General features: G+C 44.7%; 1 protein-coding gene across 4 annotated transcripts; it reads left to right on the top strand.

The window, feature by feature from the left end:
• Positions 1-25587: 25587 nt before the first annotated feature.
• Positions 25588-108651, top strand: PAX2 (paired box 2). 4 transcript variants are annotated; one of them, XM_036386002.2, is made up of 10 exons: positions 25588-25645; positions 29504-29672; positions 30965-31162; positions 59637-59722; positions 61760-61879; positions 83308-83483; positions 85304-85430; positions 100473-100574; positions 106416-106502; positions 108414-108595. In XM_036386002.2, exons 1-10 carry the CDS (start codon positions 25603-25605, stop codon positions 108488-108490), a joined length of 1185 nt encoding a protein of 394 aa, XP_036241895.1. In that variant the 5' UTR covers positions 25588-25602; the 3' UTR covers positions 108491-108595. The 4 variants fall into 4 exon arrangements, with proteins under 4 accessions (XP_036241895.1, XP_036241894.1, XP_036241896.1 ...); XM_036386001.2 differs by having other exon boundaries at positions 25603-25645; positions 108433-108651; XM_036386003.1 differs by having other exon boundaries at positions 25603-25645; positions 29507-29672; positions 59637-59695.
• Positions 108652-144179: the final 35528 nt, after the last annotated feature.

Below are 144179 nucleotides of genomic sequence, written 5' to 3' on the forward strand. Positions count from 1 at the left end.
TTTTACCATATTAGCAACAACCTGGTTCCCAGATCTGCTACTCTTCGTCTCTGTACCTTCCATCTACTTTTGCCTTTGCTTCTCACCAATAACACAGAAACATCTGTTTTTCCTACTTATCTGCTCTGTGCTAACTTCAAAAACCATTTCTGAAAGGCATCCCATAAGGTTCTCAGATAGGTGCTTTGAAGAAAAATTCTTTCCTAAATGAAGGAAATTCTTTCCTTTAGAGCAAAAACTAGTCTGTATCTTTGCCTTCCAAGGTGACACCAGAGTATTTCCTAGCTAAATAGTGACATTTCCATTAAAATAATCTAGTTTACCTGCCCCATTTTATTTTTTAAGACAAACTTGCATCTATTAGACTTGTTCAGCTTTAAACAAATACATTTTAAAAGGAATAGTATAACTAAAAAATAGTTTTTAAAAATTAGGTGGTTTTTTATTTGTGTGTTTTAGTTTCAGGTTATTCTTCAACACTAACATACGAATTTATGTGATTAGCCAGCTGTAGACTTCTAAGAGAAAAATTACACTCAGAAATTACTAGTAATCTTGTTGTGTGTTTTAAAAGGAGAAAAATGTTTTGATTCATAAAATGCAAAATATTCCCATTGTCATCCCCAAACCCTGTATCAGTCATGAGTCAGTTATAGCTTGAGATACGAACAAATTTACAAACTTTACATCCTTCTCATTTTATCACTAAGGCTTGAGCTAGGCTTTCCCTCACAACTGTACTAGCTGAAAATACATTAAAGCTGAGAGTTGCATTTAATCACTTGACTCCAGGAGATGGGACTGAGACAAGCTGCTGTTAGGGTAATCTTGGGGACAGTATTCCAAGAGCTCTCAGGGCAGCTAATGAAGGTAGCTGGTAGGTAAGGCTGAGAGGCAGCCCCCACATATGGCCTGCAATGAATACAGAAACCCCTCCAGTATTTAATTGACACAAGACTCAGGCTGAGCCTGAGACAAAGTTCCTAAAATCTAGTGACCAAGGGAAATAACAGCATCCAATCCTTGTTCAAAATGCAGCCCCTCAGCTAACAGGAACTCAGTTCATTGCTACTGCATGATTCCTTTTTCTGCTGGTTGATGATCATTTCTGCTTGCAAGTCTGATTAATTTTTAAGGGCATCTAGAAGTTGGGGAGCTTGTGGGGTGGGGGAGAGGGAGGGTGATTTCCAGCTTTATTTACATCCAGAGGGATTTATTTCATTAGGAGTCTGAGTGCATTTTCTGAACATGTACCTCTTATAGATGCATCTCAGACTACTCAGCAAAACAAACAGCTAGGACTTGGGCACCTCCAGCCCAGCCGAGGTCAACAGAAACCAGAGAGCCAGTCGAGCTCGACTGACTGACACCAGCAGGACTTGCTCTAAAGCTGCTGCTGCTCTGTGGAGCATCTCAATCAGCCCACAGACAGAAATAAGGAAGAAGAGGGAAAAGAAGTGCCTAACTTTGCCTTCTTGTGGGCAGCCCTGAGAAGGCCTCCTGCTCACACCTGCAGCACAGGCAGCTTCCAGGCTGTCAGCAGCACACAGCAGCAAAGGAGGGGGTGGGGGGCAGAGGGACGAGAGCTGGACAGGCCATAGCCCCCATCCCCAATGAAGTGACAGGGCTGGGGATCACCACCCCTGGTTCACCTCCAGCCCTGCCAGAGGCACACCCAAGGAGCACAGCACGGGGCAGGGGCTGGAGACTCCCAAGGCATCACCCCTCCCCGAAAAGGGAAACTGAAATAAAAGGCAGAGGGAGCCTTGTGTGTGTTTTTATTATTATTATTTCTGATTAAAGAGGAATTCATTTCATCTTTGCCTCCTGCCAGGGGCTGAGGTGCCGCCATTGAGGTTAACGGTGCGGAAGAATACAAAAAAATTTCATTGAGGAGGATTATAAAAGTTACTAGCTGGAACATTAACAGAAGAGTAACTTGTAAAAAATGCAATATTACAATATTCACAAGGACGGTAGAGCGTGGTAAAGCTATAAAATTCAACATTAAAATCTTCTACAGCCTAGATAACCTAGTTAACAAACATTGTATTGGAACTACTTTTTTTTCCGCGGTGCCGAGGTGCGCGGGGCCGGGGGCGGCGGGGCCGGGGCCCGGGGCCGGGGCAGAGCCGCTCCGCGCTGCCGCTCCCTCGGCGAGCAGCGCATCTGCGCAGGGCATGCACCAAGGCGTGGAGCCGGCGCGGCTCCAGCCCCTGATTCAGCACTGATGAACTTTATGTCATTAGCAAAGCGTGGGAAGTGATTTGTCTCATCCAAACCCGCAAACAGGAAGCACGGATTCGTGTCATTTGTCACCAGCACCTAGTGCCCATACGAATAACAGCCAATATTTTTCTCTGCGCTGATGGAATTCAAGGGGAAAAAAAAAACCAAAACCAACCAACAACAACAACAACAACAAAAAAAAACCAAACAAAAAAACCCCACCAACCATACCAAAAAAAACCCAAAAAAAACCCACAAAAACCCCTACAAAACCCCAAACAATCAAAGCCCATTTGAAAAAAAAAACCAACAAACAAAACCCCACCGAAATGGCGAGGATCAGATATTATTATTGCTATTACTATTGCTATTATTATTACTATTATTATTATTACTAATATTCTGCTCCTAATAACGGTCTCATACAAAGACATCAACCTTAAAGATAAACCGATGCCATTCTCCCAAAATCGGCAGAGAGAGTTTTAATCTTTAGAGTCTCCTACATCAGGCGAAACTTATTTCTCTTGCAAGAAGTAGGTACGCATTTCCCCCTGTTGTGTGTTATTTTAATGTTGTTTGTCGCCGCATCCTTCTCCCCCCACCCCGTTCCCTCTGCGTCCTCGCTCCTCTGTTCTGGGGGCTGCGGAGTCGCGAGAAGCAGATAGTGTGAAAGGGCCGGGAGAGAGGGAGAGGGAGCGAGAATTGCTCTGAGCGACTGCGGAGTGGAATTCAGTTCCCTGGGGAGTTAGCAGACAGTTTGTGGAGATGTTACTCCAGAGTTTCAGACTATGATAAATATGATAATTTGTATAAAATTTGAATGGGTTCTTGTTTTCAGGGAGAATGCCTCCGATGATGAATGTTCATGATTTTCAGATAGATGGCTGATAAAAAGTGTATTGAATTGTTGAAAGCGATTTTAATTTTAATTCTCTACCTGCAGATGTCTGATAATAATAATGTCTCCTAATAAAATAGGAAGGTGTCAGTTTAAGCAGCAGTATTTCGCTTCACTTCATCCTTCCCATCCCCAGACTGTGGCAACATTAACCTCTTCTTATAAAAAGGCACATAAAATTATTATAATTACAGAGTTATTAATTTTAAAAAGAGGGTTAGCAGGATTTTTTATTATTATTAATAGAGCTCGCAGAGAACCCCTGCAAGTAAATCCCCGTGTGAAATGATGGATCCGATTGCTAATTCTATTATTAGGTATTGCCTAGGAATTGCCTTTCGGGTTTTTAATTAGAGTAATTGAAACTGGAAGAGGCGGGGCTGATTATTTTTTATTTTTTCCCCCTTTGTTATTATTTAAAAGTCATTGATAATGTTCCCTGCATTCAGATATCGCCTTCAGAAGGAGACTTACAACAAAGCAACAAAGGGAAAACAGACAGATCCGCGGGTCTGGAGCTTGAAACTCCCAAGCCAGCAGTGTGCGTGTATTAGGTTAATTGGGTTTTGTGGGTCTGGGGGATCTCTGAGACTGTCCCCAGCCCAGCTCTTACTGCCTCTGAGCTGGGCTGATATTTCATGTGTGAGGAAAAAAAAAAAAAAAAAAGAAGAAGAAAAAAACCAAACAACAACAACAACTCTGGTAACATGAAATCAGTGACCTGGCAGTTACACTCTAATTAGCGCCTCCTGCGAAGCAGCCCAAAGCCAGCCCAGGAAAACCGCACACAGGCACCGCACGCCGGGGAGCGGAGGCGGGCGGGCTGTGACTCTCCGTGCCGGGGGCAGCCTGGCTCCCGTCCGAGCCTCCCCCGGTGCGTCTCCCACCCGCGGCCGCAGCCGCACCTCCGGCTCGCCCACGCGCGGCGCGGAGCGGCTCGGCCGAGGAGCGGGGACCGGCCCCACCCGGCTCCCTGTGGGGCAGCAGCCGAGAAGCCCCCGGCTTCCCTCTCGTTTGCCTGAGCTATTTTTCTCTCGCCCTGAAAAGAGCAGACAATATTGTCCATTCATCAGAAAGGCAGGAATTTGGTGCTTCTGGTTGACTCCGAGACGGGTAATTCAGAGAGAAATGAAAGCTGGATAAATGACTCGGTAGTGTGAATTAGTACGGAGGGTGCAAGCCGCCTGGCAGAGAAGTGCGATTTTATAAACAACGGCATCATCTGGCAAAAGGGTAAAGAACTGCGCAGAGCTCCCAGCTTTTCTAAAGCATCACATTGATATTTTATAAATGGAGAAGAGGCGGGGGGGAGAGAGATACGTGTGATATATGTTCATGAGCACAGGCTATGCAAGCACAAGGGAACACTCCCGTTCAGATCCCCACACAGGTGCATCTCGCCACGTACTAAATGCTCCCTAGCTGTCTCCAAAAGAAATAGCTATATGCAATAAAATATATATAAATTAAAGTCTCTTCATTTTGATATAAAGATGCGGGTTTGTATTATACATTTCTTATATATTGCCACGTATTCCTCTCCACAGACGAATCTATTTTGGGTATATGTGCGTAGTTGTGAACATAACATATATACTTATAGTTACACAGGGAATCTGAGAGTTGGCAATACGTCTGGCAACGAGAGCACTCGTTATATATATGGTTGCATAAAGGATCGTGTACAGTTACATTAAGTCCCATTAAGACAGTGAATGTCGGTCCGCACCGTTTCGCACACGAAATTACAATTACAAGTTCCTGACTAAAGAGCAGGAGGAAATTGTCAGAAGCTGGGGTGGTCCGGTCCCCCGGCCTGGTGCCTGCGACCTCCTTCCCACTGGGGTGCCATCGGACTTAGGAAACCGGAGATGGGGAAAGGTATTTATTCAGGGCAATTAGAAAGCAGGTACCGCTTCAAAAAATGGATTTATTAAGGGGAAAAGGAGTCGAAATTATTGTTTAAAAATGCGCATAAACGAGTCTAACAAAGTAGGGAAGCAGAAGCATATTGGCGTGTAAGGTATCACACTGGAACTGCTTCCACTTCAGACCTCGGGATTAATCAAAGAAATCGGTGCGGCTGATGAGGAGTTATTCAGCAGCTGAGCTCTGGAAAACTGCATCCCTGCTTTCTTTATACATTTTATTATTTTCAATTGGTTTGAAAAATTAGAAGTGTTTAGAAAAAAGAAATACACATTTCTTCTTCCAGCGGGCTGGAAAGCTTTGATTTTATCCCCCCATCCCCTCTCTCTAGTCTTTTCTTCCCTTTCTATTTTTTCTTCCTCTCAAGTTTGTGATGGGGACCGCAGGGAAGGATGCTTTTGAGAAAGAAATTGAAGCACCTTTTTGGAGGGCACTGCTCTCCTTCGCCTCACCCTCAGCATTCCTAACTCCCGTTTTTACCGACAATGCCAGCCTGGAAGCCAGCAGCCCGGGCATTCTGTAACCTCCGACGCCAGGCAGGGAAGAGACAGATCAGGGCTCTCCCTGACAGTTTCCCTTCATTGTGCTTTTCAACCTCCCCCTGGCAGGGCTCGGCAAGCGCTTCTTTGTCCGCTTAGGAGTGGCCGCGGCAGGGGGAGGCGAGTTCTTCCTCTTTACATGGACATCCGTCCATGCCAAAACTTTCTTAGGAAACTTGGAGAAAGACTCAGCTTCTGACAATCGGGAGATGACAACTGCCAGAGATGCCCGTGGCCATTAGCTTTAACTTTCTCTCCTTTCAAAACCGATGGGAAAACGCCTTTTTTCAGAATGGCCATCTCTTCCATCGAGTACTCTTAAGTGCAAATCTTTAATGCTGAATCAGAACTTCTGTCTCTTGGCCGGTTCGCAGACAAAGTTGACAAGCTCAGGGGATGGTGGGGAGCGAAAGTTACTGACACGAGTGAGTGGGACAAGGCAGGAGTGGCCGCGCCCCTCCCTCCGCACTCGCTGGGGTGTCACGCCTGGCCCTGTCCAGGCACATGGACCGCTCGGGAAATAATCCCCCGAGAGCGATTCCTATTGATCGCCGGGCGAAGAGCAGCGGATTGCATCTCTCCCCTGACGGTCGGCGACGTGTGACGGTGGAGGGTATAGGGCGGGGAGGGGACTGGGGGGGTGGAGGGGGCGGAAGGAGAGAGGGGAAGAGGGAGTTCTTGGGCCAATTTATCAGTTATTAAAGGACCCTTCCTGGACCTACAGAGCTCAGGGGCATTTCTCATCTCAACTCCAAATAGAAAAAAAAAAAAAAATGTAGTCAGCTATCTTTAATCATTGACTCGAGGGCACATTTCACATCATCTCTCAAATCTGCATTTTTTATGAAGTGGCCAAAACGTGTGCTGTGTGCCTAATTTTCTCTCCCTTACAGGCGTTAAGAAGAGTAATGAGAAATCGGCTGGAAATTAACTTGCTTCTGCCCCTGCAGCCTTCTCCCCTCATGAGAGACTGGAACTTTTATCCCCCTCACACACACTTTTATATCAACTGGTTCAGAGCCCGGGGGCTGCTGGGGTTGCGGGGCAAGGGGGGCAGGCGGAGGGAGCTGCCTGCAGCAGAGTTAGGAGACAGACCTGCAAAGTTCCCTTTTCTCTACAGCTCCTAGACCATAACAGAGATTCTTGTCACAAGGACAATGGTTGTGTTCCCGGGAAAAGGTGAAAGGCACACGAGTTACATCTCCCCCGGATTTTACTCTTCCACTCAATGTTCCTCTCTCAAACCTACTCCAGCCTCCAAAATACTGAAAACTCAGCGTGTTCAAGAGCTCCGGGGAGCAGGGAGGCAGCGGATATAGGAGGATATTTATTTTCTATGCTTTAATATACGGAAACACGTTATCATTGTTGTCATTATTGTTCGTCTTATCATTACTAGTGCCTGGAGTGTTGGAGTTTTCCACCGAGGTTTGGAGTTTTCCACCGACGTGGAGACGGCGTGTAAGGACAGGCTATCTGGGAAGGGAGAACCACTTCTTCCTCACTTCTTGCACCTTGAGGTCTATTTTTTGTTGTTCCCGTGGCCGCTCCCCAGCACTCGCCCCCGCGCCCGACAAGAGCAGGGCAGCCCAGCCGTGCCGCCGCTTGCTCCTTCCCCATCCCGGAGAAAGCCGTGCCCGGGGAAAAGCAGGCTCTTCTTTCTTCCCTTCCCTCGACGTGCCGCGGAACTGTTGCTTCTGCGCGCCGGCCCACACCGGCGCCTCCGAGGCAGCTGCGAGCCGCTCCTGCTGATAGCCCCGGGCTACCGAGGGTGGCCGGGGCTGAGAGCCGGAGCTGCCGCGTCCCGCACGGCGCGGAGGGGCAGCGCCCGCTGCCCGCTGCCCGTCGGCCCGACGGGAGGCGCTTGTTTGGGGGGCAGCTGCTCCGCCTGCTCCGGGGCACTCGCCATGGACACTGGAAGTGAACCTAAAAAAGAAAAGTGCGGCGGAAAATAATTCTTACAGCTCAAAACAGCGTAAAGCTGAGATTTAGGAGCTTCATAAAATGCCAATGGGGAAATCACCTCGGCACAGGCTGCCATAAATGTTTCAGCTTTTCTGTTCTAATTCTCATGTCTACCAAGTGTTTGACGGCTCTTAAAAACCTCTTTACTCTTTACTTATTTTCCTTTTATCCTTTCCTCTCTTATCCTTTCTCTTCCTCTGCCCCCTCATATACTTCTTTCCGTCCACAAATGCTAGAAAGGTGGGGGGTTGTTTCCCTCTTCTCATTTTTTTTTCGCCCATTCTATTCATTTATCCATCCATCCAAATTAAACGTTCCCTTCTTTATTCAGACCTTTTTCCCTAATATTGTTAAAGATCAATGTATGTCTCTCTGTCTACCCATTCATCCTGATTTCCATCTTCTCACTTAGTTCCATGCTTCTTTTATTTTCACCTTCTTTTGCACATTGGCACGGGGTGTGCTCTGCTGCTGCAGTCTCTCGTGGTTTTTATGTGATCTTCCATTTTTCCTTTCCTTTTCTCCAATTCTGGCAACGGCGAGCGGAAGCCCCTCACCTACATGTCCACATCCCTCATTCCTATCCTAATCCACGCTGGGACTCTCCAGATTCCCTGCCCGCCCAGATTCCCCGCGCCCTGCGGACTCAGGCTGTCCCTAAGCACCGGGCGCCCGCAGGCCGTGTGGCTGCCGGGTGCCCTTCCTTGAGATAGAAACTTGTGTTGAACTACTTGGAGAAGGAATAAGAGATTCATAGCGACGTCTCCCCAGCTCTCGGGAGAGCATTGCCACCCGAGCGCCCACAGCCCCGCGCAGGGGGAGCGGTAGCCCCGACCCCGGGACACTTCGCCGGGTTTTACCAGCCGCCCCCTCCAACGGGGACCACCAGCCAGGGCCGTAGAAACATTCTGGGAAGCGCTTTTGAATCTAAACCTCACCAGAGGGCAGCGAGGGATTAACACTGCCCGGCTCCGGGGCTGGGGCAGCACCCCCGGGCTGGGCCGAGGCCGGGGCCCCGCGCCCGGCGCCGCCGATCTGCACCGCCCCCTCTGGCGGGACGCGCGGCCCGGCCGCCCCTCAGGGGACCGGCCCAAGGCCGCCCTGCTGCTGGGGCCTCGGGAGCGCCGAGCCAAAGTAACGGCACCCTCCTCCCGGCTGCCCCCCAGCCGCTGCAGGAGCTCCCGGCCGGGTCTTGGCGGGGCACCTGGCTTCCCGCAGCCGGCCTGGTTCCGCGCCCCGGGGCGCCACCGGCACGCCCGCCCAGCCCGCTCGTCCCTGCGCCACGTCCCGGTCGGCAACTTCACGCCTGGCGCAGCTGCCCTGGCTCCATCCCTCCCGCCCACCTCCCACCCCCGCCAGCACCCAGGCACCCCGCCGGAGAGACCCGAAAGGCAGCGAGAGCCCCTGCGGCCGCGTCCCGCGGGCGGCCGGGAGGGTTCCATCCTACGGCAACCCTAACCCACCGCCCCCAGGTATTCACCCCACCCACCCCAAAGTTGTCGCAAACCCTTTCCCACTCCGCTGCTCTGACACCAGCTCAGCCATGGGAAAGGCAGCCTTTTCCCGTGCCAGCAGCATCCCTGCAACTTTGGCAACTCAAAGTACTCCTGCTCATCTCACGGCCTCTAAGGACAGCCCTGGAACAGGGGAGAGGCTCACTCCTTCTCCTGCTCCTCTCACCTCTCCCTTTGTCCTCCCCCGTTCCGCCATCACCATGAAAAAGCACCAGGTGGTCAGCCCAAAACTAAGGCAATAGTGCAGGGCAGAGCGGCAGCGGCACGGACATCCCGCACCTCCGAAGTCACCCCGAAACTCTGGGGAAAGGGCTGGATCTGCTCCTGCACGGCTGCCGGCCGGACGAACCGCAGGGAGCGGCCTCTGAATGCCGAAGACCCCGACCGGGGTCCAGCCTCGCCTCTGTCCTTGCATCTCCCTTGCCCGTTCCTCCGCAGGTCATCTTTTGAATATCCTCTCCACCCTTCAAAGCACACCCTGCCTTAAAGAAAGGGAGAGGAGACGTTGGACGAAGGGAAACGCGCCCATTTCCTTACAATGCTCTCAAGCCAAACTGGCAAGCAATGTAAATTTCCCCCCGCCACTGGGAATCGTCCCTGCTCCCCGTGTCGCTAGTGTCTGTCCTGTTACCTGTTGCACCACTTTCTGTCTCGGACTATGGGGAAAGAGCCTGTCAGCCTCCCTTTTGCACACCACAGCCCCGTCAGGAGTTTATTCCTCAAAACACTCGGTCCTGGTTTCCTTGCTGAAAGGCGCAGGCAGCCAGAGCCCAGCCCGCAGCGGAGGAGCGGGGGGACTTTCCCGAGTGCTGCGAGCGGCCGCGGCCAGGGGGAAGCGGCGGCCGGTGCTGGCCGGGAGCAGGGAGAGCCGCGCTCCCTCTGCCTCCGCATTTCCCTGGGAACTTTCTATTACGGAGTTAACTATTAACTGCAGCAAAGCAGGCAATTTTCTTCGGAATGCGAACTATTTCCTTTATCCAGCAGATAGATGTTTGAGGTGATTGATTAATATGGAAACTGATATTAAAATATGTGTCGTAGAACACTTTCCCCGTAGTCACAGTCTCACGGCTACTGCCGCACGGAGGAACAGGCGTCCAGGGCAAGCAACGCTCCGAGCTGCTGCCGAGGGTTTTCCTGGTTAGCCAAGAAATGTTTTAATTGCGAAATACATGCAGATATAGTTATAACAGCTCACATTAATACATCTGAACAGTGCTGAGCGAAAGGGCACACTGAAAGCGCACAGCAGGACTCACGCGGGGGAAGAAACGCCGGGGGTCCCGCCACAGAAGGGGAAAGTGTTGGGAAAATGCTTGACGCTCCCCTCGGGAGCAAAGGCGAGGGTGGGCGTCCAAGTTGTCGGCAGGGTAAAGAGCAGATATTCACATATATAGAGATGGTGTAGAGCCAAACAGGTACGCTATAACCATTCGTGGGGCATCAGTTTGCTGCAAGGGGAGAAACAAGAAATTTTAACAGGGAAGTCTATATTTCTAGACTCTCGTTAGATTATACTTCAGCACAGCTTTAAGGTAGGAAGAGTCGTGTGTCCGTTAAGGTCCCCATAATCATTCACTCCGTTTATCTGTAGCATCACCTGCGCTCCTTGGTTAAGGGTCGCGGTCTGACACCGAAGAGGACTGTTACACACCGGGAAACCGGGAAAAGTCCGGTTCCCGTTTATCCCGGCCCCACCATGTGTTGCTGTTCTCCCTGGGCTAGCCTTGTGCTAATTAACCTGTGCCCCTTTTAATTAAGAGAGGACTCTCTTGGCGGTGCCCCCCGCTCTGCCCGACGGCGCGCAGCCGCACGTCGCCCCTGCCGCCCCCCAGGGGCTGAAGCCCCGGGCAGTCCCAGCCCTGTCGCCCAGCCCGCCCCAAGCCCCCGGGCCGCCCGCCGACCAGCCCCATGGCCCCATGGCAGAGGTGGCTGGCACGGGCACCTGCCCTTCTCGGCCCGCTCGGCTCAGCCTCATGACGATATTTTTCATGCTTTGCCCCCCCTCCCCCCTTTCCCTTCTCTGCCGATTCACACAAACATTTTAGACAGGGAAGTGGGAATTTTCCAGTCTCTTTTGCTGCTTTTCCCCCTCTTTCCCAGGTTTACCCCTCTCTCCCTTGCTCCCTTGCCTTCTGCTTCCTTGCCCCTCGCCCCCCCGCCGCCGTTTGTTTGTCCCAATGCCCGGCCGATCATCGCGGTGTATGAAGTTCTAACTGGTTTGTGTCAGGCAGCTCTCTCTAAGCAGTCTGGCGTGACGGATTAAACATCAACTAGTTAAATAAAAATTAATATCAACTGCCTCCTAACTTCTAATGTCATGTTGTTTATAACTAATGAACTGATTAGGGGATAAACACATCAGGAAGACATTTCTGCTTCCCTGCTCTTTCGAGAGAGATTTGCAGAATTCAGAGTAAATCTCCCAGAGTCCCTTCTGGGTTTCTCCCACACCAGTCTGGGGAGGGAGGACGGGGATTCCGTGGGGTTTGTTGGGGTAAGGTCGGAGGAATCTGGTGCATGTGTCAGGGTTAGCTGGACTTATTTAAACATCTCACCGAGGAAGCATTTCAGCGCGGCTGCGAGCTGGGCTCGGGCTGCAGGGAGGTGAGGAGCAACTCCAGACAGATCCGGCGGCTGCTGCAGACCGGGCTGGAGACGGCGTCTGAGGCAAATACTCGTTGCTGCAATTATTGACTGTTGGTGCCCCATTTTAATATTTAAGATGAAACTTTTTTTTTCTTTGCTTGAAGAGGCAATCGATGATTTTTAAGTGATATGAAGGAAAGCGTTCCCTCCGCCTTCCTTATTTTTACAATTCTCCACTTGTCTGGGGCGTGCTTTTCACCAGTCTGCGTTGTTAACATTTTCCTAAACACTTTAGAAAAAGAAACACATGCACACACATAACCCCCAACAGCCTCATCTTGGAGAGGTCCCAAGCTTTTAAATACTGTTTGCCCAGCACCGCCGGCTCTGACAAGACAATAATAACAGGGGAAGCTTTTTAAAACCAATTTAGCAAATGCAGAAATGTAATTTTAATGAAGAATCGATAGCAGAATGGTTCATTTTTCCTGGGACTCCTTGTTGGAGCTGAGAGAGACTTTCAATCAATGGGGAGATAGAAGGGGGGGGACTAGAAAGAGAGAAAGAAAAATATTCGTTCAGTGATGTCTTTAGCACTGGGAATTTTTCTTTTCTTTAGAGCTTTGTTCTATTTATTATTTATTTATTTTCAGTCGCAAAGCCTTTACCAAAACGTGGTCATAAGAGCAGGACGAGAGACGAGTGGACGGATAAATGGAGGGATGGATGGATGGATGGATGGATGGATGGATGGATGGATGGATGGATGGATGGATGGACGGATAAATAATCTCTCAGAGGCAAAAAGCTAGGCGCTCACAGAGGTAGACTTCACAGGATTGCTTTCTGTCGCCTCCAAACTAAACGGCGGAATCCCCATCCCCCGCCACCCCAACTGGAGTCTGCCCGGACCCCGAGCTGAGAGCTACCGGCTCCCGGGTGGGCTGCGCCACCATCCAGACCAATTCTCCGCCCGTCCCCGACGCGCTCCCCCCCTCAGCCTGAGCCCACCGCCTCCCTTTTCAACTTGGAGGAAGTTCCTCCTCTGTCCCGCGTCCCCCTCTCCCTTGCCAGCCCCTCTCCGAGCACATTTTTATGGTAATAAGACAACAAATTAATCTGCTGTTGCAACAAGACTTCCCTACAGGTAGCCAGCTTGAAGGAGGGGGGCAAGGGGAAGCAGATTCAAAGTCCAGGCATTGTCCCCCCTCCCGCAGGATCCCCGCGGGACCCCCCCAGCCCCTTTCCTCCCTGGCTGCACAGCCCTAGCAGACTGGAGCAGGTGAGCCCCTCTCCAATTTTATAAGCAGCAGCGCTGCATTTGCTTTGATTGTTATTTATTTTCCCCTCCTTTTAGCCTGTCCCGGCTCAGTAGAGCGGCGTTTCTTTCTCTGTGGCTGGCTATTTTTTTTTTTTTTTTGGTGGTGGTGGTGGTGGTGCTCTGGTGTGTGTGTGTTGTTATCTAAACCGTTTAGTTTTGGGTGGTTGCGCCTAGATCTCGAAAGTCAGCGGGGGAAAGCAAGACACCCAAGCGGGGAGGAGAGAAGCGAAGAAAAGGCCGCGGCGGATCTACTGGCTTGCAGCCGTCCCGGGGAGACGGGCCATTAGGCAGAGGAGCCATGGCTCAGAGCTCAGGGAGAGCAGGTAAGGCGGGGGGGGCGCTGAATATTCAGCAGGGAGGGATGAGACCGTCACCCCCAACTCCCTCCTTTGGCAGGAGGCAGCCTGCTTCTGCTCTCCTCCGCGCACACCCTCCTCACCTCGCCAGATCTCCCTCTAACACTTGCTATCTCACCTGAAAAATACCCCTTTTCCTTACGGGTGTCCGCTCCAGCGCCCCTTGAAAGGCTGGGTTCCCACCGTGTTTACCGTGGCAGCTTGGCAAGGACCCGCAGCGGAGCCCCCAGACGCGAGCGAGAGCCGGGCCGAGCCCCGGTCCCTTCCCTCCCGCCCCGGTCCGACCGCCAGCGGCCCCGGGCGCTTTGCCTCGCCGCCCTCCAGGCGCCCCGGGCGGCCGAGCCAGCCCCTCCGCCGGCCTTTGTCTATTTGCCCCGATCCCGGAGGTGTCTCCCGTCCGCAGAAAGTTCAGGGCATTGCTTAAACTCTTCCTCCACCGACTCCCTCCCCACCTCGGGAAACTTTGCTCGCCGTGCCGGCTCTGGATCTGCGCTGTCCCCGCCTCGGGCCCCTCGGGCAGCCCAGCGCCTTGCCCGGGCTCTGCGGGGGCGCAGCGCGGGGCTGAGGCGGGCGGAGGCCGGCACTGCCTCGGCCCCGAGCGGGGGCTGCCTCTGAGCCCCCCAAATCTGCTCCGCCGACGGACGCGTCTCCGGATCGCCCCCGTCTCCCAGTCAGCAATTTTATGATTTGCAAACAAAGCTTCAAACAAACCCCGCCGGAGAGGCTTTCCTCGGCGCTGCCGCTCGCGGTAAAAGCACAATTACGCGGTTTGGTTCCCTCAAATTAAGTATATAAACAGAGCTTTTAATTAAGGGATTTTTTTTTGGGGGGGGTAAAGAGCATAGAGGTTTAAAATACAAACCTCACCGACTGTCAGCACAGAGCCGAGCTGTTGCCCCGGCTGCCAGTCGTTTGCTGCAGGGGAGGCTTGGAAAAGAAAGGCTGCGGCGAGCGCTGGGAACCGAGGCTAGGAAGCGGAGCTAAAAGCGCTGGTTTTCTTTTGTCATTTCTGATGGAGTCGCAGGGTGAAATATCCCCCACCTAGAGAGGGATTCAAGTGCACAAACAGAGAGACACGTACGGCAGGCAAATAAAAATATTCGCCCTTCAGAAAACCACATCTCTTCAATCGATAGTTTCCCCATATATAAATGTGTCTGCACCACCTCTGTAAATCTCAATTTTAAACACGTTATGTGTGAATATATATATATGCATATACACGTGCAAGCTTATGTTTTCATAATCGAACCAATTAAATCTATTATATATGCTGTATACTACATATAAATATGACAAAGATCCACCAAACATGAAAGAAAATTACAAAGGCAACGAAAAGGGCCTCCTAAAAAAAAGGCAACAGAGGCAGTTTTTTGCTATTCTGCACCGAATATCTTCTAAGTCAAAACTGGAAAAAACCTTCAGAAAGTTTGCAAACCCGTCTGTTCCTTTTCCCTTCTGTGTTTTTAAAGGATCTGCCGAAGTCCCTTTGCATCTGAGGTTTAAATAGGGAGATCAATAGAAAACAGTTGTAATGATCTAATTAATTATGGCAAAATTAAAAGCGAGTAGAAAATCAATCTCTGATGGTGTTGAAGATGGAATTAAATTGATAGTCCATCTGTTCACCTCCTAGACCGTATAAATATGCAACCCAAGGACGGAGCTAATGGGATCGAGCTGCCTGGGAGACTCTCTCATTCTCTCTCTCTCTTCTTTTTACTTCATTCCTTCCCGAAGTTCACCCCCGTAGCCCCCGTGCTCCCACTCGCAGCCCTCTCTTCACCTAGAGTTCCCCCTCTCGCTGGAGACAAGCAAAACGCTGCTTGTGTCGAGCAACTCAAACCGGCAGCAGTAGCCCGCAAATCTGAGGGTACAAAGCCGTGTGATTGGGAGGAAAAAAAAGAAAGCTGAGGAGACAGCATTCAGTGAGAGCGTGCTCCCTATCGTGCTGTTTTTAAATCAAACGGACATGATGATGATGACGATGACAACGGAGTAGTTTGAGGATGTTCTCCTCCTTCTGAGCATCTTATTTACATTGGTCGTGGGTTCAGGAAAGTCAGCCCTTTCTGTAGCCGTATTTCTATAAAATACTGTGTGTGTTCTGTCAGGGAGAGGTGACACATTGAATTAGTTTTGTTTGTCCGGTTTTCCTGACTGCGAAGCTCTAGGAGCAGAGACCCAACGGGAGGCCCTCGGTGCCGCCCTGTCCTGGCGCTGTCCCCCTTCCCCACACCTGCCCTGTCCCTGCCAGGCCAACTGTCCCCAAGTGGGCGCTGGGCATTCCCACGCCGGGCTGTCCTCGGGCTTCTACCCGCCTGCCCACCACGGTGTCATTCTGCTGAACGACCAGCGCCACTTGAAAATAAAGGAGAATCGGTGTAATTGCTAAATTAGAGGCATTACTGCATTTGCCCGTTAAAAAAAAAAAAATCTAATAAATACCCTCTTTCCCCCATTTCCGCGGTTATTTGTAGGTGTGGAGCATACGCTAACAGCAGGGAGAGCTAGGGCGAGCTGTCAGGCTGGAGGAGTTCCCCGCCATTCCGGCCGCTTTTTAATTGTGAAAAATTAAAGCTAGGGGCTGCCGTTCCATTGAAAAATAACCAATGAAACCGATGATACTATTGCCCGGGTTAGAGCTGCGTGGGATGGGACGGTGGGGGAGGGTCGCTTAAATAAGTGTAGCCTAAATATAAATTAACTAAGACGGGGGGTCCCGGGCCCAGATCTTACCGCGTGTGCACACCCCCACTATCGGGGCAAAAAAATAATTGACCGTATCTCACCAAGTTGTGTCAATTTAGTTCTGCCAAACCCCGAGAGCCGACGGAGGGAGTCCCGCCGGCTTCGCCCGCCGCCCCCAGCGCCGCGCCGAGGCTGGAGCCGGTCCCGGAGCCCCGCGCAGGGCCGGAGCGGGGGAGAAGGGGAGGGGGGAGGGCGGGCCGGGTCGGGCTCTGCCTGCGGGGACTTCCCTGCCAAAGTTTGCCTTCCCCTCACACTTCCCCATCCGGCCAAAAAAGAGCGCCTCGGGGGCGGGGGGCTGGGGGAAGGGGGGGAGCAGCCCGCAGCACCAATCGGATTTATTAATTGATGTATTGAAAAGAAAGATTGATTGACATCTCCTAATGGAAATCACAGCCTCACTTTCCTGCTGCACGCTGCCCTCCCGGCTATCCCTTCATAAAGAAACCCTTGAGGCGAAAGGTAGATTTTCATTTAAAGTGCCCCAGTCCTCAATTTCACAGATTAGATACATTTTAAACACAGACGCACATATTGCAAATTAGAAGCTAATTTAATTATAAATCAAAACTGGGCATAAATCTGCACTCACCACAAAGGATCCATTTAGCAGAATGCAACCACCTCCCCTAACCCTGGAAAACTGCCTCGCAGAAATAACACTACATATACGTTGCCAAAGTTATGGATTGTGCACAGTTTAAAGACATCCACGGGAGATATTTTTCCCCCCGCTGGGGGAGGGGTAAAGCCCCATGTGTCAGAAATCAGCCGTTCACATGGTGACAATTTCTCTTTTTCCTAGAGAAAGGAATTCTCCGACAAATAAAAGTTTGCATAGATGTAGAAGGTTGTAATTCTGAACTTACAGGCTAGGAGGGAGTCAGAAGAGGCAGATTTTTGAAGTCCAGCAGGTCAGGATCAACAACCACGCTCACACACGCACACGCACGCACACACGCACCCACAGAGCCGGGTTTGTATTGATTGGTGACGTTTGGTTTGCAAACCTCAGAGAGGGGAGGAAGGAGGAAAGTACCGGGGTCCGAGTGAGGAGAAGGAAAGGCAGGCACCCGGGAACAACGCTCCGCGCTCTGAAAACCTCCCTCCCTCTGTCCGTCCCTCCATCCCGGATCCGCTCGTCCTCTCTCCTCTCTGCGTGCCACTCTCCCGCGCCCGCAGAGTTGCTCTCTGACTCCTCATCCCGCAGGAGCTGCCCAGATGAGGCAGCCAGGAAAACTGGAGGGATTTGGTGTCGGCTCACAGTTCAGTCCTTCCCCGCCCCCTCCACCTTCCAGCTCCTTTTTATAAGTTAGAATTCTCTATTTCCCCCACCCTTCCTTTAATCTCTCTTTCTCTTCCTCCACTACGCTGAGAGACTCCCCCACACTTCTTTCGGCCCCTCCGTTTCCCCGCATACTTCATCCCTCTGTGTCTTCCTCCTCAGAGGCAGTAAACTCCGAGGCCATTAACAGCTGATGTTAAAGAGGCATGAGTCTTCCTGCCACTTTTTTAATTAGGCACCTAACTTGAGCTTTGGCGGCTCGAGGGGAAGGGAAGGAGCGAGCCCGTCTTTGCCAATGGCACAGGAGGAGAGAGAGCTAAATTCGCCCGTTTTCCCAGCTTTCCCACAAAGAGGGGAAGGGGGAAGAAAGTTTCCCCACCGACTTACGACCAGTTTCTCCTGAAGCCCTGCAGACTCGCATCTTCCCCCCCGCCGCCGATTCAAGCACTGCTCCGCAAGCAGGCCCCCCGCGCCCGGCCGGGCAAGCCCCAGCCCTCACCTGCGGCTCTCGCACGGGGCGGAGGGGCCGCGCCAGGTCCTTTGTTGGTGCGTTTCCAGCCTTTGTTTAGCGGTGGAAACGAGCCTGCCTTCCCCGACCCAGCTCCCGGTGCATCCCATCCGACCGGAGAGCCGTCCGTGGCGGAGGGAAGCGGGGGCAGGAGCAGGGCTCATAACAGGGCTTGGGAAGCATTGCCAGAAACGCAACCGCGGCAACTTTCTCTGGGGAGGTGGATTTGTGTGTGTACTGAAATTGTTCGGGCTCAGCTTGGCAGGAAAGAGGAAAGGAAAGGAAAGGAAAGGAAAGGAAAGGAAAGGAAAGGAAAGGAAAGGAAAGGAAAGGAAAGGAAAGGAAAGGAAAGGAAAGGAAAGGAAAGGAAAGGAAAGGAAAGGAAAGGAAAGGAAAGGAAAGGAAAGGAAAGGAAAGGAAAGGAAAGGAAAGGAAAGGAAAGGAAAGGAAAGGAAAGGAAAGGAAAGGAAAGGAAAGGAAAGGAAAGGAAAGGAAAGGAAAGGAGGAGAGGAAGGAAGGAAGGAAGGAAGGAAGGAAGGAAGGAAGGAAGGAAGGAAGGAAGGAAGGAAGGAAGGAAGGAAGGAAGGAAGGAAGGAAGGAAGGAAGGAAGGAAGGAAGGAAGGAAGGAAGGAAGGAAGGAAGGAAGGAAGGAAGGAAGGAAGGAAGGAAGGAAGGAAGGAAGGAAGGAAGGAAGGAAGGAAGGAAGGAAGGAAGGAAGGAAGGAAGGAAGGAAGGAAGGAAGGAAGGAAGGAAGGAAGGAAAGTCTCGAGTCATATCCATCACTTTCTAGTGCATGTGTGAAGAAGTCTGCTTCCAACTTCCCCCACCGGCCCTGCGGAGGGAGTGGAGCGAAGCAGTCGCCCCTCTCCCCGGCGGGTCTTTCTGTGCGATCATTTTTGGAGATGTGAATCCCAGGCAGTCATTACCACACTTTGGCCCCTCTCACTGCTGGAATTACCCTTTCCGGGGACTTTAATGGGCAAGCCATAGGGTTTTTCGCTGATCCGCAGCAGTTTTCGCTGCCTCCCCGTTTTTATGGGTGTATTATAGTTAGGGGTTATATAAATGTTTTTGCGTGTGATAACTGTAAATCCTAACATTTGCAAATCGCCCTGAGGCAAACTAACCTTGGACGGGCAGATAGAGGGAGGGAGGATCTCCCACTACTGCTGATTAAAAGGAGACTTTAATAAGCGTCTAATTCACTCATCGGGAGTTTTATGGAGAAATTACAGGACAAAAAAAAAAAGACATCTCCAGTGTGGGGGGGAGGAGGCAGTAGAGGGGGCTCCCACGCCTCTACCCCACAGGCAGCCTAGGGCAAAGCCAAGAGACAGCTGGGCCTTGCCAGTGGCTCAGTCTCCTATCACGAAAGAGGCAGGGTTCACATCTGGGCCAGTTCGTTTTTGGGTCAGAGGAGCAACACGAAACCCCGTGCCCTCACCCCGCTCCGCTGCTCCGGGGCAAAGAAATGAGCAGGCAAAGACCAGAGGGGGCTCTGGGACTGCGGGACAGACAAACGGAGAGATGGGTGGCAGGAGTTTTGTAGTGAGCGGGCGAAGCCGGCCCGGGGAGGCCGCCTCGACGGGAAACAGCTCTGGGGACCCCACTTGCAGCGAGGGCTCCTCCGGCCCGCACTGGGTGCGATGTTCGGGGGCAGGGATGGACCGAGAGCCCAGCTTGGTGCTGGGAGCCGTGTGTCCGCTCCCTGCCTGCCTGCTTAGGGTGGGAAGGGGCAGGCTGGGGCGGGCTGTGCTGAGGCCGCCCCTGTCTCCATATGTCTATGGCCCGGGAAGCTTGGAGACTCGCCCCAGCTCCGGCCGTCCCGGTGCGCTGAGAGGCGGCTTTGTTGCAGAAGTGTCTCTTCACATTGTTGGCTCTCCTCCCCCCCTCCACTCTTTCTTCTTTTTTTTTTTTTTTTAATTCTTTTTTTTTCCCTTTCCTTTTTTTTTCTTTTTTTTTTTCCCCTCAATGAGGCTGCAAAAGGTCTTCGGCTTGTCTCGTTTTTGTGGCAAACGCTCTCTTGTAAAGAGGAGAGGTTAAAGTGTCGGTGACTGAATAAAGAGCAGCACACGTGGGCTATTACCATTCAGGGCAAACAAATGCAGAGAAGGGAAAAGCCAGCAGCAGGCAGGGCGAGGGGGGAGCGCAGCCCCCCCGGTACACACACGCACCCGCCCCGCTGGCAGGGCCCGGCCGCCGGCCTCCTTGCGGCCCCGGCGTCCCCCAGACATGCAACCCACCCATGGCTCACAAAAGAGCTAGAGAAAGAGAGAGGGGGAGACATGAGGGGGTCTTAGATGGGAAAAAAAAAAGAAAGTAGCTTTAGGGGAAATGTGCTGTGGAGTGTGAAATTGCAGCCCGTGGTGCTCCATATTGTACCAGAAGCTCTCCAAAAACTCATCCTCCAACGTGACCAGAGGTGCTTAGAGGGGGAGAAAGAGGGAGAGAGGAAGAGGGGCTCGGAGACACAGGGGGAGGGGAAGGATGGGGGTCTTTTATTCTTTTCGCGCCCTCTTTCTTATTAACTGTTCGTTTAAAACCTAAACTTTATGTTTATTTGCTAAACTCGGCCACCAAGAGCAATATCGGCTCTTCTGGGCAGAGCGGCGGGGGGACACGAGGAGGAAGAGCTGGACGCTGGCTGCCTCCCCCCGCCCTGCTCGGCCCTGCCTGGCCCTTCGGAAATCTCCCGCAGCTTCGGTTCTGTTTCCATGTCTCCACGCTGCCGCTCGGCACCTCCGCCCTGCCCCATCAGCCGCTCCCCTCCGGAATGATCAGACCACAGCACCCATACAGTGAAGATGTGGATACCCCTTTCATCTGTGTGCTTGTTGGCGAGAGGCAGTGAGAAATCTCAGGCCAGAAATCATCTTCTCCTCAGACAATGCACCCAAAAAGTCGTCCAGGAATGTTTTAGCAAAGCGTTCCCTTCCTTGAAGATCTTTCTGACAAACACATGCCGACTCCTTCCCTTAAATGTTCACATCTTCGGGCGGGGGGGATGTGTTAGCATTTTTTTCCGCTATCTTTTCGCAGATAGAGATTTCACCACTGACTTTCTCAGGGCGAAAGTTAACTTAGTTGACGCAGAAACTATGTGTCAGAAAAATACACCTAGACAGTCAGCATAGATTTATTCTGCGAATTCTTAAATATGGTGCTGAGGATATTAAGGGTTGAGCTAAATCACCTCCAAACTACCAACATTTAGGCTGTAAGCATTTGCGCACTTGACAAGAGGAAGAGGGCAGAAGAACTTCAAGTGCACTTAGCGGCATCTCCATGCTGTAAATCCAAAACTTCTACCTCTGCAGCACACAGTCCTGCATCCTGTGGCCATAGGTCGCATTTAGCTGTTTTCCAGCATAAGTGGCTACAGACAACCCGTAGAAAACAGGGAGCCAACGTGGGCGCAAGCCCTGCTCTGGAGCCAGCTGCGATGGCAGGCACAAGTGCTTGCTCCAGGCCTGAGCCCTCCGAGGGGCTCCCCCCTCCGCCCGACCCCTATTGTTCTGGGCACAGCGCCCTTCCCGAGCCGAGAGAGGAGCAGGGGGAGCAGTTTCCGAGAGCAGCGTCTGTAGAACCGGGCTCCCAGGGACGAGGCGAGGCGGCAAGCTAGGGAAGCCAAGGCGGCTCGGGAGAACTCAAATGACTTCGAAGGGAAGCTGACAGAACCCTCGAGGTTATGTGTATTGGAACCAAGGGTGGGAAACAGGATCAATGGAGAAGATTTCGACTTGATCAGATGGAGAAAGCCGGCTAATGAAGCAGATCGAAAGATGGCTATCATTGTAACTCCCCCAAAAGTTTATTTTTCTTGAAATTTCCGCAGAGAGGCGGCCGTCTCTTTTGAAGTGTAAATGTTTCTAGCTTGGGGGAAGGCGGGGGGGGGGGCGGTGGGAGGAAGGCTGGGTTAGAGAAGAAGGGGGAGATCCTCAGATTCTCTTTGAGAAAAAGAAATAAAAGCAGGAGATAAAAAAAGGAAAAGCAAGGCAAAGCAAAGAAAAGAGATTAGAAAAAAAAAAAAAGAAAAGATTAATCTAAAGTGGGAGAGGGAAATAAGCACACAGGGCTCGTGAAGTGGAATAGATGGGAAGCCCTGGGAGTGGAAAGAGGCCCATGGTCTTGGCCTCGCCCAGTCCCTCAGGGCACACAGCAGTGCCCGGGGGCACGCAGACAGCCCGGTATTTTTAATTCTGGTTGCCAGAAATTGTTCAGTGGATTTAAATGTTGACAAAGCAATACTTCTAGGAAGTCAAGTGTGGGAAGGGGCACCAGGTGATATTGTGGTATGTGTGGTGGGGGAAGGGGACAGCAAGTGGAGGGCCTTCCCTTCCCTTCCCTTCCCTTCCCTTCCCTTCCCTTCCCTTCCCTTCCCTTCCCTTCCCTTCCCTTCCCTTCCCTTCCCTTCCCTTCCCTTCCCTTCCCTTCCCTTCCCTTCCCTTCCCTTCCCTTCCCTTCCCTTCCCTTCCCTTCCCTTCCCTTCCCTTCCCTTCCCTTCCCTTCCCTTCCCTTCCCTTCCCTTCCCTTCCCTTCCCTCTCCTCAGAAAGCTGTCTTGTTCTACCAGTCTCAGGGCTCCCCGGTTTACTCGGGTTACCTCCCTGAGTGGGATTCAGGCTTCGTGTCGCAGAGTGCTCATTTTTTGTATTTCTCGAGCTTGCTATTCCTGTCTTTCTTCTCAGTGATATGGGAAAATAGTGAAGAAACTAAGGCAAAATACATTATCGGGAAGAGGTTTGGGATTCGCCGGCTGCCCCAGACTACCACCAAGCCGTTATCTCCTCACCGTGCAATGGTCAGCTCCAGAGGCCCGGAGCATCTCTGAGCTGAACTCACCAAGTGTTAATGCAGGCTCAGGGAGTTCCCTTCCACCCGGCATTGTCGGGGGCTCCTGCCCGCACCTCTCGCTCTGCCTTCGGCTCGGCTGAGCGCCTGAGCACGGCCCCAGGCGCGTAGGGGCAATCGGGGCTGCCTGGGGCGGAAGGGAGCAAGGGCGGGGGTGACTGCTGGAGGACCAGAAGCGAACTAGACCGGTCGGTGACAGAGAGTTGTGACAGGGCCGTTTCCAGCCACGGGCAGCGCGGGAGGCGCCGAGTGGCGGGAGGGGCTCCGGGCAGCGGCGGTAAGCGGGCTCCCGGCCCCGCCGTGACCAGGAGACTCTGCTGCCGGGGGGACTCGACAGCCACCGTCGTCCCACCGACAGACGCGCACGGGCCGTGCCATGCCGTGCCGTGCCGTGCCGTGCCGTGCCGCGCCGCGCCGGGGATCCCGGCGGGATCGCGGTGGCCCGGGCCCGCCGCCGGCTCCTCTCCGCTCTGCCAAGCGACCGGAGGGCTCCATCTAGAGGCCGCCGTGGGCAGCGCCGCCGCCCGCACCTGAGCCCGGCCGCCCCTCAGCCGCTGCGCGGGGCGGTCCCGCCGCGGCCGGGCCCGGGCCCGGGCCGGGAACGCTGCTGAGGGACCGGGCGGCTGGGCGAGCTGCAGCCGGCGGGTCAGAGCCACGGGGAGCAGGGCACCCCGGCCCCGCAGCGGGGCAGCCCGCGGGAAGCGGCGGCCACCCTCAGTTTGGCGTGCGGCGGGAGTTGCCCGGGAGAGACGGAGCGGGGCCTCTGCCTTCGCCGGGCGGGCGGCAGCGCAGATCCTGAGCGGGCAGCGCAGAGCCCCCCAGTCCCGTGGAAAGTCCACCCTGTGCAGGAGCTGCTGGCAGGGGCGGGCAGGGCCGCCTCAGCCGCGCCTGTCCGCAGCTCAGCCCCGCAGTCACCGAGGACTCACTTCTATGTAATCCTCGTGGTATAACAAAAAATTTCTTTTCCAAATCATCCCTTTTTTTGCACACAAGGGAAAGAGAGAGAGGAGAGAGAAAGATAAAACATCAGCTGAAGTGCCAAAATGATTTATGAGACAGTGAAAAATATTTCATAAAGATCTCTCAGACATTCTTTACTTAAAGCGGTTAGGGAAAAAAAGGGGCGGGGGGGCTGTTTTGTGACAGATAAGCAGAGGGATGAGGAAGAATGAAGGAAGAAAAGAGAAGGAAGTATATTTCAGGTGATGGTAAACTCTCAAGTCTGAAAATCAAAACTGAGCTCACAGCAATTTCTGTCTTGCCTTTTTGCCCCTGGTTATTACCCTAAGAAGGTATTTCTTACTTGCTCTGTATTTCTCTGCTAGGTCAAAGCCATGTATATTTTTGCAGTAATAAGCTGCTACAATAAGCAGACTTATTTGTAAAATAATTTAAATAATTTAAAAATCCCACTCTAACATTAAAAAAAAAAAAGAAAAAAAAAAGAATTGAGAGAGAGAGAAGAGAGAGAGAGAAGCAGAAGAGATGTGGAAAGTGTGAGGCTGGATTTGCTGTTATTTCCAATGCATGTGAGGGAAAACTTTGCAATGACTGAAACGGGCCTAATCTCTTGGTTTAAAGAGGTGCGAGAAGCTTGCTTGCTTTTTCGTGTATGTCTCGTTCTTTCTTTCTCTCTGTCTGGCTTCTATTTATATTTCTTTATTTTTCTTCTTTATACATACCTCTCTTTCTGTCTCTCTCCTTTTTCTTTTCCTTCTTCTCTCCCCCTCACCTCCTTTCTTTCTTTCTCTCACACTAAGCCGCACACCACGGAAGCCTTGATGTGTATCGAATCCCCCTCCTGTCCCGCTTTACACCGAGTAAAGTCTCCGGTAAAAAAAGCGGAGCGTGAGAAGGGAGGTGAAACTAGCAAGGCGTGTGTGCTTGTGTTAAATAAGGGAGTTAAGGATCCTGGGCCGCAAGTGACAACAAAGCGGGGCTCCCGTCCGTTCCCGCGGGCCGGGCAGGGGCGCCGCCGCCCCGCACACGCACGGCCCGGGGCGCTCCGGAGCGAGCGGCCGGGGCTCCCCCGCCGCCGGTCCCGCAGGCGAGGGCCCCCCCCGCGCCGAGCGCCGCCGGCCCGGCCCTCCTCTCTCTCCTCTCCTCTCCCCTCTCCTCTCCTCTCCTGGCCGCGCTCGGCTCGGCGCGCTGGCGAATCAGAGAGTGTCGGAATCTATTGCCTTTGTCTGACAAGTCATCCATCTCCGGGGAGGCGGGCGGGGGGCTGAGGGCGCTGCGGCTTTTAGAGAGACACACACCGGGAGCGGAGGCTCCAGTCTCCGGCCCCGGCTTCTCGCAAGCACTTCCCACCTCGGGCGAAAGTCCGCCGGGCGCCGGATCCGCCGCCCGGCCGAGAGGAGGGGTCGCGCCCGCCCGCCGCTCGCCGCTTTCCCGGGGATTGCTACTCTGCTTTGAACTTAAATGAACTAGCCCCGGACCGCGGGAGGAGGAGGAGGGAGAGCCGCGTCCTCCTGCGCCTTCTGCCGCCTGGCCGCCGGCCGCACCTTGCTCCGGCACCCCCTCCCCGCCGCCGGGGATGCTCTGAGCCCTCCCAGCCATGACACCCACCTGCCCCCCGGCGCCGCCAGTCCCTCGCTCCCACGGACTCTGCTGACTCCCCCAAGGCCGGCGCAGCCCGCCCGCCCCCCGGAAAGTACTTCGCTGCCCGCTCCGCCGGGCCGGGGGCCCAGCGCATCCCGCCGCTCCCCTCCTCTCCTCTCCTCTCCTCGTGTGCTTTTTTTTGTTTTGTTTTGTTTTCCCTTTTTTTTTTTTTTTTTTCATTTTTTTTCTCCCCTAAGTCTTGAAGTCGAGTTTTAGAGGCGACACGGCGGCTTCAGCCGATTTCTTCCCCTTCCTTTGCCTCCCCATGGATATGCACTGCAAAGCAGACCCCTTCTCAGCAATGCACCGTGAGTACTGGAGCCCGGCTCCTTCCGCTGCTGTCTCTTTCTCATCCTTTCATTCTTCCTTCCCCAGCCATCCTTCCTCACCTGATCCTCCTCCAGGTCCACCTTTTCACCCTGGCCGATAGCGGGCTTAGAGAGGCGTTCAGGAGGCAGGACGGAGAGTGCCGGCCCGAGCAGCAGAGCAAGGATGCCGGGCAGCCCCGAGCTGAGGGGAGCAGAGCTCCGTGCCGGCAGCGGGGCGGGGGCCAGGACCCCCAGTCCGAGGGCAGGGGTCTGAGTGCTGCTGTGCCTGCGCTGCGTGCCCTGGGCGAGCTAGGGAAAGCCCCCTCCGAACCAGAGCTATGCTCCGCAAATACACTTTCTCCATCGCCTCTCAGACAACAAGAGTTTATTCTGACTCGTGTCAGCCCCCGGGACGGGCCTTTTCCCTGTCCGTGCCCAGCCGGGCCGGGACTCCCCGCAACGCTCCGCGACTTTAACCCCCTAGATTTCCCCGCGATGCGATGCTGTTTGCTTTGATTTTGGATTTCGGTGGCAGACAGGGAAGACGCCAGTTTCGAATTAATGGCGGGTTAGTCGGTGGCTGTTCTGAGAGTCGTTTTCGTTTGGCGAAAGGTTGGACTGCGGGAAAAATAGGACAATTGTATGGCAGGGAGATGAAGTGGCTTTGGAGGCTCCCAAGAAGTCACGATCCCTCCTGGTGTGAATTTTAGATTTTCTGGTACAGAGGAAAGGGCATTCGTTCTACATTTTCAATTTTAAAAGCCTTTCTTAAGAGGGAGACGAAGGAACGTGAAAAGCCTCTTTTACCAGAGACTGTAACAAGGAATTTCCAGTGATTTTAATTAAACCGCAGGAGAGGCAATAATTCCGAGATTTAAATTGAAGAAGAAAAAATACAAATAGAAAACCGAGATTGAGAGTATGTTGAGTCAGGAAATGAATAATTAAGAGCTATTTGTAACTTTTGACACCGAAACTTTTGAGGACACGCCCTGCCCGCTGCATAAAACACTAATCGAAAAGATAGAAAATGGAAATGCTTGAACTTTAAAAAAAAATCCCGATTTTGCCTTGAGAAGGAAGGTGCAGAAATACAAACCCAAGATTAAATCCCCAAACGCGGATGTAGGTAACTGCCTTTCTGTTTCCTAATAACAGATTTCCAGAATACATTGCTTAAAATGTGAGGTTTGATTTCCAAAGAGCTTTAACAGCACACACTCCGTGCTTTGGACATTATTTTTAGTTTTCAGCGGTGCGATCTGTTTCCAGACGCGATGTCAGTAATTCCAGCTCCAGTACGATCCGAAACATGTCAGCAGACCAAAGAGGCATTTCACTGTCGCTGATTTTTCAAAAACTCCAGGGAGATTCCCGACCGATTTTGGGCTTCCGATTAGGGGGAAAAAAACCCCCAAAGAACACCAAATCTAAACAAAACAATAAGACCCCATCAACATTTGATTCGTTTCCTAAAGTGTATTTCTAGAGCCATAGACCTGGATATTATTAAGCAATTTAAAGAGATGCGGGCACAGGCTCCTGACATACAGACAACACACACGATCGGTACGACAGCGGCACGACTGAGCCTGTGCACATACAGATGCCGGCACGCACATGCAGATAAACACACGTAAATATCTGACTGCTCTGATAGAAAGAATCTTAGAAAACCACGGGGCAGAACAAAACAAACTCGTGTGAAAAATATCCGGACTGCAATAATTTGAATTATTAATTTTTAATCTTTTTGCATCTGTTGCCCTTTAATACTTTGTAATGCGAGTTATAATAGGTGCTTTGAATTATTTATCGTGGAGTTGCCGAAGAAATTGCTATCTTGTAACTTTAGAGGCAACATGTGCAGAAGGGGTTCCGAACAAATGGAGGAATAACACAACAATATGTACCCGCGGGTTTTAGCGGAAGAAGATAAATATCCCCCGTCCCCTCTGAAACCCTAAATATGTTTTTAAAAAGACTAACAAAAGAATGCAAAACATAACTCCGGTTCAGCGGGAAACGACGGGAAAGCCAGCCGGCGCCCCGGCCGATGGGGCTGGGAAGGGATGTGTGAAGGTGTTACTGAAAGGGTGGGGGAGATGGAAAAAACTCTATTTGTACGAAAGGACTTGGATCGATCGCAGGGCAATGAGAGTTTCCACTAAGTTCAGAGCCAATAAGTCAGTGTCAGAAGCAGGAGAGAAAAAAAACCACAACGAAAATACAAACAGATCATTTTTCAGCAAACTGCAAAACGAACTAAGATCTCTTGGCGAGGAAAATACAGGAGGTTAGGGCTGTGTGAAAGGAAAGCTTTAATACAGAGTGCACTCCACAGCTATATCAGCTGGATATTCCGCTGCTCAGGTAGCAGCGCCAGCGAAGCTGTGCCGCCTGCGAGCGGGCATCTCCCCATGCCCTGGCAACGGCGAACTGCTCTCGGCTCCAACGTACACGTTTGATTCACGACCATCTGTCTTATTGCGTCCCAAAAGGAGATATTTCCCTTTATCCCCATCACTCCGTTTCTCGTGTCCACTCTTAGCAGGTGCATACTTATTTTTTTCCTCCAAGTTATTTCTAGAAATGAAGAAAGACAGATCGGGGGGGAAAAAGCCATCCTAGCAGTCCTATCTGAGCGAGAGCAGGTTTTTGCCTGAAAAGGGGGGAACAGAAGAAAACGGAGAATTTAAATTCTCCCTGAATTAGATTAGTATGGTGGGGGAAAAAAAAACAAACCCAAACCCGAAACAGTACGAATCTGTTCTGTTTGGTTTTTTTTTGTTTTTTTTTTTCTTGAATTTTTTTTTCTGTAAAGATCGAAAGCTAATGAGAGAGAAGGTCTGTCTGTAAAGGAACATCAGCTGTGGGACTCAAAATATTTTTTTCTCTCTCCCTCCCTCCATTTTTTTTCCTTTTCTCTTTTTCTCTGTGAGTCCTTTCAACTCGCATCCCAAAATAACGGGATAGAACTGCTTGCATGGGGGACATGCCGCGGGGTGAGGGAGGGCGGAGTTCGCGAGGAACTGTAATTGACAACATGATAGAAAATCCTGGAAAGAAAATGAGAGAAAAAGCCCAGGAGTAAAGAGAAAGGGAATTGCGGCAGAGTCTGCCCGGAGCCTCTAAGAGGTCGAGCTCTGGAGTTTGGGAGTGCATCTCTGCCCTGCTCTGTTTCCATGTTCGGCCCATCACAATGGCCGTGAGAATCCACGGCATCCCGATCGGGACCGCAGGAGGAGAGCGGCTCGGGGAGGGAGGGCGGCGTGCGGGAAGGTGGAGAACAATCTTCCTCCGTCTCGGAAAAATTCATTCTGCTTTCCCTTTCCATCTTTCCATCATTCCTCCTCTCCTCCGTCTTTCTTTCTTTCTTTCTTTCTTTCTTTCTTTCTTTCTTTCTTTCTTTCTTTCTTTCTTTCTTTCTTTCTTTCTTTCTTTCTTTCTTTCTTTCTTTCTTTCTTTCTCTCTTTCTCTCTTTCTCTCTTTCTCTCTTTCTCTCTTTCTCTCTTTCTCTCTTTCTTTCTCTCTCTCTCTCTCTCTTTCTCTCTTTCTCTCTCTCTCTTTCTCTCTTTCTCTCTTTCTCTCTCTCTCTCTTTCTTTCTCTCTTTCTTTCTCTCTTTCTCTCATTTTCTCATTCTCCCTGTTTTTAGCTCCTTTCTCTCCTTCTCCCTGTTTATCTTCTCTCACTTCCCCACGTCCTGTTCCCTACACTCGACCCCCCCCCCGCCATCACCTCCATCCATCTGTAATGATTGGAGAATTTGCAGTGCGAGTGGTAAAGAATCCACGACTAACGGTGTGTTTCTGGTGTGCGTGGGTTGTTGTGTTTTTTTTTTATTTCTCTTTCCCCAGCAGGGCACGGGGGTGTGAACCAGCTCGGGGGGGTGTTTGTGAACGGCAGGCCCCTACCTGACGTGGTGAGACAAAGGATAGTGGAGCTGGCTCACCAGGGGGTGCGACCCTGTGACATTTCCAGGCAGCTGCGGGTCAGCCACGGTTGTGTCAGCAAGATCTTGGGCAGGTAAGGAAAGAGGCAGCTCCTTCCCCTCCCCTGAGACTGTAACGTTGCATCCCTTCCCCGCTCCAGTATGACCTTCCGCCCTTCCCGCGGCACCGGGCTCTCCCCGCCACGACCCCGAGCGGCCCCGGCACCTTCGCACAGTGGGAGCCCGCGGCCGAGCAGGGCCCCCTCCTCCAGCTGGCAAGGACGTGTTTCTCCCCCGCCTCCCCCCTTCCCTCACCGGCGGTGTTTGAAAACTCCTGGGAAGACAAAATAATTCGAGAAGAGTGGGTGAGAGGGCGGGAAAGAGAAGGGACGGGAGAAAGAAAACGAAAGAACGACCAAAAATCCCCAATCCATCAGGAACAAAAAAAGAAAATCCTAACTCACAACAAGCCGTAAGCAGCCTTACCAAATACACGGGTAAATAAACAAACAACGGGGCAAACAAATAAATAAATAAAAGCCCGCGGTAACCGATCATCGCCAAATGAGGTGTGCAATATCCCTAGGGGCTACTCGGGGAGAACCCGGGCCCCGGCCCGGCCGCTCGGCTGCGGAGCGGTGTGAGCAGGCGGCAGTGCCCCAGCCGCCCGTGCGAGCGCTACGCGCGCTGCCGTGCCCGGCGAAACCGGCACAGAAACGCTGCGGGCAGCGGAGCTAATGGACAGCGGGGAGCGGGCTGGCGCTGCCCTGTACGAGCATCCGCTTTAGAGGCACCCCGGGGCCGGGATAAACCCTTCTCCTGCATCCGCAGGCCGGCCAGCGCCCCGATTCGGAGCGGCCGGTCGGGAGATCCAGGCGGGGGAGTGCGAGCCCGCCACTGCCCGCTCCCCACGCCCCCTTCCCGGCCGCCCGGCCCGATCCCGCGTTCGGCAGGCTTCACCTCCGGACGGCTGCAGCGGCGAGACGGTTTCTGTTTAATTTCCCGACCCCAGGGCCTAAAAGAAGTGTGTGCGCGTAAAGCGGAGGAAGGGGGAAGCAGCGCCCCTCGCTTCTAGCATACACACACATATACAAAAAAAAAAAAAAAAAAAAAAAAAAGGGGAAAAACCAAACCAAAAAAAAAGCCCCCCCAAAAAAACCGAGAGCGAGCTCTAGAGAGACGAAGGGCATTGCCTTAGCCCCAGGTCATGCCGCCTGGCGCCTCGCGGAGCGGCGATATGCAGCGCCCGAGCGGCCACGGCCCAAGGCCGCGCACCCGCGGGCCGAAACCGAGGTGGGGCACGGGGCAGGGGTCCGCGGGGTGCTCTGGGGGCCAGTGGGGCTCTGGGTGCTCGAGGACGGCAGGCCACTGACCATCTTTTGTACAGGTATTACGAGACGGGAAGCATCAAGCCCGGCGTGATCGGAGGCTCCAAACCCAAAGTGGCCACCCCCAAAGTAGTGGATAAAATCGCCGAGTACAAAAGACAAAACCCGACAATGTTCGCCTGGGAGATCCGGGACAGGTTATTGGCCGAGGGCATCTGCGACAACGACACGGTCCCCAGCGTCTCCTCCATAAACAGGTAAGAGCAACCCCGCAGCTCGCGGCCCACTCGCATCTTTACGGCCCCATAAAACCCCTTCCAACAGCGAGGACGGCCTAATCCTTCCTCGGTGAGGGTAGATCCAGCCTTCTCCGGTCCCCTGTCCGCAGCGGGACCCGTGGGCATAGCCCGCCAGTCCCCGGCCCGGTCCAGCGGGCGTTCCCTGGCTTCGCCATGACCTCCGAGCGCAGCTCCGGGCAGCGGGACGGAAAGCAGCGGGACGGAAAGCAGCTGCTCGTTCCCGCAGCAGCCGCCCCGAGCAGCGAGTGCGCGGACCCGTGCCGGGGCTGGCGGCGGCAGGGCCGCAGCTTGTGCCCGCCGCCCGGCCCGAGGCAGCCGGGGGCTGGGGCAGCGCTGCTGCCAGAGCAGCTGAGCTCCCGCCGAGCAGCCCGGCACTGCCGCAAGGTTTGGGTGCTCTTCAGGCTGGAGGGGTGGACGGGCTGCGGAGCCGGGGTTTCCCGTGTCCCTCGAACACCCCTACCGGGATGTAGATGACCTCCAGCCTTGCCAGGGTATTAGAACTCTGAGCCGAAAGGCGGCCGTCATCTTCTGCCAAGCTGGGCTCGCAGCCGCGAGCCGCTGAGCGCGGGAAGGATTCCCTTGCACCCACTCCCCCGGCTCACTCCCCATCGATAGCCTGAGGGAACGGCTAAATTTGCCTGGCGGTTCTTTACCCGGCTGGGGAGCGCTGCTCTCCGCGGTCCCTGTGGCCCCGACTCGGTCTGATCCCTGATCTCGCAGAAGGCTGGGCAGCAGCAGAATCGATTTCGCACTAGCAAACCATTTGCCCCCCTCCGCCTGCCTTATTTTCTACCCCGGCTACCAGGGTGCAGATTTTGTTGATTTTGTGCTTGGAGGGACTCATATTTGGTCTCAGGTTTGAGGTGACAAAAATAACTATATGACAGGCAAAAAACCAGGATCGATGCAGGAGAAAAAGGAATAGATGTAATCAAGTACTGACAGATGTCAAAGCACTCAGACTGCTCACATGCCTGCGCGTTCAAACACAACGTACATCAGATCTTCACACTTTGGCAACACAACACTCTTGTGCACACAGTAAAAGTAATTACACCGTTTTAGTGTTATGTATGTACAGATACCCTGACTGTGCCCACAGAAATACAAACTCTAGAAACAGAGAAATGCAAAGATATTTGCAAAAGGTACATACATAGGCATGAAATACCTCACCAACAGAGTAAAAATACATGGAATTTTGGATGCAATTCCAAATGTATGGGTTTTCCCAGCCAAATAAATATATACAGGGTATGTGTAAATAAACATGCAGGCTTTTGTAGTGTCTACATAGATAAAATGCACAAATCGGTATACTGGCCTTTTTGATATATAACAAATTTAGCCAGATTAAAAAAACCAAAACCAAAACCTGGTGTATTTATAGCAAGGGAAGCAAAAAATAAATAGCAAGGAAAACACAGTGGTATTTTTTTGTCTTGCACTTTTCATGGCAGATTTATCAAAATATGTCTAATAACTCAGACTGTGTATTTCCAAATCTGGCATCCTATATAAATGGGTTTTAATATTTTGCAAATGATATGGAATTATCCCAAATCATCTTGAAAACAGCAGGTAGAATTAGCTAGTGGAATGTACCTTGGCTAAGAAAGATTCCCTCAGACACACTGTCTCTGTAATATACTGCTAGGCTACCCTAGGAAATTATCCCTGTGTGTGCCATCTGTATTAAAATGGTTATTAAGTTATGAACAGGGTAACATAATACTGATCGGCTAATTATACACCCTCCTAAAAAACCTCCAGGTCTCTGTTACTCTCTCAGTCAGGTATTGAAATAATAACAGTTTGACATTCAGACACCTTACAAAGGCAGCTGTGGAAGGACAGACAGCTATCCCTGTAAGGAATTGAGCTGGTGGTAGGGAAGTCCAGAGGAATGGCCATAGGCTCTTTGGAGAAACAGCATGTACAGACCCAACATATATTTATACTTCAGCTAGCTTAAGGGATCCCAGCATCCAAAAGTCACTGAAGTCTCTGTCTTATACTTGCTGGACCCAGGGCCTCACGTCTGGGTTGTGTTGTCCCAGGCAGAAAGCTGAGCACCAGATTTGGCTCCTACCATGCAACCACTCTGCAGCGGGTTTGGGGAGTTTTGTACCTCAGTTTCGCCACACTGGAAATGAAAACTAATTTTTCTCAGAAGGAGGTGGAAACAGATGCCAGTTAGATTGTGCTTATAAAATACTTTAAGGACAAGTGTTTTGTAGCTGCTAAGTATTATACTAGAGAAGCTCAGCTGTGACCCACCGTGACAATGGTATTTGAGTGTGTAGTCCCCAAGGCTCAAGAGCATTTTAGCTTCATAAAATTCAGTCTTTCCCCATTCCTTTTAAAAATTCAGACCAAACTTCCCACTGCTCACCTTTGTATGAAGCTCCTCAAAACTCACATCTGTGAGGAAGTGAGTCCATAACACAAGTCATAAAATTTGCAAGTCTGTCCTAGACAAGAACATGACAAGAACAGGGGAAAAATTGCAGTGAAATAGGAAATATTGAGTATATTAGCACCCAATCCTAGTGCTGTGGAGAGAAGTGTGAGCTTCATCACTCCAGTGACTTTCATGACTCCAGCTCACAGAACTCACAAAACACAAAGAAGCTCACAATTTAAATATACATTTTTCTCTCCCTCACTGTAAAAATTCACATACAGAATCTGGGCAGTATCTTTGTAACAGCAAATCCCTTACCTGCAGTAAATTGTCATCTCTCTGATCACCAATCACAAATTGGAGTTAATCTAACACTTAGTCTCTGAGCAGCTTCAGAAAGATGACAATTTTAAAACCTAGCCATCAATAAATATCTGTCTTCTTACTTCTGCGAAATGTGGAATTTCCAATGCAAAATCTGGTTTTACACAGTGTCTAGAACAGTTAGAACTACATCCAGGAGCATTTGACCATCTTAAGGCAAATTAGCAAGGCATTTATGGAAAAAGAAATTACCTATATCCCTAGATAGACTGTGAATACTGTGCTTCAAAATGGAGATGTCCTTGTAGACAGAAAAAATTACTTTTGGTTATTATAAGACTTTTTGAAAATTTATTAATTACCTTTTATTTTCTTCCTGAGAATTAGTCTAACATTAGTAAAGGTCTTTGGGTGAGAGACACAGAACAACAGTTTCAATTCAGTTTTAAAATTCTCCCTTAAACACTTAAAATTTTTTTACTTTTTTTTTTTTTTTTAATTCTGTGTGCCTACATTGCAGTGATCTGTCACTACTGCATTGAGAACAGAAGGACTCTTTTGGGACAACATGTTATTTAGTTCTGAGTTGTATCAAAAACTTTTTCATTCCAAACTCACGCAGACAAAGGGTAGATACAAGTTCTAGTGAAAAAAACATGATTTAACTACCCTGTCAAGATTCAGGAAAAAATACTAAAATCTTCTGCTATACAGTAGATTTCTTTTAATTACAGGAAAAAATCTAGGGAGTATATGAGTTTGTAATCAAAGTGCACCAGAAATGACAGGACCGAGATCAGTTATCTCTGCGCCACAGCTTTCTTGTTCCCACTTCATACACTAAGCATTATGCAGTATATACCAATTGTGTATGTGTAGGTATACACATAAACACACATACAAACGTGTATATGTACATGTATATATGTAAACTCACACATATACACAGTGCATGTAATTGAGAACTAGGCAAATGACAGAAGTGTTAATTCTTAAGTGTACGCAATTAATGTTTTAAATTGCTTGAGCACCTTGCTTCTTGAGCACTCTGCCTGCCCAAACTTTCCCATCTATCATATGACTATAAACCAGTTCTCTTTGGTCCTTTCAGGTTAGGCTGTTTCAAGTGAATTTAGACACTGCTAAATTTAGATGCTCCTTGTGGCAGTCTCCTAAAAATGAACTTGGAGGCAGATGCTGGTGAGAACTTTTCCTTTGTTTAGCAAATCATATAGTTCACCTAAGAACATAGGTTTCATGAGATGATAATCATCCCAGAGAAATCTGAATTAGATAGTGTACGTTAGTAGGAACAGGAGGGAGCACGTCACGGAATACTTACACAGTACTGTAAGTTATGCAATTGTCGTTTAAGCACTATTTCCTGCTTCTCTTAAATTAATGAAATATCTTGGATTAATGAATGAGGTCCAGAAAGGTAAAGCAAAACAACCTCCCCCTGATTTTCACCTCTATCCCAGTTCTTGGATGGCCAGGTTCAGTACTGGGAACTCCCAGTTAGTTCTTAGTCAACGCACGTCAAAGGTAAAGCATTTCAGAGTTCAGTCAGTCTTCTGGACACACTTTGGACCCTGAGTTCCTGAGATCAGACCTAACTGATACCCCATGGCAGAGAATAGAGTTTAGTGCATGCATTATCTCAGTCAAACTGCTGGATGCTTTTTCAATCTTCTCTTAGGTATTGGATATCCATTAATTTCTAGTGTTAAGCATATGGTTTAGGGAGATGTTTCCATCTTCACGATATAGCAATTGGCTAATGATGCCTAGTTAAAGTCTCCAGTAATGATGTGCTTTTAAAAATACATATGGAAAGACACATACATTGACTTGCGTTATAAGGACCAGTGAAATATACTTGTACATTGAAATATTATTGAGCATATGGCCAATTTCAGTGGCTGCAGACTGGCCTGTAGTTTAGAGCAAAGAATGGCATATTCGAAGATCAGATTGCTCTTACCAGTTCTGACATTATTTTTCTGACTGATCTTAGGCAGGTCACACAGACTCCTTAGAAGGCTGTTTTGCCATCTGTAAAAAAAATAACAGCTTTTAGTTACTTTTGTAAGACTCAGTATGATCTTTCACTAAAACTCTCCATTGAATACAACACATAACGATAAAAAAGTTAAAAACTGGTGCTAGGTTGTTTTACATCAGCTGAGGCTTTAGCTCATGCAATTGAGGTAAATGTAACATTTCAAGACAATTATCTGCCAAGAAGCAGGCACATTAGGGCAGGAGCTGTGTTGTATGCAGAAGAAATCAGTATTACGCAAACTTTCTGAGCTTTCTGAGTCACCCTCGCTAGCCAGCAGCACTTGAGAAATCCCCAAAGGACATCCCACCAAAGTCACTGTGAATCTCCTTGTTTTTCCTTCTCCCTGAACAAATCTGGAATTCTTTGAAGACAGGTATTGAGTCTAGGGAGAAGCTGTAAGAGTACAGAGTATGTCCAATGGTAGCTTGTTCATAGTGATCAAAAGTAGTGACAACTGCATTGTCTGCAATGAACTTGGGGTGAACTGCCTGAGTTTTAACCTGCAAGCATGTGGGTGGGTGGGTGTGTGTGTCACACAAACCTATCATCACTGCTGGTATTTAGTAGGCACAAGTCAGTTTTCTCAATATAGCCACCAAATATTCGACTTGTCAGATACCCTGGGTTTGCCTCTGTCTGACATTGTTTTGGTGCAAGGCAGGGGTGAAGAAAACTTGTCCGACGGTACTCAATGGAGAATACCAGGACTTGTCAACTGGCATTCCTAGCACGCACGGAGGAAACTCGGGATTCTAGCAGGAATCCTCTCTCCCAGCTGATGCTGAGTTTAAGGTTCCTATGCGGTTTCCTGCATCAGGGCACTCTCTCAAGGTAGACTTCTCCTGCCAGTTGCTTTCAGCTGAGGAAAGAATGTAATCGGGTCACACAGGGCTTCATTACAGGGAATATACTCCTTTAAATTCAGACTCCTTTCCATCAGACACAAACCTGGTATTATCTTCTTTTTATCATTGCAAATAAAGGACAGGCTCATAAAGCAGAGGTTACAAACAATGTTACTGCAGCTGAAGGAGTAAATGAATGCTCACAGCATTTCTCTTTGTCTTATTCATTGTATCTGGCCATTGGAAGGTTGTATGGGGGGAGTACAATAAGCTAGCTGCATTTTTTCTAATTTTCATATTGCAGAGATATTAGCTCAACAGAGCCAGTCAGCAAGTAGAATTGGTTGTGCCTGGGAAGTTTTGAACTCCCTGTTCTCTGAACCTTGAAGTTCAGAACCGTATCGGCCCCTTTATCACCTAAAAATTCCAGCCCTTCCTTTTTCTATAGATGTACAAAAAGCTTGATTTTTGTTGGAAGTCAAATATTTTCAAGCTTTTGCATCTACTGAATTATTGCTGCATTCTGCCATAGAGGTAGCTGCAGTTCTGTGCTGGGTGAGTGAGTCTCATGGAGCTAAACCTCCCTTACCAGAATCAGTATTATGTGGAAAAAACTCATTTGACTTTGGGAGAAAAGAGGAGAAAATATAAGTGGCTTGGCCAAGAAATGATGAAGGGGTGAGAACAATATAGTGAAGGGCACAGTCCTTCCAACAGGAAAGGAATTATTCACATTTAAACAAAGCACTATAGGCAGGAATGAAGGGAGGCAAATAAGAAAGGAAACATTTAAATGGTAGCAGAAGGTATCCTCTGATAGGGAGGTCCATTAAAATGTGGAATTGCATCCCACAGGAATTCCTGATTTCTTGGAATATATAAAAGTAGGTGGCATTAATAACAAGCGAAATGTTACAGTAAGAAATAATCTTGTGTTGGCTAAAGAGACAGATAATGGTCTAGCAGGCCAGCTGGACCTTTTATGATATGACATGATGCATACAAAACAAAGTCGTGTTTTCAGACATATATCAAATATCAGAAAACTCCCATCTCTAACCCCAAAGCCTATTCAAACAAAAGATTTTCATTTTACTTGAATAACAGTATATGACTTCAAAACAGTTGAACAAGACTGATCTTCACTTAGATTCTATTGTCCTTAATTAAGGCATAGTGAAATTCAAATAGAATTCAAGCTCTCCACTGAAAATCAGCAAAATATTTAGACATCACACTTTTGCTGTTGGTCTCTATAAATGGAAAGCTAGAAACTTCTAAAAGCATTTGCCATTGGTCTGACATCCACATAGCTCACTGGGGGTTTAGGAAATCCTATCTGTGTGTAGATGGCTCTAACAGTGATTACTACTCATGAAAGCATCAGAAAGGTTTGAGTTCTTCTCCCAAATGATTATTTTTTAAACTGAGACTAACAGGAATGAGGATTTTTTTCCACTCTAATTCAAATTAACCTATTGGAGCCTACAGCTGCATTGCCATATTTATCAGTCCCAACTGTTTAAAAATGCCAAGGTAGAGCCTAAACTGTGTAATTGGCATAAGAATCACGAGCACTTGTAATACAATGTAGGTTTGTTTTCACTTGTTTTCTCTTTTCTACTCTAAATTTTAAAGAGGATTTGGATATCTGACTCCTATTAAACATCTTTAAAAACATCTTAACAATGCAGTCCTTTGAGTCTTCTGAGAGCTGACAGGTCCCTTTTCAAGCCCCCACAAGCACTGGCAACATACTTTATTAAATGAGAACTGAAATTCTCATGCTACCACTTGACTAGAGGAGCTGGAAAACCCAAAAAACACAGTTAGGCTTGTGATGAAATACTAAACACTATGATACTCAGCACTAGCCTCCAATTTTCTCTATTGCCAGTAACTGAGGGCTGATTTTGCAGCACTTACATGGCTACCTACCCAGCTGAAAATCACAAATCTAATCACTTGGTTTCCAAATTCCTCAAGGTGCACTTACAAATATTCATTTCCAATCAATTTACGCCTGCTAATATTTCTCAATGCTTACTTGTGATCACAGAGTCAGAAGAAATGCCAGTGCTTACTATTTCTTTTGCAATAGCATAAAGAGGCTCTGTGCATAGATCACAAACCATCGTCCAAAACAGGCACAGCGTAAATAGGAATTTCTTTCAAGAGGCACTTTTAGAAAATCAGCATATACACATGTCTTGGTTTACACCAGCCCCTTAGCTTCTACTAGGCTCATAACTCAGACAGTCCTCAAGGTTTCAGGGGTCCTGAAACAAACATCTTTGTCTGTCATAGGAAATGAGATATGTGGGAAGGGCTCACTCATCAAGTGCAAGTCTAGGTAAAAAGCAGAGCAAAACTGAAGAGTCCTTTTCTATGGGCTCATATTTGACAAGACGGAGGCTGCACACCAGCCAGGCTGAAAGAGCCTCCCCCCTCTTCCATGATAAGTAGGCATATAAATAAATAAATAAATGGCATCCTAACTGCACTGAGAACTCAATAAAACAATCACATCAAATATGAGGAGGTATAAATCTCATGTCTGCACAGGTAACCCACTCAATTGCTTTTATTATGGCTCAGCCTGACTCCATTTATTACCATCCGTGGCCTGGGTGAAGGATGTTTGCATGGAGGGTGGTCTCCTGGTGAAATCCTATCCCTGGAGCAGTGACAATAAGCCCATACAGAGGTGGATTTTGGTGGGGAGACCAAAGGCAGATCCATCTGTCTGCATGAAAACTAATCAATAACCCTGTAACTAGACCCCTTGTCACTGGGAAATGGACAACACAATAGTTCAATCCTGGAGCCATTGGAGAGGAATAGCTGTGGTTGAGGTATGAAGAATGACAGGATATATGCATGAAATGTTTGAGACATATGGAGAGAATATGTCTGTCCATACAGACATTGAGGAGGAGCGAAGATATAGAAGGAGTGTCGAGGGTACATTAGTATATAGCAGGCAGATTTGAAAGGTTAATTTGTTCAGAGGTGGGCATAAGGAACAAAAAAGCCAAATTATACTGTATTTTTTGTACAGGACATTTATACAGGGAGTGTAAGTGCAAGGCAGATAGGCACCTTTGGGAAAACGTGCCTGTTGGTTGCGTACTACATATTGGTATATGGTAGAGGGCACGTGTCTCTGAGCAGGCACATAGATGGTGACACAAAATGCTGCTCCACAAAAGAAAGCATATTCAGGAGTTCAGTGCAGTCAGGGAAGGATATTCCTTTGTCCTTTGTCTGGCTTGGGATTTATGTGTGTACTAGTTTTGACAGAGAGGAGGAAGAGTGATGTGCCAAAAGCCTGAGCTAACAGACTCTGAGTACCCAGATACACTTCCCAGAAAATGCTATATATGAAACATTTACCCAAACCTCACTGTTAATTCAGGAAGGGAGATTCTGGTGGCTTGTCTCTGCCTCTATGAAAAATAGAAATAGGACATTTCTTGCTTTTGTCATCCCTTAGCTCTGCAGTTCCTGTAGCATTTCTAAAACCTGCACAGCATACTCTTCCCCAGACTTCTAGCAATTCACTAACACATGCACACATACACAGGTGGGATGGAGTTTGTCTCTAATAATTGTTCATGCCGGGAAGAAAATTTACTATTCTTATGTTTAGCTCCATTTTCAACAGATCCTCCTCCTTTCAAGGTAAGAATTCTTCCCTCTCATATGGGTCCAAGGCATAAGGGTTAAATAGCCATCTCTGCTTGGAAGACAAATTGCTTCAAGATTAGTGATCAGCTCTGCTCAAAATGCCCATCACTGTATTTCATTTGAGAAGGGTGGTACCCATGTTTTGCTACCAGACTGATGTCTGCTTGCTAATTTACACAAGGAAAAGCAGAGACTGCAACCAGACAACTAAGTCACAAAAGAAACCCTCATGTATCTGTCAGACAGGATGCCCTGTACCACCTCTAGTTCCAGGGTAGTTTGCACAGTTCTGGCAACAAAAAGAGCACTCATTTCATTGGTCAGGAAGGAATAATATCACAGCCCTTTGATTCCCAAAATCAATCCTCATTTGTTTCAAGCTGGGCGAAAATACAACAGCAGCATCATTATCCCACTGCTCACTTTCAAGCTCTCACTTTAAAATTTCACTAGATTCCTTGAGCACTAAGATTTGGGCTCTTCTTAAAGGGATTACTGCCTTTCAATATATCCATGTTTCTCTAAAAATACTTTTAAGAACAAGTTTTGGTCATCTGCCTCTACAAAGAATGACTACAGCATGATGTAGCTAGGTAATAGTGCCTGCTGTTAATATTTGCCTAAATTTAGGCCACTTCTTGGTTGTTTAACTGCAGACTTTTGAACTTGAAAAATTAAAAATTTATACATAAATTACACATACAAAAAAATATATAAATTTATAAAATCGATAAGAATGGAGGGGATGTATAAAAGAAGAGAAAAGGGAGGAATAACATTTCTGAAGAAAAGGATATCATGTTTGCAAACCGTGTGCATGGGGAAGTGTATTTCAGGGATACACTATGTACAAACATGCCAAGGCAGTGCCAGCAGAGGCAGAGTGGAAAATGTGCAATGTCCCAAATTCCTTTTCTCTATGGAACAAAAAGCAAATTTAGAGTTTAAAAGAGACAATATTTGTAGTGCTGATTTTGATGGATGAGCCACAACATGAAGTTTCCAGAACTTAGGAAGAGAACAGAGTTGGGTGGGGTTGGATAAGGAAAGAGCAAGAGATAAGGATGGAGAGAAAGGCTAAAGCAGATTTGAATTGTATACTGTCAAAATCAGACCTGCTGCGGCTTTCCAGAAGGCAGTTTGGGCCACTGTGCCAAAGAAGATGTCAAGTCATTCAGTATTAACATCCAACTCCCTTATGTGGCTTTAACAATTTCAGGCTACACATGTACCTGAGTTTAGGGTCTGTGAGTATGAAGGCAGACAGGATGGGGACAGAGTAAGCGGGTCTGGCTGCCTAGAGATTCTTGTGAGGGGTGGATGCTGGAGAGCAGGGTGGAACTGCATGATGAGTTTGTACACTTGTACATGAGAAAGCACAAACAAATTTGTAAAAAGATGAGTGCCATGATTCTAAACCCCCTTTGCAGTTTACATGAGTTTTTGTGACCTGCAAATATTTGAAGAAAAATACACCTTTATGGTATACCTATTGCTCTTCATGCCCCACAGAAAAAAATGAGAGAGCTGGTGGCAGAGGGTGACATGAAATGGAAGGGAGTGTGGTCCATTTCAGGTGGATGTGTATACAAGGAATGCCCCTAGCACAGTGAAAGACAAGGGATAAAGTGATCCTGGGGAGCACAGTCTTTTGAAGCATGCATGCATGAGGAGGATGCCAGCCCTGTAAATGAAGCCTTAGCACTGCTCAGAGCACAGTCTTCCAAAATGAAAGCACTTTCTGCACCTCTTGAATATGCTCCAGGATCACTCTGTGCACAGTGAAGTAATTTGAGCATGGAAACCTGGGTGCCTTTGTGCAGATAAACCTTTGAGTCTCTATTGTTCCACTAGACAATCTTCTCTGTAATGGATATTTGGGCGAGACATGCCCTATACCCCACGACATGTGTACAAGGAGGAGCATTGGGCATATCACTAGGGCAACATGTCCAGCTGGGAGTATAGACTTTTAGCAAGCAGGTATTATTGGTCTGTGTAAGAACTAAGAATAGTCTTATCCATGGAAACAACGTCACAACTCTGCAGTTACATGCAGAGAGTCACAGCGGTGAGCAAAGGCACAGCAATATGTGGGACTCTGCACGGGATTCTGTGCCACTCTCTGTGCTTCCCAAGGGCCAGAGAGTCTTGTAAATGCACTGATGAGCTATGGCTCTAAGCAGATGCAGGGGAAGTCCTAACAGGGCTCATATCTTTGCCAGCAGTTCTTTTGGACAGATGTGGGGATAAGCTGCTTTGGGAGCTGTACCACCAACGTGCTGAGGAAACAGCAGGTGAGATGGGCAGCGTCAGTAACACAAACACATGTGCAAGTGTGTATGACAAAGTGGCATCTGCTGAGATGTGTGAACACAAAATGTGTACGACAGGGCAAATACATATATAAAAGAAAATGTCATGCACAAATGTAGGGATGTGTGCCTGTTGTGGGTACCAAGTGCAACCAGGGAATGAAGGGTGTATATGGCGTGATACATTTGTCAGAGAGTGGATGTGTGGTAGTTCACCTGATACATGATGCAAGAAGAGGATACCTAGGGATAGTGGGGGCAAAGGAGATTACACAAAAGGAGATATTTCTAATTATAGCTATAGTTTAATGCACTGGACTCTGCCCTTCTCTCCTCTCCCCTCCCCTTGCACTCTTTTCCTCATTACCCAGGTTATCTTGTTTGGGTTAAGAGGCCAATTTCAACAGACTATAATTGAAGAGTGAAGAGAATCTGATAAGATAAGGAAGGGACATCATTCCTCAAGGGATCAATAGAGGTTTCATGTTCCTCCTTCCCCTGCTGTGTCCCTAACACGCTAACACTCTGTGTCCATGGGCCTGGTTTATTTACTCTGCTTGTCTGCAAGACTGGAAAGGAAGTGTGGGAGTAGAATGGGGCTGTAGCCTGTCTGCCACACAGCCAGAGCAGGCAAGGGGGCATGAGGAAGGGACCACAGTCTCCTCTGGGACTCATGAGGAGGCAGGGAGGTGAGAAGTCTGATACCCTTCTGGCTCTGGCAAGGGCACAGATTAACAAGGGGGTGTTCACCTTTGGCCTTTTATCTCATCGTTGCTCTGCAATGAAAGGATATGGATAATTTTTCTTTATTTAGACTTGCTTTCCCTAGCATCCATGTGCAGACAAGCTCAAGCTTTTTATAAGCACTCACAGGGCAACCTCTAGGGCCCCTCAGGGTGACTGAGGCATAATTATCCCTTCCACAAGGAGGGCTGGTAGCTGCTCCTGAGTAGGTTTATGTTAGAATCTGAAGTTCAGGCTTGACAGACCCAGTATCTCACAAGACGTTCTTAGTAGTTTTCTGGACCAAACAGGCATGTTTGGGATCCCCTTAAGAAACATGAAGCTGTCTCAGCAGTGAATACAAGTCCTTGTGGCAAGGCTGCTAGGGCTCCCACACCGCAAAGGCAGAGTTTGTTCCACTCCTGACTCATGCTCTTTGGCAAGAAGATGCGTATTTCACAGAAGCAATGTGAGATTGCCTATGTGAGATCCACAGTAACTCATGCCCATGTGAGATGCATATGAATGTGCAGGCAGCTGGGGCACTGTAAAGAAGTCCCTCCAGGAGGCCCAGCCTCCCACATCAGGCAAGCTCTGTGGATGTTCCCCCATCCCTGCAGCTGGCATAGGAATGCTCAGGCACAGGGAGATGAGCTGAGGGGTCAGCACAGTACAGGATGCAATCCAGATCCCATACAACAGGGCTGGGCAAGTTGCTGGAGAGACTGAGACACGGAGGGGTCTGGGGCTGAGATATCTTCTTCCAGCTGATTTCTCTTTTATTTTTAACACCCAGAGAAACAGACGCTGAGAGCAAGTCAGTCATGCAGGGAGCATGTGGCAGAGTTGGGAATACAACCCAGATCCCCTGACTCCCAACCTCAGGCTTTAACCACTAGACCATGCTTCCCTCTAAGCCACCTTGAACTTTCCTCAGTGAGGATGGGGGCTACTAAGCCTCTGTGGGCTGCAGTTTACCAAGCTGTCAGGAGTGTGCTCACTGGACCGCCTCACCAGAGACAGCCTTCCTCACGCATGCTAAAAAAGTTGAAAAGAAATTCATTTCATGGCCGGTGGTTGCTTAAAAAAGGCGATTCCAGCATATGTATGTGATAAATGTTAACTGTGCATTAATCGCATTAAAGAGGACCCTATAAACTTTTCATTTCTAATTAAATTCTGGCCGGTGATTCTGGCGAAGCCAGCTCACTCCGGGCCTTTGTTTATGTGGAAAATTAAAATGCAAATACAATGGAATTTATTTCCATTACTAGAGTGATATGCTGGGCTCCTCTGTTTAACAGCCTCCAATTATTTTTCAAACAGGTCTCTCTCCCTCTTTCCCTCCCTCTCTCCCTTCCTCACTCCCTCATTTTTTTCCCTTCTCCCTGTTACCCTGATGCTGCTACCCCAGTGTGAGGGGTGGAATCTGGTAAAGCAGTGGTTGAGCTAAGGACCATGTCATCTGTTCAAGGTTAAACTCAGGCCAGAATGCAGAGGAGAAAGTGGGGAAAAGAGTGTGAGAGCACAAACAAGAGAGTAAGGGAAGTAACAAGGCTTGAGCTCATGCAAGGATGAGTAAGGAGTTCCCTGTTAGCAGCCTCACTGAAAAATATAAGCTAAATTCACTGGCTTGCTAAATCCCAGCCATATAGATGGCCTGACTGAGAGAGGTCATAGATCTTTCCCTGATGAAATATTTTGATGAGAGGGTACAAGTGAAAACTCTCTCTGGAAGTTTTCTGGATCTTTCACAGCCTTTTTCATAGACTTTATCTGGATGTGACTGCTGCTGGGCTAAATCCTGATGGCTGAGGAAGGACAGAACAGGCCCAATGCCAGACACATTGCCTGTGCAGAGCAAATAAATTCATGCAGCAATGACACATAATCATCAGCTGAAAAATAACTGAACTCTCTTGTTCATTTCCAAGGGACCAAATGTGGCCACACTGTCTTAAAGCATTACTGCACAATACCCGCACAAGTCAGAAGCCATTGCACAAACCCAGAGATTCATTGTACGTTTAAAATTTCTTAACACATATATTTACTGCCAAATGCTGCTGACACAGAATCCCATTCTTTCTTACATATATGAAAGACCCAGGTCAGTTCAGACTTGGGAACATCGCCAGTCAGTCACACACAGATCAGAAGCATCTGTTAACTGACACAGATGCCCTTCTATGCATTAATGTAGAAAGTCATACAAGAAGACCCTTGCAAAGGCAAGCGTGCACTTCACCGAAGACATGTAGTAATTTATAGATCCTTTCATAGACTCAGTCAAATCTATTTGAAACTGCACAGAATTGTCTTGCATGTAATTGTGAAGAACCTTATCCAAAAACGTAACTGAAAGGTCTTAGCAAAATCCCTGAGAACACCAGAAGACACACACACCTTGAAGCATGCAGCTGAGAACCAGCCAGACACACCACCCCACGTGTCACACACACAAGAGACGTACCTTTGGCATGCCCCGTGGGCAGGGAGAGCTCGTGAGCCAAAGGGATATTCTTTTAGTGCATGTGAGCATCTTAAGGAATCACCTAGTGTAAATGATCCTGCCCCAGCTGAGACAGGGAAACAGGAGAAGGACACATTCACTTAGAACACTGAAAAGAGGCCATTACCCAGTCAAACAACCCAATCCCTGACATCATTATTCAATACACAGGAGCCCTGAAATGCACACTAACTCAATCACACGATTACAAAATAATACTGATGGAATCAATGAGACAGACATGCAGACATACAAAGCACACCCAGCCTGGTGTTAATACACAATAACAGCCTCCCAACAAGCGAATACAAAACAGCCATTCACGACCACAGGGCAAAACACCAAAACATGGGGCCACATTCTCAAGGGAGACTTGAAAACTCTGGTAACAAAACCCACCCTTGCCAGAGGGGTCTTAGGGTATGGGCAAAATCTGGCAGTTGTCAGTCTAGTGAGAAGCAAATAGTAAAAGCCTTGTTGAGCAGCACAACTGAGCACATTCATGTCCTAGTGAGGCTGGTGGACTCCCAGAGCACTCAGAACCATTCAGAATTGCACCCACAGCCTTGAAATAGACTGATCTAGTGAAGTGACACCTGCTCAATGACCAAAAGCATCATGCAGGCACTCTTAACACAAGAAGGGGTGCATGACATTCACCAAAACACAAGCCATTATAAGAAAGGAAATCCTACAGAATATTGCAAACAAAACAAATTCACGCTGTGGACAGATCAAAATACTGTTCAGCACCCAAAGCCACAGAACTATCTCACAGACATGCCTCTGTAACACAGCCAAATCCTCTTTCCAAACCACAGCAGCACCCCCAAACTTAACACAGAGTAGTGTCTTTCCTCTTCAGGGAGGAAAAAAGCAAAGTGACACATAGAACAGGCTCATAACACCATAAATAATCATCCTTCCTTGTGCCTTGCAGATTGTGCCAGACCATGCTAACCCAAGCGCTTAACACACAGCCCAAACAGCCAGCTTTTGCAAATCCTGCATGATCTTCTTGGGAGGGAGATGGGGGAACCAGTCTGTAAGTCCTTTCCCTGGCACAGCAGGCAGCAGCTCGTAGCAGGTTATGTGCACAAGAATGTGCTGTTATTGAAATAGCCAGCAAGGCTTGGGGAAGGCTGCTGTTGGTTGTGTGTGCCAGCGTGTGTTTTGTGTACAGGAATTCCCCTTCCTCTACCCAGTGCTGCTGCTTGTAGCCATTAAAAAGCCCAGGTCCTCATGCTGGGTGTTCAGTGAGTATTGATTCGGTCTGCAAGCAATTTTAATATTTCTTCAGGGACTTTCCAGCAACAGCACAAGTCATTAATTCACCCTCCCAAATTGCTTATTCAATAGAAGGAACATGGCTCCTGAATAAAGTCCCAGAATTTATGTGACTCACATGAGTCAGGAGGTCAAACAACTGTTATGGAGTGAAGTTAAAAATCCAAATAAAATATTGACACTTTTTTGGGAGTGAGAGGAGGGGGAAGGGGGAAGGGAAGAAAAGGTATTTAAAATAGGGTTTTGTTGCAATGCCCCCAGGATAAAGAATGGAAAGAGATTGAAGACAAGCTGGAGTTTGTAAAATCAATGGGATTTATTGCATATCCGCTTGGCATTTAATAACTCCTTCCTTTCCATCTTCCTCTGCTCTGTTTGTACATGGGGGAGATAAAAACTACAAATAGCCAGCCACAAAGTACACAGATGGACACCCCAAACACGAACACACAAAGGCAGGTACATGCAGGGATGAATGTTACTGGGAGGCAGCGGCACAGCATCAGAAGGGCCTCTCAGGACTCAGTATCATGACTGAAGCAGATAGAGCCATTCACATAGGGAATTATATTATGCCCATATAGTAGCAAGGAGTGTGTGTCCACAGCATGAGTTTAAAAAAGGGCTGGGAGGGGAAACTGAGGCACAGAGCAAATTAAAAGACTGCTCACTCACAGAGCTCATCAACAGGGACCCAGGTGTCCTGGTGCCCAGTTTGCGTTTTTGCAGTTGAATGATGGCACCTTTTATGAGAATGAAAGTGCTCACATTGACTGAGATCAGGCCTCAAGAAGGCCCCCATCTCACAGGAGGGACACACAAACCACACAAAGAAAGGAATCTGCAGACACCATACAAGCCCATCCATACGCAGATAGATGCATACAGAGATACAAATACATACATGCTTTTACTAAGCTCATTGACATTCAGAAAGCAGTGCAGCCAGATCACACACACAGAAGTGGGAGCACACCTGCAGACAGACAGACAGACCGACAGATCTGCAGTGGCCCGTGTGTACAAACCCACAAACACACACATAAACACACTGGTACAGCAGCATGGCCCCGCAGAGCAGCACAGCCACTCTGAAAGTCACTGTTTCTGCAAGCCCAGGTTTTACTCATAGGGGCATCCTGTCAGCTAGCTGCACATAAATGGATGCTCACATACACTGAAGTGCATTCTGCACAAGCATATTAATATATAGGACTGTCTCCTTATTGCATTATACTGTGGCTGTTTCAGTGAAACCATGCTAATCTTCTACCACTCAAAGATCCGAGACTGCTGTAGCCATCAAATAACACTATTCATAAGCAGTAACTCCATAAAAACCAGCACACAAAATATTGCCTAACCATCTAATCAAAGAGCACTGGATGGCTTGGGACATTTAAGTGGCTTTCTTTGGTTTGTTTGGGAGTTTTTTGGGGTTTTTTTTTGGTCTGGTTGATTTTAAGCAAAATCTTAGGTCAGCTGCTTTCTGAGAGGACATTTTCCAAAAGGCAATTTTTTCAAGGGCTTTTTTGCATTGTGATAAAGATATTTGACAGAATTTCCTTCCTAAGGTATCTTTTGACCAAATACAGAGTGTGTTTTAAAATTAAGGAAGGTAATGAAAATCTTGAAATTTCCATAATGATGCTCTAAAAATAATAATATTCCTGCATTAAAATATGCTTCTGTCTTACTTCTAAGGTTACTTTGTTCATAATTGATTTTGCAACTGCCTTTTAAAAATTACATGATAGCACCTTTGGTTCATCTCATGCTACCTCCTGTATTCTTAGACTACAAAACATTCAAGAAAAAAAGTAAAGGGAGTATAGTTTTTTAAATCCCCTTGCCTATGTCCCTCTATATTCCTCTGCCTATGGATCCTGATTGCATTTGATCTTGTTGAACTGAAGTTAGATTTTAAAAAATTGAATACATGTTGATTTACAGCTGGAGGCATTCTGATTCATTAGGTGAACAAGCACTTAATTCAGATTAAGGGGACCATGTTTTAAAATAATGGAACTGAATAAAATCACTAAAATTCTCTAGGATATCATGATTTGCAGAAATAATATATCATAATTTGCAATATTATATTCCACTGCAAAATCCTTAACTGCAAACTTTGAATAATTCAATATTGATAACTCAGGTCTTCAGATAGTGCTGAACAACTGCTGCATCTCTTCTGTATTTACCCCAGCTAGTGCCCGGTTCAGCAAGTCAAGCTCTAGACAAATCAGTCTTAGAGATCACTAAAGCTCACTGGGAGAAAAGTTGTCTGCATGGGGATGTAGGGATAAGGAAACACTTGTGCTTGTGGGAGCATCATTTAAACTGCTTCTCTTGGGAGGTTGGTTGTCAATTCGGAGTCGTTGGAGGAGTCTCAGCTGAGATGGTTTCATTGAGAGGGAATAGCAAACAGGCTTGTTTACACAGGGGCAAACAGGAAAATTAATCTGAGTTAACTTTGCAACTACATTGGTTAAAAGCATTAAAACATTGTTCAGGTGCTCATTCAAAATTTGAGTGTCCTAAATTGAATTAAGCTCACTTCATTTCCAAAGTGAATTAAGCTAAACTAAATTAAAGCTGCCTTAATTCTAAACAAGGGAATCAGAGGTGTAATGCAGTTTAACTAGACCACTTTAATTTCACATATTCAGTTAATTCAAATTATTTTGCAGAGCCTTATGTAGATAAACCCTTAATCTGCTAACTCCTATGGACAGGGACTGTACTTATGCAGGAGCCAGAAAATGGGGACCCAGAGGCACAGGGTACTCCCCCAGCCACTGCAACTGTAACAGAAAAGGATGGATATAATAGGTTGGTGAAGGCTCACAGAAACCCACAGTTCTGCAGTATATCAGATGGAAGCTAGATATGGTTTTTTGAGAATAGAGCAGTTCTGCCTTCACAAACTTACACAATTATGCAAATGTACACACAGGTATGGGCCTTATAATACAGCAAGGTTCCACATAAATTATTGATCAGTATTCAGATATGTTAGCTATGACATCATAGATATTAGAGCCTTGTTAAAGACTAGTGCTAGGTGATTGTGACATATAATTTTTAATAAGTATGTGCTGTACAAAAACATCCATATAAATATCTGATGATGGTTTCAAGCCACACATCTAAATATTTTCCCAGAAAACTCTGTTAAAATTTGAAATGGTTGAAAAATATTTATCAATTCTTCATGGAACCTGAATATTTAATATGTGACCCAAATGTCTAACTCCATGTAGGCACAGTTATAAATGCAGACCTATAGGTAAACAGGTATGCTGGCTGTGTGGGGAATTAAAACATACCCAGAAACAAATGCTAATGCATTTGCCAACACAATATGGACACATAAACATACAGCTTGTATCTCTAAACACTTGACCTGAGAGTGACTTATATGAGCCAAACAGACTGGTTACAGATTTATCTTTTCACAATATAAAACTGACTTTGTCCTATAAATATGAAAATTAGACAATCTTCTACAGAGACAGGCACCAACTTGATGCTGGGAGTCTATGTAGCACCCACACCCTGAAGTGCTCACTTGTGCTTAACTGCTTTGGGTGACACGATGAAGCAAGGAATAAATGACACCAAGAACAACAAGGACTAGAACAGGAAGGGAAAGATTCAGGTTCTCTGTGAATATTTTTTATGGGTTTTTGAATCAGAACTTTATTAAAATTCTACATTTCAGAGTAGTTGGAACCTACTTTTTCAATAAAATCAAAACATATTATTTTTATTTTAACATAATCAACAATTCATCTGAAAAAGATAATTTTAAAGGGAAACCCCAAAATTTTTCCTCTCTAATAATACTTATATTTTTCTTACAATTTTGTTGATTTCTTTACAAGCTGGGGTAAAAAGAACATTAGATTTAAAAAACACATTCTCAGCACCGGGTTTTTTTTATTTATTTTGGCAAAAATCTTCTAACAGTAAATGTGAAAATTTTCCCTAGTTCAGAGGAGTGTAAGGGAGGCACACAAAAGTACATCCCTGTAAAGGGAAACATTTACTTCTCCAACACATGCAAGCATGCACTGCAGTGCAGCACTCTGCAGGATACAGAGATAATACACAGCTAATGCACAATGCTGCCAAAACCAAAAGTTAAAAAGTCCTGAGTCAGTACCCTCCATAATGAAGAGACTGGCATAAAATTCCCAAGGCTGTAAATAAGATTTTTTTTTTCCTTTGCCTCCAGTTCTGGCCCCTTGGGAGTCAGCCAGGTCCCACTTCCACCTGGTCCTTGCAGTTATGAAAGCCAGAAATACCTTGGTATTAAATGAAAGCTGAACTAATTGTTTATCTTCAAGATCTGAGGCTTTACACAAAATACCAGCTATGGCATAACTTGCAAGAGGGCTGAGAATGTTATCTACATTTATCTGATTCCTCCCAGTTCAAGACTCCCTTCCTAGTACACACATGTCTTCTGTTAATCAAAATGAATGTCCACAAGGAATTCAGCACAGACTCCTGAATTTTAATAACTGGAAACGGGCTCAAAGCAAAGCTTTCAATTAAAACTTCCCATACTCCAGATTAAGATATTTAACCTTGGCAAGCCCGTGTGTTTCTGTAGGTCTTCTTAACTCACCCGCTGGCACGGCCGCTGCTCTGCCAGCTCCAGCGCGCGCCGCGTGGCACTCACCGTGTGCTGGCAGCTCCTGGGGCTGTGCCCTATGCCAGCTCCATGCTGCTGCAGCAGCACTGCTGGCAGCACTCAAGCTGGCCAGGCTAGAGGTGACAGAAAATGACACTCTGATCTGCAGAGTTAGCACTCTGAACTACACATCATTGCAGTGTAGGTGTAATCAGAAAACAATTCTTAATTCCTAAGAGGTCAAAAATTTCTGGGCCTTTTCATAGCAGAAATGTCTTGCTAGTGAAAGGGATTTTAGCTACTAGTGATGCTTTTCTCCTGTTTTCTTCCTGTGACTTGTTTTTTTTACAGCTTTTGGTCTTCTGTTGCAGAGATTATGAATTTGTTGAGGGGGAAAGGTAGATCTGTATCTGCTTTAATGGATACTTTGATGGATGCTCTGAGTTGAATGTCTGCTCCATGGTGGCCTATGGTATTAAAATTTGGACTTGATGACCCAGGTGCTTCCTCCTACGCCTGTGTTTCTACATCCAAGACCAGTAGTACTCTTTTTGTCATTTAAGATTTCCTTAATTCACCTTAAAACCAGGTTGTCAAAAACCCAGGATCAAGTTTACTTACAATATTTTGGTACCTGTATGATACCTTCTAAATGTTTGGAATTTTAATGAATTTCTCGAAGAAAGCCTTCCAGACATGAACTGAGTAAAATGAAAGAAGAAACACCTGCCTGAGGACATTTCTATCCTGTAGTCACTACTTGAGTGCAGCTCTTGTAGACATGCTTTAGCCACCTTTAAGCCAGCCAGCCTGGGTCCTGATGGCTCTGTAGCCACAGCTTTGCATAGCACAGCAAATATTCAAGTACACCTGTTTCCCAGGTGGGCAAATGGTTCTTACAGCCTCATGCAGCAATTCATTCCAGGGGGTCAGGCTAGGCAATCTATCCTCATGGGGCTGACCTCTGTCAATCGTCAGTGCCAGGGCCATGAAGTTGCATACTACTGCTCAGCAGAAGGAGGTGGCAGGCCAGCCTCCTGCCTGGCACATCTACGCTCAGAAGGCAGACATCTTCTTCTTTCTACCCCTCTTCCTTATGTCTGCACTTGTACCATGTAGCACCGCAGAAGTGGAATGGGTAGAGATCTGCTAGAAGCTGAACGTTAATGCTCTGCTCAAATTAAATGAAATAAAACCATATGGTGTCATCATGGGTCACTGATTTAAAACAACAAAAAAATCCTAGCTCCACTCTAAGCCCTTCAGATAGTAAAACTGATGCTGTGAATTGTGTGTCTTAGAGTGCAGTCAAGAAATGCAGTGAGAGAAATGGGCAGGACTGGGCTTTCTCTCTTGTTCGTAGTGAGCAGGCTAACCTGGAACAAAGTGACACTTTTCTCCCCGTGTCTGCAGGCATGATGTCAGTCTAGCCCCAGTGAAATTGATGGACCCACACAGATTAACAGCACATACAGAGTCAATTCTCCTCAGAGAGGGCTGGGATTGTCTTTTGAAATATGTAAGGCATCTCCTTTTTGACCTCTCATCTATTTGGAAGCTTTGAGAAAACAGATAATCCCTCTTCATGTACCTTTTAGGACCATCAATCTAATCAATCTAATTAATCTATCATACTTGTGCTTATATGCTAACACAGTACATGATTACTCATTTTCTCTCTCCTTTTCCAAAAGGTAGGGAGAAAGAAATGCAATTTTCATGATAAAAGCAAGTTTGAATGTGTGAATATTGCTTGTAGCCCCTGAATGTGGCAGGGTTTGAAGGCATTCTGTTGTTTTGGCAGGGAGTGCCAGAGCCCCAGGCCAGCTAGCGATGAAGCTGCTCCTGCCAATGTCAGCTGTTTTTCTGAAGGTTCTAAGTGTTGCAGTAGATTTTGAGAGCAGTAGCTTCTACTGCTCCCACCCTACTTCCTGTGAGAAATTATTGGTTGGCTTTTATGTAGCAACTGCAGCTCTGATTTTCCCAATTACATCTGCTGTTCCAAATGCAAACACCACCACCAAAGTCTGTGCAGCTGAAACACAATTCCTGTTGCCTTTGCCCATTTCCCTTCACATAGAGCCACTGTCAGCAGGGTACGTGTCACTTCTGCTTCAAGCAGGAAAATGAAGCCAATACCGTGCTACAGCTCGCTGAAGCACTTACTTGGCCCCTGTTTATTAGAGAGTCTGAGCCCTTCACTCCTCCTTCCAGCTGTCCTCACTGTGCCCCAGGTGGCACGGCAATGCTCCTATCTTCACACTTCAGGCAGGAAACAGAGCACAGAGAGAAATGCCATTTGTCCAAACTCTTGATGAGAGAGGTCTATGACAGAGCAAGAACTGAAGCCCTTCCCTAAATCGGATTAGGCTCTAACTATCAGACTTTTCTATTTCCCTTCCTTCACCCCCAAATCCCTTGGCTGTTTTTCCTCACCATAGTACAAAGCTTGCTTTCTGTTTTGAACTTTGGGCAAACAAGATTTTCCCTCCCCTCTTCTTTTGCTCAACCGTGAATTCAGCTGTGTTTTAACCTATGCCCGGAAATATAAGACTGCCTCCTGTTTGAAGCAAAGCCACATTCAGAGCTCTTTATGCCTCTGCAGCACCAATCTGCAGGTGGGATACTGTTGGCTCCATGGGGGCTTTCACCAAAGACCCCAAAGCTGCCTCTTCTCATCCCATGTTGTCCCTCTTTGCCAGCATCAGAGGGATGGTCACAAACCCTTTTGCAGGAAGCCATCTGATGCAGAGGAGGCTCTGTCTCGCTCAGCCCTACCCGTGTGCCCCGCAGGCTGCCTTGTGCAGGCGCCGGCCCAGCCCCGGCTCGGCGGCGCAGCCCAGCGCTAATTAAGCAGCGTGGCACAGCAGGGTGTGTGTGCCTTGGCCATCACAGCCTCCCCTGGACACAGCGCAGAGAAAAGGCTGAAGCTTCGCAATGTTAGCCTTCCAAGAACCGCTTTAATTGCCCAGTAATGCACACCCTGGGGTCTTGTAATGTGCTTCTAATATGGAGCATTTAAAATATGAATACTCCAAAATAATTACAAGGAGTTTGGTGCTCTGCTGAGTGTGTCCTTCCACCCTCAAAAATAATCCACGACAATGGAATCTGATCAGAGTGAGGATAGCAATGTTTTCTGAAACCTGTCAGGGTCTTCTTGAGGCAGCAGGACACAACAATCTTTCCTTCAGTTCAACTTCACTCTGTTCTTCCAGGATTAAGACAATTTCTAGATTGTGACTCCAGATTATTCAGTCCTACCTTATCTCCCTCTGATCAGCCCTAGTATGGTTTTTTTATTTGAGATACTGTCAAAACACTCTGCCAGCCACAGTAAGAGAGGAGAAACCACCAAGTATGTTAGGCTTTTAGAGAGTTTGGATAGAAATGTCAGAGAAGCAAGGTGAGTTTTCTGCCATCTTTTCTATGTTCTTTTAGTGAGTAATTTCTCCACAAGTTAAGTGATTTTCTACTTGCTTATTTACAAGGAGTGAAAGTTCTTCTCAGAAAGCACTCTGGCTCAGCTAATTTTAACATGTAATATTTTTTGTTACATCTCTTGATTAGAGCTTGTTACATTTGTAATGCTAGAAGATTTTTGTCTGTCCATCTGTATTCAGAATCAGGAGAAGGAATTCCTTTAAAACTGACAAAAATAATGAAATAGAAATCAAACATTGGAAATTCATGATCTAATGTTGAGCATTTAAAAATGTCAAAGGCATTTGGAAATAAGCTGTTGTTTTCAGCTGGTGCTGTATGTAATATTAAGTCTAGAAGGAGTTACTACAAGCCAACTATAGCAACTCATGAATTCCAGGATGGATGTATAATTCATAGTATGATACTATTTACTGTAATGACATTATATGCCATCACTTAACATAATATTGCATATTAAATTCAGATTGTGAAATGAAGTTCAGTTGCTTTACTGCAATCAAAGATCTATAAATGTCCTGTTGCTGAAACTTCAGAAGGCAATGTATTAAATCTGTTTATATTATCCAAAACTCAAAGTAGTCAACTTGTACAAAAATCTCCCACCAGAAAATGAAAAATGGGAATTTACAGTAAGTACCAGTTTCTGTTCTTAATTAAATACAAAGGCTGTTATTGGAGTCACTGATTGTAATGGAATTAGAGCAGGGATGAATTTAGTCCAAAGGGTCAATTTCTCTTGGGAAAAGATGTTTGAAAATATTGGCATTTATCTCAAGAAATCAGCACTGCTAACTGATGTGTCAGGACTTGTGTCCCTTCTGCTTTTGGGAAGGGCTGAGGATGTAATCTGCAAGACTTCTCTTTCTCCAGTGCCTGAAGGCAAGAACAACCCATCAAAGACAGCAAGAGGTGATCGAGGTTTTGTGACCTCTTACACAGCAGTAATCCAGAAATCCTAGATTTGAGGCAGCAGGGCTGGCTTAGTGCGTATTTCAATCCCTAGTAAGGGTGAGAAGCTTTCAGCAACACTGAAGTTTAAAGACAGCATTATTATGCTGCATTTGTTGCTACGGGGCCAGGTCAGCTCTGTTCATCTTTCATCTGCTGTTTCATTAGGTGATCTTTTGTAGGACAGACTCACTTGAAGCCTCTCAAAGCAGCAGCAGTGCTGCCTAGCTATTCTGCTGTTTACCACTGTCCCTAAGTGAATCGACCCAGGGGGATGCAGTGCCGTGTTCTGTACTGAGCATTAGAATCCTGAAATTTTGCCTTTCCTTAAAACACTGGAGTTGAGTCATGACTTTAGGGCAAAGGAACACTGATGGGGAGAGTCTTTTCAAGATCTGCCTCTTCTTTTAGCCATAGAAAATACATTCTACCAGATACCTCATTAGGTTCACTGTGCATTTGATGCCAAAAATTATTTGACCCAAGCCACTGGAGGCAGCACAACCAGAACTACTCTCCTCTGCTGACGGTTTCCGGACACTTTCTTTTGACATAAGACCGGTTTCATTCTTAGGAATGGGATGTTTCTGAACAGAGCCTTTCACCTCTGGGTCACTAGCAGAAATCTGGCCCTGCTTGGTAGTGACCGAAAATCATTACCAGCTGACAGCTACTTGGTGCAATGAGCTGGTGAGTCTCATTCCAGTTCCTAATGGACACATCTCAGTAAACACAGTCACAACTGGCACTAACTGGTGTTCTTAGCCAAGAGACCTCGAACTGAATGGGAAAGGAAATTGAACCTTCCTTTTCATCCCCTGCCTGAGTTTTGGAATATTATGGACAGGCATTTTATACCTGCAGCGTTTCACAGGCTGTTTTTACTCTAAATGGGTTTTTGAAACTTTGCAATTTTCATGCAGCATGATTCAGCACAGCCTGATCTGCCATCTCAGAATAATTAGACTCATCTTATGGTTCCCCTCAGTAGAAGCTGAGCTGTCTGGTGCCATCTCCCAGTACAAATGGTAAATCTGATGTCACATCTCAGTATGAATGGAACCATCTGATGTCACCTCAGTGCTAACAGGACGTTTTATAATATGTCATCTAAGGCTGCAGGGGAAATCTTCTAATCCATTCACTATGCTACACTACAATAGAACATAACACAGTATAATGTGTAGGTTAACTTAGACACCCTCAGGCAGATTTTGGATAGACGGATAGATGGATGGATAGAAACATTTATACAAAGTATACATATATTATATCACTCTATTGATTTTAAAAAAGTTCCAGGACTGCCTAGCTATAATGAGATTTTTGAACTTTGTGTTGCGATCAATGAGGGGAATATTATTGGCGTGGAGAATTGATATACCCGCTCTCTGTGGCTTGTTCTGCTCCTGGACTGCCCCTGCCCCCAAGGTGTACGATTCCATCAGACACTTAACCTCTTTTACAGTGTCATCAGGCTAAAAGGAATCTAATAGTGACACGGGACTTGTGCTCAGCACTCTGGCACTATTGCTTTCCTGTCACAAATAATTTATAGCTTTCTATTTCCATCCCTTTGCCTGCACCCCATCCCCTTTTTCTGTTTCTCTGGGCTGGGGGAAATCAATAAACTCACAAAACCAGAGTGGCACTTCAGGGGGTTTTAGGGGGAATGTGAGACAAGAGGGGAAAAAAGAAAAAAAAAGAGAAAAGAAGAAAAAAAGTTATATTATTTGCTGTAGCACACTTTTCAGATCAGGTCTTCACCTAGTGCAAATTTTAAGACCTCAGAATCTGGCCCTGAGGCCTTCAGACACTTTTTGTATAGGGTCTCAGCAACTATAGATTAGGGCATCTGGTACCACTGATCTATATGAAGTGAGGATCTGGATCTCCATCCTCAGCTAGAACCTTGACATTCTCTGTCTCCAGCTATGTCCCAGGCACTCCAGCTACAGGTCAGGCTTCATCAAGCTTGTAGCAGAGTCTTCTAACGTGCTGAGGTGAGATGTTCTCTTTTCCTAAGAAGGCTTCATCCTCAGAAGTAGTGGTTTTTAAAAATTGCCCCCATAATGTCTCTGCCTATCTCTGTCCATGCCATATCACTCACTAGCCACACATTTGCTCTTTGAAGTTTTGCTGACTTATTCTTCAGAACAAATTTTTAAGGGAAGCTCTCAAGTGGGCAGGAAAAATCTTCTATTTGCTTTCACTTTCTGGAGAGATTTTTGGGTAGAAAATAAAGCTAATAAAATGCAGGGCTAAGAGTTCCAGAAGCTCAGGATGAAGAGAATCTGCACCTACACCCCAGCTGGAGTGGCTGAAGAGAGGAGAGGCTTGTTCTAATCTCAGAAAGGAAGTTGGTTTCCATGGCCTCCACAGGTCATGGCTTATTTACTGAGTTCCTTGGTGGAACAGCGGTTCCCAACTCACAGATACCCAATATCTGCCAGTAGTCAGGGACCTTGCAGTCAGGTACTAGGTACTAGTGATTTTCTTTCACCACTGACCTCAGCTGGATTTAAACCAGTGACCTAGAGGTGAAAGATTTCATGTAACAAGAAACAGAGCACTGACAATTACAGTTCAGTTTATTGTCATTCTAAGCTACACTATAAGCTTCGTGATGCTTTTTTGAGTTCCCATGCTGTGTTCATTCACCACCTGACAAACACCAATTTTTGCCCTGTTTGATGGACCTTTTTTTCCTGGTGATCTATATCCCATCACCAGTCCCTACAGATGCCGTCTGCTTTCACCTCATTTATGAAGGGCAAGGGCTATGGGCAAACCTTCCACAGTACAAAGCATTTAGTCAGTTAGAAGGGTATTTTTCAGGTAGACAACAAAATTAAAGCTACTCCATTTGTAAATTCAGCAATGTCTCTATTAGCTGTGAAGACTGCACTGTTATTACGCTCACAGACCAGACCATAAATGGCAATGAAGCTGTTAACACACAGCAGATTCTGGCTTGCTCACTGAACACCATCCTTATGCAGTGAACACCCAAGTTTGGGATAAAGATGACAGAGCAGAAATAGGATGATTCTCTGAGAGCTGGACTATTAAAGCAGTAGAATCAGGACCACAAAGCAAATGAAGCCACTCTGCTGCACTGAGAGCTCAGATCGAGCCTTCAGCTTCTGATATCTGGGACTGTGGGTCTGCAAAGGCACAGAGAAGATGCATTTGAGTTCTGAATGTGTTTCACTCTTTTCCAGGATCATCAGAACCAAAGTTCAGCAACCTTTTCACCCAACACCAGATGGGAGTGGGACAGGTGTGACTGCACCAGGACATACTATTGGTAAGTAGACCAGCATGAGGGGTGGTGACAGGTCAAGTGGAAATGGGGATGAAGCTTAGTTGAGGGAACAAAGTCTGACAAGCAGATGCTAAGCAGAGCAAAAGGGAGGAGGGGTGGGGGGAAAGAAGCCTCCATGAATCAGAGTTTTCTATTCTTTGTCTCCCCTGTTGCAATGCAGAGAAGTGAATCACAGAGAAACTAGCCCAAAGTAGGGGTTTGCCCAAGTGATTCTGCCTTAATGTCCATTTCATGTTCATGCTCTCTCCTTCATCTCCTTATACAGAGCTATTTACTGCTGTCCTGTCTAAGCATCAGTCTTCACCTTTTCCCTTGTCCTTCCTTTGACTCTCTTTTTCCTCCCTACCAATTTTTCTTCTCTCCTCTCCCTTTGATGGAAATGGTCCATTTTTTTAATGGTAGTAACACACAAATATGGGTAAGATATTCCAGCTGCCTCACAACTGAATTCTTCATTGTTCTAGCTCTGCAGTCAGGTATCCCATGGGTGTATTTCACTGAGAATGCTGTGGGAGATGTTTTGCTAGTTTGTTGAGGTGAACAGAAGATGGAGGCTGTAATACAGTGACCAAATGCCTCCTAGTCTGTTTAGAGGTACTGTGTTAGATGTGTGATGAGATACTTTCTAATCTGTGAGCTGTGGGGTGGATATGTCTGCTCTTGCTAGCATAGCTAGCATAGCTTTATCTAGTGACAAACTAGAGCAGGAAAAACATGCAGTATTCTGGGATACTGTGAATTACAGTGGCTTATTTGTGGCCTAAGACTTTCTTAGATTCTGTTGGTTATGGAGAATCTGCTGCTACACAAGGATTTACCAGAAAATGCTCATCTGCATCGGACAGAGCTGGTAGATGTCCTGTACACAAACTGTATTCAGGATTACAATGGGCAAATACGGAAGAACATTTCTGGATGCTCTTTTAACATGGACTTGCTCGCTGGACTGGCAATCACTGATCACAACAGATGGAGCTGGCAGATTCCTTCTTGGACCAGCAGTGCAATGTCTAGGGAACACAATGACTGAACTGGGGTAGTGATTGTGAGTCCTTCTAGTGAAGTCTCATTGCTCTGGGATATTCTAGGAAGTGAGTCTACATTGGAGAGTGTTGAAAGGTTCTGTTCCATCCTGAAAGGCTTCTGTTGGATGTATTGATTGCTTCAGATCAGTGCTTTATGAGCTGAATGATGAATAGTGGCCTGTAAGAGAACTGGGATATTCTTTCCATTACTGGGACACACTGGGACACAATAGGTATGCCTGCTGGATGCATAGGTCTACCTGTTCTATTTTCTAAAAGCCTGATTATCATGAAGGGATCATTTCTAATTTGGATTACTTGTCACTTTTGATATATTGAAAATTCATGAGCAATCTCGGATAGCCAGGTGGCCAGAGCATTCTGCCTATTGATATTGGTCAGTACAAAAGGAAGGCACTAGATTTTCATTAATCTGGGTGGTAGTATGTATCACCCAGTCATTCCAGTAGGGAAATGAATTTAATAGGCTAGCACTGAAGTGCTTCTAACCTATGCTAAGAAGGTAATTTTTTCACTAAGTGTTTCAGGTGGGCATGTAAGAGGCTAGTCTGCCTAAGACAGAGCATGTGCACTCCTGGTGAAAAAATACTGAGAAGAAATTATCTGGTAAAATATGGATGGACTAGGAAGTCACTAGAGAATGTGGCCTATGCAGCATTTCACTGGATTACCTTGAAAGCCTGCTCTGAACTGGGATGTAACAACATTTAGCTTCTTGATGGAATACACTTACTTGTTATCAATGGCCCTGTATTGGAAGGCTGTGAAGCTACAGTATAGCAGTGGACAAGCAAAGCTGGGATGCAGCTTTGCTGGGATACAGTAGAGTAAGTCCTTCAGCCTGAAGGACCAGGAATCTGCTTAGTGCCCAGGCTTTCCTGTTAGACTGGTGGCATGCATAGCTTTCAGCTGGGGATCCCTGAGTGCTGTGCTGCTCTCCTGATGGCCCTTTCTCCCTTTTCCTTTCGTCCAGTGCCCAGCACAGCATCCCCTCCTGTCTCCAGTGCCTCCAATGATCCAGTGGGCTCTTACTCCATTAACGGGATCCTGGGGATTCCTCGGTCGAATGGCGAGAAGAGGAAACGTGATGAAGGTAGGGGGAGGGGAGAAGCTCATCCTCCCTTTTATATTCTTTGTCCCCATGTACAGGCTCCAATTTCAGGCCAAGGTTTGCAGCTGCTCCAGGGGCTAGATCAGTTTTAGCAACAGAGACCAGTTCCCCGCCACTGCCCTGCTGGCTTGGAATGCTCTTCTTCCGAGGCCTTTCATGACAGGCTGCATCTCCAGACATCTGCTCAGCAGGCAGAGAGCCGTCTCCATTGCTGGAGCTGATCCCAAGTTCATTCACTGCTGGAAACGGCTGGAACTGAGCTCCCAAGGAGCCAGCAGGTGCCCGGACTTTGAACTGTGGGTAAACATGGTTTCCCTGACTCACTTGATTTCAAACTAAATGCCATCTTGGAGAAGCACCAGCAATGTGGGAGTTGTCTTTCATTCCACTTGCAAACAAGTCCCTGCCCTGTGATGTGCTACGAGCTACATTAGCTGGTGATCACAAGGGCCCAGTTTTCAATGAGTAGCATCTACCACAGCAGAACTGTCATGCTTGCAACAGTCTGAAAGCAGAACAGGAGGTCTTCTGAGTATTGTGATCCTAAGGTTGTTTCTAAGCCTTTCAATAAGGCTATAATGAAACAGTATTAAGCTCTCTTCTTTTGCATCCTACTTGCTGTGAAGTATTCAGGGCAAAGATCCTGAAATTAATCAAAAGCTGGAGCCTCAGGTCTAATTAGACTGAGTCAGGAGGGGTGGGTAAGGCCTTGGTGCTCTTATGGTGGCTTTCAAACACTTTTCCTTAAGTCTGTCTTTTTAAATTTGATTAGTTCTAAACCTGAGGGCCAGGAGGTGAACTTTTTAAAGAATATTGACTGACCAGTTTGTTGGGTTCAGTTCTGACTTCAGTATGTTGTGTTGCTTGTTGCATGGAAAGACCTCTTAGGATAGGTGGCTCAGGGTGCTGTGTGTGCTGTAATCCCAATGCTGTGCAGTGCAAGAGAACATGAGAGGTCTCTGTGATATGTGGTGAGAAGAAAAAGCTCTCCTGAGACAGATGCTGCATTTTGAGGTTTTGCTAGTAATTTTCTCAGTATTGGTTCTGGTGAGGTTCACATCTGTAAGTTTTTGATCCAAACAAACACAGTGATCCTAAGAACAACAGGCAGTCATCATGTTTCCTTCCTCCCTTATACAAAGTAAAACTAGATGCAAGAACCCATTTCAGCTTCTGTTAAAGCAAATGGGAAGATTTTTTGCTGATGTCATTGGAAATTGGATCGGGGCCCCAGAGGAAGATCCATTTCCCAGCTAGATGGCAGTAGGGCCCAGCTAAGAAAAAAGTGCAGCAATGGAAGGACTGAGTCAATGCCTCAAAGTCAAAAAATGTCAGGAATAAGAGACAAGTATTGCAAACCTTTCCAGCATTTGCCATCATTACATACACAGGAAATAGTGACATTTCAAACTGAATGACACATTTCTTTAACAGTGGTGCAGATCTCCTGGAGTTATTTGATGGTTTTGTGAACCTCTGTTCTCATACAGTCCAATGTGGTGATCACCATCTCTCAACATGGTGCCTCCACATCTCATTAGAAATTAAACTCTTCAATCTGGCTTTAGCTACTATGCAGGTTATACCTGGAAAGATTATCCCACTTTAGATGCAGCCTCTCAGTCACTTCCAGCCTCAGAACCTGAGCTTTCTTTGGAACAGTACAATTAAACACAGAAACAACACAGCAGCCATCTAAGACTGTGACACTTCACAATGATATATTGATAGTAAGAACTATTCTTTGTGTCTGTCCTTAATTCATTCCAGATTTGATTTAGGCAAGTGACACTATGCAGCTCCTTGCTGTTGGCCAAGTGCCCAAATATCCCACTAGGAATCAAAAAGGTTCCAACCAGACAATCCTGCAGATGTTGTTTGTCTTTAGCTCTCAGAGTTTTAGGTGGCAGTTACATGATATGGTTGCAACTGCCTTAGATAACAGCCTTAATCCTGCCATCCCAGATATCTGCTGCAGGGACACGTGCTCCTGATCCAGAGAAAGCTCACATGGGACCTCCAGCTAGCTGCTCAACATCTCTAACCATGAGTTGCGTTATCTGGGCTCACACTGGCCTTCAGAAATTATGAAAAATATTGTCCCTTTGTGGGGCTGAGTCCTAAGGTTAGAAGGGTGCAAGGGGAAGTTTTGCAAAGCCAGTGATCTTCACTCATTCCTGGGCAGTCTCCTCTGTAGCTCTGAACATTCTGATTGTTTCTAGTTGAGATGGGGAGTAGGAAAAGTTTGTCAAGAGATACAACATGAGTATTTCTTTCATATTCATGCTGGATGCATACACCTTCTCAGTATTTCCCAGAGCTTCTGAACACTTTTTTGCAGTTTCTTTCTTAACTTCAGGTTTTATTCTCACATTGAAAAGCCCTTGTGAGCTTTGCACATCTACTTTCCAAGCATTTAGGGAGTGGTTCTTCCCTAAAGGAGGCAGAAGAAGCAGCACTGCTCTCTCTTTCTTTCCGCTCTGTTGGACCAGCTCTGCTGCAAGGATTCCTCTGTGAGGAATGCAGTTCAGCAGAAAGGGGAAGTACCAAACTGTTCCTGAATCACCAGTTCTGAAAACCTTGTTAGCAACCTCTGTGATGGCTGGGGGGAACAGGGTAGGAGAAAGACAGAGAAGCTTCTATGTGAGCACACCCCCTCCCCCAGGTCCTCCTTGCTGCAGCTGGTGTCTACATTAGACAGTAGCATAGATGATTAAGAAGAAGAGAGATAATTATGTGTCAAGATGATGTAGGAGAACTCCCGATTGGACAGAAGGAGCCAGACGGATGCATGAGGTGGGCTCAGAGATGGACGCTGACAGCCAGGTGTGTCCCCCACAGGGAGTTAGAGGAAAGAGTGGGAATCCCAACCTACCAAATACACTGGTTGCAAGTGCAGGGGTGGCCTGGGTGATGTATGACATTGAGAGAGAGCTAGCTGGGAAGCAGCTCTGAGTGTCTACTAGTCACAAGGAACTGTTGGCCACGAGTCTTTCCTCAAAACTCAGTATGTCTTCCTCAGGTGAATGCCAAGAACGGATGGTCAGGATTTGCCTTGTTAAGACCAAATTACACTTTAGCTTCAGTTTATAACCAGTGATTGCAAAATTTCTGACTTTTGTGATAGAGTTGGTCTCCTGCGATTTTGAAAATAATTTGACTAAAATGCTTAACTAAACATTTGTGTAGCACTGTGGGCATTGCCAGTGGAGCTGTAACTTCCCTCTGACCTTACACCCACCCTCACTTACACCCACCATCTTCCAAAGGCAGAGGTCACCCTGCAGCATGTGATGACTTTCTCAAGACCAGTGAGGGTCTTACACTATCAAGTTGCATCAGAAAACATGAATTCTTTATGGTTTGAGTGTTGCAGTACTCTGTGTTGGCAGGCCAACCATGTTCAGCAGGGTCATTGCCAGACTAAGAAGCAGCAGTACAATATCCAGAAGGACAAAGGGGAAGAATATGCAACTATTTCTGCTTTTTCATAATCCCTTAATTGGCAGCTAAAAGAATGAGAACTGGGGTGACCCAGAGGCACTAACAAAAACTTAGTATCACTCATATTGTAGTCTTGAGCATGGTACAAGGAGAAAAAAAGGAGAAATGCAGAGAAAGCGAAAGACAGATAAATAGAAAGATAGATAGATAGATAGATAGATAGATAGATAGATAGATAGATATAGATAAGTAATTAGATAACAGGAAAAGAGTATATCAAGCTGCTGCCAGCATAACGCTGCATCTTCAGCTGGGTGAAACTTCAGCAATTTTTACGAAACCATTCTTATGAGACATGGCCCTTTCTTTCCATAATAGGCTGCAAACAGACTTCCTGTCTAACCCTAAATTCTCATTTGGGATTCAACTTCCAGTGAGGTTGGTGCTGTAACATTCTCAGCATTATTAATCTTGGTCCTTGACAGTATCTGTAGTATTTGACAGCATTACTGGTAATAATATCTGCAGTGCTGACAATGGCAGAGATAATATCCCCCAGTATTATCAACATTAGCAGGGATCATATCTGCAGCCTGTTATTGGTGGGAGCAGACATAATGTGTCCAGTATTATTAGTATCAGTAGTAATAAAACCCAAAGGCTTGTTAGTGTGATCACTGCTAATATCAGCGCTAGGTTTGTGGGAGAGGAGGGGACGGAGTGATCACTACTGTAAATGGCAATAATACTTACGGTGTTTGCAGTGAAGGAATCCCCAACAGAGATGGGGGAGCAAGCCTGAGAAGGCAGAAGTCCCTCCTTCCCATCCTTCACTTGTCATTCTGATGATTAGAGTGAGTTGCATTGATGCCTAGTAATGCAGGGCTGTGTCAGTGCAGCGGGACAATGAAGTGTCACCAAGATTTCTACAGATCTGGTGGCCTTTTCCAAGAAGTGTTAACTGTATCAGTGCAGATGGGTCACCAATACTCCTCAAATGGAATTGGGCTGTGCTGAACAGGGTGCTGCCCACTATCTGTAGGAGTATCTGCACTGTTAATCCTGGAGCTATAGGATAGGCAGCATCACTGCCCTTCTCTTTGCTGCTGCTGCTCATGTAATTTTCTGACTGTTATTGCCACAAGACCCTCTACTGAAAATCAGTGCTTTTATTACAGGTGGTTTTCTCTTTCCTCACTCCAAATGGGAGGACTCTGAGTGCAGAGCAGGGTCTTGACAGTGTTTAGCTTGGGACTTTTCCTACCTTGATGTCATCTGATTTTCATATTGGAAAAGCAAAAATGCCTCCTGATGAAGTGTGAGGCAGAGACATCTGTGACAGTTCCACTACTGAAAGTTGTTTTTTTAAAATACTGCCCCAGGACATAAACTGTTTTAAAGACTTGGGTTCAAAATTTTCTTCAAGTGGAAAGTAACACAGAGCAGAGGTGTGTAATGTGTCTAAGTTTTTGAGCAGATATACAGCAGCTGAGTACGCCACTGCAAGTATGATCCCATTTGTGTTGTTCAGAGTAGCAGGGATAATTCTGTGTGAGAGACATAGCTATGACATTTCAGATGACTGTGTCATTGTCAGTGGCACACAGTATGTGTTTGCAGGCAGTTTGGTTGTGGTTATCCTATTGTAACTATCACTATAGGTTGTGGGTTTGTGATGCTAATGATGAGATTAACTGTATCACTACTTGGTCTGCTGCCCCATTGCACTCAAGGCCATTACACTCTTCACAGGAGCAGCTGTGAATTGCTTTTTGTGGTTTGTTTGCATCACGGCATACAGTAAGGGTGTTTCAACATGGTAATTGTTGGTTCACTGGTGCAGTTTCTACTGTGCTGTCACTGCAATTCATAGAGTTGTTACTGCAGTTGATATAATGTGTTGGTTGAAAACAGACTGGCCATAACAGTGAGGTCAATACAGCTACGTCACTGCAGGACCATGTTCAGAATGGTGTGTTTTCATGAAATGTGATATTAGTGTTCCACAGCATGCTGGGGTCATTTCAGAACATACAGTGTGCTTATGCTGTCATCTGCAGTATGGTGATGCTTTGCTTATGCTGGAGTTGTACCAGAGCAGAGGTCTAGCCCAGTGCTGTCCTGTGGGGAAATGCATTCATTCATTTTTCTATGCTGCCTGCATATGTTTGCTAAGAATATGAGTGAGTCATTCCACTTGACTGTGTCATGGCCTGATGTATGTTCATTTCTGGGCATAGTAGGTATATTTCTGTTCTCCTCAAACCCTAAGATTTGTTGAAGACAACAGGGTCTGTTTGGACCCCTGTAGGTGATGATGGAACAGCGCTACTGTCTGTGGCGAGCCTGAATTGTTTCACAGTGTGATTTTTTGTCACCACAGCTGACTTGTTTGTGTTATTCTATATGGCTGCTTTATTGCAGGTCAGCAATAGTCTTAATGACACCGGAGACACATGGAGTTATATTGCCTCAGGTGCTAACCCTATGTTCCAACCATCACACAGAGTTGTGGGGTGTATACACAGCAGTTTATGGATGTGCAGATGGGCTGAGCAGATTCTGGAGTCTTTCAAACTCTCACAATGTTTTTCTCCTACTTTCTCTGGGACTGCTGTTTTATGCAGCATGGGTGAGTTTCCAGTGGCTGGCAGCTTGCAGAAATGGTGTATCTCTGCAAACAGGAGCAGTCACAGGGGACCAGGCTCACTGTGTTCATACACACAAGTCTAGGTAACACTCCCTGCGATTCTAGATGAAAATATAAATTGAAGAGGGAGTTTATTCCAAGTGATCACCCACTTCTCCCTCCTGGAGGTCTTTGGCTAGTGAGACCCCTGGAAGGACATAAGAAAAGCACCTGCTACTCATCCTGCACCTCTATAAATAAACTGCAGGAGGATGTCAGAAAAGGGAGAGTGTGTATAGGAAAACAGAGGAGGGGGAAACTGGATGAAGCAGAAGACAGTGAATAAGCAGCACAGCACTGACAGAAATGTGGGCTGCTGCACCAGGAATCTGGAGGTCAGTCTGTAAGCAGGAGAAACAGGATACATGTGTTTGTGTGAGGTGTCTGCACACACGCTGGGATTTTGGGGAGTACACATTGCTCAGAAAGAAGTCAGGTAAGGGAGAGTTAACAGCTTACATCACAGAAAGCAGTTTGGACAGAATGCCCTGCTTCCAGAGCTTATAGTGCTGCTTAGTTTGGCAGGGGCTGCTATTCTCTGAAGACAAGCTGGTCTGGCTGTAGTTGTATTTGTGTGCATCTCTGATTGTGTATTTGTATCTCTAGGAAAGCACGCCTGTTTGGTTTTTGTATTTCTGTGTTAGGATCACTGGTCTCTACTTATCTGTGCCTGTGTACTGGGGTGAGTGGCAGGTTGGACCCGTATTTTTGTGCATGCCTATGGAGACCTAGAAAATGTGTATGTTAAGCTGTGTATAATATTGCCTAGTAGGAGGATGGATACTGTGGATCATATGGATATCTGGGCATGTATGGCTCAGTATTAGTGCTATGTATTTTTATGAATGCGAGGTATTTGTATTCACATTTTGAGACTATATGTGAATGTTGTATATTTGTATGTATATTCTGAGTGTATGTGTTGTTACATACTTGGAGTATCAATGTATCTTTGTGGTTGCTGGATACGAATATGTAGCCTGCTAGTGCTGTGCACTTCTGTACATAGTTTGTACAGATGTGTATTTGCATTGAGGTTATATATTTGTGTGTATGTTATATATATATTTATATATACACATATTGGTTGTTCTTGCCTGTATAAAGGCTGTTTATTTATGTAAATATTCTGTATTTGTTTACATTATTTGATTCTGTACATGTTAATTTAAGGAAATTACTTTGAGTTACAGGTTCTCATTTAGTTAGTGTACATACACTTTTGTAAGTTATTTGTTTATTCAGAAATTACATTTAATTGACATGCACCTACATTAGTACCTCTGTGTGTCTCAGTTTGCATTCTTGTGTCTTTAATGTTAATTTGCTATGTTTTGTGGACACTACTTATGCATAGAGCTTTTCTTTACATTTATTTGTGTGAGTACCATAAGTGTGTGCTTTTATGACTGCTTATTATGGGTAATTAGTTCGTGGTTAGATATTTTTCCACTTTTTGACTCATTCTTGGGAGTGGTTGTTGCAGCTAACATGTCAACAAGAGTCAGGCAGCTACAACTCCTCCTAGTGTCTCTGCCTCCTCAATGATTCTACCTGTGCAAAGGCTGCTCCCCAGTTTTGCTAGATGCCTGGTTCTCTGGATCTTCTTGTTCACTTTAGATGAGTCTTACATTGGGTCTGCCTGCAATCATGGAGGTGGCTGTTATAAGTTGTCATGGATGCAAAGAGTATGGGAGTCAGAGGAGCATGGTGTCTGAACCCATGAGGGTCCCAGGTTAATGCGCAGTGGGTGACAGAATCAACTGCAAAAGGAACCAGAAATAGCTGGCAATGTGCAGGCAAATGGTATTTTAGAGGGTTGTTGGTATAACAGTGGATGAGGATGCCATGACAAGTGAGAGACACTGGTTTCGGGTCAAGTGACATAGCAATGAGACATAAGGGCAATACTACCATGGAATAAAGGTGACATGGCACTGACACAAAACATGGGTCATGGTGACATGCCAATGACCCAGGCTGATCTGTCAGAACAGGGAGCGCTGGGATCTGTCCATCAACTGAATAAGGCAAGGGAAAACAGGAGGAGGAGGGTGAAGAAGATCAGAGGCAAATCAACAGATCTGTACCTGAGCTGTAGGACCCAGATCACCAGTAGTTTGGGACATGCAGCGTCTCCACAGGATCAGTTGTGTCCTGGTGTGAAGGGCCAGGACAGCCTGTTAGCAGTGGCTGTTTGTTCACAGTGATGGAGAGCAGGGATAACACAGTGATGACATCAGGTGGTGGCCATATCCTGTGAAGGTAGCCATGGACAATGGGGACTGTGGGCAGGGGCATTATTCCCAGTTGGTGGAAAAACAAAGAACCTAACAGGCAGTAAAACAAAAACAAAGGAGACTTGGAAGCACCTGACAGCCCTAATTCATCACAGCCCAAGATTTTTTTCCCCCATCATGTTCCCATTATATTTGTTTGTAAAAGTGGAAATCAATTTTGAAGGTAATTTTCTGGAAAGAATGGAAGGGAGGTGGGAGGGCCGGATAAGGCAGAGATGGCAAGAGGAAAAAAAAATTTAGGCCAGGCGCAGCCCAGGGGCAGCTCTTGGCAAGGTGAAAGAAAATTGCATATTCAATCTCCATCCATGAATCTCCCTTGCTGCTGCCCGCCTCCTGCTCGAAAACAATGAAGGCTTTCTCCCCTACGCTGCACAACGCCTGAGTATCAGCGCTCACTTTAACTTCAGGGTCATTAATTCACCTGATTATTGCAGGAGAGGAGAGGGTTGCAGAGGCATCCATTCTAAAGAGCCCTCCCTTAGCTCATCCTTTGATTAGTTCAGGGTGGGGGGAGTTGAGATAATGTGTTGTCTTGGACACAGTTTAAAATGGGAGGGGTTGAAGAGGGGGTGGAAGGAGGTAGAGAGGAAAAGATGTGGCCCAGCTTGTTGTGGAAGGGAGGGTTGGAGAGCAGTCATTCTTGCATCCCTCTGCTGTGGTGTTACTGCAAATTAAAAGTAGCATGTTCCACTTCGTAGCTATCCTTCAGGGAGGGGAGGGGCATGGGTATATGTCGGCATGGGGATGGGGGGATCTTATCATTGCTTCCTCAGCAGCCCAGAGTAGTGTCACCCTGTGAGGTGACATTTGAATTTACAATTCCGCAGAGAAAAGCCATTAATTCACAAATTAACATTTCTCCCTCTCTCTCTCTCTAGCTCTTTCTCTCTCTCTCTCTCTCTATCTCACATGGATGTGCAAGCAATTGAAAAGACAAAGGAAATAGCCTTAAGGAAGAGACTTTACTGCTACTCTGTCTGTGCAGAGATTGCTACTACTGCTTCTAGATAGATAAACCAATTACCTGAGCTGCTCTGCTCATGGCAGCCTGCTATTACCTCCTTTTGTAGAGCTGATTCCATTGCCGGATTACACTGTGTGTATCTCATTAATGTAAACCAGCATGATACTGGGCGCTGTTTCTGACCCTTCTTGCCATAGCCCCTTGCTCTGCAGTGGAAGAGGGAACTGGGAGAGGAGTTGAAGAGAGGTGACAGTAGGCACAACATACTTCCTAGAGCAGGCTACACACAGAGCTCATTAGAATAGCTGGGCTAAGCTTAGAGGAGATGGGGGCTTCCCTTCTGTGGAGCAGATATCATGACATTAACCCTGATCTCTTCCATGTCTTGGTGAGCACCAAGGGTGCTGTGCAAGAGGTCTTGTTTATGGGCACCAGATATGGGCAGTCTCTTGCATTCTCAGCTCTACATGGAGTTTTCAACAGGTGTAGAAATGCGTGTGGCAAGCAGACACAGAGGTGTGAGTACAAAAGCTGCGTATCCATAGCTATTGCACACGAGTGACTGACTCACAGAGGAACACAACAGAGCTCAGAATAAGAAGCAAGAGTAAGCACTTCAGCTTACAGATTGAGAGGGCCAGATTTCTCTGTAGTGCAACTCCATTGAAAGCAAGTAAAGGATGCCTGTGGACACGTTCTCGTCTAAGACAAACACTAGACACTACTTCTACACAACTGTGTTGTCTTCTAAATCCTCCTGTTGCTCTTTCCTGCCACTTTCTTTCTCATATACTTCTGCTATTACTGCTGCTGTGGCTGCTTGGATGGCGCGCGCACACACACACACACACACACACACGTAGGCACTCAGCCACACCCTGGTGCCACTGCAGGCACACATCTGTGACACTGCCAGCCTAGCTATGCAAACTCATACCTCTGCAGGCATGGCTTCTCCCCACCTGCTCTGGTGAGGTCTCTTCAGTGGCTCCAAGACTACCTGCTGCGGGACACACTGGCAGTCAGCTTTCTGAGCACCTTCTGGCACTCTCTGCAGACTGCCTTGTAGGAACATGCTGGCTACCCTGCCTTTTAGCCTGATCACAGAGCTATATGTGTTTGGGGAGAAAATGTCCAAGCAGTGTTGTTTAAATAAAGACTTGCACATACTAATGTGCAGTTATCCAGGTAAAAGAAAAATGGACCAGAATGGCTGTTTCTGGAAACCTAGTCTCCACATGCTCAGTGGTTGGAGCATGTGCCTTTCTTCAGCATTGCCTTGGGTCCTTAAATCTTCCTAAAAACTTATCCTTTTAACAAGAGCATCTGCCTCTCTGACATTCCCTGTGCCCCACACCGTGCACAGCACATGGCTGGGGAGCATCATCCCGCAGCTGGTGCTGGAAGACGGATCACGATCAGCGGAGGAATCGGCAGGCAGTGCCAGTAATTCAAACCATCCTGACCGTTCAGTGAACCTGAACCTGCTGACCTTGACAGCACTAGACAGAAGCGGCCTCAGGAATCCCAACCTTTAGAGAGGCATTGGCTGGAGGATGGCTCCTGCTCTCTCCCTTTCTTTCTTTCTTTCTTTTTTTCTTTCTATTCGTGATCACATCCAGCAGCCAAGGGGGCCCAACAGTCAGTCCCCAGTGCACCAATTAGCTCCTAATTTGTCTATCTCTGCACTCCCAAGTCTACATCAGTGTAACGTTAAGCATCGCTTGCTGTTCATAGATGTAAATCATTTCTATAGAGGAGTGGTTTTTTGTGATAAAGGAAAACACTAAGCACCTTGTTCTCAGTCAGGGCCACAGAAACCCCTCCTCCCAAAATGAGAGCTGCTGCTCCTGCTGTTTGGAAGGAAAGCAGAAGCTCTTTACTTCCCTAAGTGATAGTATCAGATCCTCTAGCCTTGTTTCACTGGATCCCGGGGGAACAACAAGATCTCACCAAGCAATTAGCCCATGAGAATCTTGACTGGATAGATGAGGGGCAAGGAGGCAATTTGATTGGAGGGGAGAAAGTAAGAAAAACCAGTGTGTTTATTTTGTCACCAGACCTTGCTTGAAAAAAATGCAGTTTGTGAACATTTTATGATGCTTTCAGGACTTTCAGGACTCCAGCTATCTCTGCTGATAAAACAGCACTTTGCATTGGCCTGCAGAGGCTATTCTAAGCTCTAGGATACTGCATATGAGGGATAACTCTCTTAGTAGTAGATGGCTGGAAAGAAGCATTTACAGATACATATTTGTATCTATCTATTGACACACACCAGACATGTTCTGTCTTCTGTCTGTCTCCATCCATAGCTCTTTGAAGATGATTTTTCCAAGAATCAATCAGATAAAATAAAGGATGCTTTAAATAGGGGTCAAATGCAATTCATGCCCATCTTAAGCCCCTTTAAAATGTCAGAGTTGTGTTAAGAGGCCTAAAAATAATGCCTAGATTCACATTTTCCTTTCACTTTTTTTCATTCATCCAAGCATCTTACTGCTTACATCCCAATAGGTTCAAGGTACAAAGGCCTCTTCCTACAGAGGTCAACAGCTGCAGGAAAACACATATGAGTACAGAGCCAGAACAGGAGTCAGGTCATGGGTATCAAGGTTTCCTTTTGGATGTGCATCAGGTCAGGATTTCTTTCTCTCTTTGGCCCTGCCTTTTTTTTGGTCAGAGGAGCTATTCTGGTTTTAAGGTAGGGGATCTGCATTGGAACAGATTTCTAGACATAAACCTTAATGAGGTGACTGTTGTTATGAAATGTCCATCAGATCTTGAGTGCCTTCTACTCCTCTCTTAAATGCTCTAGAAAAGGCTGTTATAAAGGACAGGTATACTTCCATTCCTGGTTTCCCAAAGGACTTGGTGCTCTTTTGCTTTGGCTTTCGGCACCTAGTCTGATAAGAGGTAGGCCTTGAACAGAAGGGCTGACTTTCCAAGAAGATAAGAACTGTTCTAGAGTTTGGGACAACTTTATTAAATCACAGCAAACAAAAAACAATACTCCACTAGCTAATCGTCAAAGATACTTGTGGTTCTTCTCTGCAGAGACCTCACTTGTTTGTGAAACTGATTGCTGCCCATGGCTGGGCCTTCTCTTGTTTGGAGACTACCTTTTACAATTTGGAACATATTGCAATATACATTTTATAGAGATCACATTAGTATAGGTTCCTTCGTGAACCTATAATGGCCTTCATGCGACCTCATGCAGAAAGATGACAAATTATTCTACTAATGGTTTAGTTACTATAGGAATGAGGATTCAAAAAAAATATTTTGCATGGTGATGTTTCAAGCAGATTGCTGCCTATTGCAAGCCTGTAGCTCTTTTATTGCATGGCATTTCATAATTATCCATCCTGTATCATATGTTGTTTATTAACCTTCCCATTCTTAAGATCTCATTTTCTACTGAAATGTGGCTGACTCTCAGGTGGACCATAGCAGATGTTGAACAATACAGAGCATCAACTGTGAAATTTTGCTGTGCCATGTCCAAATGAAACCACAGGAGAATTAAGATATGCTGTGGGTAATCACTCAGGCTGGATTTTGTTCAGGACAGCCAGGTTAATGTCTGCACTCTTGCAAAAAATGCCATGGGAATTTTAATGACTCTGAGTGATTGGAGCCTTTGTTTTATGGCACGTCAAAAATGGCAGCTCTAAAAACACTCTGCTTGAATACTGGTTCAGTGCTGACTCAGAAGAGCTTCCAATAACATGATTCACAAGTATCTGGCTCAGGGGCAGGTACAGACTCCTTTGACTGATGAGGTTAAGGTAAAAGTGTACATGAGGGGAAAATAGGTGGAATGAAAGGAAGGGAAAGTCTAGAGGGAAACAGAAGGAAAGAAGACATATTAGTGGGGGACCAAGCCGATGGAACCAAGCAGTCTAAAGGGGAATTCATATTTTCTAGACTGTCCATGGTCTGACCCAGATCTGCTGAGTCTATTTGCTGGTGTCTTCTCAGTGCTCTCCACTGGAATCTCAGGGATTCCCACAAACTGGGAGGTGGAACTGGATGGTGACACTCCAGCTGTGGGCTCCCTGCTTTGTGTCTAGCAGTCCTGATAGCAGTGTTGATTTCCATATCAGGCAAAGCACTGCTTGAGGAAAAAAAAAACCCCTCCAAGTGTGGCGGTGTCAGCGCTCGCTGTTGTTCGACAGTGTAAAATTAAATTAATAAAGCCCCCAACACAGGAAAACATAACAGGAAATTAATGGCCTTTACTGTCGCTCTGATGCAGTCATTTGCAACCCTGCTTTCCGCACCAAAGACTTCATAAATGCAAGCAGTTTCTCTAAACAAGCATAGTTAGGGCAGCATGCGATGTAATTTTTTGTGTTGCTTCTCTCCTTTGGAGCTAATAAAAGCCACCCCTTTTTCATATGCTCACCAAGGGGGATCTTGCCAAGAAGTAGCTCCCCAACAAACATGCTTAGGAAGATGAGAGAAGAGAGTTAAGCCACACCAATGATGCTGAGAGCATCACTTTCTCTGGCAGAGAGAAAGCATAGCTTCAGAGCTCCCTGCAGCAGCAGCTGTACCCGAGGACACTGCACTACAGGCACTGTTGTGGACACCACAACAGCATAAATCAGCATAACCGTTCTGATAACTTTTAGGACGTGTAAATCAGTACAACTACTGAATGCAAGAGACTTACAGTTTTATACTCACCAGAGGATCTGGCTCACTATATGAGAATGCCAGAATGCATGTCTGTCAATGTAAACAAAGCAGTGTACTGGATTCTAGAGGCAGCTGCATTTCTGTTTGTCTGACAGTCAAACCTAATAGCACTAGTAAGAGATACTGGACCTAGGAAACTACTACCTAGGCTAAAACCCCTTAGGAAACTACTACCTAGGCTAAACTTGCATACTCACACATGCTGTAGTACATGTTGTATACACATCTGAGACAGCTGCTTGCATCCTAACACCTGGAAAGGCTTTTGCTGGCATTTTCAGTAAAGGCTGGATGTGCTGATTTTTACTATCCAACACAGACTTCATTTCCCAGATGCTCTTGTCCAAATTTGCAATCATACACTTAGATACAGTAGTAAATACATATGATTTTCATATGCATATACACACTCGCTTCTTTAAATGCATTTTACATGCTCCCATGATAATCCAAGACTGATCTGGGCACACACTTCATTACACATTTGCACACACAATTCATTACATTTACATTCTCATTGAGCACTGCCATTTTTGCTCATATAAGCCCTGTATTCAAGCTGCACTGCCCGTCCCTGCTCCATCTAGGGTTCTCAGTCATACACAACCCCTGTGTAAAAAGCACTGCTGTCAGGCACCAGCACACATCTCACTCTTCTTCGGTCAGGCACACTCACTTCCCTGCATGAGCAGCCTTCCTTACTCACCAATTCTTCATGTGAGCTATACCCTCATTTCAAAACATAAAATCTGTTGTTTCTGAGCCTTTCTGCTTTAAGCCTGAGCATGTAAGAAAGAAATACACACAGTCTATGTGTTGCTGACACACTTAAACTACAGAGACACATGGACCAGCAGAGTACTATCAATTATCATACTGAAATTCAGGTTTGTGGATTCCCTTGAGGCAAATGGACACAGGAATCTGAACAAGAGTGGAGTTCATGAAGGCTGATGGTCTTCCTTGAGGTGATAATCCTCCAGTATTTATGCCCTACTATCCCTATTTCTGCAGGATACTGTACATAACCTGAACTTATTCTGTATCTTCTTTCACCATCACAGCGTAGATGTCTGATAACATTCCTTCTCTGTGCATTCCTGAATCTTGCCAGCCCCTTCCATGCTCCATCATCTCTATTCTGCACTCACTTAGGATCCTTCCCATCTGAATTTGAGGTTCATCTTTCTCCCCACCAGTTACCACAATCAAAGCACTCAGAATTCTTGCAACACTACTACATGCTAAAACACAGAACTGACCCATCTAGAGATGATGACATCTTCTTTCGCACTATCTAAAAGACCACAAAAATTCTCCTGGAAGGAAACGCAACCCAAAATTTACAGCCTTCCTTTTCCAAACCTCTAACTAGTGGGGCAAGAAAGGCGAAAAGATCACCAGGTAAGGACTGCCAGTCCTTGCGCTTATCCTTACTGGGGGGAGTACAGTATTAGTTCAATAATTACTGAGGATGCAAACAGTGTCTCTAGAAACATTGTGACAGCTAGACTGGATGAGCTTGTGTGGATCAGGACATCAGTACCAGACAATCCGGGCCATCTGAAAATTTGTGACCCACTACCTCAGGACAAGGTTCTTGTCCTTGGTCTCTCTCTTGGTTAGGGGTCAGTTCAGACACAGATGCAGGATGTGTGCTATTCCCAGGGGGAGCTTGAGACCCAGGTTTGAAGGCCAGCTCTGCTGGTGCTGGGGTCCTTCGTGTTGCACTGAAGGCAGCGCGAGGGCCTGCGCAAGGCTGGCTGCCCTGAATGACAAGCACTGGCTATCGATCGCATTCTGAACTCGGCCCAGCCGATAGAAGGTAATTAATGACTCCATTTGCCTCAGTACCGAGGAGAACAATTGAGTTTGAAACTGCAACAACTGGCAGTGTGGGGAAAGGCCCCCCGGGATGGACAGGAAAGCTGCCTGACAGGCCCAGGCTGCATGGGGACAAGGGAACACATCAGAGGGGGAAAAAAGAGAAGAGAAATCGGAAAAAGGGAAAGAGCAGTCTTAACACAAAAGTGTGATTTGGGAAGGGGCAGCACATGTATCCACAAATGCTAAGGGCGTGGGAGAGGGCTGCTCTGAGTTGAGCACCCCGGCAGGGATGGTGCAGGCAGGCTGCAAGAGACAACAGGGTCGCCTTGCTGGTGCAGAGGAACAGCATTGCAGCAGCCAGCTCAGCACCACTGCACCAGACAGTTGTGCTTCCCTCGGAGCCTTTGACAATTAGATGGGTTCTGCTGTGTCACCTGGCTGGCAGTTCTCATGCCAGTCACATTCGCTTTTGTTATGACTGTGATTTTTATTGGTAGAGCTGCAAGGGCCCAGCTGAGATCAGGGCCCCATGGCACTGCAGGCAGACGTCATAGGGATAGTAACAGCCCCTTCCCTAAAAGAGAGCAGTATCTCCATGTTTGTGTGGTAGCTGCACAGCTTCTCATGACCTTCCTAGATGTTTCCGTACCATAAAAATCTCCCTATGTCAACAATACTTCTGAGTTATTTGTTGAGATGGTCTTGTCCCACCCTGAGCAAGAGTTCTGTCTGTCACTTGTAACCAGGGAAGTAATGAATTATGCTACTTTGCGCTACTTGTACATTTTGGTGTTTTTGTGGCTTCCAGACCTGAGAATGTCTCTTTGTTTTGGAATTATTTAATGGGCATATTCCATGTGTCAGATGTAGTCAAGGCTGTTCTGTTGTTCTTTGGCACAGCATTTCCTTGTTATCTGTCAGAATAGCTCTGTAACACCCATGGAGCATTTCTGTGTCTTGTGTTGAGGGTTTACTCTAAACATTTTCTGTGTGTACTCCCTTGGCTGTCCCTTGGAGGAGAGATATTTCCTGTCACATGTGCAAGGCCTGATCACACTGACAGCAATGTGTGCCTTTGTGAGGGACACGGTGATTGATGCCATGGTTTGCCTCTCAAGCAGTTTGTTAAGATTCTTATGATTTAAAAGAGAGGTTTCCCTTCCACTAAAAGGGAATTGGGAAAGGTGATGATGCTGCTTCCTATTGGGTACAGTTACCACAGTTACCCACGTGGCATCCTCAGACTCATCCTGCAGCTGAACTCCTCCTTTACTCCTTTGAACAGGACCCTTTCCAATATCTGCTTTCTTGGCAAATACCTGTCCTATAAGCTTTTAGCACTGTTCTTCATCAGCTGAAGTGACTGTTGCCCACCACAGTGCCATTCCTCCTGGGATCTGATAGACTTTCCCAAATCAGATTTTCCCCATAGGCCCTTTCTTCACAAGCACCTTCAGCCCTCTGATGGACTCCATCTCTTCTCCAAAGTCCTCTCTGGTCTTTTCTGCCACCTTTGCTCACACCCACATGGCTGTCAGCTCTCATACTTTGTGTATTACACTATTTGAAGCTTCTCCTGATAGTCCAGCTTACAGAGTCATACCCTTAGATGAGAATTCAATTTTGATCTAAAATCAGATATAAGTGTCTGGCCCTTGTAGTTTCAAGGAAAAAATGAAAACACATCCTCTGCAGGTTTTGACACCAGAAGATAAACACAGGGGACTTACAATCACTTGGTTTTGAAGAAAATAAAACGATCTGTGACTGTGAATGTCTCAGCTTTAGCAACACAAGACATACAAATCTGTCTTTCAGGATCACCTCTGTGAAACCTTCTCTGCTTCAAAAGTAAAATAAATATGCACAATTCATATAATTGCTCTGTGAAGTTTGGGATTCATGCATTCTACTGTTACTAAGCCAAATCCTACTGCAAGCTGTTTAGACAAGATCGGTATCGAGGTACCCTGCAGGCCTCTATGAAAGTTTCCTTTGAGATTCCTAAAATCTGATTTTGCAGATTTTAAAGCATAGACTAGGGCAGAGTGGCCCATCCCCCTCCTTCATCCCTCTTCCCTCCAGGAATTTCAACCTAAACTAAAGCATTGTCTTTTGCCTTACAACTTTTGTACCCCTCTCTATCCATTTGCTTGCTTTGATCATTCTTATTTCTTATTTAACCCCATTCTTTACCCTTCTCCTTCCTTCATCCTTCTCTTTCATTTCCTGTAGACTGTACAGATGATCTCTCATCAGCTGGTCCTGGGTTTCCCAAATACACATACACGCTTATGTGTGCACATGCACACGCACACACTCTGACATAAATAAATAAATAAATAGAAAGGTCAGTGAGCAGAGCAGCAATAACCCCTAAAACAGTACTATCAGAGGGACATGATTGATCAATTGAATTCCATAGCGGCTCAAAAATGTGGGATTAAGTAGTGTATTATACGCACAATGAGTTGAGGCATGATGTTCATTTCAAGTTCATTTCGCCAGCCCTCTGCCACCAGATCAGGCAATCAATAGGGGCAGCAGATATCATATATCACCTCTCTCCGTGCTAGGCAGAGAGCACCATAATCTCCCGCAAATTTAGAGTGACAGATTTGTCAAGATCTGAAGGGCCCCTGAATAAATGAAGGAAAAGAGACTCTTACAGCGACTCAGGAAAGCTGTGATTTCAGCTTCTTCACACAAAGGTATGGCCTGTGCACATGCAGGAGACACATGTGCACAGGGCTCTGAAGGCAGACAGAATTGCAAATACCTGTGCATGTGTGCACAAATCTGTGTAACCACTCAGGGCAACTCGCTAAGGGTAAAATCTAGTTTAATGACAATCAGTGAAAGTTTTACTGTGCATCAGTCCACTCACACCAAACACCATGTGGAGTTTAAGGCTGCCAACCTTGAAAATCAGGTATAGCCAAAACCAGCAGCCACAGACAAATGCCTGGTCAAGTATGTACTGTGATGCAGAATCTAAAGAATAACAGAATAATTATCTACTGCAAAAATACCCATGTGTATTAGTGTCATGGTGTGTACAATCATACACACTGACTGACACGTGGAAAAATCCTCAAAGACAAACAGCTTCACAGGCTGCAGACAGGTTGAGGCTGATACAGAAACATTTTTTTTTTCCTGAGTCTGGACCCAGGAGTTCTGTGCTAGCTTTCTGCAGGGAAGACCAGAGTTCTAGTCCTCCTGAAATTCAGCACCTGCAGAAACAGCCCAGTGTCATATAAAACATGAAAACCGTACTGACCCACACAGTGTGCAGTCCACCAAGCCTAATCCTTGCTTTGTTTTCTTAGTCAAATCTGTCATGAACTCCAGATTTCAGGAAATTTTTGACTTTCTCTTGAGCAAATAAGCCTGGGGAGAGGAGAAAACTGCAGGGATCAGTGCCAGTAAACAGCCTTGCTCTGGCTTGGGGTAGAAAAGAAAGAGAGAAGAGGCTGCTTGAGGGAAGGCTGCTGGCAGGGACAAATCAATATGTAATATTTTCTATGGTCTTGTGAGTGGTACTGTACTACGCTACTGTATATAATGTACTATTGATTATATCATATCGTATAATCACCTATAAACGGATATATCTCATAGCCAGAAGGCAGCAGGCTCAGTCATAACTCTGGGCCACCAGTTGGGCATTAACTGTGCCAGGAAAATACCATCTTGGCACTATCCATGAGCTAAAAGAGGAAGCAGCAGAATGGTATTGTTCTGGATGCTGCACAGTGAATGTCACTCCAGGCTCCTGGGAGCATCATGTGTCCATGAGCACCTCATGATTGCATGGGGGAAGGAAAAGGTCTATACAGAACCCTGGACCAATTTCCTGACAGCAGATTTCTGAGATTCACAGACTGGAGGCCACCAAGAAAGGCTTAAGTATGAGGCATATTAGTGAAAAACCAGGAAGATAATTGCAGCACAAGAGGGAGAACCTGATCTTAGGTTACTCAGGGTGATAAGACAGGCAGACTTGTGTCTGATGAAGCACAGTAGGTAAGGATTCAGCATGGAGAGTATGGAGGTATATCAGCATGGATGAAGGAGAGATTATTGCCAAAGTTAGGCTGAGATGTGACAGCAGAAAGATACTCAGCACAGTTGGAGGAGATTATAATGAGAAGACTTGCCTTAGATGAGATGAGGGATTATGACAGAGGAAGATTCACTTCAGCTGGGACAGGAGGTTATAACAGACAGACTCACCTTGGATATGACAGATGCTAATAGCAGGAGACTTACTCTAGATAAAAAGGGGTTATAACAGAGAAAAATGCACCTCATTTGAGTTGGGGGATAACAGAGGGAAAAAACCAAACCAAACCCAGATAGGTGATCAGATGGTTTATCACAGGAAAAAAATCACTTTGGATGGGGTAGGGCATTTATAACGGACCCACAGCAGAGGGGATGAGTGGGATGATGTAAGAGACATGGGATGGCACAACAGAAAGAGAGACATCCTGGAGCATGGCAGGAGGCACTGCTGTGAGATTGGACTGTGTCAGAGGGCTGTTGTAGGGACAGAGATGCACTTCCAGGGAAGCTTCTACCAGAAGGCAGCTATATTCCTAGTAAGAACAAAGTAATACAAGAAAGGCTGAATCGCACTGAGCAGGTGGGAATTTTGTAATTCCCACCTAGGTTTTGTAATACAATAATTCATTTTGGATAAGAAGGGAGACTGGCAGAGACAAAGATTCATCTCATTTTGGAGGGAGTTTTATAACAGAGATATGGGTCATGATAAATCACAAGCTACACATAGGTGAATGGGACGGAAACCAACATATGTTGGATGGGACAGCTGCCCCACAGGGAGAGATTTGTCTCTGGTGAAACATGGAGTCAGAAACCAGATTTCCCTGTTATCTAAGGGGAATGAAAGGTTTATCTATGATATGATCAGATGAAATTAGAACAGTGATAGCAGCTCATAGGACTGGGGAGATAAAACAGAGACTGTCTCCCCTCCAAACTGTAAGAGAGCCTTTTTCCCATTGCAGGCTCCCTCAGTTCTCTCCACTACAGCCCATCCTCAGCACTCTTGTTTCTCTGTGAACTGCCTCTCCAGTGGTCTTCTAGCGATGCTAATCGCTGTGCTTTGCTCCCATTTTATGCTCGGCAGTGGAGATTTGGCAATTTTTAACACTGAAAATCAGCGGAACCGAAACTCATCTCTGAGCTAAGCGCCATTCTCCACAGCCTCACTCATCCTGGGCAGGAGAATCCCACAGAACCCAGTGGAGCAGCCTGGCCATTCCATCAGAGAGAAGGGGGCTCCTCTTGGACCCCTGTAGCTCCTCTTCCCTCAGGAGTGGCACAGCTACCTGGGTGGAGGCACAGAGCCTCCCTCTTTGCTGCTCTGTCCTTGTCCTGCATCCATTACCAATCCAAGCCAGGGTGGTGCTAACTCCCTGTTTTCTCTGTCTGTGCCCTGCAGATGTATCCGAGGGCTCAGTTCCCAATGGAGATTCCCAGAGCAGCGTGGACAGTTTGCGGAAGCACCTTCGTGGCGACACTTTCACCCAGCAGCAGCTGGAAGCTTTAGATCGAGTTTTTGAGCGTCCTTCTTACCCTGACGTCTTTCAAACATCAGAGCACATCAAATCTGAGCAGGTGAGGGCCTGGCCTGGTAATGGGAACACACAGGCACTGTGAGGATGATGGCAGGGAGATTCCCTCACCAAAATCCCTCTCCTCCTCTCTGTCCCTTGTTATGATGCTGACCTGTTATTGCACATACCTTTTATAGCCCTGTCTATTCATAACTGTATCACTGTGCTTATACACAAGCTTTATCTCCTCTGGTAAACTTGCCATAAATGTGCACACTGTGCTCTCCCTATGTCCCCATGACCACTTTTCCCTCTGCACACAGACCTGTCTGTAGCTTGCCATGAACATGCCTACCCCCCATCTATGTTCACTGGCAGACAGCACTGCATAGAAACTTCTGCACCCTGAGATCACACTGGTGACCAGCAAGCCACAGGGTTGGGTTTAAATGGATAATTTTCCTTCATGGCCCAAAGCTGACACTCAGCTCCTATCTCCAACATAGTTTTCCACACTTCTGCAGCTCTGCCACCTTTTCTTTACTCCCCCACTCTCCCAGCCTTTTATCCCAAAAGCTGTTTGTCTTAATAAAATGAAAATCAAAAGTCTTTTTAAACCGCCCCAAGCCATAAACCAACAAAGGAAGAGAAGGAGAGGTTGGCTGTGGACTCCCTTCATCCCAGAGTCCCTGGGTTTATTACAATGAATAACCTTTATTTACTTTCATTAGACTATTAAGCACCAGCACAGTCATTTTTCCCCCTGAAACTCTGAGCAGGGCCCATAAAGCAAATCCAAAGCCTAATTGAGTTCATTTTAATTTCTCTCCGATCACAGCGAATTACTCTGGTGATAAATCAGGGGGCAGGCTCACCCCCAGTAGAAGGCCTAATTTGCAGCTAATTACAAAACTGATTTCTACAGGAAGATCAATACAAGAAGGAATTGGAAATGACTAGGCAGTCCTAGCCAAGCAGGGACAGGGGCGGGGAGGGGGCAGCACGCGTGGAACCTGCTGGAGGAGGGGAAGAAGTGGGGAGGGGGCTGGGGAAGTGCATGGAAAAAAACAGAGGAGAAAGAGCAGAAAATCAGTTTTAATTTAACGTAATATTAATCAGAGCAACTTTTCCTGCTGTTTTGTAGCCTTCCTGGTTTCTCCAGCTCCCGCGTCTGGTCTGGAGGCTGCCACAATAAAAAGGCAATTACCAGAGCCTTTCGGACAGGACACCCTTTCAGATTCAATGGCTCTCCCCCTCCCACCCTTCTGTTAGCCATGTGGCTCCCCCCTCCCCAATTTCATACCCCAATGCACAGAGTGACAGAGGCAGGGGATGAGGCTTCTTTGTTTTTAAAAAGCTAGGACAGAGGTAACAGCGGAGGGGAGACAGGCGACCCAGGCAGAGACCCTGGCGCCAGTGCGCCAACACTGGCTGCTTCCTACAGCCAGCCTGTCCTAGTCATGTCATTGTAGTCCTATGCCCCAGCTGTCCTTGTCACCAGGGCAAACACCTCCCATCTCCACTCAGCCAAGAGGAGGGGATGTGGATTTCCCCTTTCTTTTCCCATGAGCTGGCACAGACAGCCATCCCCATCCCCACAGCATCAAATGAGGGTTCAGCCATACCACAGATAACAGGCCAGATCCCTCACCTCTCTTCCCCTTCACAGCATCAAGCAGGCAGGTGGGATAGTCCATCCTAGGATACCCCCTCCTCATCCCCCTCAACCTTCTTGTCACTTTATCTTCTCCATTTCCTCCTCCTCCTCCTCTTCCATCTGTGCAAGGGTTTGCATCTCTCCTCTTCCTCCCCCCCATCTGTACACCCTTCCCTTTCTCCCATCACATCAATAGCGAGCTGTCTTTCTCCTCTCTTCCCCAGGGTAATGAGTACTCCCTCCCAGCTCTGACCCCTGGTCTCGATGAAGTCAAATCAAGTCTATCCACCTCTGCTAACCCAGACCTGGGGACAAATGTGTCAGGACCCCAGACGTACCCTGTGGTGACCGGTAAGCTGCCTGACCAAACAGCAGAACCAAGCTTTTTATTTATTTCCCTCATCACCATTAGCTTCTGCTTTTTCTGCTAATGCAAGATACCCCTCTGTGGCAAACAAGGAAAGAGACAGAAAGACTGTGGAGAACATAAGGGTGGATAAGTTTATAAGTTTATAATTCAGAGTGTTGGCAGTTTTGGGTACACTTAGATGTGTCCAGGTGTGACTCAACGATAGGCAAACCCAGATGTGAATCACAAACTTGTGTGCCCAGATGGGGCTTAAGGTTGGGATGTTGGTGGAGAACAAATATGTCCAAATATGCACTGTGATTTTTTTCCTTTGTATCTGAGAACAACGGGGTCATGGCTTACCTATGATCTCCACTTGGTTTTCTTTTGGAGAAATAATAGTTTAAGTTTTATTCAGCCCTGGCATTTGGAAGGGGCATTTGCAAATTAAAAACTGAGATCTGCTGAACTGCAACTGCTCAACTCCCTCCTCCTTAAGTTCATGAGTCTCTTAGGAAAGCTGGCAAAAAAATTTGTTCACAGCCTTTCCTCATGTGTGGGCACCTTAAACTCAAGTGTGTCTGGGAGAGTGGAAACTGTGAGCAAGCACATGAAAGCAGACAAATCAGGATGCAGAGAAATAGGAGGCAACCCCTGTAGCAGATGCTTCACTGAAACTTCCTTTTTGCTGGTAGCACATGCAGAACCTGAGTGGTACAGTTTGGCCTGAGGCCACAGGTCACTCCCACACTGTCCTGATACTGGTGTAGGCTGCCTGTCCTGCGTGTGTCTAGAGCCGTAAGGAAATATTCTGGTGTCACAGCCCTTCTTCTTGATGCCTTGGTTGCCATTGGTGGCTGCCTCTCCTTTTCCTTTTACAGCTACCACACTTGCACATCTCCTCCTGGGTAATTAAAGTGGCTGCAAGGCTCAAGTGACTTGCCCCTGTTTGGAATATTCCCCTTTCTTGACAACTTTTGTAGCCCCTCTAGAAACCTTGTGGCAGAAGTTGAGAAACAACTCATGACAAAGGTCTAAGTCCTGTTAGTAAGGGAAGAAGCTTCTTGTCCCTTGACCAAAAAGTTGTCCTCTGATGGCACAGAATCAAGAGCATTTGAGTATGTATCTCAATTTTTTCTTGCAGAAACCCCAGCTAATATCTCCTGATGTCAGGGCAGCTCACGGCTGAGGCAGGCAGTCATTGCTTGTTCAGCAAACGTTGAGCAAAGGCATATTGTTGTATGCAACTTTTGGCTACCAAGAACTTTGGGACCAGGCAGGATTAGTAACAGTTAACTCAAACACAGAGGACATCCAGCGTGTCTGCAAAATCTCATGGAGAATATGGGAGGTTAACTATATTATTCAGGAAATGTCTAGAAAGTATGACATCCCAGACCTTTTTCATGGCTTTTACAGCTATCAGGCTTGATTCAGAATCCTTGTAGACATGCAGTCTCTTAGCCAACCAGAAAAAGAATGGCTTAGCTTTGGCAAAAGTGTTCTACCTTTCTTTGTATTTGCAAAACTCAGCTGTCGTTCATCTACTGTTTAGTAGATTCTCATCTCGTACAGGAAATATCTTCTGGTCTTTGAGGGGCAAAGCCAGTAGGAGAGCAAGGCAAATCCCCACAGCTAAATGTAAAGGTGATGTGTCTACAATCAGAGTTTAAGATTCAAAGAAGCCATGAAAAGAGTTCTTTTTAGTCCTTTTGCCTAAGTGAAGATGGTGCATTCTAGCTTGTCAATGTGAGAGGAGGCTTCCTGAAGGCTGGGACACTAAACAAGCCTTGGACATGACTCTCACAAGGGCACAGCATGAGACAGATTTGGTCTCACAGACGAGACTGTAGGCTGAGGAAAAAACTTTCTTCATGTCCCTCCCACCCTGTGCTACCCCTACTCTGTTCCCTGCCACACTCCCAGCTCAGCTTGAGAACATCCCCATCTGATCCATCTGGATCCAAGAGTGAGAAAAGTTCATTTCAGACCCAGCTTGACATTCCCAGGTGGCAACTTAGCACTAACATCTCAATCTGTATGCGACATTTCAATCAGTGCAGAGTAACAAAAGCAGAACTATTAGCACTGGGAGCTGTTCACTGGTGGTAATGATGGAGAAACTCAGAAACTGGAAATGAAAAGGGGAAGAAAAAGCCCCTCAACAACCTGAAAGGCATCAGGGGAAGAGGGGCGGAGAATTTTTCCTGTACACTTAGGCCAGGATCCAATGTTTGGATTAATGGTGCCATTACCCAAGAAAGGACTTCAGATAATGCTCATTCTTAAAATGTTTTTGCTGGCAATTAAATGGTTGCAGGTATTGATCTTCATCGATCTGATGTTCTCAATTTGCATAATCTATTAAAGATGAATGATTCATGATATGTTTGCTATGGGGCTGGGCAATGCTTTCAGGAAGGACCAGAGATGAGGAACTCAGTCCTGCCTCCTGGTCTACCCCAGCTAGGAAATTAAGGAAGAGTCATGCAGAAATCTTTGGTATCACCCAGCTCCTGATCCCAGGAAGGGATATTGGAGTATTAGTGAGTATTGAACTGCTGGGTGCCTCTTTTGCTGCTATGGTATCATCCTTGAAATGCCTCACAAAATGTCCAGGGCAGTCTGTGAATGCAGGTGATACCTGACACAAATGTGAAACAGACCTACTCAATCAGGGTACAAATTCTGTGTGGAGTCACTTCACAATGTGAGATTTAGAGCTTCAGTCTACAGGCAAGTCTCCCCAGCTTAGTCTTCCCAGACGGAAAAATATAGTACTAGGTCTTTCCAAACCATAGCCTGTATGACACCAGATCATACAGTCTTCAGAAAGTCTTCCTTTCTGAAGACTTCAGAGAAAGTCCTTCTTTCTGGTTTATGACTAACTGTCCTCAGCAAGCTCTTTCAGCTCACACCATTCTGAGACCTCACCCCTCCAAAAGCCATCAAACCCTCAACAATCTGTAGCTACCTAAAATCTTGAAATGTAGTGAGATAGTTAAGGAATGGTGTTGCTGAAGTTCCTTTATCTGTCAGGGAGCTTCTTGGAACTGAAGAGCTGGAAATGCTGCAAAACAGGCAGCCACCTCTTCAATTGGCCAGAAGGCCCTCCCCAAAGTCCTGGGTATCTATTCGAAGACACAGCTTAGCACCACAGCTGTGTACAGCCCAGCCTTGCCTAGTATGGCCATATCAAACACTCCCTTTTAGACAATTATTCTACTAACACATCTTAGATGGCTCATTTATTACTCAAATCTCTGAAAGCAATTAAACAAAACCTTTTTTTTTTTTTTTACTATGGAGCAAAAAGGTCATTGTTATCACTCCCTATTAAGTATGTTCAAGGAATGTCCATGAATGAGTTGTCACAGTGACTTGCTGGACACTAGGCTAGGAAACCTACCCTGCTGTCCTTCATATGGAACAGACAATGCAGAAATTTTCAACTGCCTTGTGAAGATTCAGAGAGAGAAAAAAGTTCATGGATTTTACCTTCCTCCAGACCTCCCCTCTCTGGCATACAATCAGGGTTTTTTCAGTTTATTTTTTAATTCAGACATGAATGTATGCAAAAAATGTTGGAATTACTGACAAAAAAGGATACTTGCTATACCTGAAAGAGATAAATTCAAACAGAATCTGATTTTTCAGGAAAGCAGTGATGCTAATCATGGGGAAATCACTGGCTAGACACTTGGAAAGATTTTCTGAAATGCTAAACAATCCTTTGAGAACTTTAGCTTCCCGCAGATGCTATTTCCTTAGTTTCAGATTAGCGAGTGAACAAAAGAGAATTTTGTTCAGTTTAATATCTGGTCATTTACAATGAAGAAACAAAACTCAGATTTGAAAAAGCAGGAACATTCTTTCCTCAAAGTAAGTGAATTAGAGTTGGTAGGAAAGAATGAAATCTATTATTTTTAAAATAGGGTTCTTAAACCAATCCAAATTCCTCTTTATAGCTATCCTTCCCTCCAGTTAATAAACAATTTTTTAATGCAAAACCTGCTTAGAAAAGCTTGCTTTTTCTGTTCTAATATATTTAGGAAGTCAGGGAACTTATGGTCATTTTATTTAATTAGCATGAATAATTACAAATACTGGTTTTAATTTAATTCTAATTTCCATCCAAATATAACTTGACACAGATAACAAGTAAAAAGTTAATAATCTAATAAAATAATAATATGGACTCATCGTTCACTATTTTGCCATATAATAATATGTGAAGACAAATTATATTAAACAACATAATTGCTTAAATAAATGTGCACATGATGCAGTTCATCTACTTAGCAAAAGCTGAAATAACTATGTTTAGGGTGAATTTTGTATTTGTCAAAATATTTGTTACCTCCCATAAAATTCAATCTTGTAGTAAACAGCCTCACAGTGGAAATGTAAAACAAGTTGATCCACCTTGCTGTTTTAAATCATGACTAAATTACATTCAGTTGTACTTATAACGTTACAGTGATAGGGGAAGTATTTCCTTCTCCTTTTCCTTGTTTGTACTGGTGAAAAATTCCTGCCTTACTCCAGTCTACTTTAGCCTCTGATACCAGCAAGCAATGGCCCTGGTCAGGGCTTGACTCATCTGACTTTTAAAAATCTGTTTAGCAAACTGCTAAACAGATTGGGGGGCCCCAACCTGGGGGGCCCAAGTTGGCTTTGGTGATGGCAGATCCCACACACTGATCCCACCCAGCAGCCCAGCAGCAGGGCGGCAGTCAGCAGCACTCAAACAGCCTCTTGGCACAGCTCTGGGTGCTCCAATGCCCTGAAAATGGAATACGATAATCAATCATGCACCTGCTACAAGGTTGTTACTACCCTGCCTCACTAAAATGAAGGTAGTATTTTTTGTCAGCAAGCCTCTCATATTGAAGATGAGGAACTGGCCAAAGCAGAAGTCCACAGGACCTACAAGTTTAATCAACCGTTTCCCCTCTTTAAGAAGAGATAGCATCTTCTTATCTAGTCAAGGTATTTGTAAAAGCAAAAGGTGTTACTGTTCTTCTCTGGGACCAAATGGCTGAGAGTGATAGATGGTCAGATGAATGATCCCTGAAACAGACAGGAACAGGGATGAAGAGGAAGGAATCAGATAAACTATTTATATGCATTCAGTGGAATTTTCACTGACAGTAACTTTATGATGCTGAAAAAAGCAGCTGGTGGGCTTTAAAGGCATATTCAACTGAAGAACACAGAAATGGATGGGCCTAAAAGAAATAATATCTTTGCTTTCCTTAAATTAGCATTTAAGTGGACAATAGCAGTGAGTGAAAATAATGTCATATAATGACAATAGCAGTGAATTGGCATTCCCAGTCCAATTTTCTTCAGCAAGAGGCAGCATTGCAGGCTGCCACACTCTATGCTGCTGGACAAAAGGGGACTTTTTTAGAGAAAATAATTGTATTATATTGTCTTTCCAGCAGTTTAAGTTTTGCCTTTTCTTCTGAGGTTAAATGAAGGATCCAATGAGTACGACTTTGATAAAAATTATTGCGATGTATACATTTGCCCAGTGTAGCAAAGACTGCTTTATACCTGAGTTAAGCAGACATTAATAACTTTTGGTGTCCGTCAACTGTACTGGATTCAATCAGGCCCACTTTTTGTACAACCAAAATTGCCCACTGCAGTCTTTCAGAGAAATTGAGAGCTTAGAGTAATCTTTGTCCCATCTTTTTAAGTTTATCACTGCTATGGGCTACCAAGGAAGATCTATCCTATCTTGTGATCAGTAAAGTACCATTATGATGGAACCTTGGAGTTACCTATAATGAGGACTGCATGAAAAACTAACAGGTTTTGCATTGCCCAGTATATATTTCAAAAGCATTTTTTTTAAGAGGCAACACTCAAGTCACAAACCAGCAAGGAATAAGCACGTGCTACATTTCAAGACAGGTAGAACTTGCCAAATCCAATGGGCTGCGACTCAAGAAAGGTGACAATATAAACTCCACTGAACTTCTCTGTTTGTCAAGTGCACAAGTTGCACGCATATCTTCCTCCCCTCCACCCAGGACTTCAAAGCATATCTTTCCTCGTCAGCTCCATCTTTAAACAAATGTACTGACAGCCACATGAAATAGGCTCCAGTAGAGTTCCCAAGTGATTAGGATTCAAGTAGCTTCAAAGAGTAAGTCCAGATCACAGGTCTACTGGAAGCTCATGTTTTACTCTATATGAAGGGTATAAAATTTTCTCTTCAAAGTAATATACAGAGTTAGCATGTCAGTTTACTTAGAAAGCAGCAGTTGATCAGATCAGACCAGACATAAAATCTAGATTTATAATATTCAGTTTAATGAAAAAATACAGAAAACAGAGTACAAAATTCGACATGGGATGTGATGTCACAACAGTGTTGACTCTTAGGGGAAAGCAGCCCAAGGTTGTTAAGAACATGGGTGAATGTGTGCACAAACAGAAAAAAAAAACCTGAACACACAAGGCACACTCTCCAGTCAGTAGGAAGACAAGAAAGATATAACGAGAAGCAGATTAATCATAGGACTTCCAGCAAGGGTCTGTTATGATCAGAGAAGAGAAAAAACACAGGACAGTATTTATTTCATGTGCAACTTGAAAAATGCTCTCACAACAGAAAACCTAGGACACTAAGAATAGAAAAAGTGGCTATTCTGATATGACAGTAAGCAAAAGGAACAGTATGCTGTGTGAGTCCTGTCTGGTCTTTTGTATGGCTTTTGGAATTTGAGGCAAGATCGCCACAAGGGAGAAAGTGATGTAACTCCACTGCCTATAGTGTAAATTCACCAGTCTATGAGTTCTAAGGACCCAGTCCCATTCTGTTTACTACAATGAAACTTTTCTAAGGAATAGAGAACACAAATACAGAAAAAGACGTTTCAGAGGTGGGTGCAAGGATAGAATTCAAAACACCTGAGATAAGATTCAGCTTTGGCACAGGGCCCCTACACAAACTTGAGTATTCTTCTCTAGGCTCAGTTCCTCACAGATAAAAGAGTGATCCCTAAGCAATGCTGTAAGGATATGTGTTGTAAAGTGTGGGGCACTGGGGTCATACAAATATATGATAGAGACCTCAGGAAAAGACAAAGAACAGGAAACATTGTCAAGATGGTAAGCAGGGTTGAGTGGGTGTGTGAGCCATTCTCTCATGCATGGATGTGCCATCTTGGTATTCTTTGTGTACTATAAAGAAAAGGAGCACTGGATGCAGATAGCTTATGCTCCAGGAAAACAGCAATGAAAAACAAGCAGCTTATGTAGTCCTGCAACCAACCCCCACCCCACTTCCCTTCCCTTCAGCAGGAGAGAGCATGATAAAAGCTGAGATGAGTCTCCATAGGAACCCAAAGCTGTGAATCTTCCTCTCACTCTGTCTGGCCAAAATCCCTTCATTCACAGTAGGAATTTAGGCTAGAGATCACCAGTTCTTGCTCTCCGCCAAAATAACAGAGGAGAGGGCTAGAATGGAATAAAAACAACCATAACTCAGAAAATACAGTCAGAAAGAGAGGAGTAGGTGATTCACAAAATGTTGTCCTCTGCTATGTTTCCAGCTATATCCCCACCCTGATGACTTTCAAGTTTCCCCCACCATGACAGTGGGTGATATTTTTTTTGCCACCTATAAACAAGGATATTGTTCTCCTTTTAGAAGAGTAAAGGAGACTGGGGCAGGAATAGATTTCTGCTGATTTGGAAATGGGTTGCAAACTCATTCTCCTCCACTCTCCTCCATTTGATTTCAGGTTGGTATTCCAGCCCTAAGAGAAAGATATACAAGTGAATCCTTGGGATTCACTTAAGGAGTCTTACTAAGAAACACTCCCAACAAAACATAGACAAGCCAAAATTGCACTGCTCTACAGCTTGCTGGCAGTAGTGGGACTTGGGATAGGCAGAGGCAAGTTCTCCATCACAAATATGAAAGAATTAGAGAATGGAGAAAATCAAAATGGAAAACATAAAAGATGCAGCTGAAGTTTGAGGTGGTTAAAATGAAAAATGAGACTGTGCCATTCACAGGTGGATAGATAGATCAATCAATTGATTTCATATACAGTGACATGCTTTGGAGCTATAATTCACTACTGGGGCAATTATTCCAGCATAGCAGTGGCAGGAGTTATATCAGAGACAGAATTCAGGTGCTTTTAGTCAGTGGAGAGTTGGACAACAAAGGAGTAAAAAATGGTAAATTCCATCCATCAGTAAAGATACATGTGATATAAATTATGTCTGTGCAGTTGCAGAGTGTAGAGGGAAAGATAGACAGATAAATAGACACATATAAGTCTGAGTTTTGGTTGTGCAATCATTCGCTGTCTGACCTTATCCTCATCTCCTTTCCACTATTAGAGAGAAGAGTGTTTAGCATTATTGTGTTCAAGTCTCTTTGCCATGTTAGTGTTTACTTCTTTATCCCCCCACACACTGAGTAAGTGGCAATGGCTCTGGAAGGTGCGAGGAATTTTTCTTCATAAGCCTTGATGTGTTCAAGAGAGGGCTGGGCTCATCTCCGCTGTGAGTCTGACAGGGGTTTTAACAGCCTCACAACATTGGGACAAATAGCTCCTGGTCCCTTAACCCTTCCCAGCTTTGCAAGGCAAGGCCTAGCACTGTTATTCCCATTGCAAGGGCTTTACACAGTCTTTCAGGCTGAAATCCTCTCTGTGGTGGCTGGGCAGAGCGGAAATCCAGGGGCTGGATCAGATTGGCCTAATGCTACAGCAGCTTAAGCGGTCTGTTTTACCAGAGATTATGGTTTCACTTACACAGAGCGCCTGAAAAATGCTGCGGTTTAGGAAGGATTATAGCTGAAAATTCCATGCTTTAAAAGAGAAATAAAGCAGGGGAGGGACTAGGAAAGCCAACGTGCCTGGGGGCTGTGCAAACAGGATTAACCCCTGCCCATAGCACCTCTTGCTTCTGCCCACCCACGCTTCCATGTCCACCTTATTCTCTGCCCTTTTCTCCTCAGCAGCTCCCCACACCTGCTGTCTCTTGTATAATAAAAAGAGTTGAAATAGGAGTATGGAAAATGCCCAGGACTGAAGTGTCCCCAGTTTATTTACATATCACTGTCAAATGACTTCCTTGAAAAATATCCCTTCACTCACAGCCTGTGAAAGCCCAGGGAACTTTTGGGCCCCTGCCTGCAGATAGGTCTAGTCATCCAAATTATCTTGTATCAACATTATTTGAATAAAGGCTTCAAGCACTCCCAGAATGCTGGTGGTAACTCTGCCTCTTTGGTCTGAAAGTAAATCTGTCCATGCCTTGCCTTGCAGAGGACAGAGGATGCAGGAGGAAAATAGCTTGGGGAGGGTTCTTGATCTACAGAGACTGGCTCTGGCACATGAAGGCTCACTAGTGGGACAAGTAGGACAGTGTATGGTTGTAAAAGGCAGAAGCTGGGTGCTGATGGGCTGCCTATTCTGGGGACTTTAATTAACTGTAAAACAAAATCCACATACTCCAAGTTCCATTCCCCATATCCTCCACAAAAGGTCCTTGCCACACAGAGCTTTGTAGCAAAAAGGGAAAAGAAATTATGATCCTCACTTAGCATACCAGTGACTTCACTTGGTAAACTAAATAAGGACGAAGTGTATCCCTCTTGGCCAAAACTGGTCCTTCCCAACTAATTGAAACATGAGCGTATGTCTTTGCTGCAAAGAAATCTTGGTGATGAGAGACCTTTGCTGGCCACCCATGTTAGAAGTACTTGGAGTAGAACACAGATGGCAAACTATCATTTTTGCCAGGTAGCAAATCTTTAGGAAACAAATATCTCAGGATAAACAGCATTCACAGAGAGAAATTGCCCAGCCCTTTATTGTCTAGGTGAGCACTACAGCCTCACAACAAGGTGCCCAAAGTTAATTAAGCCAGTTCTACATAAATGAAGTCAGATTTATGTCCTAATTACATGTCACATTTCTATTTCTCTGTATAAATCAAAACCACCAGAACTAACTTATTTCATAGGCCATTGGCAATAGTTGCCATCACAGCAGAGAGATGGCTTTCATTTATTGGCTTGAATTTGATAACCTGAGGATGGACAGTTTGGTAGATAATTTGGATTGGATCTGATCACATCATCCATGCTTTGCTTTCAGGTGTCCAAATACAGGACTCTATTACTGCTGACCCAACAGCAGTGGGTGTTCTGGAGTACCCATGCTTTAGGTCACAGAGTTCTCCAATTCCCAAACATCCTACTTGGCAGCCAAGTTAGGAACAGTGACAAAGCTCAATCGACCAGAAATGGAGGCCCAATGCGAACAACAATGAAAATTAGATCTTTTACAAGTCCCCCACATTTCCTCTCTTCCATTATGTCTCTCTGTCAAGGTATCTATCTGGCAAAACTACACTCTGGGAACAATCAGAGTCAGCCCTGACTGTTTTTATGGTTAAATCTCCAAAATGTGCCACTGTGAACAAGATCAATTGATTGATCCATCTTTCTATCCACCTATTAATTGCACAATCCCATTTGTATTTTAACCTCAAACTCCAGCTATACCATTTTTGTCAAGCTTTTATGAAATTTGGGTAGAGAATCTTTGGCCATTACACCCAGCAATCTGTTTAATAGATGCTTATAGCAAGGCTACTCTCCTGAGGAAGGTTACCTTGGAAGAGAAAAAGTGGTGCAATTCCTTGGGCCCAAACTGTGTAAGTGTAGCATCTTCATATGCCCTTGGCCAGCAGGAAGAAGCAGCAGGAAAGGGAGCACAAAAGCTTCAGAGCATTCTTCTTCCCAATCCTATGCTTGTTCCTGTCCTCCCTCTCCTGCATGTTCCCTCCCTCACCTCCTTCTCTTCTTGCCTCCCATTCCTCCCCTCTGCCACTGCACTCCATTCCCCTCATCTCCTGCTGCTCTGCAGAGGCATTCCTGCAGTCTGAGCCTAGCCCCCAGGCACATTTACTGCTGTTGTCTCAGCACTGGCTCCTCTGATCTACTCCTAGCCTTTTTATTTTTATTTTTGTTTTAAAATTAATTTCCCTGTAGATTTTAACCACTCCATTTTCATTTACCCATTTTGTTCTTCCTCTCCTCCCTTCCCCACCCTCCTCTTCCTTCCCCTGTTCCCTTTGTCTGTCTGTGTCCATCCCTTACCCTACCACAGAAAACCTCTCCTCTCCCCTCAGTATAAAGCAAGAGCCTCATGGAGCCTCTCTCACCCCTTTCACCCCCACCACGCCGGTCGGCTCTGGGCAGGCTGATCTTCAGCCCTTCCACATGGCCCTTTCAGACGATGCGTCCACGCCTTGCTACAGTGCCTTCCTTCATCATGGTGCCCACTTTGGGCAGTCCAGCAGCCAGCCTCTGATAGCAGGTAACCGGCCTTGGCCACAAACTGAGCGGGGATGCTGTAGGCAAGGGGTTCAGTTTCGTCTGATGGGGAGCCTAGTAAATGCTGCAAGCTCTTTGAGTGCAAGTGGGAACCAGAGCAACCATGTTCCAGGTCTGCATCTGCAGTGTATGTTCTCAGCTCCATGAAGAATCAAAAAGTTTTCATGCCTGTCCTTCTTTGTTAAAATAAAATGGGAAAAGAAGATGTAACTACCTAGAAGTGACTGGGTGTCCCAACTGGACTGGGTTTGGGACTTAGCATAGAAACATTCATACAGCAAAATCCTGTGTTGACTCAATAGCCATAATCTCCCTGAGTACTGCAGGCACAGAATACAGTGTGCTAGCCTAAGGCAGATGACAGCAGCATGAAGATTCCAGCCAGCTCTAGGCCTGCCTGGGTTGTTCAGCATGGGTTGCAGCTACTAAGTCAAATAGACACGGGCAGCTGGTGAGCACTGCCATAGCTATGCTGGGAGCAGTATTTGAGTCACCTGATTCGGGTGAGCTGGTGCCTTCACACAGCAGACCAAGCAGTTAAGAAATCCAGCATCATGTCTGAATGTCAAGAGCAGGAAGGATGTGTGAAAGACTGTGTTTTACAGCCAAAGGAATACAGAGCTGAGGTGGCCTTTAAGGGAAGAGCAGGTGGCCTTTAGGGAAGAGCAGAGGTGAAGAAACAGGTTGCAGAAGATGGCAGCATTTATGAGCAGCAGGCAGGAGGGAAAGATGAGGAGGAAGGTCAAGTTTCAGGTAGGTACTAAGGGAAACTCCTGAGCAAGGTGACAGAAACAACATTGCTGCCGAATCTCAGGGGTGACTTGGGTGAAATAGTGGGTATCATCTTGGGTGACCACTGACTATTTTTCAAAGGATGTAATCTGGGCTTTTTCAGAAAAGATAAGACTTAGTGCAGACCTGCACTAATACTCAAGAAACATGTCTTCTTCCTAACACTCAAAAAACGTATTTCTTACTTCTGCCTTCTTCATGTTCCTATATTATTTTTCTCTTTTGACTTAATATCCTTCCTTTGTCTTGTCACATGAGATTTCCATCTCTAAAACTCCATGTAGGAAAACAGCAAGTAAGAAGGCTTGTGTTCATAAGACCATCTTGGTCCTACCTTACTGCAGCCAGTAAGAGCTTCTGAGTTCTGGGCACTTCCTAAGCCAAGAAGTGGCTCCACAGTAGAGATATCTGGGGATACTGTTATATATGACCATCTTCTAGCCTAGAAGGCACTGTGTCTCTTGAGAGGCACATGCCTTAAGACTCTTAGAGGGAATTAGACATGGAACAAAAATGTTCAAAAGTGCAAACAATGTCACAGTGATTCAAGTGCTGTTCCTCACTCAGTAAGTTCTTGCAGGAAGAAAAATGGCTGTAGTTGGAAGCATGTTATGAGCTAGCTTTGCCACAGCCTGCAGTACAAGAATTTAATAATCCTGTCTACCTGTTTATAATGAGAGAAAGTTATGGAAGGGGCCTGTTTGTATGTAACGGCATTTTAAGAGTTTCCCTGTGGGAGTCTTACTGATGTTACTGATACAGTACTTGTTTGTTATCTTCTTTTCCAAGACCGGGATTCTGGCAAATGATCACTTCCCAACAAATTTTCCATGCTCAGTTTTGAACATCAACCTCTGTGTGCTCATGTCTGAATAAAAACACAGGGGCATATGTGCACACACAAAGTAGCAGAGTGAGTGTATACGTGATCCCACCTGAATGAAAGTGTCAAAATGAATTAATTTTGCCTGCAGCTAGATAATGTTATCTCTAACTTTTCAGTGACACTGTTTTCTCACTCATCGCTTGTTATTTCTCAGGTTAGTCAATAAATGAAACTAAAAGAACAAGATTTTTAAGCATAAAAGTTTCTTGCCTTAAACCAAAGTGAGAAAAAAATGACTACATCTATTAGCTGTTATTCATACAGTTTAACATACAGCTACAAGTCACTAAAGGAATGATGGTGATAAAAGAGTAAAAGAATGTAGAATATTAATCCCTGATACATTATGTATTTATTTTTATCAGTATTGGGGAGTGGCTGGAAAATGGCTCAGCGGTTGTCTAAGAGAACATAAACTATGCTAGGACCTTCAGCCACTGATAGGGAACCTCTTCTGGAAGAAAGAATGAACTTGCATTTCTGTTTTCTTGAGTAAATCACCTCAGTAATCCTTACTCAAGACTGTGAAAGCAATGGCACTGGTTTAGCCTACCTCATCCCAGAGAAACTTCCTCCCTTCAGGTTAATGTTCCATGCTTATTAGTTTTTGCTTTGCCTTGTAACTGTTAATTATTTCTGATTCCCCAGCCAAGGTTCATGCTTGTTCCAGGGCCTGCTTTTATCAGTTATCATTCTGCTGGTAGTAGAGCTAACCAAATACTTCTTTCATTGGCATATCCCAGCATGGTTCCTGTGACTCCAGTGGTATTAATGGGCTTTACTTAGCCTGTCACTCCTAAAGGTGAATCAGACACTTGCCAGGAGAGACAAAATTTAACAAAAGAATAACAAATAGCACAAACTTCTTGGTGAGCTATAGTTCACCTAGGGAATGTGAAAGGCTTTTGTTGCCTGGAACAGGCTGACATCTCCGTAGGCAGTGTTGGAGGTTGAGCTGTAAATCTCTCAGCAGCTGTGGGGGAAAGATTATCTTAATTTATTTAGCTTTTTGTTTTGTTTTATTTTTCTTTGTTTGTTTTGTTTTGCTTTGGCTTGAAACTCCCAGCAGCTTCTGAGATTATTTTAGTTCATTTAAATGCAATAAGCACTAACAGCAAATGCCCTTCTGGCTGGCCCATTTTCAGGCTAACCAGTCCAAATGAGGAAATGCCTCTGGCATCAACCAAGAAACCCCCAGCTGCACTTCCTAAGAGAGGAAAAATAATCTACAATCATACACCAAATCCACACCCCTCTCTACTTCTTTGGTGATGAAAAGTTATGACAACTTAAAGTATTATAAACAAAAACACTTGTACCTGTGATAAAAATGAAGTGAGACTCAAACTAATTTGCATGATCCTATTATTACATATAGTACACCAACACCTGGAAGGAGTCCAACCATTATTGGTCTCATGTTAAACACTGTGCAAATGTACTAAAAGTGTGCTCTTGCACCAAAGAGTTTGCAGCACAAAAAGAAGCACAGAGAGGTAAAGTGACTTGCCTAAAACCATATGCAGGTGAATTACAAAGGTGGGAAGAGAGACAGGCACAGAAAACTCTTGGATCACTTCCCAGTGCCTTGCACATTGATCATGCCCTAAAGCAACATCACCACAGTTTTGGAACCACATCCACTGCATATAGACAGGACCTCAGCTACTCTGGCAATGAATATGCTGCCACTCTCTGTGCAGATCAAGGCCATTTTGATTTAGTTAAAATAGATCCAAAATCAAACCAAATTCTTTTGAGCCTCATCAAAGCTAAGTTTTTACATCCATCCTTACAGTGTGAGATCAAAAGTGCCCCAATCTTCACCCAAAATTTTCAGTGGGCAGACAGAACTCATGTAAGAGAAGGCTGTGCAGTAGTTGCCTATCAAGTCATGTGACAGTGGGACAAGAGATGATACCAAATCAATATTGAAAGATCTTATCTGTATTGATCACCTGTCCTGCTTCTCTCCCTTTCCAGGTCGTGATATGGCAAGCACCACCTTGCCTGGCTACCCACCCCATGTTCCCCCAACTGGACAAGGCAGCTACCCAACATCAACTCTTGCAGGAATGGTTCCTGGTAAGTCAGCTGCCAGCCCTCAGTAATGGTGCACACATGTCTGAACGCTTACCAGCATTGTGAGAGCTTTCACAGCTGGCTTGGCCATTGCTTTGCTGACATGAAGAGCTATTCTTTTCATAAAGAAACCATCAGGAGCCTATAACCAATGTAGCTAACAACCCTTTCTGTAATGTATCTCTTTCCCCCTAGTAACTGATTCACTGCTGCTATGGGCAGCTAGCTAGCTATAACCTGTGGCAATTAATTGGTAATTAATTAACCCTAGTATTCATAAACTAATGTAATTATTTTCCAATGACCCATGCAGATTATTATGTACTGCTCATGGCTCAAGATACTCACCTATCCACTAACTAAGGGTGACAACTCACGTTCTGTCTAAATCCATGGCCATCAAGATGAAAATTATCAATGGCAATTTAATACCTACAGTATTTGAAGACCTACTGTCTATATAGCCTAAACTTACTAAGAACTCAGAAATTATTAACAGCATTTCATGAGAAACTAACTATTCACTCTTAGCAACCAACTACTTAACCACCTCCTGTTTGTAAAATAGTGGTTCCAATCCAGGAAATTACCAACCTAATCCTGCATCCAAAGACAACCTTTCTTTGATACCCAATGCTTTGGAGAAATACCTTATCTCAGCATTTGGATTCTCCCACTCTTTTGGAAGAAGAGAGAACCATTTATTCTAGGACAATTGAGGAGTGTATTACCTCAGGCTCTATTACCCACTATCCTCTGATAACAGTTGTCCCCAGTAGATAAATGAAGAGGCAGGATTTTCTTTTCTCAGACATGGTAGCTCTGAACTCAGAACTCATCTGCCACTGATTTCTGCTTTTTATGGCCCATGGTTGTGAGTTGTGATGATTAAGGGGCAGGTACACAGCCATTCTGCAGCCTCTGCTTCTGAAGAGATGAGTCCAGAACTGAAGCAGCAACAAGTTGAGGACAGAAATCTCTTAAATTACTATCATAGGATTTGCCAGGCCTTACGAGTGGAAAGCCTAACTTTACTCTCACCCAGACCTCAGAACAGATAGCTAAATGAACATTAACATCAGTGAGGACAGTGAAAATATAACTCTTAGGAAATGTTTTCAGGTCAAAGTCATAACATCTTAAAGTGACAAATCATAGAACTGCCTGAGTTGAAAGGGACCTTAAAGGTCACCTAGTTCCAACCACCCTGTCATGGGTGGACAGGGATGTGCAAAGCCCCATCCAGCCTGACCTTAAACACTTTCAGGGACTGGGTATCCACAACTACTCTGGGTAACATATTCCGGTGGCAAATTTTAGGGCATGTCCTACACTAAATTATTCAGGAAGGATTCATTATCCAGAATCAGACATGCACTAAGACAATATAAGATCAATTAACACCCCCCACACAACTCCCCCCAGTAACAGTAGGTAAATTCAGTTGACAATATTTAGATCATTCATGGTAAAAACTTATAGGAGGTCACAGCATATAGAAATTATTAATAATATCAAAATACCTGGTTCTTTGAGTAGAAACTGTTCAGTGATTGCTATGTAAGTTTAGTGTTCTCATTACAAGGACGATACTGACTTCTAAACTGGGACATAATTTTTAAGACCACTAATATCAGGGGTCACTTAACCAAGAATAAGGTATTTCAGCTCCTTGATGTGGAGGCTGCATATAAGATAGTAGTGTCCCCCAAAAAAAAGCAACCCAGAAATATTCCCCAAAAGAAAATGAATAGAATTATACAGAAAAAAAAAGTTAAGTTATACTTCAAAGTTAAAAAAAATATTCTGGTCAAATGGATATCTTCACATTAAATCTGATGTCAACATTTAATCAGAGGAAGTTTTTCTAGTGGCCTGCTTGGGCATCCTGCAGTAGTTACTGCATATTTCAACAGAGCATCAGGTTCTGGCTGTTTCAGTCATACCCCACTGGTCAGACCCAGCCAGGAAGCCCTTTTCTTCCTGTTTTCTAGTGTGACTGAAGCCAACAAGATGGAGATAAAGAGGCTTCCTGGGAAGAAACAGAAGATTTTCCTTTAATGGGTCACTCTGCAGATCTCTGCAGCCACTACTTTGTGTCAGGGGCCAACAGGGGAAATATGAGGAAGGGTGTAAGAGTAGAGCAAGCATGTATTGGTACTTTCTTGAAAGATCTCCAAGCCTCCATGTTGCAGCTAAGAAATATTTTAAGCCAGACTTTTTTCTATCTAATATTAAACCCTTGATAGGTTTTCTCTCTACAAATGTAAGAAATGTCTCCTGAGCCCATATAAGCCTTTAACATGCACAGAAACCTTTTGCAAAAAGTTCTATAAACTACATATTTTGTGAAAACTATATCCCTTATTTTTTATGAACCTGCCACCTGCTAGGCTCACTTCATGCCTCATCATTTCTGTATTAGAAGACTAAGCCATTAAGATTTAAATACAGATGCCAAGAAATAGTGTTAGTAGAGATTCCCTGAGCACAGATTGCACAGAATATAGGCCTCCTGAGATCAATCCTCTGTGCTGACTTGCAACCTCTGTTAGGAGTCCAGTTTGAACAATCACATACAATGATGCCAATGGTTTGTTATGTGCCCTCAGGCCAAGAAAGTTCAGGAGCCAGTGCTTTAACTACACTGGAAACAAGAAGCCAGCAAGATGACTACTCAGGAAGTATCTTTAAGAAAGCCACTAACATGCAAACAAACCTATTGTTCAGATGTGAGAAAACATGGGAAAGAGGCTCTGTCTTCTTTTAACAAAGGTGCAGAGCTAAACACACAACTGTTCAGAAACCAGATTTCTAACCCATTCAAAATTCTGATTCCTTGATATTTGCTTTCATCTTGCATTGGTATTAGGAGTCAGAACCCTGCAACAGTTCAGTTTGCAAACATCAGGATGAAACATTTCAATAACATCAACGTGTTCTAGATGTCAAGGCATATTAAAATAATGAAAGAACTGAAAGGAATTTAAATGAAATAAGAAAGGCAAAATGAAACAAAACAAGAAAGTTGAAACATAACACTTTGTTTCAATTTGCAATAACTTCAGAACTTTTCTTTCCAAAACTCTATTGAAGCTGACAAGCTTTAGCAAGACATTTCCATTTCAATGAGACAGCATTTTCCAGTGGAAAACTGTTTCTGAGAAGATTGCTTAACCAGTGCTAATCAAAGCTGCTATTTTCTACCCATGACAACCTTTCACTAGACTTCTACTCACATAGTCTAGAGAAAACCTTGTCTCCTGTAGCACTACATTCATGCAGCATGGCCAGCAAATGCAAATGTCTCTGAGGATTATGCAGATGACAAGATACATATTCCTGCATTTGCCCTTCCTGTAACTTCAGGTCCCAGGCTGTAAACATGGACGAAGGCCAGTGGTCCTGAGCACACACTTGGAAAAGCAGGGGTTAGTCACTCACAGACAGATGAATCAGGTATTGGGCTACACTTAACCTACATATCTGAGAGAAGTTTCCCACAAAGGTAACAGAATACCTTTGATTCCTGTCTCAATTCATCCTCTTTCCCAGAAAGGACATCAAGTTTCTGCAAACTGTTTTAGTGCAGTCAGCATCCACTGCAGGAACTGAAGTTTACACAGAGCAGTGCAGAGCCTGCAGAGGGCTGGGGACGGCAGCGGCAGGGAGTCGTTAAACAGAATCCAATGTTGATGAGGAAATTACACTTGTTTCATTAGTGATCGGGAAGGCGATAGCTCAGTTCCTCTTGGTCACAGTTGAGCTCAAAAGCTCATTATCCTGCTGCATGCATGCTTTCACTCCTCGTCAATAAACACTGTTTCCAGTGGCTGCCCTCCCTCCTCCCCACGCTCCATAGCTGTGGCTCTTTCTCCTGTGCTTAACCCATGCTTTAGCAACACTATAAACAGTTTAGGGTGTCAACTCAGCAGGGAGTGAGAGAAAAGTCATGAAATATCAGAACAATTTCTCTCCATACAGTAAAGTTATGTCATATGAAACACTTCAGAAGCAGAAATTCTCATAAGGATAGTTTTTTTCTCCTTCTTTGGGAAGCAAACCAATTCCAGTATATTCCACAGATAAGTCAATTCAGTAGAGAAAAATCTGGACTGTGCATTGCACGGTCATCTTCACAGGTTACACCTATTCCTTTCCAGCTAGTTGCCAATTTTCCATGCAGGATGTTTCTAGCTAGGGAATTATGCTGAGTTATCATCATTAAAACAGTAGTTAGCAAGATCTCTCACACAGAATGAGGTTTTATACTGAAACTAAATGCTGCTGTGAATAAAATACCTTTGGATTATTATTTGGTTTGATTCATACTCAATTTTGCACTGACTACTTTGGTTATCACCTTGAGTACCTCTAAAAACCTTGCTGGAAAGATTCTCTTCAAGTTTAAAGCAGTACAAATGCCCTAACTTGAACAGACCTCATTTCCACCATCTGAGAATCTGTGGTTTTGGCTTTAATACTCCAGTGAGAGGACATTTGCAGAGATTATGCCATAATTAATTGACATTCTGTGGTAATTGTATCACAGGCATCCATCCCATCTTGCATTACCTTCTTTTCCTCTTCCATGGTATCTAGCAGGCACTGCCAGGTGCTTCTCAAACACTTCTGTTTGAACAATTCCACCTCTGCCTTCAGGCAGACCAGAAGCTAATACCTACAGTACTCTAAGAACATAAGCACATAAGGCCTTTCAGATGGCCTTAATTGTCCACAGTTTGTTGATACTACATTAAATTGAGCTTATGATCAGATCATATCATGATTTTCCATAATAGAAGCATACATGTTTAAGTTTGGGAGATTTGTTTATTTTGAATGCAGCACCAGACCCCTTCAGTTACCAAATACTCTGCACAGCCTTCTAAGAAACAGGGAGACTCAACTCCTTCTGCACAATAAAACTGAATGTTTTAGAAGACTGCACCATTCAGATCTTGGTTCAGAGTGTTACTAAGTCACAAAATTTGGAAGTATTTTGGTTTGGGCCCATTTTCCTAATGTGAAAAGGGGAGCTGTAGCACAACTTGTCTTTCAGATTCAGCACAGTACCTAAAGTGCTAATCATTAGAAAAACAGTTTCCAGGGCTAGAATGCAGGAAGTTTTCTCTATAATTCACCAACTAAGCATAAAAGAGAGGTTAATCATGTATGAATCACTTTTCTGACTAATACCATCATCCAGAGTAAAAAAGAAAGTGATTCATGTGTTTTCCATTTTGTTTTGTATTTAAGCACAGCCAACTCAGAACATTTCCAAAAATGAATGATACTCTTCTTCACAATTATGCCATCACCCTCAGTACCCTAATAAAAAAAAATTTAGCAATACATATTGCTATCAACAGCACTGCTAGCTCCAAAGAGTTTCTTGTGAGCTTGTCCCATTAACCTTCCATGCCTGCTGTCTCAACGCTACTCAAGAACCTTCAATGTTATTAATTAGAAAGCTGATAATTAAGTGCATAAAAACTTGCATATGCAGTCCTACTGCAGCTTGAGAATTGGAAGACAGAAGGCAATGAAAAAAAAAAGGAAAAAAGCCACCCCACTTAAATAATTTATTTGTATTATCGAATTTGAACTGATTTCTTGATTGTGAAGATGTCAATTTTGTGATGCTTGATGGTATGGGCAAGCAACTTTGCACTGAACAGGCACGGCAGTGACTTGAAGGGAAGAGTTTCAGTTAGACAAGGAAGCTACATGCTCCAGTTTTCCTGCTGGCAAATGGATTCAACATGAAAGCTGGTCTGATGGAACAGCAGACATTAATCTTTATTGCTTACTGTATTTCACACCTTCCTTGGTTTCTTCCAGGGAGCGAGTTCTCAGGGAATCCCTACAGCCACCCTCAGTACACGACCTACAATGAGGCCTGGCGGTTCAGCAACCCTGCATTACTAAGTGAGTACCTCTTTCCCACAGCACACCCCCAGCCTCGCGCTCCTTCTGTTTGTCTCTTTGTTTTCTTTTCTTTGTTCTCTTTGGGTTGTTTGTTTGTTTGTTTGTTTCTGAAGAGGGGTTTCAAGTATTTGGGCAGGTGAGAGGCCTTTTTCCTCACTCTCCAGTTCAGTTTGACACCGGTATATACCTCATGCATATTTTGTACCAGTTCTGAAGTGGATTCCTCCTTCATGAGACAGTTCAGAACTCGAGTTCTGGCTCCGGCTTCTCTATGGGCTGCATCCACAGCTATGTCAACAAATTACATCAAAAGTTAAATTTAGGTTCTGCTACTCTTAGGCCACAACCAGCATACTTTCAAGGCCTGGTTAAAAATTCAGATAAGGTTTCACTCCTCTCTCAGGCTAAATCCAGAGTCAATTCCTAGGAAATCTTTAAATCCCATAGAATTTCTTCCTAATGGACCAAGTTGGACTAATGTCTAGAGTAGGAGACAGGCTGCATCACAAGATTTATAATAGTCAGTAGAGTTCCCTTGCAGGGATATATATCCATCTCCAGTCACTGATATGCTCAGAAATAGTCAAGGGATTTTCAGAAGGGAAAAAAACTCCTATGAGACTTCAGCTTCTAATACAACATTTCTTTGCAGGGGAATAGGAAGATATTTACTATATGTAAAATAAATCAGTTGTGATTATTACCTAGGTATTTACTGAGGTTTAACAACTGGATAATAGATGCACATTTTATTCCAGTGCTGTTAAACTTCAGTAAACGTGATCTTAATAATCAATTACTATTTAACACATATTCAATAACCATCTAAAGAGCTTCCATGCCAATTGTGACCCAAATCCCAATTAAGAAAACACTGTAATTTTGTTTAATTTTTCCCCTACTGGTTTTAAAGTCACTTTGTCAGGTGCACTCAGAACATCTGGCCCTGACACTTTCTTTGTGGCTATGGATGAGGTGTGGCATATCATGCTGCAGTGTTTGTTGTGGTTTAGCCCCAGTCATTAGCCAAGCCCCATGCAGCCACTCATTCATTCTTCCACCAGGAGGATCAGGGAGAGAATTGGAAGTATAAAAACTAGAATATTCCTGGGCTGAGACAGTTTAAAAGCAAAAGCCCCACACAGAAGCAAAGCAAAACAAGGAATGAATTCACTCCTTCCCATGGGCAGGCATCTCCAGGAGAGCAGAGCCCCATTACGCACAATGGTTACTTGGGAAGAAAAACAGTATCACTCCAAACATCTCTCCTTCCTCCTTCCTTCCCCGCTTTCACATAGTGACCAGGATATTTTCTGGTCTGGAATATTCCTTTGGCCAGTACAGGTCATCTGTCCCAGCTGTGTCTCCTTCCAGCCTCCCATGCATCCCCAGACTCCTCACTGGTGTGGCAGCAGGAGAAGCAAAAAAGCCTTGGCTTTATGTAAGCCCTGCTCAGCAATAGAAAAAACATCTCTGTACTATCAACCCTGTGCTCAGCACAAATCCAAAACACAGCCCCTTACCAGCCACTGTGAAGAAAACTAACTCTACCCCAGCCAAAACCTGCACAAATGCTCATGGGCTTACTCATTGATTGTCGGAGGATGCAAAAGGATCTCCTTCCCATAGAGGGGTGTCCTATCCAGAGGTCACCATAGCATCTATCAACTGAAGTATGGCCCTCAGTTGGCTTCCACTGACTGCCTTTCCCTAATCCCATTAGGAGCTCAGTCTCCAAGTTCTTCTTTTGGTTCTTTTGCTTTTCTTTCTTTCTACCTTTCTTTTTGTTTTCAGTTGTCCTTAATTTCTTTTCTTAGTTTGATTGTTTCTGTTTTTTGTTTCGTTTTGGTTTTTTTTTGTTTACTGTTTGTCCTTTCAACCAGTCCATTCTTCTCCTGTGTTAACTTTCAGGTTCCCCTTATTATTATAGTGCCACATCCCGGGGCTCCGCACCTCCCACTGCTGCCGCTGCCTATGACCGCCACTAGTTACCATGGAAACCACATGAAACTGCAGGGCGACAGCTTAGGCCTCCACATTGTACCTGTCTGATCACCTCCCTCCATCCCTGGGAAGGGTGAAGAGACCTTCTCCATTCCTCCCCACAGTCCAGTTCCTTCCTCTTCGCCACGAAGGCGCCGGACCAAGCGCTCACCACATGAGACTGAGACCCCCTCGTTCCCCCTGCCCTCCGTCCCCGCCAGAAACAGCCTGCGGCCAAGTGGCTTCCCCTGCAGGAGCCCTCCAGCACCCCTGGGTAAAGCTCAGCCATGCAAAGTCCCCTCAGCTTCCAGGACTCCAGGGGCACTGGGAAGCAATGCAGCTGGCAACCATTGCCTTACAGGACCCCTTTCTGGGAGTGGTAAGGGCCAGGGAAGCAGGGGAGAACGCCGCTTGTGAAACACTGTTCCCCAAAGATATACTCTTCTGTGGTGGACTCTTGATGTAACCCGTGATGCTCACCCTGTTTCCCTGGACAGAGGGAACAGTCTGGCTAGAGCAAAGATGGCAGCACCTGGCCCATCTGGCAAATGAAGAAAGGACCAAGTAAAGATCTGCACCCCATGAGGGGTTCTCTGTGCACCTCATCCCCACTTTCCAGCATGGATTCCCCCAGAGTTGGCTGCACCTCACGGGTGGTGACTTTGCAGGCCAGAGTTGGGAGGAACCTCACACATACACCCACAATTTCTGTGACACACAATCAGCTCAGACAGGAGGATGGAGCAACATTTACAAACAAACCGACGAAATGAAGAAATATATAAATAGATATATAAATATAACTGTGTTTTTATGCTTTGTCATGAAGGTCTGTAAAAAGGAACAAAAAATCCCCAATTTTCTAAAAAACCCAAGCAAACAAAACCAACAAAAAAAACCAAAATAATGATTAAAAAACCCTACAAAAATAAAACTCCAAGTCCCATCTCTCCCCACCACCTGAATGGCAGACAGAGTTCCTCTGACGTTTGATGCTCCTCTTTCACTCTAGGGTTTTGTTTCCTTTCTGTTTTGCACTACAATGGGATGATGGTATTGGAGAGGACTGGATGCCAGCTCCACCCGGTCGCCTCCTCCTCCCCCTTCTTTCCCAAATCCTGTCTCTGGGGAGCAGTATGGACAAGTCACATCTGACAAAGTTACCAAATACATCAATCGACAAAAAAAAAAAGCACTCTGAGGCAACAAACGTTTTCCATGTCACTGGTTGGCAAGCAAAGAAAACAAGCCCAGCTGCGCTCTCACTGCGCTGTGTGGTGGAAAGTGTGGGGCTTCATGTGGGCCCATCTGATTGCCCTCTGGACAGCTGAGACTGAGATGGACAAATTCAGGATTGGCTGGGATAATTGCTTGGTTCCCTAGTCCTTAGCCTTCAGTCCTTTTACCTTAAACTCTGTACCTGTGATGACTTCAATTCACCCGCATCCCAACTTTTGCAATTTTAGATATGCCCAACACCCATTCTCCAGATCTCCACTGCTGGTGACAACCATGTCATTATCTGTGCCCAACACCTAATTTCCTAACCATTATAGCCCTGCTATATGGGTTTCCCCCTTTGATTCCCCACCCATCTGCTCATACACCTACTAATTTATAGGCCTCCATTCAAATCCATATGCTCGCATCCTACCAGCCAGACCCAATATACAGTCCCATCTTTTCATCTTCAATCCTGTATTGTGCACCCTAATATCTACCCCTTATCCCAAATGCTCACCTGATGATTCTCAAGGGATTCTCTGCTCATTTTGGTTCCCAAGTGACGGACAAACACTGTTCTGCAAAGGCTAAATGTCAATAGAAATGCTTATTATCCTGTATTGTCAGCAAACTCATAAACTGTTCCTTGCACTGACACTTCCTCAAAATTACTCAAAGAAAACATGAAGGCAGCTATAGCCTATCCCCAGGGCACCAAGTCTGCCAAAGTAGATCCTTGTTGTTTTAGAGAGGTTTCAGATAAAACTCATGGGCTATTGTCCATGGACAAAGACAGGATTGAGAATAAAACCCCCAAAGGGCATAAAAGTGAACAGTGGAGCAATCTCTACAGCCAACATCATGTATAAAATCCAAAGTTCCAAGCCTCTGAGGAGATGTGGTAGTGGACTTGGTATTCTGTCTCCAAGTTTAACTTGTATGTATGAAATCCACCATCAGTAAACAGCTGTGTTGATCCCAAAGGCCCCTTTCACTTAACTTTTTCAGCCTCTGCATGGCTTTAGCTGATTATAGGTCTGTGTCTTCTTTAATGGGGTGCCCAAATGATAAGGGTGTTTGGGGGGACATTTACATAGAAGATATAGAGCTAAAATCTGTTCCTGTACAGAATAAAATCCAAGAGGTTACTTCTGATCTATTCAAAGTGTCATTCTGCACATCTTACCTCTGAGTAACCTGCTTCAAATAGCAGAGTGGTTACACTGTCACTACAATCAGAATTTGGCCTGTTGTCTGATCTTACTCTGTGAGAGAAGAAAATTCTGTTCAATTTCTAATCAAATTCTTTCACCACTCCTTCTGTTTTCCTTCACAGACACCAGATAGATGCTGAACCCTGTTAGAATGGTCTCTCTTTTAGTCTCTCAGTACGACCTCTGCTCTACTTGTGCACCACACAGATTCACTCAGCAGGTAGTGCACAGGCAAGAAATCCCAGGACCAGCAAAGAGAAGCTCCTGAGGAAGCTAGAGAAAAGGAGACTGTCACACCTCACACTTGGCCACCTGCAGCCCAGGGCCCAGGCTGAGAGAAGCCAGAAGCTCAGAAATGCTTATTTTTCTAATGGTGTTTCACTAAACTTGAGGACATGAGCTAGAGTCTGAAAGCAAGATTTAGTTGTCTCACTCACGGCTGGCTTGATTTGACTCTTGAAAGGCCAAATCTATTGTTGGTTTAACTCCACTGGTAAAAGAGGATTTCCACCAGGCATTGGATTGGTCTGGAAAGTTCATAAGTACAGCATGTAGTTTGACCAGGAAAATACAAAGGAAAGCAGAATTATGCAAAGGACTGGGCAGTCTAATCCTCTTCCACCACCATCTGTAGACCCTCATGCGAATGTACTGAATTACATTTGCCAAAGAGTTTCTTGTGTTGGTTGTTTTGATTTACAGTCGGTGGATGCATTGTAAAGCAGTATTATAGCCCAAGTCTAGTAGCTGACATGGGGATTTATGTGGTGATATTATGCAGAAGAAAACCATCAATATTCATCTAGATTCCATTAGACTGGACTATGCAGGAAACGCAAAAATTCTACCAATTATTTAATATTATGTTATTTGCAAAAAACAATTGCTGCTTTGTAGGAAGATAATGTGTGTAATGTGAAGGCAATTCCTCTTGTATATAAGTTCATCTCCATCTTCATCATGGTAGTTATTAAAACAGCCTCGTCTCATCCTGTAGATAAGGAACACGCTGTGTGTACTGTGCAAGTCTCGTTGTGCTCACTGAAAACAAAACAATGCGTTCAATAAAGCACAGCACAAATCCAGAACTTGAGGGAACAGCCAAACCTTGTAAGGACACTTTCCCCAACAGGCCAACAGCTGCTTTGCTATAGGTGGGGGGTTTTAATTATTTTCCTTTTAAAAGTGTTACAGGAAAAAGAACAAGGATTGGAGGAAGAAATCATTATGCAAAATCCAGTGAAGCCTGTAACACAAACCTCTCCTCCATTCTGCTGTCTCTTACCTTTCTCACATTTTTTTCTCATAGTCTCTTTCCAATCAATTTCTATCGCTCTCTTTTATTATTTCTCATTCCCAATGCCCTTTTCTATCCAGGGAGAGAAGAGCATTGCTGATATGAGAACAGGTTTCTGGGATCTCAAACATCCTAGTTCTCCTTGTGGCTCTAGAAAACCTTTGTCAACTCTAACTTCCCCAAACACCTCAATTCCACCACAGTAAAATGGGAATAACAACAGTTTCTAGTTCACAGGGGGATTGCACAGCTGAATTAATTAGCACCGGCTCAGTGCTTTGAGATTCTGGATAGAAAATTCTATCAAAATTTCAAGCATTATTGTGAATAATAATTAATGTTTCCATGACATTTCTCTGTTTTCCTTTTTCACGCAAATCATTATTTGTTTCTTTATTCTTCTTGCTTAGCTCTCCCTTCACTTCTTTTTTCTCAGGTCATTCTTAGTTCTGTTACTATGTTTGCTTTAGCTAATGGACCAAGCAGAAATGTTCTGAGACTGAGTCTCCTCTGTCTCTACTTGATCATGGGGGAAAAATCTCACAAAATCTCAAATGCTGTGCTTGGCTGGAAACAACAGGGACCACGGCATTCAAAACTGGGCAGTACCTTTGAGTCCTGCCCTCTGAAGCTCTCATCCCTTTGGCCCAAAGGGATGTGGGGAGGATTGTAGGTGGATGCAGTAAAGCTGATACTTGTGGCCTGTAAATCTGTTGGGGAGGGTTGGTGGCAATGAGCCCTGCTGTGGAAAGAGGGAGAAGTTTGCATGCTGTCTGACCCATCAGTAGCGATGAATCAAACTCAGAGTAAGACTTCGGAATTAATCACAACATAAGTGTGAGGATGTTAAACAAGAAAAGGAAAGCAAAAAGCCCTGCACCTCTTTCTTCTCTTGAATATAAATTTATATATGCTTATTAACATTTTCCTAAAGGAATTTTTGTTTTGCTGAACTGTTGGAAAAAACTCTACCCTTTTGTCCCCTAGGAAAAGCACCCCTCTGGAAAAAGAAAAAAGAATCATAGCTGAGCTGCCTCTTTTGGCACTGACAGAGTGAGGGCTTCTGAGGGACCCACAAATACCACAGAATGCTCCTTGGCTGAGCCCAGGATGGTGGCAAACTTGCAAAGCAGGAAGGAGGGACCAAGACAGCAATTACAGAAATGATAACAAATGTAACTGTAGAGCAGCTCTGCTGATGATCTCCAGGCTAAGCCAGACATGAGACCCGGGAGGGAGGGGACCAGTGCCTGGTGCAGGGTCACATCCATTCTAGGCTTCTGCAGCCCCTCTTGGCTTTTCCTCATCACTTCAGTTCTGTTTGATTCTTTTCTTTTCTCTTTTGTGCACATGAGAAATAAAAGCAATTTTTTTTTCTATGTCATTTTTGTGGCTTCTGGCTTGTTTCTCTTTCCTTCTCCTTCTTTCTCTCTCTTCCTCCACTCCCACAACACTTCACTCTTCAATAGATTTGCCTTGAGGTCTCTGGGAAGTTACATTTGTTGCACCTGGCACCCTTTGGGCACCGTGTAAACAACATTATGATTGTTAACATCCACCACGCTGCGTGATGGACGGCACTGCACATGCTTGCAACACCCTACAGCACAATCCAGCCTCTGAGCCCCCAGCAGCCACCACATGTTCCTGTGCATTGCCAGCAGGACTCCCTCTTCTATTGATCTCACTCAATTGATTCCCAATGATCCATAACACATCAGGTATCCCCAGGTAGTTCAAAAAATCAAAATGCTATTGGGTCGCCACAACATCAGAAAGATGTAGGGTAAAACCCAGAGCCTCCTCCCCCTTTAATCCCATTTCCTCATAGCCCCAGCTGGGAGGCTCTGTCTAGGTGAACTGGGGAACAAAACCCAATGTAAAGTCATAAATTACCCATTCTCCAAGCTATTTGTCATCCACCTAACAAACAGCTGGGCATTATATTCTGGTATGCTATAAACATACCAAATACTGAGGTATTCAGTCAATTCCTCCTCAGTTAAGCATTATTTATACAGGAAGTCCTATACAGTTTAAGATCATGGAGGTGGACTAAAAATGTAGCAAGAAGTCAGGCTAGGCCAAACCCATTTTGCTCCGACAATTTTTAGTCATTATAAAATATTTTCATAACTCCTCATGAAAGCCAGTGGGCCCCATTTTCTGCCAGTGCATGTGTATCTTAAGGCAAGCCTGCCATAAGTGCTGTCATGAAATCAAATACTTTTGCTCATCAGAGAGTTAAAGAGAAATCAAATACTTTTGCTTATCAGAGAGTTAAATTGCCTTTTGTTTATTTTCTATTTTTCCCTTGCAGTATTAATAGCATAGGCTGAAAATCCCCCAACAGGACATTTTCTGTAAGTGAAAGTCAATTAATTGAAATCCAGACAGACTGTAAAAGCAATTCAGTTTTCACAATACTGCAGCAAAACTGCCTGGCAACTCTCCTGCAGTTGTAGGCCTCAAGTTCCCAGGGTTTGCTGCCTGCGAGAGACAGGCCTGGGATGTGATGTAGGGATAGGCTTGCACTCAAAATTGGAATAAAACTGGATTCCCCAATTCTGACACTTTTTATGCATCAGAATTCTCTTTCTCTGCCAAAGTTTCAGTGATAAGAATGAAAAAGCAAATGGATAGATGAATCCTAGATGTTAAATTGACTGGAATAAAAGGAAATTATTAATGTATATTCACTGTCAGAGGTGAAAGACAGGCTAAGAATCACCAGATAGATGTGTCAGACAAATGCAAAATGGATCTTCAAAATTCATCCTGGTAAAATAATCTTATAAGAATGATTTTGAAACTAGCATGATTATATCATTTGTATCACAAAATACAGCCCAGAGATCTTTGCCCTGACATTCCTGTGTAAGTCTCCATAACTGGCAGTAGAACTACAGCAAAACTTTTGCAACTTTCAAGAACTTATATATCTTGCAAAAATAAATACTTGCATGAAAGAGCTATTTCCACCATTCAAACTAGTATTATGTTCCTTTAATAATTCTGCATAATCAATGGGAGTTTTCTCAGTGTGAAAATGTTATGTGATAAAACTAAAAAGAGCACCACAGTCTGTCTCCTAATGAGGAAAATGATATTGTGAAGGTTTATACAACACTAAGTAAAAAATCCTCTTTATGATTACTTGGACAAGAAAAATAAAGAAAAGTTTGAACATTCTGAGATGATGACAACCTTCTTTAAATACACTCTTTAATGAGTGTAGGCAAGAAAAGATAATACACATCTCAAGGTATTAATTTAGGTAGCAGATGAATATACTGGGCACAAAATCAGTACTGAAAAACCGTAAGAACCTGAGGAGGGGCAAAAATGGAAGAACAGCAAACGTGACATCAATGGAAAGGAACAAGGAAAAAGACCATCCTGAAAACTATAATCTAGCAAACCTATACAATGATGTTTGTGTCCAAAGAAAAATGCTTTAAAATATTAAGGGAAGGATCCACTTGCTAAAAAAGTAGCAATTAATGAAGATATGCCTTGTAAACAGTCTGTATATAAATTTTTCTCTTCTTTAGGAAAAAACTGGAAAAATCCTCAGGACAGTTAACTTACATGATTCAGGCCCTGTCTGCAGTGAAGTAAAGAATGTTTGCATTGGCAGCATTTCATACTTAAAAATCATGATCCAAGTACAGGCAAAAATCACAAGATACATTAGAAATAATGTAATTTGTATATAACAACATTTTGTATATATGTATATTTATATACATGTATATAACATAAATACAAAAGAACTTTTATCTGACTTCTAGTTTCAGTGTTCTCAAGACATCTACAGCTACATTATTAATGTAATTAATTCCTCTGTAAGAGCCAGAAATTTACTTCTAGTGAAAAGGAAGCATCTCATTGCATCACAGGGACCTTGTGGCTCAGTGCTTTTGGAAGCAGCTCAAACGTCACAAGACCTGGAAATGGCCCAGCAACTCCTGGCAAGGCGGACAGGGCTGGTCGATACCAAAACTTATCAAAGGTTTGGGTGTTTTCTCCTGTGTGACATTTAGTTGGAAGATGCCATCCAAAGCCTATTTGATAATTTCAGGTTCAAAATTAATTCATTCTGTAGTAGCAGCTTGGAAAGGACTGTTTTCCACTGATTCTTATCCATGTACCAGGAGAACCCCTCTTGTGAACCTTGGCTGCTTCTTGCAAGCCCTGTCTCCTGCCAGGCCCTTCTTTCAAGATCTCTTTCTGTGCCTTGCCAGCTCCTCCCCAGGCACATTGACCCCTGATGTTGCTCACAATGAGGAATACAGGGACTCTCTGTAAACACTGTTCCTCCTTCTCTCCTCCTACCCTCCCAGGTATAACCCCCCACCTGTTTCTTACACACACTGGGGAGAGCATCCAGCACCCCACATTGCATGCTCAGGTACTAGTGGCTTCTCCACACTACTCCCTTTCCCTCACACATTCAAAGCACCTTCTCTATCCTTACTGTTTTCATTGTTCTTCACAGTCTCCTTTACTAAGGAACAGAAAATTTCAGGAAGGAGGCAACATCTTTACTACAGGCACCCTAACTTTTTTCTGCCATTTGTAAGCAAATGCTGACCCTCTGAAACTGCAACCTTCTGTGGCTTCTGACCATTGGGAGAAAAGCTGTAGGGGACTGTTTTGAAGGGTTTGTTTGGTTTTTTTTCTAACTCAAAGAAGATAGATTTAGATTAGATTTTTAGGGAGTAATTCTTGACTGTGAGGGTGGTGATACGTTAGAACAGGTTGCCCAGAGAAGTTGTGGATGCCCCATCCCAAGAAGTGTTCAAGGCCAGGCTGTATAGGGCATGAGGAAACCTGGTCTAGAGGGTGGCATCCAAGCCCACTGCAGGTGAGTTGGAGTGAGACAAAATTTAAGGTTCCTTCCAACCCAAAACATTCTATGATTCTGTAATGACTTTTAACCTGAGACTAATTTCAAACACATCCTGTTGAACATCCACAAAAGGAAGACAAACAAAATCTACACAGAAAACTCAAATGGACTGAACAGGCTGAAACTTCACACAGGTAGAGAACCTCTCTTCACAGAAGAAAGAAGCTTTTTTTTTTTCCATGTTAGTGTCCATGAGAATCCTCTCTTAACCACAGAGCTGCATTTAGAATATCCTTAATACACCAGCAATGGTTAGTTACACTGCCTAATCAGGCAGCTTCCACATATATACTTCACAGACTCATATATGAAAGTCAAATCATCATTATCAAGCAAATCAACCCAAAGCCCCCTATTCTCATGCTGCTTTCTCTAACATCAAGACCAGTAGTTTTTAGTGTACACTTTTAAAACCACTAGTTTATTTTTAAGGAAAATGCTTTTAATGTAACTGGGAAAGGTGAGCTTATGGACAGAGATGGACTGTACTGGCAGCTATTCTTCTAATGCTTGCTTTTTGTTCTTACTCTTTGCTAATTGAATACAATTGAAAATCATTTATCTAGATATGCTTCATATCACGGAACATGACATAAAATCCAGGAATCCAAATTTTAACCAGTAACATCTAGCTAACAGTTAGCTGTCTAACCCATCAGGAAAGTTTATATATCCTATCTCCCGTCAAAACTGAGCAGAAATAGGATAATAGCTTGCTAATGCTACCAGCTAAGCCAACCTTTTTTCTCAGGCCAATACAGTCCACAGTCAGAAAGTTCCAGACAGACTCTGCACAGAATCATTCTCCTTAAAATGTCATGAATTGCCTGTTTGAACTTGAAAAGTCCCAGAGAAAAAAAGAAGAGTAGTACAATATTGAGCCAAAGCTACAAAGCAGGGTACCCAAAACTTAGTAAGTGCCGGAATACAGGAAGACTGCACAGAACTCTGCAGGCAACGAGCCAGAGGGAACAGGAGAGAAATTAAACCAACCTGTCATACTTCTTGCTCTCTAACTTGGTAGTCTATTAGTAACAGGGTAAGATTAGCAGAAGGGGTTTGCACCATCATGAACAGAAACTCCTTGTACACGCCCTCATCCACCTTTGTCCAGCAACCCATTAACATCAAGCAAGTATAATATGCTAGTAGGTTAAATTTCCTAATCAACCAGGATGTGAGCATGTTATAGCTACTTAGTATTCAGTTTGCTCTTTAAAAAATGATTTGGTAGAGAATCAGGCCCTCCTCTCCCTCTCTAGCTGACTCTCATCTGATTCTAATTCAATTTCTCTGCCTATTGTTTATTTCACCGCTCCCCTGTGAAGTGTCAAATGCTGATGTTCCGTCAGCCTAGAACTGTCGTTTATATTTGTCATTCAGTCCTTGTTAAAATATAAAACAGGACTGCGCCTGCCTTGGAGCGCTCTGCCTGGGAATTCCCTGTGGTAAAATTAGTCCATTTAGATGGAAAGTTTTGTGTCACTCCCCTGTCTAAATTGGCAGATCTGGCTCTTTTGCAAAAACCAATAAACTGTGAACCTTGATGCATCTGTCAATCAAACTCATCTTTCGTGAGCAAAGCCAGATGACAACAAAAGCTGGGCAGGCTCCTCCGATTGGTTCTTCTCATTTAGGCATATCAGGAGGCACCTGTCACTCCTCTGGCTCAGCATCATGCTCAGAGGGACTCGATTCCCAGAGAGATGAAGCCTTATTGGGGGCTGGGTTGGGGCTGGAATGGGAAAGGAGAAAGGGGGAGTTTACCCTTCTCACTTTTAGTACGATCTGCAGCTTGGCTCCTTCCTCATAGCACTGGTGGGAGGCAAGGAACTGGCATCCCCTTTTGTTCTGAAAATGCTTTTTTCACAACTTAAGCAAGCACTTTGATTTCCTAAACTGCAGGTTTTCTGGTGGCTAAAAGGAGCAGTAAATATGACATGCTATATCCCTGGGGCTCTAGGAACTAAGCCACAATACCACAGGAGAGACAGGACATATTCCAAACCGCTTTCCAAAGCTGCTGTGCCACTGTGCCTATCTGGTCACCCACTGAGGAGAAGCAGAGAAAGTATTTCTACCTCTCTGCTAGGAAAGAAGGGGTTTGCAAACTGTTTGGATTTCAAAGGAAGTATTTCATGTATATATATATTTCATATGAAGGCATAAAAGAGGGAATAAAATGGCAGCAAAGATCAATAGCTCACTCCACCCGACTTGACAGGGGCTGGCACTTAGGAGCTGATGATATTCTGGGAACAAACCCCAGAGAGAGCAGAACTTCATAGGACATCTCAACTTGTCCAGTTTTCACTGGAAAATTCTGAACTCTGCTGTCTGCCCCAAAAAAGGAGGCCAAATCTTTATTAATTTTTCCTTTTGTTTTCCAAAAACTGATTTGAAATTATTTTTTTAAGTGTACTCATTTGCATACTTGCTTTAGGTTGCTATTAAATCAATCAAGGAACTTCCACAGAACTGTTGCTTGATGGTGGATTTATGTTGCCTCTTAGGCACCCCATCACAAACCTCATCTCAGGTACCTACATTTTTTCTTTCTACTTTTTTTTGCTCAGAACAGCTCTGCCTTCATATGTCACTTACATTGTTTGTAGGAATCATTGTAATTATCTTGGCAAGGCAGTAGCCAAACAGTTCTCTCAAAATCAGAATACAGTACATGACTATTTCTCACAGTTACCGTGCAAGCCTCATCAAAGTTTTGTGCTTTTGCTCCAAGAAGGATGTGCGATAAAAGATTGAACCTCAGCCTACCTAAACAGTTGTGAGTTCTTTTGGTTCTACCATCCGGCGTCAATTACAGGCTCAAAAACAAAAGACAAAAAGCCTAAAATCAAACTGCAAAAAAAGCTCTTTACAACATTAAAGCTCATATCATTACTCTTACTTACTGAGTGTGTGAGACTTGCCAAACTGGACAAAGTACAGATTTTCATGTGAGATGAATCTGGTAAAATATTGACCAGGTGATACCAGTCAGCCTTCATATACACACCTACTGGGCTACACATATAAGGTCAAAATACAATTTGTACCTCAGTGTCTGAGGTCTTAAACAGATTGCTAAAAGACTGGTTTTAGCAGGCAGGTTACAGAGCACTGAGTGAATACACAAAGTAGCATAGCCACAGGCTGTAATCTTGGAAAGGAACATTGCAAACTGTGACTATGAACCATATTAATCTCACCTACAGATCCTGAGACAATGACTCTGTGCCTTATGCACTGTACACAGTAAGATATCATTCCTGTCCTGACCAGCTTACTTATCATTAGACAAAACTGAAAGGGAAAGTGACTCATTCAGAGCTGCTCACCTGATCATTGACAGCAAAGGAACAACACATAAATCTCACCAGCTCTGCCAGCTGGAACCTCCTGCTCTTTATGCAGGCATGGATAAAAGCAAAGGGAACTATCATCAATTGGTTTTTTTGTTTTGTTTTTTTTTTTTTTTGTTTTGGCTTTTTTTTAACAGATTCTTGAGAAAGTAAATGAAAGAAGAGATTATAAATTTTCAACACAGATTTTCTACCTGCTGCATCATTTTCTGGCAGGGGAGTACATATATGTAATACATAGAATGTCTAAGCAAATGAACTGGAAAACACTGTGACAAAAAAGAGAAACTTTAAAAAGCTGTTTTGTGGAAATAAAGTGCTATCAAAGAGCACACCAATAGGCCAAAGAACGTCCATAACGTTTTTAATAAATTTCAGTGTTTCGGGAGATATTCAGCCAAGATTCCCAAAGGCAGCTCTCTAAAATGTAACTCATACTCAAGGATCTAACCAAACATCACAGGTTTCCCAGAATCACCGAGAGCCCAGCACTTTCCCTGTTCACAAGCGTCTTTTCTTGTTCTGGATGCACGCAGGAGTGGAATTCCTTCCATGATTTATTCCCATCCCAGGACTCTGCTTTGTAGGTTCACTGCCCAACAACTGCAAGATACTGGCCAGTATTCTGAACTGCATAATCTTTTATTATTTGGTTTCTCCTTTGTCAAAATATTCCAGAAGCTCAGTCTCTGCAGTTGTGACCAGCTCTTCTAAAGGGTTCAAATGTGACCTAGGTATGTAAATATGTACAGTTCAGTATTTTTACTACAAGACTTTGAAAAGTGTTTGGACGCTCAGTTGCACATTATACAATGAGTTTTAGCTTTTTTGAATTTTTTTGTTAAAGATCCCTGAAAACCCATCCATCATTTTCATGTCTATCTACTCATATAAATTAATTCATTTATGCTTAACTTGCTCTTCTTTGAAAGTTCTGGGGTTTAGGTTGATTAGGAAAATTCTCACCCTGTTTTTCTACCAACTAGATTACATATTCACCATTCAACTTCCTTTTGGGTTTTAGTAGAAATCAAAACAAACTTAAATTATACCCTGTGCTCCAACTATTTCATTGTGCTTTCCCTTCTGTCTGTATCAGCTGATCACTCTCACTAGATGTAGATATTACTGTCTGCAGCAGAAATTCTCTTGCTGCTTTATGTTTGTACAGCAGGTACCATAGTGGGCTCTTGGCCCCCTCCAGAAATCTTAAAGAGCTCCCACAAAATAAACTTTGAACAGCAAAATATTTTTGGAGAAAAGGCCACCAAATATCATTGTTGTGAAACATTCAGGTGATGTTGAATGTATCTTCTCCTTGGAGGTGAATTCTCTGAAATTACTGCCTTCCTGAAAAATCCTGCTCTGGGTCATAGTGCCAGATATGAAGTTTCCACCAAAAGAGGGGAGAGAGAGTGGAAACAAAACTAAAAGTAACTCAGAACAGTCTTGATTCTGGAGAGTTGTCAGTCTCTATCAATGTCTCTGATATTGTCAAAAATGCCTTTCTAGTTTTGTCTTTGAGTATGGATTGCCCATTTTGACTCATTATTGTTTGTTTACTCTTGTGTTTTACATCTTCATTTGTATTTTGCTTTGATAACACAACAAAACTAAAAAAAAAAAGAAATAACATATTTATTTGCAGTCCCAAGCTGAGTCTGAGCACAGATATCATCTATTCCCTCAGAAGAGAGGGAGACACCAGAACATTTGAGACCCATGATGAACAGTCTGCAGGGAAAGGAAGATGTTTCCAAGGTCATATCTCAGGGCTGGGCCTCATCATTTTTGTGTTCCATTCTAAGGTGACTGGAAGGCTTTTTGGAGTCTTTCCTTCTAAGTGAGTCATACATTGGCAAAGGTACTAGGTTATTTTTGTCACCTCTGAACTACAAAGATTTTAATTCATGAAAATCAAAGCTTTGGTGTATCTCTTCCCTTGCATAACCACTCAGAACACAGCAAAGTTGAGGCTGGATTATTTGGTTGCTTCTGCACAGAACATTTTTGTGCAATACGTATCTATCTGTGCACGTTAACAGTGAGCATCAGAGCCCACGTTAAATGGCCAACCAAAAGCCCCAGAAGGCAGCTGAAAGCTTAGACTAATGAGCTCGGTTTATGCTCCAGAATAGTTCCAAATAGCTCCAGAATAATTTGCCAAAACAGATACTAATTTTGAAATACCCCATGCTGCTACCACAGGAGATACATACTAACAATCACACAGAGGCAAGAACTTCCTTACGCTCCTTCTCTTCAGACATAAGTGTCGTGATTGCAGGTCCTCTCACTTTGTCCCGTTAACCCTATTTCAAAGCATGGTAAATATGTAAGCCACTGATCATCTGGTTTGCTTAGCAAAGACAGAAAACATTTTTCCTGACACTATTTCTCCTTTGGCACACAGAACTAGGGGGCAGTCTGTCTAATATGTCTTACTCCTAAACTGCTCAACCTTGAAAAAAATTCAGGATTCTAGTTTTGGTTAGCAGGGCCAAAGTAATGACAGCATACTGTTTCTGCCATCTATTCCCATTGTATTATATTTTTCCCTTAAAATGAGCTTATGTCAACATCTTATTTAAATGCTGAACAAGTCACCTAAGATACAGCCCAGACTGAAGAAGCCAAAGAGAGAAGAAAATGGTCATGAGAAGGAGGAGGGGAAAGAGTTTAAAATCAAAAGCACCGGCCAGACCTCCTCCATGGAAAGCTTCATGTCCCTTGAATAAACACAGTGCTAAAGAACTCCTTCATGCTACTCTCTGTGCTGCCAAAGTAGCAGACTGCTACTCACAGAAGTTTCTGCTGTGAATTCAGCAACAACTCCACTGTTTGAAAATACATGATATTGATAGCAACCAACTTGTACACACAATCAATTATGGTTCTCAACTTGAACAATGAGATTTTGCTTTTTTGTCCTTTCTGTACCTTTTCTCAATCCTGCAGGATGTTCATCTATATAATGGTTAGCTCACTCAGACTCATTGGAGAGCTTCTATCGAGCTCAGTTAACAATGCAGTATTGGTACCACAAGTTACCTGTGCTGTGCTAATAACAGAGGTTGACTCTAGAAATGCCAGTGAGAATCTGTCAGTTCTACTCCTGACTGAGTATCCACTTAGCTATGAGGTTAGTCCCCTAAATTTCATTTTACTAGCCATAAGCAGAGTTGCTTAAAGACAAATTGCTATGCAGACCACTGCCATCTCCTGCTTGAATCACAAGCACACCAGAAGGCACTCGGGGATCTCTTCTCTTCAAGCAACCACAATAATTCTCCCTTACAAGTCACACATGAATAAAAACCTCTTGTTTCTGATTAGACCATCTACAACTTTCTGTAAACCTCCATTCCAGATTAGTCACTGCATAAATGAGGCATAGCATTGTTATTACTTCCTCCACCAAGTATACAAGAATTTGTACATAGCTCTTCAGGGCTCCAGGCAGAAATTTTAGCTGCACAACTCACTCAAAACCCTTCCAAATTCAAATGCTTTTCATGTCTTCAGGAATTTCTGTTCAAATTCATAATTGTGACATTTTCTTACCTTTATCTGTGCTCCACATGGTCTGTTGCTGTGGTGCTCAGCGCATTCTTTGACCTCTGCATCCCCTGGTGTCAGACAGACTCTTAATTGGAATTCATTAAAAAGGTTCCTAAACACTCCCCAGAAGATAAGCCACAGGCTTCCTTAGCAGAACCAGACTCTGCAGGTCACAAGAACACAAGAAAAAGATGGCAATTGATTAAATTACAAAGTAGCAAATTAAAAGCTGATTAAAAATTTTCCCCACCAGTTTGTATTTTGACCAACTGAATTTGTAACCACAGGAAGTTACGAAGATTCCAGAAAATTCTTGACAGTTTTATAAACAGAAAAAAAAATCCAGAGTTATGAGCACTCCACAAGCATTTTGCAGATTATCTGAGCTCACAACAAAGTGGAGGAGATTCCTCTGTCTGCCTATTGCACAATTCTACCTTCCTGTAAAGAATCTGTTGAAACTACCACTAGAGATGGTTGACCATGCAAAACATGAGTCTTTCTTACAAATTCTATACTTTTAAATGCACAGAAATACCATTAAAAGGGAGGAAACAGCCTGCGACTTTGGCTTGCATTTCTAATTGTGTGGCCTGCTAAAGGAGCTGCATATTGAATAATTTTAAGTCATTTGTCTTGCTGCTTTAGCCACCTATTATATCCTGGTTAGTTCTAAATGCAACCCTCTTGAAGCTTATTTTGGTTCATTTTATCTCCATTATTTTATGCAGAGTTCAGTTTTGAATGAACTGCCTCTTCAGCAACAGGAGTTTTTTCATCTGTATTTCGCAATGCAGGAAGATTTGTATTTTTTTAGGTTTTACTCTCTCTCTTCAATTTTTAGGGGCAATTTTTAAATAAAATTGTTTGTGTTCCTGTCTCAAAGATTCAGTGTCATAGGAGAAAATATGCCTGTTTACTTCTTTAATGTGTCCTATGTCACGTTCACCTCACTGGCTCAGGACAGCTTGATCATAACCATTTTTCTCAGAAGCTTGATTTGCCTTCTGTATGCACCACTGTCAGTCAGCCCTCTGAAGTCAAAAGAGTAACATTCATGTAAACAGTGAGCAAGTGAAACTGGAATCAGGCACTGACTTTTAAGATAGCTGTTTTCAAGTTCATTGCCACAGCCACCCCAGAGGAGACTCCTATTGCACTGTGATCATCTTGTCTGGCCTCTGATATGAGATACCCATAGGGCTGCTCTGAATTAATACCTGCTGTGGGTCCAATAACTGGAGTTGAAGTAGGAGAATCTGTTTCTGAGGAGCATTTGCTATCAACTGTAAAAGTTCAAGTGCTGGAAAATACAGTGAACCCTAACTGTAATATTTTGACAGCTGATTACCTGCACTGTTGGAAATGTGCACATTTTTTTCTGGTTGAATTTACCTGGTATCAACTTATAGGTGCTGGAGCTTCTCAGATAGCAAATTGTGACCAAGCTATATTACAGAGTTCTTTGCTACCAAACTATATGTCCTTCATTGTTGTTCATATTTATAAACTGTAACTACTAATCTTACTTTTATGGAGGAAAAAAATCCTTTTATAAATAACCTGAATTTGGACTTCATATCTGTGTGTGGAGTCACTCTAAATAAAAGAGACTATTCTTATGTTCTTTCCTGTACACTTGCTCTTAGCACAGTAGCTTTAAATGTCTTTCTAACTGGCAGAAAACTTGGGGGCTCTACAAAAAGACTGTCTCAAATCCTTTGCAGTTTTACTATGATAGCTGCTGGCTTCCTACATCTCCTCACCCAACCTACTTTGTTTTAGCACCCTGCAAGTACTGATGCTCATATGTTGTCCGGCAGGATGCAGGCTAGAGGCTTGACCCAACCCAGCATAAAAGCAACAATGCTAAGACAACCATAAACAAGCATCTGGGCTCCTCAAAGCCCAGTTACACAGTTTTTACCAGATGAGAACTATATTTGTGTTTGCTTTTAATATGACTGAACAAAATAAGGAGAGACAATCTACCACACATTGTTGTGTTTTACCACCCACAGTTTGGGGCTTGCCACTCAAATTCAGTTCTGTCTCCAGGCTGTTTATGATATGGACACTCATTTTGACAGCTGGACTGATGAAACCTTGAGTCCCAAGATGGCCGAAGGCTGGTAAACTGAGCCACAGTGCTCCAAAACCAAGACATGCCCCACTAGCCTGCAGCTAAAGGCTCTGGATGGCTGTTCCAGAAATGCTGAGCTCTGATTTAATGCCGCTTGCAATGAGATGAGCAGGAATGCTACTGGTAATTCTTCCACTGATCTCAGCACTGAGTATTTTGATGCATCCCACTTACAGTGGAGAAAAGTCCATGGGAGGAGGCTGAGGTGAAGATTGAGATAATGAAGCTGGTCCTCTACCCATGCATACAACCAACATTTCATAGACTTATCTCCCCCTGACCAAGTCTGTAGTACACCTCTTTAGGACACTCAAAGATTCCTAGAAGATGCAGAATTTAAAAATTCATTTAATGTTTATGCAAATACTTTTGTTGCACCCAAATTGAATTTCTTTCTGTCTTTGGTTGCATGCATACCCATGTGTATGCATACCCACTCTTCTGCATTCAGAAGTTGTGAAGTCAAAAGCACTAAAATGATCGTTTACATTGCTCTGACTAAAAACTGAATCCCTATGTGAGAGTCATGACATTTTAATGAAAATGTAACAGTGATATAATTTTAATTATATTGGGAAGCCCTGCATTGTCTCAATTGCGGACAATGTGAAACGATATAACCTGGGATCATCAGGGGCATATATAGGACCAGGCACCCCTTTCTGATCCATACAGAGACAAAACTAGGAACCCAAATCACTGAATTTGTTTTGCAAGATGTGATTCCTTCTTGGATATCCCTGACAATGACAGACACCAATGACTCATGAGGTGCCAGACATCACTCAGTACCTACTGAAACAGTATTTGGGCACGCATCAGAATTTTGAGGGTTAACCATATGTGTCCCTAACTTCCCACTCACTTTGTTATGAGGGAGAAATAGAGATGTAAGCATTACAGGTGGAGGCTTGTGGCTGAGCCCCAAAGACACCTCAGAACAACTATGAGCTTTTATTGTTGAGGTTTTTTCTTCCTTTTTTTCCCTCCCAAGTCATGGTGCTATTTGTGGAAAAGCAGCATCGTGACTCCCACTATGAGAGACGTGGCACTCCCTTCCTCTCCCAATCCTCCTTGAGCATTATCCATTGCACTGAGTGTAATGAAGACTGCCAAAAAAGAACAGAATTTTTCTTGTCTTTCATTTTATTTTTTAAGCAATCTCTTCCTCCACCTCTTCTTTCTTCTACTCCTCCTCTTCTTCATCCTCCCACCCACCCCCATCCTGTCCATCTCCCCTCATCCTACTCACACAGCACTCCCCCCCTTTACCAGTATCCAACACTGTCAACCCAAACACATGATAAATTGCCCTGTCAACAGAATTCATTCAGGGACCAATTAATTCCACAGAAATGAACCAGGAGCCATCAGTTGCTGAAAAACTCCAAGTGCAGGGAGCGAGGAAGCTAGCTTTGTGTGTGTGTGTGAGAGAGAGAGAGAGAGAGAGAGGCTTGGGAAGTTAGTCTGACAGAAATTGGTCATTTAATGCTTAAGTGCACTGTAGACAGCCCTGTCATAGCAGCCGGCATGGCAAAAACTCCCCCAGTGCTTTATTTATTAATTATGTGGAGCAGCACGGGGGTCACTTCACTGTCTCGATACAGACTCATCAACTTTACTTCTTGTCACTGGGAGAGATACCACAGCATGTGAGATAGAGGGCCAGGCCCTTTTCTGGCTCTGTCTCCTGCCACCCTGCTACAATACAGGGTAGAAGCAAGTTTGGAAGAGGACCACGTGTGCCCTCAGTGAGAGTGGGCAGTGGCAGATGGGGACACAAGGACATCCAGAAGTAGAAGGCAAACTATTATCCTGCTGCTGCCCATCTCTAGAGCAGGGATGGTGGGAGCCTGGAGATTTCATTTGCAAAGCTTCCTCATTATCCTCCTTCAAACTCTCCTTAGCCATGATGCCTGCAAAAATCTGACAGCAGTTAGGCTGCTGATGCATTATGAGTACTGCCTATCCTGCTGATCAATAGTGTCTCATTGCTCCTTGCTGTATTCCCCCAGCTGTCCGTAGTAGCCGTTGCTTCTTGGCTCATATTCATAAGCTCTCTGAGGGCAAGACCATCCTTCTCTCACACACAAGTACAGCACCAGGCAATGCCTGATCTCTGAGAAGTGCTCCTCAAATGGTAGTAACAGAAAGAATAATAACAACAGTTATTATTATTATAACAACACAATTCTATCCTTTCACAGAATTACAGAAAATAAGGCTGAAGTTGGCCTTAGGAGTTTGATAAGATCATGCCTTTGCCAAGAGAGTACCGTTAAAGTACTAAACCTTTTTGTCTGGCCAAACAAATCTTATCAACAAAAAAGGCTATACAACCTCCCAATACAGTCTTCCTCAGTGCTCCACCACCCCATTTTGCTTTTCACCCTGCATGTGGCTTTAGAGTTTGAAAACATCAATTCCCTCACAAAAAAAAAAACATCAAGCCAGGTCCTGAAATGTATCTCCACCTTTAAGTAAGAGACATGTCTCTACCACATGGTATAGCTTTACAGATGATGCATAGGCTGCTCTTTAATATTTTCTTGCCTGCTTATAAAACAACAGCATGCATTCTGGTTTAATCTAACAGAACATGAATTTTCCAATTGGGTCAGTAGAACCAAATTTTCATCTTCCATTAGACAGCTTAAAAACATGAAGAAATCCTGGGACTGGTGATACTGCACTAGCATTGCAGATTTTAGACCTCTCACTAGCAGCTCTGCTCTTTCAAGCACCCCACTGAAGAAGAAACAACTTTTCCTTCACACTTGATGTCCAGTGAAGAACTGCACTGTTGGACTCTTCCAGCTGACCCTGAGATTAGTTCAGCTGATTAGAGTAAGGTGCTGATAATGCCAAGGTTGTGGCTTCAATCTCTATACAGGCCATTTGCTCAGGAGTTGGACTCGATCATTGTGAGTCCCTTCCAAGTCAGACTGTTCTGCAGTATTATTTCTTCTGATGCCTGAAGAAACAGACTTCCAAGTCTTGGATTCCTGGTCTGGATTTTCCTAACCTTCGGGAATATTCAGGAACAAGGCTTAAGTGCATTTCTTCTGCAGACGTCTCTCCAAATAAACACCTGTCTCTTCATTCTCATCAGCACAATAAGGAAAAGCAAAACCACAGCAAAAGTCTGAGTTGGTGAACTACTGCAGTTGTATCTTGGCAAAAAGCTGTTGCCTTTACCTCTCCCAACCCCATCGTGGTTCAGTTTAAAGAGGCCAGAAATCCTTTCCCTGCCTGTCACGGTACACAGAGGGGAGAACATACCTAGCAACTTACCTGCCTAAGCTAAAACACAGGTCATTAGTTCCTAGTGTGAAAATGTCAAACCACTATTTACTATTACTTCACTATTTACTGGAGAATTACACTGTGATGCAGCTTATAATGATTTATGAGGAGGAGACTGGGGGTTTCAGAGGGTACAGACCATCATCATCTGAGCTTATGCATATCAAGGACACAGACTTTGCAGTGTAACTAATACTGACAATCAGGGAAAAGAATCCTGTGATTCTAGGAGATCAATATGGACTATCATGAACACTATTATTGCTGATACCTTTTCTTGTAAGAACAGTCTGACTCTGTAGGCTGTTAACTTAGTCAACAGTAGAGGATGAAAAGTGGTATTTGGCTGATGAGCTTTCTAATAAGGGGGGGTTGCTATCTCTAAGTGTTCAGCAAGTGAGAAAACAGCCTGAAAAGTCCAAAAGCAAAAAATGACAGGGATGACTGAGTGTTTTCATCTTACTTTAACCCTTTCACCTTTTACATGGCTAGTAAAGCTACATTCTAAAGTGAAAGTTACTTTTTAGGGTAATAATTTTTCTCCTGCTGCTGACATTTAAAAGAAAATATACAATTAAAATATTACAAAGACATAACAGCTTATAATGCCAGAGTCATCCCAGCCTTGGATCTGCAGAGGGCTTATTATGAAGAAAGCAGTAGGAAGACTGTCTATAGTCTCTTCTTATAAAACAAATGTGTCTGCCCGTGACACCAAAACAGCTCTTCTAATACAAGGAGTTCTGGACTCACGCCGCAGAAGGAGTTGTTGTTGATAGCTTAAAGGACAGCAGAGAGCTCTGACCCCATCTCCTCCTTCTCAGGCCATTTTTTCTATTTTAAGCTGCTGTACAGAGCAGCTCTCAAAGTATGGGGGTCAGTGCTGGGGCCCAATTACTTTAACAGTGTTTGCAGCATCACAGCACAAAGGATCACACTTGATGCCCTTGCCCTCCTGGAAATCTCAAGTTTTTGTTATCTTATTTTTTTAAGCTGAACTGAATGTTCTTCTCACTGATATAGCTGGAAGCACTCAACATCATCCAGGTGTGTTTGCCAGTGGTTGTTGTTAAGCAGATGCATCAGTGTGCACAGCACATTGGAGAAGGCAGGATCAGGACTGCGAGGCCAGCCTGAATTAGATGCAAAGTACCTACTGAAGCCTGTGAGGACTGAGGGCCCACACACTTGAGACATATATGTAAGAACTTGGTGTAACAGGAGGAGAGAACTCTGCCATAAAGGTGGGAGGAGCTGCTGTCATTGTGCGAGCAGAAGAACTTTGGTTTGGCCCTGGAGCTTACAATGAGTGCTTGTTTTCCAGCAGGTAAAGCCAAGCTGCCTTCACTTTCTGCATGATGAGAATTTTCAAAGAGCAGCTGAATAATTCAGGGAGGCTTTGATCTGAGTGCAGATGGACACAGGCATAAACTGTTTCCAGAGCCAGCTGGGAAGCAGTATTCCTGGCACCTCTCACCTCCTGCCACTTCTCCTTGACATCCGATCCTAGGCCAGCAGCTCTCCCAGCTCCCATTGTGTTGGCAGCTCAGTGACATGTTTGGTGTCAGTGGAGATGCCACAGCCTCTCTCTGTGCTACCCATTTACCACTTGAGAAGCATGGTGGGGCACGAGACTGCACGCTGCTGCTCAGGTCTCCTTTCAAGGATGGATGAGATTGTCCTTGGGGAGAAAAGGTCAGTATGTCCACTTCACTACTTGGCTGAAATTGCCCCCGATCCAGAGGCAAAGGTCTCTGCAAGGGATGCTTTGGGTGTATTTTTGGGACAGTCTTAGTAGGGGTAGAGCTCTTGTGTGCAGCCATGAGAGAAGGTGATGAAAGGAGCTTTTACCAAGTTTCTGTGGTCTCCCTGTTACTCCCTTTCTTTTCCAGGTAATTTTGCATCTTGATCAGGCTTTATTCAGCCTGTCAGGGTTTACCCTGACCTGGAAAAAATCATCTGTGATATACATGGGTCCAACCAGGAAAATAATCTAGTCCTTTACTGTTAAAAAGCATATGTCTTTCTTAGTGCATTTACAGTTTCTGGTGTAATAGTGACTCGATGATACAGCAGTGACTTGATTTTGTTCAAGTACATGGAAAACATACACTGAAAATTATTTTATTCTTGTTGACTTTAACGAAACAAATCTTACAGATTTACACCTGTAAGTCCATGAGGAAAGTGAGAATCATAGAGTGTGAGTTGATGCATTCAGCAAGATAGAATTATTTGGTTTTGTTTGGCGTTTCTTACTGTCAATTTTGTATGATCACTCTTTACACGTGCTTTTTTTGCCTCTTCTCTCTTTCTCTCTCTCTGACTAAACTATTAAATTTTATATGAGCCATGGAAGTTTTTCTGATTTCACTGTATCTCCCTATACTGCTTTGTGTGGCTGGATCTCCGCCATGCTAATGAGTCAATCAATTCTACCTTTCACTGATTTGTTTGTATGTTCTGACACAAAAGGATGGGGATGAACAGAAAAAAAAAACCAAAAGTTAATATAACTAGAGGATCCCTATGCAGTCCTTATTTCATATAAAAGCACTTCTCTGTCATATAAACAAGACACAATATAATTCTTTTCACTCACAGTAACTGCCTTTCTAGCAGCTTTCTAAGGACATGTTTGAATGCATCCCACTACCATGGTTTCCCAGTTCTGCACAGGCACTGCTCACTTTGACTCCAGACTAATGCAGGACTTCCCAGGAACTCAGAACCTTGCCCATGTTACAGCTGGGGACCTGAGGCACAGGAATTAATTACTGTGTGCATGGTCACACTGCAACTCATAGCTCAGCAGAGAATCGAAGTAATGTCATTTAGATGCCACTTAATGTCACTTATTATTTGATTCGCTAGACTGTTCATCCCACAGCTGATCACTTTTGTATGTAAATCAGCCACTTGAGCTGGAGGAAAGGCACTGTAAACTTAGATATTGAGAGAGGTAAAGAAGCTGATGAAAAAAATGTAAACAGAACTATCTGGCAGGGTTTACAGAGGGGAAGATTATGTTGTGATTAGTAGTAGAATATGCAGAAGTATGGAAACTTTCTTTTGTAATGCTGATGGTTGTGCTGCCTAGAATTTTCTATCACCCTTCAGCCAAGCAGTGAAATGTGTCTGTGAGGCCAGAAATGTGGTCTGTGTCCCAACATGAACTGAATGTCCTTCAGAATGAAGACTATATTTTGTTGTGTGTTATTGTTTATGCAATGTACATAAACACATGTCCTTGCTTTTTTAGGAATACCAGAAGTGATAATTTGGCAGACAGGCTGGATACACCCAGTCCTGCAGTTCCCAAGCCAGTTTTCTGCTTGTGGATTTACCTGACATGGAATTACAAGTTTCATAGCACAAGGGCAAGAATCAGAATCTGTGCCCTGAGAAGAGAGGAAAGGTTATAAGTAGGACTTAAGGGATGAAATGAAAGTAAATAAGCAGTAGTCCTGGACTGCAAAGATGCAGGCAAGCAGTATTATCTGGATGTGTTGTCCCAGTCAAGCCCATAAAGCTATTCAAAGGAGTACTTTGTACTTACACAGTGTTTGCAAACTCAGGCCATGATTAAACAGCAATGACATGTAGCAGCCTATGAAGGAAAGCAGCGGGTGCTAAAATGCTTAGCTGTTTTTCTTTTGAGAAATCAAGTGTGCTTCAAAGATAACAGGCCATGAAGATTAAGCTGCTACTGCACCAAAGGAGGAAAGCAGATGGAGCCACCAGCACTGCCACAGATGAGTACACAGAGATGTTTAAAGGCTAGAGATTTTATCAGTCCCTGCTCAAGGGCTGTAGGTTTCAGCTGTGGAAGCTGGAGAGAGGCAAAGAGGAAAAGAAGGGGAGGAACATGAAGTGGTGGAAGGATTTAATTAATTAAAAGAGATTAATTAGCACCATAGAAGCAGGTACCATGGATTACAGCAACTGTCAGCAAAGAGCAGTGACAGCTGCAGCAGGGCTGGCCGGCCACTCCCAGCCCAGCCACTGGCCATGTGCACACCTCAAGACTTAGGGCAGTAAAGCCAGGCAGCTCAGGTGTCAGAGTGCTCCCAAAGTGAGGGGTAACTTGGAGGATGCAGCTCAACCGGACAGGGAAATGAGCTGGTGCTGGGTTTTGTACATTCCATGTCACCTTGAGCAAATCACTGATCTTGCTATGCTCCAGTTCCTGAAATTGGGAGATAATTCTTCTGAACTGCCAATTTAAATTGTAAGACCTTTGGGGCAGAGAGTAGAGCACGCCTTCTATTATATTTATAAAGGATCAGTAAGCATTAAAGAAGTGCTGCAGTAAAGACCTAGTTAGCTGGTAACCACAGTCCAGATGCACAAAGCTAAAGTTAAAAAAAATGTTCATGCACTCCCCCTCCACCCCTCAATATACCTTTCATATCAATAAAGTATTTCATAATTTAGCTATGCCAAAGATATTTTTAACTAACCTGGAAGCAAATATTACCAGTTTATTTGTTTGTACTTCTATTAAAAACATTTTCACTTTAACACTTTCTTCTATTTTTAAAACCCCAGAATACAGAAGGGCTCTAAAATTAATATCATGTTAATTTTTCCAAAGTGAAACATTCACATTGCTATTAAAATTGCTTCATTCCTGTTTAGCCAAACTTCTCCAACTATTATGGATCACAGAATACTTTTGATTCCCAAGAAACTCTCTATTTACAGCTATCATTACGACTACCTCCAGCTTGTTCTACTGCAGCACCACAAGTAACACAGACTGCTCACATGTAAAGCATTTTAGTATTTGCTATTCAGCATCTATTAGTCCTGTAAAAAGATATTTATTTAGAAGCCAAATAAAGTTGTTTAATTCTGTATATGCACAGCACTGGAGGATTTGATCTCTACTAAAGGTCCCATTTGATCCTTAAAACCACAGCATGTTCTTCTGTGTATGTCAGAAACAGGCTAGAAATCTTGCAAAGTGGGGAGAGCTCTGGAGAGGCTCCTGCTCCCAGCTTTCTAACTCTCAAAGGCACAGAAGAGTCCTTGCAGTCGTTGATTAGCTTCCCATTTGCCTCAGTTTCTACACATACAAACTGAAGATATTACTTAATATAGCTCCACAATATGTTGTAGGGCAAATATATTTGTCTCTGCCAGTAGAGCAGACAGAGGCTTGGGAGGACAAAGCAATAGAAACAAAACAATTTGTATCTCCTAATTCAGAAACACACAGAGTTCATCTTCAAAAACCTGAACATCCTAGGCAGATTTTAAGAATCTTTAAAGACAGAAAACTAAACTCCAGCAATGAGCTGGGTTTTCTCCTGTGCCCTCATATGTCATTGCAAATCACACACATCATCTGGATTCCAGCTTGGGGGAAAGAGAATGTGAAAACTGCAGATACATTGCTGTACACCCTACCATTTGGATTGCAACATGTGAGGGACCTGTTCTTGGCTCCAAGCACAGGGGCAAGAACTACAATATGAAGCTGTAGATTTACTATGTGACACTGGGTGAATCACTTCTTTTCCCCTTGTCTCAGTTCCCCCATTAGCAAGAAGAAGGAGGGAGGTAAAAGACATACCTCCTGGAAACACTGGAAAGACATAGTTCATCCTCATCTCAGCACATGGTGTCTGCAAAAAAGATGCATCATAAGCTGATTTTGACCTGAACTCTCTGCTATCCATGAGAGCTCCCCACTCCTTTAGGATGCTGAAGGCAGCAGTCCTGTAAAGCTCTGTACCTGCCTGCTGTGCACACAGCAGCCATCTCAGCACACAGTGTCAGACTCTGGGCTGCTCCAGTCTATTTTATCACAATTTACTTGGTAACAGGTTACAAATGTGGCATCTGATGAAAATAATGAGCCTTGATGTCACTTAGTGCACGAGGCTCCCTGCATGTGTGCAGGGAATAGCAAATAACAGCCAGTCTGGCCTCCTCACAGGTGCCAGCACAATTGGTCCCATGGCAGCATCCTCTTTCTGTGCTCTGCCTCAGCAAACCTCACCACCAGCCACATTCAGGCACCATCAAAACCCACTGCAGCATCAAGATCAAGCCCAAGGCAACTAGAGCAGGACTACTCTCCACTGTGACAGGTCAATGTCCTTTGGAAACTCACCCAGTGGCCAGCTCTCAAGTACATTGCCCTCAGGTGCATCAGTGTCCCACTTGCAGAGGCACAGGTCAGTCAGGAGCAGGAACCAGCCCACTGCAAGGAAATGATCCCTCTTTTCACCGTAGCATTCTTAGTATGATGGGAAAATTTTCAGTGAAGAAAATCCCACTACAACTCTAGAGGAAGGTTATCCAGCTCTTAGGTGACTAAGTACCCCTGGTCTTAGGTGCTGGTCAAACCAAGTCAACACTTGCTAGGTGGCTCCTACCCAAGCCCCATTACTCTTCTGAGTCTTATTTTTTCTGTTGCTGAATGGAGACAAAAGTGCTCCTTATACTCCATGGGACGGCCTTAAGGGTAAATCTGATAAAGAACAATGTGGGGCTACGGACAAAGATAAATTTGGGAAGGGTACAAGCAGCTGTGATACAGAGCAGAGAGAAGTGCACCAAAGATGGGATAACCATAGAAAAGATCATGAAACAAGTCCTAAAGCAGACATAGGAGTGGAAGTAAAAAATTTGAAAAGATAAAGGCTGTGGAACAGAGACATGATACAGCTCTTCATTCATGCTCTGACATTTTGCCTTTTTCTTATAAGTTGGGATTTCCCAGAGATTTTTCAAAGTTTCTACAAAAAAAACCAACCCAAAAAACAACAACAACAAAGAAAAAAAACTACAGAAAAAAAAAAAAAAAAAAAAAAAAAAAAAAAAAAAAAAAAAAACGCCACAAAAAAAGGCAAAAAAACCCAAAAACACCACAAACCCCCAAATAACACATGTCTTCAGATAGGGAAGCAGCACACTGCATTTTTGGATGCTTTGGCTAGGTATCCAGACTGATGCCTGACTGACACTGTGTCTGGAATGGGCCAGGTTTAAATGCCTGAAAATCCCCTAGAGGAGTCACCTGATCAGAGAAGAGGAGCTTTGTAGCCCTAACATTTACTACAACCACTATTATTATTCATTTCACTGTATAAAAATATACCATGACTACATACAGACTTACAATCTTTTGGAAATAGGAGACCGTATAGAAAAGCACCATCTTTACTCTTTCTAAATCCAAATACCAATATAAAAGTTGCCCAAGACACAGAAGGATCCTGCAATACCAGTGCTGGACTAACAAGCAAGAGGTGAGGGTTGCAGTTCTCATTTTGCACCCCTCTGTGGTTCAAACCAAATACTTGATTTCCTATGTGTGAGGATACAGCCTTCCCAAATTTCAGATCAGTTGGATTACAAAGCCAAATTATTATCTGCTTGCCTTTTTTTTAAACAAGAGACAAATCCTATCATGACAGGGGCTCTGATCTCACGAGAGCCTTTCATTGCTATTGTAACACAAACACTAACCCCACTCCTCTCATTAAGATCTCATCTTCTTCCCCAGAGCTTCAACACTGCTCATAGTCAGGTCACTGAACATAGCCCATGTGTAAAGGGAAATGGCAGCAGGACAAGAGAGGGTGGATGAGGACATGCTGAATACTTACGTTTGTTGAGCTGGTCACAGTGACACCTAGCTTTTTTTTCCTGAGTTGACAGCATAAAGCATACAAGAAATGTAAATCATAGCTTTGGGTGAGCATGATCTTGCCCTGAGTCTAACACAGAAGTATCTGAACAGAGAAAAAAACAATGTATAAAAGGGATTTTATTTTAGTCTAGCAGAAAAAAAGCCTAACAAAAAAGTGATAGAACACAAGAAGATAGAACACAAATTCAGATGAAAAATATACTCCACTGTTTCAATTTACTGTGATTAGCAATTGAAAGTGTCAATTGAAATAGTGAGTTCTTATTCTCACAATGTAAACTGTGCACTATGTGTCTTGCTCAGGAGGTCAAAGTAGATTATTTCAGGATTCCTTCTATGTGCAAATCTATTTTTTCTGTAACCTACTTGTCCACTGCTGCCAGTCCCTCACATGATCCTTATAGTCTTTCCTGATCTTGATCAGCATGCCAAACTTTGTCACACCTACAAATTCCTCTTACGTATGTTTATTACTTTTTCAGATCATTAACAAATATATTAACCCATTCTGGCATTGTTACAGATTGCCTGTTTTGCCTGAATGCTTATTTCAGCAATATGAGAATTTTTACCATACCCCTTGCCAGTCTGTTTCCTAATGGATTCTCATATTTGAATAATTTTTTCCTACTATCACTTCAGTGTATGCGAGTCTCCAGAATATGTTAGCCAAGGCATTTTCTGTAAATTTCTGTCCAAAGTAGTTTGAGAGTGCCCCTCCTGTAAGGAAGTCTGAGCATTCCCATTTTGTAAATGTAAAAGTATGCCACAAGAGACCTACATCCTGATGCACAAAGCATTTAAATGTCTAATTCTCACTGAACTCTTATCCCTTATGGGTAAGATCTCAAATGACTGTGGGGAGAGCACTCTACTTAAAAATCTTATGTCTTAGGCAAAGTGCTTTAGAAGTACAGAAACAGACTCCCAGCTCCAGAGAGCCTCCATGCTCACCTGCATACTGCATTGTAGAGTCAAGAGACAGACCCCCTACGCCAATGTGTGAAGTAGTTACCATGCTGCTTCATCAGCTCTGGTCTCCAGGTGTGAAACCCACAGCCATGAGCCACTGGGAACTGCTCTCCAGACCAGGTGGATCACCTACTGGGGACGTGGAAATTCCTGGCCAGTGTGATGGTCTGTATGAGCAGCTGGAGCAGGGCTGTAGCCTCAGCAGCTAGGGAGACTGGCATGCAGAGACAGCTGCTGAGCAGTGGCTGAGCCCCACAGCTGGACAATCCACCTTTCACCTGTGTGGAAGCCAACGCTGCCAACAACACAGAGGGCAAAACCAGGTGATCTTTAAGATCCCTTCCAGCCCAAACCATTCTGTGTTACTCCTCAAAATGCCTGCATAACCAAGGCCAGCTCAACCCTGCCCAGAGAACTCTGTCTTTACCCACTAGAACCCCTAACCCCTGGGGCCTGCTGACTGCGACAGATAGAAAAGCTCTCTGCAGCAGTGTCTGCTGGAATGTTTTTTAATTATCTCTGGAAAGTATGGACTGTGTATCATCATTAACTGGACTAAACACTGACGGTCAGTGAGTCAGGTACCAGTAAACGGTGCAATTAACAGCCAGAGGAGAGAAGTGTATTCAATCTGAAAGCTTTCTTTCTCAATCCATCTCCACTCATCACCCAAAGTGCTGAGCAGCGGACTTTTACTTTCAATTACATTAATCAGGTTAATTCCAAGTTAAAGTCAACATTTTAATCAAGAGGCAGGGAAGTAGAGGGCTGAGGGGAAGAAAGGAAAGAAAAGAAGGGCAAGAGGAAGCAGGAAGAAAGGAAAGGTGCAGGGAAAGAAAGCAAGACAATAAAGTGATAGGCACCACTGAAAAAATAAAATGAAATAAATAAGGAATAAGCTTTTATGTTGGACCTCTAAACTAAAGCGGTTAGCGTTTACCTCCTGCGTAACTTTGGCATACTGGGCTGTTGCAGGGGGAAACTAGAATATATCAGAGCAGCTTCCGGAATGCTGTATTTTATGGAAAGAACTGTCTGTATAAATATCTCTTCAAAGGACTCTGTAACGACCCGAGTCACAGACCCATCACACCATGACTTCCGTTTGACCAGGCATAACTCTCCTGCATGCCCTGTAAAGCTTAAAAACATTGCATGCCTAGAAAAACTACCAAGTGCTCCATCAAACTGAACAGGAGTTCCACCTGCACCCACAGCTGAATCAATTGTATTAGAGATCAGGTATGAATGACTACAGAAATATGGAATTAAGTCTTTCAAAGAAGCCTGCTCTGATGAGCCCATTTTATGTCCCTGCCAGAGATTTGTTTAACTAAGGGAATAGTTAGAGATGCCCAGCTTCCACTGGATTTCAAAAGGACCTGGGAGCCTAATTTCATTGAGCTCCTTTACTGATCACATTTATAGATGATCCAAATTTGCAAAGGAAACCACATAAAGGATGCTGAAAGGTTCATCTGGGCTGAAGGTCCTCACTCTTGCCAGGTGAAACATAATGTGTGTGGGGTAAGAAGCAGAGATTTAAGAGTTTTGGTTTTGGCCCATCACACCCTTTCTTTCAGAGTTGCATTAGTTTACAGAGAAAGTCCAAGGCACAGCTCCTGTTCTATAGACCCCAAAGCCTGAGTCCTGAGGAGCAGTCTCACTGGCTGTGTGTTTCATGACTATCTCCTGGACAGTGAACCTGCAAGTGCTTAGACTGAATCACTCATTTTGGGCATGAGCAAAGTCTGTTAATCCTTGGCTCAGAGCACAATGCCAGTTACTTCTCTTGGAGTCTTGAACAAACATCAGAGGGACATTCAGTACGTGGGAAAATGGAAGTTGGAGGAAAGCAAACTTTCTGTAGGAAGGAAGATATGATAGAACAGATTGACTACCAGGAACACTTATTCACCTCCTGACTCTAGTACAAACCTCACCCATGACCTTGGGTGAATCATTTCTCCCAGACACATTAACCTTGCAATGGAGACAGCAGTGCCACTGCCGTTACCTTTCCAAAGCACTTTGACCAAAAAAAACCCTGTAATTTAGCATTATTATTGTTATTATATTTTATTATTAATGACAATTTTAATTAAAATCCTCTTAGGACCATGTCACACCTTTGAGCCAGCTAGATAGTATCTTTGGCATCTCTAAGAAAATCAGAACAATCATACATTAGGAATTCAGAGCAACAAAACAGTGCAAAGGGATTGAGAAGCACACAAGGGAAAGATATACATAAAGTGAAGAAAAGCTCACAATGTGAAGATGCCTGTACGTGCCACCTACTAAAATTCAAGCCTTGGGGTCTTTGAAACAGCAGCAGGCATTGTGGTTCTGTTCCCATGCTTGTGAGGTTTGATAGCATAATAAGAACCACATGCCCCAACTGAGCAGAATGGTACCTGCTTTTAGAAGGGAGCAAGAGACAATGAAAATGTTCCCAAAAGCCATCAGGAGCAGAGTTCCAGGACTTTCTCCCCAGCAGGAACTCAGTTCCAGCACTTCTGAATTTACATTTTAAAAAGTTACTTGCTGGTTTCACTTGAATAAGGAAACAAATCATGCAAAAATAGAAAGACTGGAGTAAATAAAAGAAGATAAAACAGTTAATTAGTGGGTCTGATCAAGAATGCCCTGCCATGCTCTTTCTTCCTCCAGCCTTCCCACTCCCACTCTGTGCTCAGTGCTCTGCTCAGAGCCACACTGCAGCACAGAGGCCCCTGTGTCCCCGCTCCACTCACCTCAGCTCACCAGCTCAGCTCTGCAGCACAGCTGGAGCTGAAACAACCCCCTGTGACACCATAACCAGCACTCCTGAACACCAGTCTCCCTAGAAACAGCTCATTCTTTTCTCTCCCTCTTCTCCTGTCACAGCTAGAAGGCACAACAGGTCTCAGCAGTGGTAGTAAAACACCTCTTTCCTTAGGAGTAGGAAGAAAGGTAGGAATGTGATGATTTAGTGTATTAATTTGGGATTCCAACAGATTGTGTACTGATAAGGAAAGATATTGCCAGGTTAGTGAAAACAGCAAACACCCTTTGCCTGGAGGCAACCTGCTGAATCTGAGAATCAATGCTGAAGTCAGCCAGGGCTACCAGAAGTATGAATTTTGTCACATGAGGGCTGTAGCTCTGGGTACACAATTCTGCTTCTGGATATGCTACTGAACTGTTCGTAACCATGGCTCCGTCACTCCGCCACACTTGGGACCTTTCCTAGGCTGCACACCTCTCATGGAGCAACTCTGCTTGAGGACTTGAACCCTGATAAACATATGGTTGGCAGAACCACACCTGAAGATGCAATAATAATAGCAAAAATGGAGTTATAGCCATAATTTGTTTCACTTGGATTCGCTAGGAAAGTACAGAGCTCAGTGAAGCTTTTCTGTTGCGGTTGCAAAACTGATGTCATCCTGTTGTTTCTACATCATTAAAATCTCTGCATGTACATATGGCTTTAGCACATGCCTGCAGATAGCCCAGTTCTTGACAGGCTGTTTCTAGAGACCATTGAAATGCTACTAAGAATAGGGTACCTTCCTATATAAAAAAATAGACCCATATCCTGAGTGCTGAGGAACTCCCATATCCACCTCCATCTGGCAGGGCAATCCGTCATATTCTAAGTTGCAGGTAAGGAAATCAAAACATACAACAGGAAAGTGATTTTCATAAAAAGGCTCAACTGTTATGATCTCTTCTTTCTGTTCAGTAGTCCTGGCCCTCAGGATCCTCAAAACAAGGTTAGGCTGCTGTGTTCACTAACCTAATTCAACTGCCAACTGTGTCAAATTTCACGTTCCACACCATGGCCTTCCTGGGGCTCAAATCTTCATCTTTTGCCCTGCACATACACCTGGTGACTTATACACCTATCTTACTGTGTGCTATGAAATTGGAGCCACATTGCCATGATGCCTGCTGATTCCTCTCATCCTGAGGCTCTGGGAAGTGATGTGGAGTGGAAAGCAGAATTAGCAGTCCTGAACCCATTGGCAGAGCTCCTATTTCAATGTAGTCCAAGGAAAAACTGTAAATCATAGCTCCCAGGGATGGAAAATGTCTGGGAGGTCACATTCTCCTCTGAACACACTGCACCTGCTGAAGGCTTAAGGGCCCTCAAAACGCTGCTCTCCTCAGTAGTGTGGGAAGTTCTAGGGAGAAAAAAGGAGAGTCTCCTGTTCCATTCCCTTTTCTTTGCCAAGAGGCCCTTGATGAAGGATGGGATATTGATTCTTCTCCCTCCAGCCTCTCCAGCAGTACAAGGCCTTGGCCGGATAGAGTCAGACTCAATCATAATTGCATTTGCATAATACATTTTACCTTTCTCTCCTCTGCTGTAGTTTTCTGAACTTGCCAAGTTGCAAGCTGACCCTGTGAGCCAAGGTGTGATTAACTGAGAAATTCACAGCAGCGCCACTTTAATCAAAGGGGACAGAGGTTACAACAGCTCAATATTAGCGATAACCAGCCTTTGATCCACAGAGCTAGGCCAAGCCTGGCAGGCAAGCTGTGAGGAAATGCACCGTCAGGGCTTTTGTGGGGAAATAATACCTTATTAACCCCTTCATTTAACCTGCTGTGGGTGAGCAGAGAGAATCACCAGGAAAAAACTCTCTTCCAGAATCTTAATTACAGCCCACAAAGCTGCTGCTTCTTAAAACTATACCTAAAGGTGTTAAATTCCAGAAAAGAACTACCTCCATCTCACAAGACCTATAGACTGATTTGTGAGGGCAATGACAGCTTCTAAGTGCTCCTGCTCCTACTCTAGACTGACCACCAATGTCAAGCCCAGCAATGAACCGACAGAGACAGAGCCCAGGCTATCAGGTTTTAGCAATTCCCTACAGGTCCACACACATGGGCAGTGTTTCCAAGTCCACTCCCCACTGCTGCAAAGTCCTGGCCAAGTCGCGCAACCCTCCCTTTCCCTCGTTTCTGCTCTTCTGCCTGAGAAAATGCCATTTCTTAACATGGGGTTCTAGTAGGACCTAACATAATGCAGCTAACCAGCTCAAAATTTAATGTGGACTTCAACAAATAATTAGAGATCATTCTCATTATCAGGTTGCACCAAAGATAATATGACATCTAAAAAATGGGAGAAGTGCTATTTAATAAGAAGTGTGTTAAAATCAATACGTAGTCCCTGAAACAGAAATCAGATGCAGAATCCCAGGGGATAAGAAAGTCCCAGTTTTGGCAACTATAGAGAAACTGAAAATTCTCATTTTCTAAAAACCTTCCAATTTTGAATTTGTTTAGCATGGGACTGGAAATAATCCACACAGAATGAAATCTATAATAGAATACATTTCCTGGCAAAAAAAAAAAAAAAAAATTGAATCAATCAAAATGTTTTATTTCAATAAAATAATTTTTTTAAATTAATTTTCTGATTTAAACCCCCTTTGAATATTACAGAATCAAGCATTTTCTTGAAAAAAAGTAATTTCAAAGTGAAAAACACCTTTTGCTTTTGAAGAAGGGAAATGGAAGGTGACAACTCTACCAACAGGCTTCTGTCAAAAACCTTTGTGAAACAAAATATCAGTGAAACTGACATTTCAGAGATAAGTTTCTCTTTTCAATTAAACAATCTTCTGTGGTGGGAAACATTCCCTTAATTATCTTTTTTTGAAAGGACACAGAAAAAGGAAATGCCATCTTCTGGAATGCTTTTTATTTACCCACTCTTACCATCTTCCCTCAAATGAAGACTTGGCCAGAGAACCAGGAAGAAGTCTCACCTCTCCTGCTCAGACCAAAAGGACACAAAGTTTTCCAGTCAAGACTTTGGCCCAATGTTCCTTAAGTCAGGGAGGAGCTGTCTTTAAATGGGACCAGCAAGGGTGAAGAAATTAGCTCATGCTCCTAAAGCAATGCATTGTGGAGTCCAAATACTCTGCCACTGAAAAACAGACTTCCCAGGATAGTCACACTACAATTCTGGGTCATCACTTTAAAAGAACAATTACTTGAGCCCATTTTTGAAGGATTATCCCTGGAC

Source organism: Molothrus ater, chromosome 8, assembly GCF_012460135.2.
Source record: "Molothrus ater isolate BHLD 08-10-18 breed brown headed cowbird chromosome 8, BPBGC_Mater_1.1, whole genome shotgun sequence".
NCBI classification, from domain to species: domain Eukaryota; kingdom Metazoa; phylum Chordata; class Aves; order Passeriformes; family Icteridae; genus Molothrus; species Molothrus ater.

Bases quoted from the DNA above. Each gene is read 5' to 3' on its own strand.
- PAX2 (XM_036386001.2), top strand. From the start codon at position 25,603: ATGGATATGCACTGCAAAGCAGACCCCTTCTCAGCAATGCACC. The intron at 59,723-61,759 runs GTAAGTAGACCA...CCTTTCGTCCAG, and splicing joins TGCACCAGGACATACTATTG to TGCCCAGCACAGCATCCCCT. The intron at 61,880-83,307 runs GTAGGGGGAGGG...TGTGCCCTGCAG, and splicing joins GAAGAGGAAACGTGATGAAG to ATGTATCCGAGGGCTCAGTT.